The sequence below is a fragment of the Natrix helvetica genome (assembly GCF_964273705.1).
Source record: "Natrix helvetica genome assembly, chromosome: 1".
NCBI classification, from domain to species: domain Eukaryota; kingdom Metazoa; phylum Chordata; class Lepidosauria; order Squamata; family Natricidae; genus Natrix; species Natrix helvetica.
The window spans coordinates 95,318,854-95,463,032 of NC_138548.1; the positions used below are offsets into that span (position 1 = coordinate 95,318,854).

The 144,179-nt window shown below is 39.9% G+C and overlaps 2 protein-coding genes and 1 long non-coding RNA gene across 4 annotated transcripts; 2 read left to right on the forward strand and 1 right to left on the reverse strand.

The window, feature by feature from the left end:
- The first annotated feature begins 17,690 nt into the window (after positions 1 to 17,690).
- On the forward strand, positions 17,691 to 28,464 carry FIBIN (fin bud initiation factor homolog). Its single transcript, XM_081939856.1, has one exon. The coding sequence runs from the start codon at positions 19,816 to 19,818 to the stop codon at positions 20,473 to 20,475; it is 660 nt and encodes a 219-aa protein (XP_081795982.1). The 5' UTR covers positions 17,691 to 19,815; the 3' UTR covers positions 20,476 to 28,464.
- Positions 28,465 to 31,664: 3,200 nt separating this feature from the next.
- Positions 31,665 to 70,902, forward strand: BBOX1 (gamma-butyrobetaine hydroxylase 1). 2 transcript variants are annotated; one of them, XM_081938334.1, is made up of 9 exons: positions 31,665 to 31,973; positions 35,862 to 35,968; positions 41,028 to 41,488; positions 42,111 to 42,228; positions 57,125 to 57,323; positions 65,057 to 65,162; positions 67,970 to 68,166; positions 69,257 to 69,423; positions 69,968 to 70,902. In XM_081938334.1, exons 3-9 carry the CDS (start codon positions 41,096 to 41,098, stop codon positions 70,132 to 70,134), a joined length of 1,347 nt encoding a protein of 448 aa, XP_081794460.1. In that variant the 5' UTR covers positions 31,665 to 31,973; positions 35,862 to 35,968; positions 41,028 to 41,095; the 3' UTR covers positions 70,135 to 70,902. The 2 variants fall into 2 exon arrangements, with proteins under 2 accessions (XP_081794460.1, XP_081794461.1); XM_081938335.1 differs by having other exon boundaries at positions 42,114 to 42,228.
- A 796-nt stretch (positions 70,903 to 71,698) lies between these two features.
- LOC309384752 lies at positions 71,699 to 73,517 on the reverse strand. The gene is made up of 2 exons (XR_014174112.1): positions 72,383 to 73,517; positions 71,699 to 72,013 (listed from the first exon to the last, which is right to left on the reverse strand). It is a non-coding gene; the product is annotated as an uncharacterized lncRNA (long non-coding RNA).
- Positions 73,518 to 144,179: the final 70,662 nt, after the last annotated feature.

Sequence of the window (144,179 nt, forward strand, 5' to 3'; positions counted from 1 at the left end):
GCTCTATGATGGCTGCTGCTGCTGGGGCTTCCCCATCCTGATGAGCTCCACTGTCTGCCCCCAAGGCCCCCCTTGGGCAGAACAGGCCTTCTGCAGTTCTCTCCTCTAGGTCTGGGAGATCAGCTTCTCTTTCGGGACATAAACATCGCCTCTCCCAAGCCTCTTGAAAGAGCTTCATAGCCTGGAACATCATAAGGTTCTCCTCGTTGGCATCCTGTCAAGCAGCTGCCGGCCACTGATGTCACCTTATGGTAACTCCAGCTGGAATTTCCTCAGGGTCATACTTCTGTCCCACTCCCAACAAAAACCTGGGGTGGATGGATCGTTCCTCCAAAAACAGATCCGCCATCCACTCCATTTCCAAGGGGCACGAGGATGCAGCTGCCCACATGACATCCTCCTGGTTGCTGCCCGGGTAGGATATTCCTTTGAAGGTTTTGGTTTCATTTACACTCCCCTCAGAAGGTGTTAGCTCCGGGATGAGTGCAAAAGTGAGATCTTGCTTAATGTCAAGCCGGCCTCCCTCAGCAACCAAGAAAGAAACCACTTAACTCCATTTTGCCGAATTAAGAGTACTTTTACTGGTTATGAAAAGATAGCAGCTAAGCAAAGCAAGAGCTGAGCAAAAGTGCATGAAATCATACATATCAATATGTGTCCAACCTCCTCCCCCTGGTAACCCTCATCCCACTGTCCAATCTGCAAATCTCTTAGGTGTCATGTGAGTTCCATCTTCAAGGAGCAACATCAGGTTGGTATGCAGGACGGTTGGCCTTGACCAACACCAAGCACTAGTCTCCAAGCATGTGCAGTAGACAGTGAGACCAAAACTCCCTTTTTACAATCTCTCCTGTACTTAAACTCCCCCCCTAAATGCCAGCCCCCCCTCCCCATTTGAATGGCAGCCGAACGCAAATAGCAAAACAGATGCTGACAATTTGTTTGTTGAGCTATTTGTTTGTTTTCTTGGTTATCCATGGTGTTCTCACGAATCTTCTTTAATACGGTACATGTGTTCAAAAACATCAATACGCTTTCTATCTGGCTTAGCCAAAGTCTAACTTCTGCTTTTATAATGTGTCATAGGGATACATTGTCGATCTCTAAAGAAATAAAGAGAAAAAAATAAAGTAGTTTTCTTTCAAATTGAAAAGTAATAAATTCCCTTAGATGTCCAATTTTATTGCACTGGATTTTGAACAAGCCAGGGATTTTTCTTCCAGTCATTTGGAAGTGTTACATTTTCTATTCAAAATAATCATTAACTGTATTGGTAATTAAACAGCTACACTTTTATATTGCGATACCACAACTTTTTATAGCATAAAGTAAGGAGACAATACTAGAACAATATAAGCTGGGATAAAACTGAGACTGAACCCCAGTGAGTCCAATAATGTTTTGATGAACCATTTCTGTTACAAATTGGAAATAATATTTTGTACATCATCATTATTTCACAATTAATAGCATCCCAGTGTTCAGTGTTCAATCTAATGCCACAAAAGCTTAGATTTCTTCGCCCAATGCTTAAGGTTTCTCATTTGCTTAGAAGTTATTAAGAACTTATCAAAGGCAGCCCGACCATTTTCTTAACCACAGATGTTTTAGAGAAGAAGACAGTATTGCATTCTTAGAGCATCAGGAAGTAGCATGGCATGAAAGCAACAGAATATGAGTTTGTTGTATATTTAATGATGATGTCAGTATTGAAAGGCTATCTCTTCTGTAAATCTGATTCTAGTTTAAACAGATCCAGAAATATCTTCAAAGACTTGTTCTGTCAAAGATGCTGTTTATTTCTCTGAACAAGCAATCATAACTTATAGCATTTAAACAACATGTATACATTCCAAGACAAACATGGCAGTTGTGTTGAATCTGAGCTTGTCAACCAAGATTTCCCAACAAAGTTCTGCTCAGCTGCTTGAGCTGCCTCTGTTGATGGACACATGTAGGTTTTTTCCCTCTGAGATATTCTAATACACATTGAATGACTGTTGTCTTCATTATTGCACTCTATTTTCTCAAATTATTTTATGGTGTTAAATAAAATAGAAGAAAAAGAATAGCTAAATCCCACATTCTTGAAAATATAATTTAACATTGATAATGATGATAATGATGATAGCAATAATAGAAAAGAAGGTTAAGATCTGGAGGTTATGTGACAAATAGAAAAAAAAACTATCTGGAAGTAAGGCTAATCTGCTACATATGGTTGAATTTGAAATATGGAAAGTATCGTGCCTGCCACAAGCTCCCAATACAATTTTCTTAGACTAAAAATGCATTGATTACTACTTCACTAATTTAATTTAATGATGTTTTAGTTATCAAAAAGGATTTAGTATGAAATTGTACGGTAGTTATTCAATTTCACTCAGTACAAGAGGTATAGAAAATTCACGTTTCCAGTTTTCATACATGTCAGTCCTGTTTATACTATCACTCCATGCATTAATTGTCTTCTTTACTGAATCTTGACCCCAGATGTCCTGCCTTTCCTCTCCCAGCTTTTTTCAGGCTATCAACCATACACAACTCAACTTATCCCAGACTAGCACAAAATAAATCATTCCACAAAGCATTATATATATTTTGCTTTGAAACCTTTCAAAACATTTGGCTAGATTTTCTCCTCATTAGTTTTTCCATAATAATTATTGCTGAATAGAATCTGTTTATACTACAGTATTACCAAAAATAAGTATATCAGCCATCCCAAGACAGTAGCAATCAATTGAGCATTTGTATTTAAAACCAGTATGCATTCCATGGCCTCAGGCAATGTGTCCAAGCAAACTGTTTACTAGCCTGAATAATGAACCAAAGAAATTAATGGGTTGGTTAGATAAAGATCTGAATAGCTCCAGTTCCAGTTATAAAGCATCCAGATGTGCCTTGGGAACCAATAGAGCTTTCATGAAAATGTCAGAGATTCACAGCATGGAAAACCAAATTGCATGGCACTCATTAAAAGGAGATTTAAAAACATAGGTGTTAAAGTTAAAATTATAGGTCCCACCAATCAATTAGAACTAAAAAAGCTTCTTGAATGAGAAACAAAACATTTTGAAAGGGGAAAGTCCAGTTGCCTTTTGGAAAAAGTACTTTTGGGACAACTCAACCTGGCTTTTTAGTTCCATAATATCTGCCCGGCCACTTCTATCCAGGAATGGCTGATTAAGGGTCACTGGTGCGCTGAGCACTGACAAATCTTGGTGCCCCCCCCTCCTTTGTACACACCGTACAGATCGTCATTGAGGTTTTTTCTTTCTTTCTCAACTTTGTGGTGTCCCCTTTGGGCCTGGTGTGCTTAGCACATGCTTAGTCTGCTTAATGGTTAATACACCACTGCTCATAACAATGTGTAAAGTTCTCAGAGTCACTGGTAGTTGAATGGAATATAAATTTAATTATTATTATTATTATTATTATTATTATTATTATTATTATTATTATTATTATTATTATTATTATTATTATTATTGCATCAACAGAATTGTATCACAGCGGCCAGTTGTTTCGCCGGATTTGGCATTAATTACTAGTCGGGCCCCACCCAGGGGCCTAGGACGTCGTAACGTATTTTCGTAATATGTGTGCAGATCCAAGCAGTACGGCCTTTTGCATTTGACTGATGGTGATTTTGTCAATTTTTAACTGTTTTAAATGTAATTCCAGTGCTTTTGGAATAGCACCCAGTGTACCGATTACCACTGGAATTACCACTGCTGGTTTGTGCCATAATCGTTGGATTTCGATTTTTAAGTCCTGGTATTTCGTGACTTTTTCATATTCCTTCTCGGCGACCCTGCTATCACCTGGTATTGCGATGTCTATGATTGTAACCTTATTTTTCTCAACCAGTGTGATGTCTGGTGTATTATGCGCCAATATTTTATTTTATTATTTTTAATAAAATATTTATTTTATTATTTTTAATATTTATATTTTATATTATTATTGCTGTTGTTGTTGTTATTATTATTATATACTTTATTCATTAAACATGAAACTCAGCCAACTGAACATTCAAAAATGCATTACAAATACCAGTGACTGGTGCTAATGTTTGATACGGTTTGCTGCCAGCGTCCTAGGTATCAACCAAGTACCTTCTTAAAATATAAGATGTTCCGAGTAGCGCAGTTGTTGTTGTTGTTGTTGTTGTTATCAATATCATATCACTATTATCATCATCTACACAAATGTGCACCTAGTTTTGTAAACTGATTGTATGAGCATAAAGCCATCAACACCAAACATTGCTTTTCAATACAGACCTACCACAGGCTTACATATTTTTGCACAGAAAGAAACAACTACATTTCAGCCAGACAAATATTAGTGACAATTATTTAAATCTGAGCCAACAGTGTGCTGCAACTGCCAAAATAGCCAACACAGTCCTAGGTTGCATTAATAAAGGGATAGAATCAATATCACATGAAGTGTTAATACCATTTTATAATGTCTTGGTAAGACCACACTTGGAATACCGCATTCAACTTTGGTTGCCACAATGTAAAAAAATGTGTTGAAATTCTAGAAAGAGTGCAGAGAAGAGCAACAGATATGATTAAGCAGCTGGAGACTAAAACATATGAACAATGGTATGGAACTGGGTAGGTCTAGTTCAATGAAAAGAAGGAGTAGGGGTGATATGATAGCAATGTGCCAATATCTCAGGGGTTGCCACAAAGAAGAGGGAGTCAACCTTTTCTCCAAAGCACCTGAAGTCAGGACAAGAACCAATGAATGGAAACTAATTAAGAGAGAACCAACCCTAAAACTCAGGAGAAATTTCCTGACAATTAGAACGAGTAATCAGTGGAACGACTGTCTTCTAGAAGTTGTGGGCACTCCACAACTTCTAGAAGACTCCACTACAATTTGAAATGGTATAGGACAGTGATGGTGAACCTATGGCACATGTGCCACAAGTGGCACGTGGAGCTATTTGTCAGGGCATGCAAGGCACTGCCCTGTCAGCTGACCAGCGCGCATGCGCGCGCTGGCCAGCTAAGTTCACCTTTTTAAAAGCTATTTTTCGCCTTCCCCAGGCTCCAGAGGCTTTATAGGAGCCTGGGGAGGGCGAAAAGAGCCTCCCCCGCCCACCCCAGAGGCTTCAGGGACCATCCGGAGGCTTCCCTGAAGCCTTCGAAGCGCTTAAAACCACCCTCCGAGCAACCCGGAAGTCACTTCCCGTTTGCTTGGAGGGTGGTTTTAAGCGCTTCGAAGGCGTCAGGGAAGCCTCTGGACGGTCCCTGAAGCCTTTGGAACGCTTAAAACCACCCTCCGAGCAAACGGGAAGTGACTTCCGGGTTGCTCGGAGGGTGGTTTTAAGCGCTTCGAAGGCGTCAGGGAAGCCTCTGGATGGTCCCTGAAGCCTTTGGAACGCTTAAAACCACCCTCCGAGCAAACCGGAAGTCACTTCCGGTTTGCTCGGAGGGTGATTTTAAGCGCTCCGAAGGCTTCAGGGAAGCCTCCGGACGGTCCCTGAAGCCTCCGGAGGGCCTCCAAGGGGGCGGGGAGGCTCTTTCCGCCCTCCCCAGGCTCCTATAAAGCCTCTGGAGCCTGGGGAGGGCAAAAAAAGCATGTAAAATGGGGGGGGCGTGTTGTGTGCGCATGCGCACTGGGGGATCGCGCATTGCATTATGGGTGTGGCATGCCCGCACACGACCCCCCGCGCTCCCTCCACTTGTGGCACGCGAGCCAAAAATGGTTCGCCATCGCTGGTATAGGATTTCCTGTGTGATTCCCCGGTCAGAGTCTGCGGGGGAAGATGAGCTGGAACAAGAGTCGACAGAGATCCAGAGGGTAGCTCCATTGGCCTTGGAGGAAACTGGGAAAGAGTCAATCCAGGCAAGGCTTTTCAAGATTAGATAGGCTTGCAGACAGGGAGGAGCAGGAGAGACAGAGCTTAGGTGAAGAGCAAGAACCACCCCCTCCTGATCCTAGAGCACAGAGAGAAGAGAGAAGGCAAGGACAATGCAGACTGAGCTAGCTATGAGGGAGGAGAGTGGCCCGCCATGCTTCACAAGGCACACCTGGGGACTGAGATGTAAGGAGGTGCCAATGGAAGGGGCATTTGTCAGGAACAAGCATTGAATCTGTGGAGCATCGTGTGCACTTGCCGACACGCGGAGACTACTGTGCTCTGTCTTGTGGGGTTCGCCTGGTTTGCCTGCTTGGCTGAACCTCTTGCTCTGATTACTGTTTGGCTACCCTGGCTTACTGGCCTGCTGGCCCTGGTTCTTGTTTGGCTAACCTGGCTTACTGGCCTACTCACAGCCAGAGGCTGCTGAAGGTGCATGTGAGAACTTTGCTCCAGGACTTGTAGTAAATGTGGGGATGTTTGGGGGCAAAGTTGTAGCAATAAAGGGTAGTTAGACCTGTTCTATGGCTGTGTTGCATTTGTGCCATGCCCCGGGTCATCACAGCCTGCTTGAGAAGGTGGTTGGACTAGAAGATCTCCAAGGTCCCTTCCAACTCTGTAATTCTGTTATTCTATTACTTCATTTTAACTGTGAAACAGGTGTAATGGTTGCAGCCATGGGAAAACCCAAGTTCCACTCCATCCTCAGGCACAGAAACTCATGGGATACTCTTTCAACCCTCAGGATTATTATTATGAAGAACAAAAGGATAAAGAAATACTATATACTTAAGTTCTTGAGTAAAAGATGGTGCATACAATTGGGCAGTGGTGCAGGACAGTTTGGAAAATAAGCATATTAATGTGGTACTTCATATCAAACAGCAGAAACTGCTTAAAGTCATTGGGATGATGATGATGATGATGATGATGATGATGATGATGATGATGATGATGATGATGATACAATTATTGAACAAGTTCTAAATCTTGAAATGCATGTTAAAGTAGTTTTTAAAAAACCAAGCACAATCCTTTGGTCACAACATTATCAATATTCCATATCTATTTCCTGCTATAACCCATTGTCCAAGTTAGGAGTAAGAAAAAGTCATTACCAGATAATTAAGCAATGAAATCAATTAAAATACTACTTTAGCAATAGCAGTTAGACTTATCTATCACACGGTGCTTTACAGCCTAAACAGGTTACAGCATCAGCATATTGCCCCAACAATTTGGGTCCTCATTTTACTGACCTTGGAAGGATGGAAGGCTGACTCAACCTGGTGAAATTCGAACTACCAAATTGCAGGCAGCAGGTACACCGCAGACATAGCCTGCAGTACTGCATTCTAACCACTGCACCACCAATTATCTTATAATAATTATAACGTGTGAGTTGTGTCATTTCCTTGATTTGATATATGTTAGCCATCTGTAGCCTTCACCTGCAATCAGTTATGATCCAGATGTTTTGCATTCAAAAGAAAAAAAAATGAACAGCTATTAGAATTTAGAAAATGTTTTACAGTTTGGTCCCCAAATTAGATTTGATTATATACTGTTCTGATCAAACAACCCTACTATTCTGTTACAAAACTATTTCAAAACATTTTTCATAAATAAGCATATTGTCATAATTTTAGTATTTTTAAGGAGAGAATTTTGGTAATTGTTTGTGAATAGACACCCTCTCCAAAACCATGCATTTTTTTTGACAACGGATTATTAATTCATGTTATATTTCATGCATTTTGACAGAATGGATTATTCATCTGCAGACAAATGTATTATAGTTTACTTTCTACTGGATTTCGAGTAGATTAATGTATTATAGTTTACTTTCTACTTTCAAGGAGATTTCAGAAGCATATTATCATAAGGGAAAGTTTGTTACTAGTATGAGTAGAGACAGTGTGAGAGACAGACAATAGTAGTTTGTGATATATCTTTTGGGTTTTTTCCCATGAATGTTAAAGACAGTTTTAAAAACTACCCATGATATTATACATTGACTTTGATAAACATTTTCAGAAGCTTTTTTTTATATTGTTACAGGAAAGTTGGGAGAGAATGCTAGAAGTTATTGGGGGGAGGGGATTGAGTACATGTTGGTGAAATTATTCTATCCTGTTCTTGTTTTTTAATTCCAGTTTGTAAAACATAATCTGCAGGCAGATAAGGGTTGTATGCAAAGACCCTGGTGAGCTACAGCAGCTGCATACGCTGCTCTAAGTTACACTGGTGTTCTCAGAGTACCCTGAATATCATACATGTACATCTCTGTACCTCTACATTAGATATTAAGACTCGCATGCAGAGATGTACGGACAAAAAGAGCCACAGTTTCCTCAACATTTGGGATATGCTTCTCAGCTAAAATGTAATAACATTTATAAATCAAAAGTGACAAGATTCAAGTTGCATTTTGTCTTAGAGATTTGAAAGCAACAAGACTCAACCATTTTGAAATTCATTTCCAAATTCAACCATATAACCAGGAAATATCAAAAGTTTACAGTGGCTTCAGTTTTTGGAGGAAATGAAAATAGTGGGACTCTTGAAATTCTACAAGACATCAATTCTGAGAAGTTTGAGTAATTTTACCACAATAAATGTTTGAAAATGTTGGTATCTGTTATAAAGTAGAGATAAAACAAAACAGACTCCAGAAAAGTTGAATACCAAAAAGTTAGATCCATTCCCCACCCCACCCCCCAAACTTGGCAATTTTAAGATGAGTGGACTTTAACTCCCAGAATTGCCCAACCAGTAGCTGGAATTAAAGTTCATTCATTTTATTGCCAAGTTTGAAAAACACTGAGTCAGACTGAACCATTACAGAAAGTGACCTGGTCTGGATGTCCCTGGGAGCTTCAAAAGTGAAGGGAATGACAGCAAGTCATCACATAATGGTATTTGCATAATGATGCCATGCTATATGCATCACCTTTTTTGCATCATTGTGTTTTACTTCCTCTTAAAAATTTCAAGTTCTTTTTTCAAAAATAAAATTTTGGTAAAAGTAGAACAGCCCACCCTCTGACTATTCCTGGTCTTGCAGGCTTGTTTGCCTGGCTCATTGACCAGAATCTCATGTCAATGTAATGGAGTTCATTACATTATGCAACCTTTAGCTTTACATTACTTTTCTCCATGGAAGAAAGGAAAGCTGTAACAATCAGACTTTGCAAAGCTCGAAAACACCCAAGAGACCAACAAGTCAAACTTTTAATCTGATCTGATCTGGTTCAGTAATTCAGTCATTCAAATATAAGGAGTAATCCAATTAGGTGTTATTCAAATTGCAAAATCCCTTGGTAGATTTACATAGCTAATCCTGCTAGGTAGAAAGAATTTTTACTTGCTAGATAGAAAGAATTTTTATTGAACACAGCATAAAATATAAGATTCTCCTTTATTTTTCAATAAGGTATACTGAAAAAGTACATGAATGAAGCACATGAAAGAAAGTAAAACAGCTGGTAAATCAACCACAGCATAATAATACCCTACTGCAAACGCTAGGTCTGATTTTAAGATTATTCAAAAAATTCACCCATTGGAAGAAAAAACTCCACATCCATCAGATTGTTAGCATTATAGCTGAATTATTGTTTGTTGTAATGTGGCAGGCTATTTCTGAATTCTAAAAACATTGGAATCACCAGATGGGAACCTTCTTTTACCAAAGCCACTTTTTAAATGAATTTCTGCTGTGTATCATTGCTTCATGTAGATTATATATGATAATAACTTTACAAAAACCTCACCCGTACTCTAGTCAGTCATTAAAAAAATGAATATACTGCATTCTGAAAAGCTGTCCACTGGAGTAATTGTCTATCCATGAGGCTAAAGAATGAAGGAATCATGACTTAGAGTAAATATTGGTGCCAGTTACTTTCCCTCTTTTTTTTTCTGGAAGACTTGATCATTTCATTGGATTCCATCAGCTAGATATAGCTTCTCTAAGGTATATGCCATATTCCATCACCAGTGTCCTTTAGTAGCCAAACAGAACAATTCCTATAATAAAATATAGTACAAAGCATGAAATGCAAAAATGAAGGTATAAAAAAGGATTCTCATTTTTACTATCGTTTTCCAAATGTGCAGTGAGGGACTCATTCAAACAGATCAACATATCTCCTCAGCAGCAATCAAAATTCATATGAGCAGAGATTAACACCAAGATTAACACTAGGTCAACAATCAAACAAACCATACCCAATGAAGAAACTATGTATCCAGACAAACACACTAACAGTACATAAAAGCCTAATCAAGGAACAATCAAGACCATTCAGCAATACTGATAGGGCAACTTACTATCAGTCACAGTATATAAAAATAAGAGCAAATCACATTCCCTTTTAGAATTAATAATGTTACTGGTATCTAGTTTAGTAGTTAAATGTCTGCAAGAAAATCTTAGAAAGTGCCAAGGACCTCACGGATTCATTCATAAATGTCCATAAAATATTATTATCTAACGCACCTTCCTCCTCCTATTTTCCCCACAACAATCCTGTGAGATGAGTTGGTCTGAGATACTGTGACAGGTTATCCATCTGGATTTCATGGACAAGGAAGACCTTGAACTCACAATCTCTTGCTTTCTAGCCTGCTGCATTAACTTCTAGAAACTAGAAGATCAACTGCCTATAAGTGTGATGAAATCCCACAGTGAATTTGTATGAAATGTAGATGAAACAACTGAATATATAGGTAGCTAAAATGACATCACCTATGTAAAATAGGGAGAAATGAGCTTGTTTGCGATATTTCGAAGAAAGACAGATGTGGAAGGAATCTTTGATAATTTAACTGAAACGCTTCATGCTCAGTATCATGTAGCAGATACATTTGTTCTAGTTATCCAAGTAATTTATCTTCTTTATCTTTTCCTTTCTTTCTTTTCAAAATTATACCTTGGATTGGAAAAGCATAAACACATGAGTTGTCTATTGTTAAACTTTACACACCAGGAGATGTGGTAATGAATGCCTCAATTTTCCCCATGAAAAATGGCTACTGCACAATTGGTCTCATTATTCAACATTGTTAGAAGCCTTGGGTCCAGGGGGCATAGCCACATGCCATCGAACTAATTTCTAATATGCCAGAAGAATGAAATTAATCCCATAAGTATACAGGGTTCACAACTTTTATTTAATTTCATTAATGAAAGTAAATGTAGTTGATTAATGATTTTATGGATCTGTTTTGATAGCTGATTTAGTTGAAATGTTATTGAAGCCTCTTTTCAAAGTTTGGCAAATTCCTAGAAACTATAGAGACAATAAATGAGGAATGTATCATTAAAAATTAAAATAATCCAGTTAAACAAGCAGGAAAATGATTCAAAAAGAATGTTAATTGTAAATTGCATCAGAATATGGCTGGTAGACAAGGATGCCAATGAGGTAATATTAAAACTCTTAAGGCTCAATTCCTGGATGGGTTTTTCATATTAACTGTACTCTGATAAAGGAGGATTAAAATTTTCCAGACATTTACAAACGTTTCTTCAGTGCTATTTGAACATTAGCAAACAGTTTGAAGGAATTGAAAGGATTTTTTTTCTTTATTATTTCACTCTGATGCATATAGCTTTACATTGTTACCAATAATTTATCCTGCTTTAATTCTTATGTGAAATAATATGGAACATGATAAATATTGCTTTCTGGAGCCTTCTGACAAATTATTTACATTTTGTCTGCTCAAAATTGAATAGGCCCGTTATATTTTTCTACAAAAGATAGACTACTTTGATTTTTTTAGAAAATCAGCCCAATTAAGTCTACAGTGAAAAAAAAAGTTGTACAAACTTCTAAAATGTTCATTGGCATTTTACTGCTTGAATTCAGTTCTTCAGTTCCAACAGCTTCATATATAATGCACAATGACATCAACACAAATATTGAAGCAATCCACATATAATTAACTTCACAGATATCACTAGTACATCTAATAAGTAACAATTCTTCACATACTTGTTTTTTGCACCTGTCACACATAGCATAATGACACATTTATTAAGAGGAGGGGTTTTTTAGTGTAGAAATGAGAGCATCAATAACTCTCTCTTTCCCCTTTCCTCCCTTTCTCTCTCTCTTTTTCAAACACTCTCATTACACTGAGGGGGGTCCTTGGCTGTGAGCTTGCTTGTGTTATTGCAAGACATTTCATTACCATAACTAGATAACATCTTCAGTGCTAGCGTAGTTAGCGTAATGAAATGTCAGCAAGAAAACAAGCAAGCTCACAGAGCACCAAGAACCCCTCATTTCAGCCCTGAGCTGCCAATATTCTCCTGTATTCGTAGCATGTTACGTTGTATGACTGCAAAATAATGTATGTGCTCTTTTAAAATAAGTTGTCTTGAAAACAAAAAAGCAAAGATGAAATGACAGAATAGGTATACTTGGGTAGATACAGAACTTGTAAAGAATGAATGGGATGTCAAGACTATCTGGTTTTTGAAACTTTCTTACTAGATGGCTTTTTGATTTTGATTTTGACATTTCTGATTAATTAAGGGCTTTGTTGTATATTTAAAGAGCAGAAATTTCAATTCCTGGTGATATACACAATTGTTCCTTGACGTTATATGTTACTGAGTCATGAAATATGCCTTACTCCAAAGTTGATAAGCATATGGAACAAATCAAGCACTCCTAAGCCTGTATATCCTTGAAATATGGCTTAGTGAGTCTCAAATGAAATGATTCATAAACAAAACACTTAACTTCAGAGTATTAAACTGCCACTGAGATTCCACAGAAATCTAACTGAGTACTCTACATTTAGTCTGGATTTGACGTTCATGGTGGAAAGTACATCTCACAAACCTATCTGGAATCAAAGTAATATTTATTTGTGGGCATTTGGAAGTTATAGGGAAATAAGTGATTAAGTCACATATAGTCTTTTCAGATTGAATTTGCCAACAAGTCAAGCTCCAGTGACGTGCGGTGAGGTTTATGGCTGGTGAGGCTGGTGATGTCATCAGCGTGAGCCACGGTCCCCTTCATGTTGACTTAGGAAGGCGGGGAATGGGACGTGCGCAGGAGGGAGGCTGAGGCTAGAGGAGCCTCCTGCACACATGGTCCCATTCCCCTCCTTCCTGACTCCTGAGTCAACATGAAGGGGACCACGGAGCGCTCCCATTCCCGACCATGTGTGCAGAAGGCTCCTCAGCGCCTTTTCCCTTCCCTTTTTAAAAAAAAAATCATGATGAGAGCGGTGAGGCTCTGCCTCCCTTGCCTCCCCTGACCGCACGTCCCTGACACCTTGCCCTGTCTTTAATGATTTTACTTCTTGCAATGACTTCTTTGCCAACTTTTTTTGGGGGGGCTGGGTTAAGTAAAATCTAGTGCAAAGAATGCATTGTTACGAAGATTCTGACGTTCATTGTATATCTACTGGAAGAGATATATGATCCTCTGTAGTTTCAATTAAAAAGAAAGGGAAAGTCATCAAGCACCTCCAAAAGCAGATGCAGATTTGCATAAATTTGTTTATGGTAATTTGCATACTTCAAACTTATTTCAGAAAAATGGCTCTAGATCTTGTGCAAGTATACAGTAGTATCACACTGTTATTCATTAGCACAGCTAATTCTTTATGGCTTTGATGCAAGTGTAAAAAAGTGTAAGCGTTTTTAAAAAAAGATACTGTTTTCAAATGCCCTTCTGAAAACAACTGCATATAAAAAATTCAGACAGAATCTAAAATAAACGGACTACTCACAGAAATTAGCTGTGTTTATTCAAGATTTGAAGGAGATTTTCAAATTATATAGATGCACACAGAAGTATTGTAATTTTAAAAGAATTATTATATAGCTTACTAAAATGGGGCAGCCCTAGGCCACACACTCTGTATGCATTCCCAGTTAGCTATTGAAATGTCCTTCTCTCTATTATTATGGTCCTTTAAACCAGATGTTAACTAAACAATCCTTCAAACAAAGGACGTTGTCTGGTAGCCCTTCAAATTAGAGGCTATACTCCATAGCAGTGATGGAGAACCTTTTCGCCTTGGGTGCCAAAAGCATGTGCATGCACGCCCACCCCATAATTTAATGCCCTCCATGCCATGGCCACTACACATGCATATGTGACACACACAACTGTGCACGGCTTTCTTGGTGCTTGGGGAGCGTGAAAATGGCCTCCCCACCACCATGGAGGCCCTCTGGGAAATGGCACAGTAGGTCCGTTTTTTGGCTTTTCCAGGCTCCGGAGGCTGTCTAGGAGCCTGTGAAAGATAAAAACGGCCTCTCCCGCCCTCCCCCCGAGGCCAGAAATGGCCCATTTTCTGACTTCCGGTGGGCATATCAGTTTTTCGCCTTTCCCTGGCTCTAGAGGCTTTCTAGGAGCCTGGGGGAAGCAAAAAAAGGCCCAACATGCAAACTGGAAGTTTGGAAATGGACTTCCGGTTTCTGCGTTGGGCTGTTTTTCTTTCTCCGGAGGCTTCAGGAGGCTTCCCTGAAGCCTCTAGAGGGTGAAAAACAACCCAATACACAAACCAGAAGTCCGTTCCCAAACTTTCGGTTTGCGCATTGTGCAGTTTTTCGCCCTCTGGAGTAGTTAGGTTTTTTTGCTTCCATATAAATCCGAAGCATTATATTCCTAGATTTTAAGGTTTTTGAATTTTAAGCTTCCAAGTATGGTGTATATATTCCAGTGTATAAAGGTATAATGAGAATGTGCAGTTCAAAGTACAAGTTTATTGTTATGCTGGGATTTTTGGCATATAACTATGGATTGAGTTTTGTGTTAGGCATTCTATTTTGGAATGCTGAAACCATAAAATCCCCTCCAAAAAACATGGACAATAATGTATTTTAAATATAAAAATACAAACACAAACCAACCCAAAATGGCTATGAGACCATGCTGAAAGCAGTTTATGACTTTGTCAGAGTCATTTAATAAAGCTTTTTAAAAATTTCAGATACAAGTACAAAAATTAACAAAATTATTGCCTATAGGAAACCTTCAGCAGCATTTATATTTATGAAACTGTGCTTACAAAACCTATTGGGAAAGTATGCATAATTTACTTATGCCTCCAGTTTTATATAATGTGGTTCAAACCACAAAAAATGGCCACATAATTAAGATAAGTAAACGAAATGTCTATCATTATAAGTTTATACAACCTGTCCTTCCAGACCCCTAAGGACCAGCATTAACTTTCTGTATATAACCATATTGTTCCAATGGCATATAAGAAAATATTGGGTGAGTTGTTTTAAAATCCTTTCAGTCTTTTAGGAATCTATCAGCAACAATGACAAACGAGTCTCTTCCAAATATAACTATACAATACTCCATTTAGCACTGGTGGCAAATTGTGCTGTTTGATGAATTATGGGAGTGGCAGTCTACCATATTCAGGGGGCATTCAGGTGGAAAGAAAACAAAGTGTAAAATTCAATCACTGGAATAAAACTCCTTGTTCCGAAACAAGTCTTTATCTGCCCGTCACAATCCTAACAAAATGAAGCATGGTAGGAAAACAACACTGCTTTTTAAAAAAAAAATCTTTCGGGCCAAGTCCTGGAGATGAACTGTTTTAAATGGGGGAGGGGAGGGAAGCATGAGGTCACTTTTCTTGGCGAAAAAGCTTGCACGGTTTCCATCAACTTCAGTAGCAACATTACTTTCTGCTATGAAAAAACTGGGCACTGACTTCTATGGTGTCACTTGGAGGACAAACCAGCCCCAAGAGCAAACTTCTCGCTGTCCTATGGAACTTAAGCCAAAAAAATTAAATTTCATAATGCAACATTGCATATTTAAACAGCTGCACAGTGGTTAGCTGCTATAGGTCAATTACATAAAATATCCTCTGTATGTAGGTTTCTGTATATGTGTGTAGGGTGTGTGTGTAATGTGTATCACATTTTTAAAGAAAAATCTCTAGCAGTAGACAATAGTGCCATTGTTTGTTTTTTTTAAACTATGGTTATCATTTTAACCCCCTTTGTATGCTGCCTGTGATTGGGCTATCTTACACATTGAGTTAATCAATTAATCAAGAATATATAGATCAGCGATGGCTAACCTTTTCGCCAAGTGCCCAAAGCGCGAGTGCGCAACCCCCAAATGCAATGCTTGTGCACACACACACCCGCGCACACATCCCACATCCCGCGCATGCACAACAGAATTCAAAGACCAGCTGGCTGACGGGAGGCACACGTGCATGCACAGCAGAACTGAACTGGGGCGAAAGCTCACATTCCCAGAGGGCACTGCATGCCACCTGTGGCACAGGTGCCATAGGTTGGCCATCACAGAGACGGAGGGAGGGAGGGAGGGAGATGACAAAATAGTTTAATCCTGTGTTGTTCCTTCTCCTCTTTCTTTTATTTCTAATGCAGCCTAGTTTGATCTTGCTTGAGAAAGCATTAGAGACAGATTTTCTTTGTCATATTAGCTAGCACTCCACAAACTATTTAAACCATCTTCTTTTAATTTAATACCATAGAAATGTGTTGTATACTCCAGCCACAGAGCAACACGCAAAGGCATATTTGTATGAAAATCCATTTATTTTATGACTGAACGAGTGGGGTTTGCTTTTTGCCTTCCAGAAACTCAAAAAGGCATCAAGACATCAAGAAAATTAAGAATCCTAGAAAGAAAACATGTGTGTTGGGGGGGGGGGCACCAATTAAAGCAGAATAACTGCTTTTAACAACCCACTGCTTGTTAAGTTCTGCTGGGAAGCTCTATGAATATTTGTAGTAGAGTGAGAACCTGGCCCTTTGGATTATTTTGGACCAAAAGAGCTTCATAGGCCTTTGAAACAGTAGTAGTAACTTGTTTTATAAATGTAAGGATTAGAAAGTTTAACAAATGCCTTGCTATCTTGGTAGAAAAATGCCTGGCACTCTGAGCTTTGAAAAGGATCATAAATGAGATTCAAAAGGAGAAAACTGGAGTATCTGATGGATGAGGAGTATAAATAAACATCTGAGCCCTTATTGTATCATCTTTCCATACCAGCTAATTCTTCCTTAACTATTTTTCCTAAGTACCTTCACCTTTCGTATTTGAAGTAACAATATCTTGTTTCCAGTAATAATATCTTGTGTTTGACATTCCTGCCCTGGAAAGTACTTTTGATATGTAACGTCTTCTATAAATATAAGACCATAACTTAGACAGTTTAAAGCAGTTCATCCACTTTACAGAAATTCTTTTACAACTCTGTAATACAAAACAGGATGCTATTTGAGAACTGCTATTTTTGTTTCTAGGAATTTTGTTAAAAATTCAACTGAACTTTGTGTACTGGATTCCTTCATTGATATATTTATTGGTGTTCTTTAGGAAATTGTAAAACATGACTATTTGCAAGACCTATTTAGTTTCTTCTTATGCAAGATTTGTGTGTTTTATGTGCTTTTCTTCCGTCTTCTAATTTGCCTGGAACATGTATTAAGTTAAATGTATAATGCCTTCCATTCCTGCATCTTCCTACCCTGGACTCATTTTGAAAAACTTACTGTTGCCAGCTTTAATATTTTTAAGTCAAGTACAGAAGATGCAGAGGGGAAGATGCCAGGATGATAACAATGTTGTAAGTCACCCAGTCACTAAAAGTGAGGGGGCATATAAATCTTCTAAATAAATAAATAACTATTTATTGACAGTGTCAATACTTGCAGCATAAGATTTTACTCCATTTGGCTAAGGTGTGCCTAGAGAGAGGTAGGTAGGTGGGTGGGTGGGTGGGTGGGTGGGTGGGTGGGTGAGTGAGTGAGTGAGGGAGGGAGGGAGGGAGGGAGGAAGGAAGGAAGGAAGGAAGGAAGGAAGGAAGGAAGGAAGGAAGGAAGGAAGGAAGACAAAATGGCATGATTTTTTGGTCAGATTTTACAGTCTATTTCTATGACTCCTTTGGATAGTTTACCAAATGACTTAGCAGTAATGGGCAACTCACCCAAGGCAGTGACAGAAATGTGAACTATATTGTTTCAGCCCCACTTCTTTTCTTCACAATGTAAGATGATGTACATCAACCCTTCTGCAGAATGGTCAGTATGAGCAATCCAGGGTTTTGCTAGACAAACCAGTGTGGTAGGTTAAGTGATGAATAGTCCTTTGGGAAATCCAGATCAAGTGCACCCTGATTGACAGAAAGTACCGCAATTGATTTCTTGGAAGCAATCTCGCAGTCCAGCCTACCACACAGGGACGCTGAAGGGGAGAAAAATATGAAGAGGGTAATCCCTGTATGCCAACGTGCATGCCTGAATTAAATGTGACATATAAATGTAGCATATAAATATTTGTCCAAAGTTGCTGGGATATAGTGGAAGGACAGAAATCTTTTGATTTTGACAGGACTGAGAGAGAAATGACAAATGAATTCTAACAGTTGAAAATCACTGTTGATTACAGCAGTCCCCAACCTTTTTTGGCACCAGGGACTGGTTTTGTGGAAGACAATTTTTCCACAGACTAGGAGGAAGGAGCATGCAACCTAGATCCCTCACATAGGCAGCTTACATTAGGGTTCAATGACAATCGAATGCCTGATGATCTCTACGCTGAGGTGGTGAAGCTAGTTGCTGGGGAGTAGTTGCAAATATAGATATAGCTTTGCTTGCTTTCCTGCCTGCCACTCACCTTCAGCTGTGGTGGCCCAGTTCCTAACAGGCCATAGATCGGTACCGGTCCATAACCCAGGGGTTAGGGACCCCTGGATTACAGCACAGTTGCCGGTGGGAACGACCATTCTTTCCAGAACAAGAGGCAGGGTACATATATTAAGTATAGTAGGGATGATTCATCTCTATTCTACAATTCACAATTCCATTATGTCATTTGGATTCCTATTATTTCTATTTTAAGAATAAAAAGCTATACTTTGTAAACAGCACATAACTCTTGTTTTCATGACCATTTCATGATTTCACTGAATATTCCAAGTTACTTTCTAGTTCGTTTTTCCACACCCCTTCCACAATCCCAGGAAAAGAAGTTACTTATGTTTACCCTGCTTATTGAACAATTTAACATTTGAAGCATAGAAACATGCTTTAAAACACAAATTTAAACTTTAAACTTGCTTTTTCAAAAACCAGCTTCCTACTATTATCTTCAAAACTAGGCTGACCAGCCTTATTTGGAGTTTTTGCTGGAAACAGGTCGCTGTTCTTTCCAAATCCACTTGACCCAAAACTTGATTTGATGAAGAATCTTTACAAGATCCCCCTTGCACAGGATTCCCCCCCCCCTTCTATGGGAAAATCCTCTCTTGTAGAATCCAAGCAGAGATGATACTGCTTTAATAATGACATCGAGGTAAGGATTCATTCCAAACTTGGTGTCTGGGCTTCTCCGTAAGCAACGGGGGCCCACTGCTGTAATTTGAGAGGAGAAGAGAGAGATCCTACGGCCAAAAGCTGAACTCCCGCATTAGCAGCACCAATCCAGATGTAGAATGGAGGGGGGGGGGAAATAGCCCAAAGCGCTTGCAGCAGCTTCGGGCAGGTCTCACTCAAATCTGGACGCCAGCACGCTCTCTCTTCCTCCCTCCCCGTTTTTAACTTGGGAGTTTTCTAGCGCGCGTGGAGACAGGAGAAAGGAAAACGTGGTTAAGGAAAAGTTGGTGGGAAAGAAGCCAGAGGCTCCTCCTTTTAAGGTTTGTTGATCTCCCCCCCCTCCCACAACCACCCCCTTCCCGGGCAAAAACAACCCCAAAGTTCTCGCGGGCAAATCGGGGAGCGAGAAGGGACAAGCGAGGGCTTTCCGGTGGATCCCAATGAAGCCCTGCAAGAAAGGCGGCCACAACCGGAGGACTTGAAACTAGGCGCGACCGGAGTTGCCTTTGCCCTCCTCCACTTCGGGACGCTTAGGGTGTCGGGGCAGCTTCCCTCCCCTCCCTCCCCCGGGATGCTGCTGGGGCTCCTCTCGGTGTGGCTGCTGAGCTGTTCGATCAGCTTGTGCCACGGCTACTTCGACGGCCCGCTTTATCCGGAGATGTCCAACGGGACGTTGCATCACTATTTCGTGCCCGACGGAGACTACGAGGAGAACGACGACCCGGAGAAGTGTCAGCTGCTTTTCAGGGTGAGCGACCGCCTGCGCTGCACAGCGGGCGGGGAGGCTGAACGCTCGCATCCCGTGGCGGCGGCGGCGGCACCCGCTCTGACGCTGCGCGAGGAATTCACCCTCCTGGGCCGGCAGGTGGAGGACACGGCGCGCGTGCTGGAAGGCATCCAGAAGAGCATCGCCTACGACCTGGACGGCGAGGAAAGCTACGGCAACTACCTGCGCAGGGAATCCGCACAGATCGGGGACGCCTACGCCAGCTCGGAGAAGTCGCTGGGGGAGCTGGAAAACAAGTTCCGGCAGGGCCAGGAGCACGAGAGCCACGAGGAGAGCCGCCTCAACGACGACTTCCTGGGAATGCTGGTGCATGCGCGAGCACTACTCAAGGAGACGCTGACCGTCTCGGCCGGCCTGCGGGACAAGTACGAGCTGCTGGCGCTCACCGTCCGGAGCCACGGCGCCCGCCTCAGCCGCCTCAAGACAGAGTATCTCAAGGGCTGAGCGGGAGCGGCCCAGTGGCCGGCCACGCCGGCGGGACTCTTGCCAGCCACGCTTCCCCACGGACTTTCCTCCAACGCATGCCACCGACCCACCGACCGACCCTTGCTACAGTACCTCAGTGCAGATTGTTTGCAATTTTCACCCGAGAAAGAGCAAAATAAATTCCAGCAAAACTGCCTTTAGGTGGCGCGACAGACAGTTCAGACGACAAATCGACAGTTAATTGTTTCCCATTGGGGAGGGGGGAAAAACTGATGGGGGCGCTATTTTTGCTAGGCACCCCAAAAATGCAGAAGATGTCATCCGCCTATTTTTAAGTTCGTTTCTTAGCTTTCTGACAATGGAAATTCGAGTTATTGGGGAGGGGGAGGTGTCTATGTCAGTAAAAAAGAGCGTTTGTGGGATTCCAACTGGCAAAACGTTGAAAGACGCACACAAGCTTGCTTTATTGCATTCATCCGCTTTCTTTAGCATAATGTATCTGAAATAGAGCGAACAAGTGGCCATTGACACAATCTATGCACTAACTCATTGGGATGGCTTCTTTCCCTATAGTTAGTTTGCAAGTTTTGACTCAATTACTTGGAAGTAAGCTCTATTGAGTTAAAAAGGTCTGGATTTGGAGTCAGTATAAGAGTTGCTGTGATTAAAAGCTTTGAAGATAATTCTCTTTAATTCCTTTTTAGTGAGTTCAAAGAAGTATATACAATGGTATAGTCAAACATCTCAGTTCTGGAGGATTAGGAGTATCTGCTACGTTGCAATAGTTTTATAATCTATTGGTCAGAATTCAGCATTGTTATATACACTTAAGCCCCGCTGATTTATTGTTTTATGGAATGGGTTGTATAACCTTGAGAGGAAATGTTATAAACAGGACATGTTAAGTTACAAGTTTGGAACTTTGTTCTCTAGTTCTTTCAGATGAAATCTTTTGAACTTCCGTGGTGATCCAGTATTACTAAAAAGCAATAATTGATAGAACATCTGTTGCCAAGGTTTCCATACATTTTATTTTGCTTTGTTTTTTTAAAAAAATAAACCTATAAGGTTGCACTGCACCCACACTGACAATTGAAGAACTCAGTTAAAGTAATGTATTAATCCTTTTACAGATTGATTATAACTACCCTGGAAATTTGTGATGTTATCAATGGCTTGTGGAAAATTCTGGAATGATGGTTATTTCATTTTAATTCATCAGGAAAAAAAAGATAATGCTTTATGTTGGATGTTAAAGTAATTTCCCCCATCATTTTACTCAGTGTTTTATGAAATTCAAAAGGCCATTCAAAGTATATGATAGCTATAAACATGCACTCAACACCAGGTAACAGTTATTTTCTCTTCCAGTTTTATTTTTATTTGCCCTGAATCATGATCACACAAATAAATATCTTTATCATTATTATTTTTTAAATGTCATTCATAGAATGGAAAAGTACAGTTCTCTAGTACTACAGTAAAAGTTGTAAATCGCATGCATTTTGTTCACAATCTGTGCAGAGTACATACTGGCTGTGTTCTGAACTTTACAAAGAATAGGCATCAGAATATAATATTCTGGTATCAGAAGACTAATTGCTTCAGCTATAGTTTGATGTAATGTGTCTTCTAAAATAAGCAAGTTTTTTTTAAAGGGCAAATCAACCCCTATGGTTTCCCAGGAAAACTCAGCCAAATTGGAAGCAATAACTCACTGTGCCTCTCCCTGTTCTGCACAAATGGCTTTAAATTCCTTAAAGAGATTTTGCAGAGCTAAAGCTACTGTTGAATGTTGCTTGGCTCCTTCTAAGATAACAATTTCCTTCCCAAAGAATTCTTTTAGATTGCCAACAATTAGGCAGATATTGGAACCATTTACCAATCCAAGAATGCCTACATTGTAATGTTCCATAACTGATGTCCACAGAGTTCTATAGAAAATGTTTATGCTAAGTTGATAACATAGGCATAGCCTTTAGAAACAACCAAAAAGATTTAATAGATTTTTGCTATTGGTACTCCATTGACAGGTTATATGGTTTTGTGCTTCTGGAAGGCTGCAACAAACCAAGTAATACTTTCAAAAGATATGAAATGTTGGCAATCCAAAGCAAGGTGATAAAAATGGGTTTGAGGCTTTTGTTTTCTTTTGCATAGAAAACTCATATTTAAGTCAAAGTAAGATTAATTTAAATTTGTTCCACTTTTCAGAAGAAAATTGAGGCTTGAGGCTTCTAAAATCATGAAAAGAAGAGGGAGTAAAGGGACAGCCAGTGAAGTTTCAGAGAAACTGAACAGCAGCTTTGCACTATAACTTAAGACCAAATGACAATAGCCAGTTTTCATTACTGTAAAATACCCTTTCCTCTTTTGACCCATATATATTATCACCAATACTGCTTCAACCAAGCACTGACCCCACTGATTGTGATAGGATGTTGCCACATGTTAAAATAAATGATACTTTGCAATTGTAAGTTATATGACACATTTCTTAGTCAGATAGAAATAGGTACTAGAACCTCAGGATATAGTTGTGAACATAATCTACTCAGCAAAATTAAAAGATACTAATTTTCCTGCCATTATCCTCAAAGCAGCAAGAATAGGTTGCATGGTGCTGAATTCTTATTTTTTTCATTAAAAAGTGAAATGATATTGTGATATGTAGCATAACACCACGAAGGGTCTGATTTTTCCCCTTTTGAGGACTATATATATAGTGTCTACAAGAGCAATATTTTCAAAAGTCACCAACAACAGAATTACAATGGCTTCTACACAATGTTTTCTTTAAACATACAGTATTTAATAATGTTATTCCATCAGTGAAAACCTAATCAGGTTTGTAAATCCATGAAATCAGGCTCATCATCATTGCATATCCCATCTATATTGCTGTATGTGAAAATGCTGTCATTTCTGAGAGTTCATGTCTTCACTTTTTCTTAAAATGTATGCATCATTTTTGCAACAAAGCATAATCCATAATAAAAAACATCAGTTATCATTCCATTCAAATGATATAAGGGGACATTTTTTAAGATAGTACAATTCAACAAAAAATCCCCATCATGAAACCCCATTGACCTTAAAACTAATCACTAATCACCCATTGAATCTTTGTTTGGAATTAGCAAGGCTTTAGTTTTGAGGGGATTAAGTTTAGAATTATTTACTTCACCTAGATTTTTTTAATTTGTCACAGCAAGGCAGGATATTTTTTTATTGAGATAACTAAAGTGAAAGATTGCCATCTAGCGCTTTAGAAAGTCTGATATATGCTTACTTTGGAAGAATCCACCAATAGAATCAGCTTCTCAAAATGTGATTTATTAGCTGTGTGTTATAGTTTTTAACCCAAAAGTGCTTTTTCAAAAGGCAAATGGATTTTGTTTTTTCTTGAAACTGCCTTTTGAAAAAGCACCTTTGGGACCTCCATGATCTGAATGACTGAGAATATCCACAGACATTTATGATTTTTAAATTTATAACTTTAATACTAGAAATACATATGAAGCTAAAAACTAAGCATTCTAAATTTTAATATACCTTTTTTATAGTCCACAGTTTATCTCCAATGGCAGATGATGTACTTTTTTTTTAACTGTCTCTAAAACAAATGCTTAAATATTAAGAATGAGCCAAAAAAAATTGGATTCATATCTTGGAATTCTTTCCCTTTCTTAGCCAAACTCTTTTCATTCTTATTTTCTTTCATTTGATTTTATTACTCTCCCAGTTACGATCTTTGAACAGAATTGGAGCTCCAGTTGCTTCAGCCAACATGCTGAAATGGGCATGGGTTGTAGTCTATACCCAGGCTCCTATTTTTTGAGTATATAATAATAAATTTATGGCTTGTAAGTATTCTGGGTTGGTCTGTCAAACATTTAAAGCTATGTTTCCTTTTTGAAAATAAAAATTGTAAATAATACCTTTTATTTCATTATAAGTCTTTATTTTAGAGGTCTCGATAGAGCCAGACTCCTATAATTTTAATAATATCAATAACTTACATGTTAATTGGTTGCCTATTACCAGTCTATATTAAACTGAAAAGATTCCTGTCCCCTTATGTATCATTATTCTCTCTCTTTCTTTGCATTATCACTTTTTTATTATTCACAGTATGAATCCATATTTATCAGAAGCAGCTGCTTTCCCCCCTCAAGATTCTAAACATACTGTATTTCCTTGAAAGACTAGTTGTTACTATGTAAATGTGTTTGGCTCCTAAAGCTAGTTGTAGTTCTTTTAACATACATCATCAATAATTTTGTCCTTTCCATGCTTTTTGCTAGCTTTTGTTTCTTGAAATCATCTTCCTGGACAACAGCAAAACTGCATGGAGAGTTTTTAAAAACCATTGTTCTAAATTGAATATTAATTCAATTAATACAATTCAATAACTAATGTTAGCTATCAACATGGCAAAAAAGCAATTTTTCATTTATTTAGTTTTAATATATTTAAGAAATACTTTAAAACCTGTTTAAGTCCTGCAATTCAGAGAGATGTTAATATTTATTTATCATAGGCTTTGGACAGATTTTTCTTTTAGAATACCAAGGATTTTTTGCAGATTTTATGCAGTTTGTTAAAACTTGGTTTATTAAGTCCAGTTTACAATGAACAAGGATAAAAGTGATACAAAACAGATCAAGGCAGCTACAGATTTAACTGCTTTGTAAAAGAGGAACTTTCAGTTCAATTCCCTTTTCATCTTACTAAAGGAGTACTGTAGTAAGTGATTTCTTGCAGGATTCTTAAACTAAATGTGTCTCTAAAGATACTACAAGAACTCAAATCTTCCCTAAATTCTCATTCTCTCTGGAAATTCATTCTCTCAATGAATATTGTGCTTAAGCTTTGGACTACATGAAAAAGATCCTCTTATATTATCTATAAATCCTTGGAATATTGGAACAGTAAGCATACTGTCTGGTCTGCAGAAATTCAGAGGACAATTAGCAGTAAAGGTTGAAATTTTCTGCTGCCATCTAGTGGTTGTCCAGATGTTTGTAATCTAAGATGTTTGTAGTCTAAATACAGTGTTGTGTAATTTTAATGACCTACAGTTCCATCTGCTTGGAAAAATCAAAGGCAATCAAAAAACAAATCAACAGGAGATCAGGTAGGCAGATATTATTACCACTAACTCAAACCTACAGCAACCGTCTCTCCAAATTTCATAGATATCATTCAGTCTGGTTTCGCAATTCCTCTTGGCTTGGAATGGCAATGACAGAAATTTTTTGTGTAGCCACTTCATAGATGAAATTCAATCACAATTATATTGCTCTTCCAGGAATTATATAAATGATACCTTTTCTTTGAATTTTCAATAATACCGGACATGGGCTTTGATTGGAGCAACATTTGAACTTTCTGTGGAATCATATTGTTATGCTTTTGTTGAATAACTTGACTAAATTTGTTCTTAAGTATGTACCAGGAGAGGTTAGCAGGAAAAAAAAATCTAAATGTTTTCCAAAGGGGTGGAGCTCCAATCAGAACTTAATGAAGAAAGAGATTAAATACTGAGTCCTGTCCCGAAGGTTGAGCCAATTAGTATACATGAAATTGATTGTGGAAGCAAAACACTAATATCATAATCTTGCTAATTTATTTGGATATTATGATGTTACGTTAAAGAATGTTTCCTTACAAGTTTTAAATTTTTAATAAGTCATTGTTTCTCTGCTTAATATAAATGGACATGATTAAACAAGTAATACAGAGCTATGAGGATCAAAAAGCATCCTATTTTCACCAATTACACACTTGAGAAATTGTAAATGTAAAAGAACAGCAATCTCTCCTAATTTGTTTTCATGATTGATTCTGAATTATCCTGCTTATCAGTATTTCTGTAACTTTCTATACAGGGTGCCATAAGTACATTTTCTTTACTGTTCTACATATTATTATTATTAAGTTAATAAAGTATTGTTATGCTTTGGAATGTTTGTTTTGAACACTGCATTACTATATATTTTTAAAAATGAGCCTTTTCAAGGATGCCTAACTGTATACATAATTATTTGTATATACACACATAAAAAGAGAAACATCAGAATAATGAAAACTCCTTAATCTTATAACACAGAGACATAATCATAGTTTCAGTGGGGAAACTGTAAGTATCCTAGACCAAGCTAAATCCAAAACATGCTAGGAAATTTCAGAAACTTGGCATTCAGGCAATTCAGTCATGAATAAAAACATGGATAAACCACATTACATACCATTCATGAGAATAAAAAGCTAAGAAGGAAATGAAAAAAACAACACATCCTCTTCAGAAGTCAAACATCCAAATAAGGAGGGATTAACACCAGACAAATAATCATGCAGAAGACAATTCCTTAATCATGGAACTATAGGTAGTGCACAATTTACTACCATTTGATCAGTACCATTGATGGTGCTGAAAAGTGATGAATGGCTCTTATAATAGTCGCAGCGCCCCTGCAATCATGTTTGCAATTTAGGCGCTTGACAACCAGCATGTATTTACCACAATTGCAGCATATTGGGAGGGGTTACATAATTACCTTTTGCAACCTTCCCAATCAGCTTCTAATAAGCAAAGTCAATAGGGAAATTGGATTTCCTTGATGATGGCATAGTTTAGTTAATTACCATGGCAAAAGTAGTCATAAAGTAGGCCATGACTTGCTTAATAATAGCATTGCTTAATATCAGAAGTTTTGGTCTCAATTGTGGTCATAAGGCAAGGACTATCTGCAATAGTAATTCACTGTGACTGAATATAGCTGAGGTTTCTAGATACAACAGCACTTTTTTAAAAATAGTGTAAAATATTTCAGTGTGAATGAAAACTAGATGCTGAGAAATAGTTATAACTGTGGATGCCTTTTAAGAGTCAGTGATACTAGAATATAAGGAGATATTATAGTAGATAATCAGGTTTCAGAAACTTGTTCAGTCTATCCTCTATTATGAACATACAAAGGAATTGCAAGAAAAAACTATGTCATCTTAACCTTCTTTGGGAAAGGCAGTAGAAAAAGCATAGTAAATTACTTCAGAAACACACACAACGGAAGATGTCTTGGTTTATTGCCCAAAATAAAATGCAGGATAAAATAATAATAACTTGATATACTTCAGCTTGATTAGTTGTTAATGATGGTCAACCTCGGGATTTGATGGAATCAGTAAATTAGCTTAATATTAAATGTTTCAGTAAAATGATATTGTAACTCCAACAAAAATGTGTAACATACTATAAAGGAAATGAATTCCAGATTTGAATTACGTATTACTCTAGATATTTTTAGTTAAAATACTCATTTTATAAGCATTTTGAAAATAGAAGGGCAATCATGAGTCATACGTCTGCTGAACAATTATGTAATCTAAAAGGGAGCAGACTTAATTTCAGTTGGATAACATTCTTTTTCATTTGGATCTCAAATACCCTTTATACTTTCCACCTGATGTACCAGTCAAGCAAACATTTCAGACTATATCACTTGTACAGTTGGTTTGTAAAAAAGCTGCAGAAATATTTTTAACTCTCAGGATACACCATCTTTCATTTTACTGCATTTTGTAAAATTATGCAAAATAGCAAAAAGGGAGAAAGAAACCATAAGTAACAGCATGCAATAAGAAAAGGGAAATATACCTAAACCAACATCATTTGCTACATCTGTCCATCAATTTCTATTTTTGCAAATGAATCTTGATTCCACTATATTCAAACAATGCTTTATACATTGCCTTTGTTCTTTACATTTATTGTTTGTCTGTTTGTTTCTCATCCAATCAAATTTTCTTCTCTTTTAGAACCATACACACTTCTAGGTACTTGTTTTGTGATTTATCTTTTGACATGACAAGTGTCAGATCTACACTGCTTATTATATTAAAAAATCACCAAAGTATCACTGCAAATCCTTCAGATTCTAACCAACAATACAAAATCTCACAAAAGTACTTACACATCCAGATTCCCAATCAGCACACTACTAATGTCATTTTTCAAATTAAAATTGTATCAATAAGTACATTAAATTATCAAGGGAATATCTTACATCTCTGTCTTAATCCCTTTTCGATATTTAACTGTTGTTACACGTTCTATTTATTCTCATGTATATTTTATTTCCATCATATATTACTCTTATTACATCCAGCAGTTCAGCTACTTTTACTGCATTCAATTCTATATTTGCACAAAATATTCAATAATTAAAACATGATGAAATCTATTTTATCCTAAAGGTAAAGGTTCCCCCTGCACATATGTGCTAGTCATTCACAAGTCTAGGGGGCGGTGCTTATCTCTGTTTCAAAGCCGAAGAACCCTGTCTGAAGACATCTCTGTGGTCATGTGGCCGGCATGATTAAACGTCGAAGGCATTTTTACATGCTTTCGAACTGCTAGGTTGGCAGAAGCTGGAACAAGTAACGGGAGCTCACTCCATTATGCGGCACTAGGGATTAGAACCCCCTAACTTCCGACCTTCTGATCAACAAGCTCAGCATTTTAGCCACTGAGCCACTGCATCACTATGCCATTTTATCCTACACTTTCTCTAACTCAACAAACATGCAATAAACTTCCTTTCTCACATTCATTTATTTCTCAGTGACCTGATCAAGAGCAGAATTCAGTCTGCACACATCCTGCCAGATGTGAAAATGAACCTATACTTCCCAACTTTTGTTATCACCTTTCAATCAATATTCTACTGATTACAGGCATGCTTCACAAATAACACTAACAATAACATTATTTCTTCTATCATGAGGCATAGATACAGTATAGTCCTCACACACAGATCCTGCATAAGAAAACACATCCTTATTTTAACATGTCTAGTTACATCCTGTACCCTTCTAGAGATACTGTACCCTTCTAGAGACTGTACCCTTCTAGAGATTCAAGATCAGAATCTGTAATATGTATCCATACTTGTATATTCTCTTTCTTGGAGTGGTTCTGCAATTATTTTAACTTCTTTTATTCTTTCCACTTCTTCCATGGCCATTCCTCCCAGAATCCATTTTTTATTATAAAATAATGCTTTTATAAACTTTTATTGCATTAATATCCTTCACTAATTCTCTCCATTTTTCACCATAAACCATCAACACAAGCAGTCCAGAGTTTAAGAACAAGTTTCATTCTCCAATCTACTGTATCCTTAAGCCAAATTTGTATGTAAGTCAGAACAATATTATTGTATAATACTGAATAAGTAGTATTGTGTGATGAATTTTAATCATTGTGTATTTAACTTGAATCATTGTGTGTTTAACTTGAATTTTGCTACAATAGCCTCTATTCTTAATTATGAGTTGTCCTTAAACTGGGGCATTATTAACCTTCTTGTGTTCATTTTGCTGTCTTGTATGAACAATAGACATACTTAAGACACATATTTGAAACAAACAGATCTTTTTCTAATTAGATACTGTATTCAACAGTCACCCTTCTAATTCATTCTTGGCCTTCTAAAAGACCCAATCACTTTTTTCTTTATTTACCTCATTCTCACCATTCTCCCTTTCATGCCACTTAACAGAATTCTTCTTCCTCTACCACAATCCTTCAGAATATTATACAATTCCAGTCAAAAATAATGTCTGCTTGTTCCATTTTTACAATTCTTTGGAACAAATGTACAACTAACAATAATTTAAGTATTGTTATTGTCATTTGCACCCACAATAAACTAGATAACACAAATTACATTTTTTGAACTGTGAAGCAATTGGTGCCAAAGGCTAAAGAAAGAAATCTGCTGATATTGTCTTTTTTTTCTCTTTCTGTTCAGCAGAAATATTACAAACAGAACTATACTTGGAAATGACATAGAGTCATGACATCAGCTTTCTGAATCCAGTCTCAAGATTTTACCTAGAGAGATCATTGCCTGCTTTAATGATATCAAATTAAAGCACAGTTTAAGTATAGAGTTAAGTAATCTTTGAACATCTGATCTTCAAAAATGGGCAATCTGGACATTTGAATTAATTTTCATAGCACTCAAGGAAACTAATATGGTTGAAATCATAAGCTATGGACTGATTAGAAAACCACAACTGTTAATTACAGTTCAGATTTTAGAATGTATTTCCTTGGTGACTAAGAACTGACAACAACTTGATGTCACATAATCAATCCTTTTCAATACTTGGAAAAACTTGACAGTTTTGTTCAGCTTGTTGCTTTCCAAGAGTTGGGCCACTCTTACAATTTTCACACTGCTTCCAGTAGTGGCTGAGGATGATGAAAATTAAGAGAATTAAAATTCATTCCATTTTTCAAGACACCAATCTGAGGAAGACCTGATTCAGAACTCACCAACTGATAGATATATTAAATGTGTGGTAAAAAGTTTCAACTATATTTTTAAGTAAAAAGCAGCCCATTGGAAAGGACAGAGCTGTGGTTGATAAAGAGCTGCTTCTTATCTTTCCTGCTACCCCTTGGAAGTAGGGGAACTTCTAATCAAGAGCCGTAGGTCGTCCCCCAGGTACTTTTTTTTTTTTTTGCTGCAGGCTGTCATTTCTGACTACTTCTTAAAAAGCAAAGAGGCATGCCAGAGAAAACAGCCCCTGCTCTTCATCTCCTCTCTTGTTCACCTCCCACCCCACTCCCAATACTATAAAGCAGAACCGGCTTCAAATGCTGCCTTGAGACCCTGTGCAGCACAGCCAGCCTTCGCGGATAGTGATAAGGAAGCCGGAGAGAACTAGCACTCCCCGTTCCCTTCATCCCTTCCCCCGCTTTCTCAAGCAAGCTGCAGCCAACCCTTGCCCTCATGCCACCTGTCCTCCAAGGCGGTGGAGATTAGAAGGCTTATTGCTGGCAAGTCGAACACGCTCCAGTGGGTCGGAATCTCCTTAAGTAATCAATTGAACGCGCGAGCCCCGGGGGCGCAGCCTTGTGCCTCGCTTGCCCCAGGGTGTTCTGAGCATTCGCTCTATTGACATTGATGGGACATCTTTCTGCTTCTGTCTGTTCCGTATACGTTATTATAAATGACCTGTAACCAAAGGCCAGCAACCCTACTCCATCTCCCAGGGTGCAATGCGTGCGTAGATTTACGCTGTCCCGTCCCGCCGTCGTCGCCCCCCCCCCCCCCCAGGCAAAGTTCAGCGTGCGCGCAGTTCTCTCTTCCTTTAGTGACCTTCGCAGTTGCTACTTATTATTTTTACGGGCGACCTTAGTCCTACTTTCTAATCCTTCTTGGCTGAGTCCTCTGGCAACGCTTTCTCTCTGCCCTGTCAAACCAGGAACTTTGCCAATTGTCCCGTTTCTAATGTCTCGAAAGTAAAGAATCTGCACCGCGCAGCTCTTACAACTTGTAGAAACGTTGGTGGTCTCCCCAGTATAGCTGCGGTTTTTCCGCCGGGCAATCGGCACCGAGAGTAACCACCTTTTCCGGCCTAACCAGAAGAAGTATTGCCCACTGTATGAGACTGGAAATAGATGAGTGTAACGAAGCCTATGAGACCCCTGTAAGGTAGGATTTCACAAGTTCCTGTTTAGTTTATTAGATTAGTCTAAGTATGTCATACGTGAGACATAATAGGCTAACTATCTCTGCATCCAAAGCAAACGTTTATGTAAAACAAATTTATATAACGATTGTGTGAATGCAATTGCTTTTACTTCAATTAGTAAACAACCACATGGAAAAATGGGGTGATTCCCCCCATGTGAATACGCAGCCATGCAATGAATGCAGGAAATGCCTACTGTATTTGGAAATCCATTTTTCAGTTAAGTTCAGGATTATGAGGTTCCTCATTGGTGGCAGTTGATTCATTTTTGCTCCTGTTGGCCTTCCCAGTAGAGTAATAGTGGGGAAAAGCACATGCCTGAGAGGTTGAATTTTGTGCCAAAAAAAGTCACCACTTAAAAATGATAATATATGTTTTAAAAAACGATTCGGCATTGTACATTGAATGGAGCTTTGGTATAATCAGGTAGAATTGGAAAGAAGTTTCATATGACACAACCTAAAAAATATATATCACCGTAGAGTTGTTTCCGTTACTGTAAAATGTATGTATCTCAGAGTTCATGTGATATGTAACATTTTAATATAAAGGGATCACAAACTTGGAGATGAGACACAACCTTTTTACAGCATGTGAATTCTGATAAATTATCTTGGTTTGTTGCAGATGACTAAAACCATAAATTTTATTTAATACTCTGTAAGAAATTAATGTGAAGATAGACCACTGAACACTCTGAACCTTTAAAAGAATTTATAGACCATAAGTGTTATGTATATAGTTTTCCCTCTGGTCCGCTGCACTAGGGGGCGCTGTGTTAAGCGCTGATTGGCTGACTGCTCGGACAGCGGCATATATAAAGGCTGTCAGAGCAGAGCTCAGCTGTTGCCTGTTAGCAAAGCGCGTGTATTGTGAATTGCCGCGTTGGCAACCTGTTAGCAATAAATTGTTAGCATTCTGTTAAGTCCTGGCTCGCCTCCATTTGTCCACCTGTGTTCTCCGCAAGATAGAACATTTGGCGACGAAGGTGGGATCCTCTGGAGGAGCCCAGGCAGAGCTGTGAGTCACCAACCACGAGCTGAGTCACCAAGAGCTGAATTCCCTCAGGGGAATCACTCGACGAGAGGTCGAGTGAGTCATTGTCCTCGCAGACTACGTTGGCTGAAAATCTACAGAAAAAGTTACCTCAGAGATGGTATCCATGAATACTTTTGCCGCCTTCAACGCGGCCACAGAGACTTGGGTCTCATATATTTCGCGTTTTGAATGTTTTTTAGAAGCCAACGGCTTCACAGATTTAACTGAGCAGCGAAAAAAGGCTTGTTTTTTAAATTTGTGTAGTACTGAGATGTTTAATTTGGCTGAAACCTTAGTTGCCCCACACTCTGTCCACGACATAACCTGGGACGTGTTAATGACCAAATTAAAGAATCATTACGCCCCATCGCTTTCCCGCACTACACGAAGATTTGCCTTTTACCGTAGGGTCCAGCGAGAAGGAGAATCCATAAATGATTACGTGGCTGCGTTACGAGCCGCAGCTATACATTGTAGATTTAGAGACCTAGATGAGGTTTTAACAGATCAGATTGTGGGAGGTGTTAGGGACCTCCGCATACAACGCCATCTACTGGCCAAACCCGAACTTGATTTCACAAGCCCCTGTTGGGCATCATCGCAGGGGACAAGCAAACGCCCCAGATCTTGTCTCCACGATTCACGAGATGGACGGTGTTCCTGGCAGCCTATGACTACACCCTGCTCCATCGACCCGGGAAGCACATCTCCCATGCTGACGCGTTAAGCAGATGCCCTCTACCCATTGCTGTCCAGGATCCTGCTCCTGCCTCCGACGTGCTCCTGATCGACGAAATGCAGTCGCCCATCACAGCAGCTGACGTGGCCTCACACACGCGGCGAGACAAGCTGCTCTCCAGGGTGCTGGCTTGGACTGAGCGTGGTTGGCCAGCCAAACCTCTGGGCACCGAATGGCAACCTTTTGCAACCAGACAACACGAACTCTCTACCCAGCAAGGTTGCCTCCTGTGGGGAAGCCGAGTGGTCGTTCCTGTTTCGCTCCAAGACGCGGTGCTGACTACGCTTCATGAAGGCCACCCCGGCATCGTCAGAATGAAATCACTCGGCCGCAGCTACGCTTGGTGGCCGGGCATGGACCAGGACATTGCACGGTGGGTCTCTGGCTGTGAAAAGTGCCAGGAGTCCCGACCTGCGGGTCCCAGAGCTCCCATACAAAACTGGGAGCAACCCAGAGCTCCGTGGTCCAGAATCCACATGGACTTGGCGGGCCCAGTAAAGGGCCAGGTTTTTATTGTTATTGTTGATGCTTATTCTAAGTGGGTAGAAATTGCTTTATTGTCTAGTACTACTGCCCCTGCCATTATTAAGGTTCTCAGAAGGGTTTTTGCTACCCATGGGTTACCGGATCTGGTGGTATCTGATAATGGTCCCCAATTTACTGCTGCCCTACTCAAAAAATTCTTTGACCAATTGGGAATCCGACATGCATTTGTGGCACCCTTCAATCCGGCGGCCAATGGCCTAGCGGAACGCGCTGTCAGATCTGCTAAAGAAGCGCTGGCTAGGTTCGGTCCACTCAACTGGCAGGAGGACATAGACACTTATCTCTTTTGGCAACATGCCACCCCATGTGCCACAACTAATAAAAGCCCCGTTGAGTTATTAATGGGTCGGCGCATCAGAACAACACTGGACAGGCTTCACCCTGAATATGCCCCAGCAAAACCTCTTGACTCACACTGTCAATTAAAGGGTTTCTCTGTAAACGCTACTGTATATGCCCGGAATTACACCGGCCACCCACTTTGGGTAAAGGGAATCATTAGAAGAATCACGGGTCCCTGTTCGTACTTAGTAGAACTAGAGGACGGCCGAATATGGAGACGCCATATAAATCAATTGCGAAATCGGCAAGGGGAGGCAGACACAACTGGGGAACAACCAGGCCAAAATTCCGAAAACACACAAACACCTACTTCCAGGCCTACCACCCCAGAGCCACCTCAAAATAGAGCAAGGAGACCAAGGGACCTACCTTGTCTTCCCTGTGAACTTCCAGCGGTGGCTGAATCAGTTGGGATAAGGCCCGGGCCGTTGGAAGCCGCGGCCACTAACTCTGAAGCAGACGTCACTCTGCGGAGATCAGGGCGGGTCCGTCGCCGCCCAAGGTATTTGCAAGATTACGCATGCGCCTTCTAAGTGTGAAGGAGTGTTATGTATATAGTTTTCCCTCTGGTCCGCTGCACTAGGGGGCGCTGTGCTAAGCGCTGATTGGCTGACTGCTCGGACAGCGGCATATATAAAGGCTGTCAGAGCAGAGCTCAGCTGTTGCCTGTTAGCAAAGCGCGTGTATTGTGAATTGCCGCGTTGGCAACCTGTTAGCAATAAATTGTTAGCATTCTGTTAAGTCCTGGCTCGCCTCCATTTGTCCACCTGTGTTCTCCGCAAGATAGAACAATAAATACTTGGAAATTGATAGTACAGATTGATTGATGGATGGATGGATGGATGGATGGATGGAATGATATAGGTTACATTTCGTCATCTTTGCAGAGTGTTAGTTAGTTAGTTAGTTAGTTAGTTAGTTAGTTAGTTAGTTAGTTAGTTAGTTATTTTTCTCCTACCCTTACTACTTTTCTAAATAACTCAAAGCATCAAACCTACTAATACTCCTTCCTCTTCCTATTCTCTCCACAACAACAACCCTATGAGATGGGTTGGTCTGAGAGCATGACTGTCCCAAAGGCGGGGCTAGTCTCGTGATTTCTAGCCTGTCTTAATCACTAGACCAATCTGGAGTTTTGAGTCTGTGAATCTTAAGAAAGTGGATAGCTTTCTCTGTATTTCAGTTCTGCACCTGTGGATTGGACAGTCTGCCACACTTGGCTTGTGAAAATTGCTAGGGAGAGGACTGGAAGCTGCATCCAGACTGTTGTTAATACTTCTTTGAGAGAAGGTAAGTTCTCAACAACCCTGAAAGCAGGTATGACTCATCCCTTAGTAGGTCAGTGATCTGAGTAAGTTACAGGCTATATAATATAAAATTGTGGATTAAGTCTCTGTGCAAATGGTATTGTTGGTCTGTATTAAGGATCACTACCCAGAGACCAGTAAAATGTGGGCAATCCAAATAACTGAAAAATTCAATTATTTTATTTTTGATTGCTACTATACATATACATGTTTTATGTTCAGTTAATGGCCCTAAACACTGTGTATTCCTTTTCAATAAGACATTTAGCCTATCATTAATCTTTATTTAAGAAGAAACCCAATTAATATTTAATTTTATTCAGAAAAATCATAATAGACTAGACTAGTAGTATAAAAAGTTTTGATAATATATAAAGAAATCTTGCTGGGATTTAGCTTAGTTCAACCAGCAGATTTTTGAGTATTGGATTCTATGTTTAAGATATGAACTTGCTTTGGAAGAAAGAATCCATATTTCAAGCCGACATCCCAAATCCTCATCAATTGCAACTGATATCCATCCATTGGTGCTTGAGTGATCGAGAACACAACATTAATGAAAGCTGGAGCCAAGGAAATTTTCTTCCACCATTCCTGTCATCCAGTTTCGTATCCCGCTTTTTTAAGGAATTTGATCACCAAACTTCAAAACCATATCTCAGAACTTTGACACTTCTACATATCTAAAATAGTTGGGTGAAGGGGCAGAGGAACCAGGTGTGCAAGAATGAAGGAGACAGATCAAGGAAAAAATCAACATGGAATATTTCCTCATTTACCTACTAGCTACTGTGTTTCCCTGAAAATAAGACAGGGTCTTATTTTCTTTTGACCCCCGAAATAAGCGCTTGGCCTTATTTTCGGGGAGATCTTATTATTTTTGAGGTGCAGGAGGCAACAGGCGTGGTCACCTCATGGCTGCTGCTGTGTTACAATATTTTCAGGGAGGGCTTATTTTCAGGGGAGGGCTTATTTTAGCACATGCGCTCAAAAGCCCGATTGGACTTATTATCCAGGAGGTCTTATTTTCAGGGAAACAGGGTACATACTACAGAGTTATCCATATACCAGCTGGCTGCTACAAAGAGAAATTGCTTCTTAACTTTCAAGTCTCTGTTCATTTACCTCTCTTCTCTGCAGTACTCTATGTCACACTACAGGATGTAGGCTTGTGTACATGGTGATTTGATTTCCACTCTTCAAATACATATTTCTGTAGTGTATCATCGACACAATTAAGCATAACTTCTATATTAGTTTCTGTTGTTCAGATTAAGGAAACATTTAAAGGGATCCATGAACTCCTTATCTCCCAATAAATAGGAGATAGTAGCAACAGGCTATTTCATTGAAAGAAATGAAGAATAGTAGGTAATTGTTGAATGGACTGAGAGATTGGTATAAAAACGGTATGATTTAGTGGGAATGAAAGCAGCATTTTGATTGGTTTGAAACTAACATGATGGGTAACCAAAGTCTTGAAGAGAGAATGCAAAGTGTCTAAAATTAAGCAGGATCAATAATATTGAGGTGGAGTTTAGTGGAGAGAGAGAACTACAAAGCCATAAGACCATATAAGACCATAGGTTGTTGGTAAAAAAGTTGTTCATGATTTAGACCCGGGATGGGGAACCTATGGCACGCGTACCACAGGTGGCACAGGGAGCCATTTGTCAGGGCACGCGAGGCATTGCCTTGTCAGCTGGCCAGCGCACATGTGTGTGCTGGTAAGCTGAGTTCAGCCTTTTTTAAAGCCATTTTTTGCCTTCCCCAGAGGCTTTATAGGAACCTGGGGAGGGCGAAAACAGCCCCCCCCCCCCCCGAGGCTCTCTAGAGGCTTCAGAAGGTTTCCTGAAGTCTCTGGAGCACAAAAAAACCGGCCTACGGGCAAACCGGAACTTCAGGAACAGACTTCCGTTTTGCTCATAGTGCCAGTTTAAGCCCTCCGGAGCCTTGAGGCGTCCTCCGGAGGACGAAAAATGACCCTACAATCACTTCCGATTTGCTCGTAGGGCCGTTTTTAGTCCCCCAGAGCCTTCAGGGAAGCCTCCTGAGGGCTCCTGAAACTCCGGAGGGCTAAAATTGGCCCTACGAGCAACCCGGAAGTCACTTCTGGGTTGCTCATAGGTCATTTTTTGCCCTCTGGAGGCTTCAGGGACGCTCCTGAAGGCCTCAGGAGGACCTCCGGGGGGCGGGGGAGGCTTTTTTTTTGGCCTCCCTACGCTCCTATAAAGCCTACGGAGCCTGGGGAGGGCGAAAAAAGCATACAAAAAATGGGTGTGTGTGCATGCTGGGGGGTCACGCATTGCATTATGGGTGCGGCATGTCCACGCACGACCCCCCTGCGTTCCCCCCCCCCCCGCTTATGGCACGTGAGTCAAAAAAGGTTCGCCATCACTGATTTAGACAGTGATCCTGATCTATGTTATGTACATCTTCTGCCTTATATACAAAGATCAATTTCATTGATGTGTTTTGCAAGAAAGTTTTTTCAAAGCTATATATTCTTCCCCTACCCTTCCCATATCCCAATATGCACCTACCAGATGCATTATTTAAAATACTTTATCCATTTCTTTAAGGTCAGAAAGAAAACGTATAAAAGCACCAGGACTGAACTTGATTCAAAGTACATTTTACTTTCACTTTATTCCAGTGATATAACAGACTTTAAATACCAGTTACATGAAACAGATTGCCCAATTATGTAATTATGAAGTCAATAAGCAATAGCACTTAGACTTATATACTGGGTCACAGTGCGCATGTAGCTGTCATAATTTTTACTACCTTAAAAAAAGCTGCTGCATAATCCAGGTAACTAAAATAAGTAGATTTTCTGAGTTTCTATGATTTTTTTCCTAAAGAAAATAGACCAGTATTGTAAATCTGTGTTCCCCTTCTGCTAATAATTGATCAGGTCACCACAAGACAAATTTGCAGGCTACCTGGAAAGCTCTTGGCCTGACCATTGTTGAAGTTTGCATCATTGGCACTCTATTATCACAAAAGGTGATGGGCAAAAGATGTGAAAGAGCTTTCCCTGCCTTGTTTTAACCGAACTCAGAAGGATGGAAGACTGAGTCAACCTTGAGTCAGTGAGAATCAAACTGCTGGCAGTCGGCAGAATTAGCTTGCAATACTGCACTCTAACCACTCACTCACCAAAGCTCATAGAATGCATTGCATTCCTTGGGGGATTCCCATAAGTGGACTAAAGAGTATTTAGCTACAATTACCCTTTATTATCACTGTGTCATGTGCTGTGTTGCTCTGGTTTCAGTTGGGTCTCTCCCTGTTACAATTAGCACTGAACACTGAGGAGTATACTTCTACCCCCATGTTCTCTGACACTCAGCAGATCTTCTCAGCGATAATGAAAATATTCAATATGAACAATAAGCAGAGAACATACGTAGTAGATTATCTGGTTCATTTAATTACACAGTGCCATTTCCTTAAGCATGTTTTGACTGTCAGGCCATTGTGGAGATGTGAGTCCAATTGTATGCATGTTTTTACTTGCCTGGGTGTGGTTAAAAAAAAGGGGGTGTGTGCATCTATTAATGTAGAAAGATATAAAAATTGTCTTCTTGCATTCACACACAGAAAAATCAACAGTGTTTAAATAATTTCCAGATGTTTGATCTCATTTCTGTAATGTATATTATTACTAAAATATATATTGTGATATTTTTATACACATCTTCATGTTCTGCCACAATAATTTATTGAGTTTCCCATCCCACATGCATATGGATAATTTTTCATAAATTAATATTGTTTTTTCTTCAAAATAGAACTCACTGTGTATAAGTTCACAGACTTTCACTCAATTGTGGTTTTGTGGAGGAGGGAATCCCAAGCATAAGGTATTAATTATAGAAACCCATCACATTTGGAAAAAACCAGGTCAAGAAATCTATTCAGTGGTCTCTGGTGCCATTAATTTCACATTCTCAGAAAACCTTTGCTTACTGAGATGCCAATGCAGCATTCATGGATGGGGAAGAGAGAAGATTCAGTTCACCAAGCAAAACATTTTATGTATTTGTTAATTTATAACAGTGATGGCTAACCTTTTTCTAAAGGTGTGCCAAAACTGTATGCGCGGGCACTATCGTGCATGTGCACGCCCCCCCCCCACCTGCGCATGCACGAGCAACTACCACCACCACTCATGCATGAGCGACACACACACACACAGGAAATTTTTGCTCTCCCCAGGCTCCGGAGGCTTTCCTGAAGCCTGGGGAGGGCGAAAATGGCTTCCTCCAGCCCTCTGAAAATCAGCTGGCCAGTGCACGCATGCGCACCGGAGCTGAGGGCTGCCATGCCGGCAAATAATGGCTCCACGTGCCACCTGTGGCACACATGCCACAGATTTGCCGTCACAAATATATAAAATGAACATGAACTGTGGTGGCATAGTGGTTAGAATGCAGTACTGCAGGCTACTTCAGCTGATCACCAGCTGCCAGCAGTTTGTCAGTTCATGTCACACTGGCTCAAAGATAACTCAGCCTTCCATCCTTCCGAGGTCGGTAAAACGAGGACCCAGATTGTTGGGAGCAATATGCTGATTCTGTAAACCACTTAGAAAGGGCAGGAAAGCACTGTGAAGCGGTATATAAGTCTAAGTGCTATTGTTATGTAGGGAAGTTACAAGGAAGATAATCAATATACAGCTTAATCAGATGTATTTAATTTTGTTACAGGTGCTTGATGCCTAGCTTCCAGTGTTTTTATCATTTGAATTTATATTCCACTGTTTTATCCATAGGTCGTTCAATCCCTCTCTTTCATTAAATCAATGAAAATACCTAAAATTGTTATTGAGGTTCAAATACATTTGTACTCGGTATTCAAAAATGATTCCTTATTTTAATAAGAATTAACTTTCAGAAATACAGTCAGTGAGACTTTATTAGATGGAGTGGGTAATAGGGGGTAGGGAATCACTGAAAACAGAAAGAGACTCTCCTTCAAATACATTTTTTTTTCTTCTTCTTCTAACCATTAAAACCATATTTTTCTTTCAGAACTGATGGAAGACAACTTTCAAAGGAGAAGGCATTGATGAAGGGAATACCAAGCGAGTGAAAGTAAAATGTGGATGTTACTTGCTAAAAACTTGCTAAGGACAAAACTTTATGAAGACTGCTTTCGAATTTTGCTGCGAACACCAAAGGGCAAGCTGAGGCATCCAAAATATTTTTCATTGAGCAGTAAACCTTGGCTACATTCAGCAAGGATAGCTCAGGCAGTTGAGACCTTCAATATTGGCACAACGATCCAGAAAGTGGAAACTCTAGAGAAAAAACAGTTTATCTGTGTTCATTGGGAAGATGGCAGCGAGAGCCTTTACCCTTCAGTGTGGCTACGAGATAATTGCCAGTGCCCAGACTGCTTCCTACACTCTGCTAAAGCTCGAAAACTGCTTCTGGAAAATCTAGATATCGATATCGAGGTGAAAGATGTCATTTTGACAGAACAGAAAAAGGTAAAAGTATTTATGGGTATGTGCAGTTGTAATATTTATTTATTTCTTTCTTAGATTTTTAAACCGCCCCCTCTCCCAAAAAGGGACTCGGGGCGGTGTACAGTCAGTGCATAAAATACAGACATAACAATAAAATACATTTAAAATACATTAGAGGGGGAGATAGACTGTACAAGAGCTCACTGTGTATAAAAATGAATGCAACAAAATAAAACCATGTAATAAATCGATTAAACAAAATCATGTGACTCAAGCTGTTGCGGCCAAAGAGACAACACATCCCCTGATTTAGATATTAGTTTTCTATTGATGCACCCTAAAATCTACTTTTCTGCGACCACATAATTCTGCGGGCCAGTATTTTTTGCAGTCTACTGCTGTTCCAAAATCTTTTTAACAAGTGTTTTTACCAAGCCAGTTTTCTCTCATCTTGTAACCTTGCTGTGGTATCTATTCAATTTTATTCTTTGCAAAGGTACAAGATGTTCACTTGCGTGGAATTCACTTGGCTTCGCATTCTTTGCGAGGCCGAAAGAACTCTTATGAAACAATTTTGAATAAAGTGCCATTCAGACTGTGCTACAGACAATACAAATGAATGTTTGTTTCTATTTCATGGAAGAAGGTAAATATTGTTTGGCCAGATGACCACACCAGTGAATTTGAGGCTGAATGGTTGAAGAGAAGATGCTTTTCTGACCGAGCTAGAGCAAAAGCACAAGAAGAATTGTTTTTATCAGGTAAGAATTTATGTTGTTGTGATAAAGTACTAAGGCAAAAGTCTCAGAAATGATCCATAGGCCACATGCTGATCTTCAAGTCATTTTTCTACAACAGTACTTTGTAGGCACTGAGGTTTCTATCTAGGAAGGCCCTGATGCCAGACACTACATAGATGCACAGTCTAGCTCCCTGATGGCGAACCTATGGCACGCGTGCCACAGGTGGCACACGGAGCCCTCTTTGTTGGCATGCGAACCGTCGCCCCATTTCAGCACACACGCCTCCCGACAACCAACTGGTTTTCGGGTCTCTGCCGCGCATGTGCCGGGGGTCTGGGGGGAGTTCAAGGGCATCACACGTGCATGCATGGGGGGGCAGGGCACGCGGAGGGTCACACATTGCATTACGGGTGCTTGCTCTTTCGGCACGTGACGACAAAAAGGTAGCCATCACTGCTCTAGGTCATGATGTGTGTTACAATTCTCCTTAACACAATCCTGCTTAACTCAGCAGGATTGTGTCCACTGGACTCTGTAGTTGGCACCTCAAAGTCTGTCAGGCCTGGCAGTGCATCCTATGAGAATCCTTTACCATGGCAGGCCCTGCTTCTGAGGAATCTGTATGGAGACAGTGTGAATGCCCCAACACTGGAAGTCTTTAAGAAGATGTTGGACAGCCATTTGTCTGAAACGGTATAGGGTTTCCTGCCTAGGCAGGGGGTTGGACTAGAAGACTTCCAAGGTCCCTTCCAACTCTACTATTGTATTGTATTGAAATAAGGCTTAGTTAGGGCCAGGAGTGAAGAAGGAGGAAACAGCTGAGAAGGAATGGATCTCACTGCCAAAAGTAGGGCTTTCTCTGCCAGATGAGGATCAGAAAGAAATCAAGTAAGCAAGACTTTGCTATTATGCAAAGGAAAGAAGGATTCTGCTGGGCCAGGAAAGGAAAGAAAATGAGAAGCAGGCAAAAAGAACAAAATATCTTTCCACTCAGGAAGGAAAGAGAATGAAAACAGTATTTTGGCAGGTCTTAGTGGAATAGAATTCCTAGATTATATCCTCCTAGATAGAACCTTAAAGCTATAAATATGTTACTTATAAACTGAGTAATAAAAACCAATTTTGATGTTATGGTCAATGAAAAATATTGCTATCTAAGTGGTCAAATACTCTGCAATACAATGTTTCTCAAATAGTTCTGATTTGCAGGTTTTTTTTAATTAAATGCATTTATATTAAATAGCATATCGCGATTCTATTCGTAATATTCATTTTTGACACACTACAAACTTTTGCATCACTGTATGAAAAGGCTTTAGAGCTGCAGCCATTGGGCTAATGATAATAATGGCCCTCATGGTTATTTGAATTTGAGAGCTTTGTATTATAATGCAGAACTGTGGGTATGCCAGTATGCCATTATTGATTTTCTATATGTATTTTTCTTTCTTTTTGCTAAAACTAGCACTAACACTTGCCTTTTAAGGACCAAGTGAGTTTCTGTACTGTACAAAGCAGCTTGAAAAAATCAGGCAGAGGAAGGATCACTGATTAACTAAAACTCAGAAGGAATATGGCAGCACCTTTTCCAACTAGCATTTAAATTAGATTTAATTAAAACTTAATTAAAAGGCATAAGCTTTCATGAGCTGACATTCATTGCATCAGATGAATAAAGTAGCTATAATGATATGGGAATAGATAGGTAGGCGGGCAGGCAAGGCAATCCAGCTTAAAGGTAAAGGTAAAGATTTGCCTCGCACCTATGTGCTAGTCGTTCCCAATTCTAGGGGAACTCTCAGTTTCAAAGCCAAAGAGCCAGAGCTCCCCATGTCATGACTAAAAGCCGAAGGTGCACGGAACGCAGTTACCTTCCCACCAAAGTGGTCCCTATTTTTCTACTTGCATTTTTACATGCTTTCGAACTGCTAGGTTGGCAGAAGCTGGGACAAGTAATGGGAGCTCACTCCGCTACGCAGTGCTAGGGATTCGAATTGCCGAACTGCCGACCTTTCTGATCGACAAGCTCAGCGTCTTAGCCACTGAGCTTGCAATGCAGCTTACAAATGCCTATTTAATTTTTACATATTTATTTTCATCACCTATTAATGATGTGCCTATTCGATATACACTATATTGCCAAAAGTATTCGTTCACCCATTCACATAATCAGATTCAGTTGTGAGCGAATACTTTTGGCAATATTGTGAAGTTCGGCAAAGTAGTAGCTCACTTTTCAGTGTCAAGAGTTGCTGTTTCATTGACTTTCCACAATCTTCTATGCAAGATACTTTTTCATCAAAAGGGAGTGGACCATCTTGGAGGATGTTGAGCACCTCACTTATCATATTGCAGAGATTCTTTGCTCTGGTTATTGAAGTCGAGGCAGTTCCATGTAGCAAAGAGGCACAATTTCACACCACAATAATAAGTACAACCAATTAAATGTGTACCAGAAAAATAATTCATTTTCTGTCCAGGTAACCATATTTGGCACTGTGATTTAAGGAAATTTAATCTATATATCAACATTTGCTAATGCTGTTTCTTTTATTTTAATCATCATGGTAGCTGAAAGCCATTAAGGGGTACTGAGAGAGGGAAAGGGAAAGTTTTGTGAACCTCAAAATAATATGGGTGTTTTATTAAAGTAATAATCCTTTTATTTGGGAAAGTTATAAAACTACACAAGTCTCATTTATGTATATAATTATATACCAGTCTTCTCTTTCTGGGAAAGATGACAGAAAAAATTGTAGTTCCAGACTCATGAATTATTCTGATTCTCTGGCCCTATGGGATTATGCGCTACAATGTGCTCCTTAATTTGTTTTTGTTACCTTGCTAAGTGACCTATTCCCTAAAGTGAATGCAGGGAATGCAAACTTGTGCAATTGCTGTCCAACACTAGGTTCAGTATTGACATGACAACCAAATTTGGATGAAATCTCCCCTGTAAGATTAACTATTGAATAGAATCCCTATTATTGTCACTGTGAATTGCTGCCTGGTCATTCAGACAAGCATTTTCAGGGGGGGGGGGTTGTTGGCACTGGGCCAGTAAAATATGAAATACTACCAACATTTTTGCATAATGAAGGAATGAAATATTAAGAGCTACCAACGCCTGGACTGGTTTGGAAGCTGTTGGCAATCTTCTATCAGCCATTTTTGCAGCCAAAAATCTTTAAACCTGTACATAATTCTGCCAACTAGACTAGACAGACCCATTCTATCACTTACTACTACATTTTCTTGTGACCATTTCTGGGCAGGGTGTATTTTTGCAGAAATGAGAAAATTACACTGTTTGCAACTAGCATTTAACTGAATGGGTTTGCAGCAAAGTTCTGAAATTCAGCTTTACTGTACATGTAGACTTTTTATGTTCTCCTGTGGATGTGGATAATGAATAGAAAGCAAACCGTTTGGGGGTATTTTCAATGGGATTAGCTTTTTCTCCTAATAATGCATCAAATCCAGTGGTGAGATTCAAAAATTTTTCCTACCGGTTCTGTGGGTGTTGCTTTGTGGGCATGGCAGGGGAAGGTTACTACAAAATCCCTATTCCCTCCCCACCCTACTAACCTACTTTCCAGCTCTGTTCTCCTGTTCAGGGCAACAAAAGAAGATCAGTGGGAGGCAGCGGGGGGGGGGGGGGGGGCAGGCTATTTGCCAGTTCTCCGAACTACTCAAAATTTCTGCTACCGGTTCTCCAGAACCTGTCAGAACTGGCTGAATGCAACAAAATCAATAAAATCACCCCTCAAATAACCGCTTTCCAAACTATTTGTTCTCAGATACAATTTAAATTTCTGGTAAAAACTTTATATTACTTGAGTTCAAGGTATATGTACAGTTATAAAGCATTATCCTCCAGTTAATAAACAGGCATGTTGTTACTTGAGGATAGTTCTGCATTCTTATTTTGCTGCGCATGCAAAAGAAGAAGGGGAGAGAAATGAAAGAATATGAAATACAGGAGGCATTTTGTTCCTTAGCTAGAGGTTTTTGCAATGCAGAAGCCCAGCTCTTCCCTTGAGAGCAGTAAAAAAAAATCATTAATGCCTTAATTGAATAGTATAAATGGTCTCTGTTAACCTGTCCATTAACATAATGTTTTTACACCAAATTCCAGGGAAGGAAATGGCTTCTTGCAGTGAATTGATTTATGGAATTTTCCTTAGATTTTTTTTTTTTTTTGGTCTAACAGAGGCTTGAATTATTCAGTTCGTCACATGATGGAGAGAGTTTCCCTCTCTTGGTCACTAGGGAGCAATGGGTCTTCCCCTTCTATCCTACCACATTTATTTTCACTGAGTAACAGAAACATGAAAGGAACACAGATTTTCACTTGCTTTAATTTTTATATCATACATTATAAAATCAGGCAACTAAGTGCTGTACACCAATTTAGATAATCCAGTTTACAAACCAATATACAGGTAGTCCTTGACTTACGACCACAATTGACCCCCAAATTTCTGTTGTTAAGTAAGACATTTGTGAAGTGAGTTTTGCCCCATTTAGCGACTTTTCTTGGCACAATTGTTAAGTGAATCACTGCTGTTAATATGAATCTGGCTTCCCCGTTGATTTTACTTGTCACATGGTCGCAAAAGGTGATCACATGACCCTGGGACACAGCAAAGATCATAAATATGAACCAGTTGCCATGTGTCCGAATTTTGATCACATGATCATGGGGATGCGGCAAAGGTTGTAAGTGTGAAAAACGGTTATAAGTCATATTTTTCACTGCCATTGTAACTGAACAAGTCACTAAATGAACTGTTGGAAGTTGAGCGGTCTGCCTTCTCCCTCCCTCTCATTTTAAGTCACAATAGCCGAAGTCACAGACTCTAAAAAGTCTGTTCCCCCTATCGTAGATCTGTTTTTCATTAGTAATGACAAAATTAGTTTGAAAGTCATGGAAGAGTTCTATTGGACTTCCTTCTGAAATCTAAGCTACTAAAGTTGCCTCCAAATTGTTTGACAGATAAACCCATTTTTCAGTGCTGAGCTGCCTGCCTTTTTAACATTTCTTAGCAAATATGCTTTCAGCAGCAAAGTGAAAATTATATTGAGTGTGGTTAAGACATGGAAACCATGTGCATCCTGAAAGAAGAGCATAGTGAATATGGGATTCTAACAAAACAAGGCAGTCTCTATTGGAAACAATAATAATGGAATCACAGTAATAAACCTTAAGCAATATAAATGTTTGATATGTTTTCCTTCTTCTGATTTCAAGTTTATTGCTCAATGCAGATATCAAGCCAATTCTACACAGTGGCTTTATTTATATCTCCCCACTGATATATGAGTAGGATTATCCCAGTCTCAGAAATTCAGGCTGGGAGCTTCCCCATCATGTACTTTACCCATGAATTCCTCTGCTTTCTTTCCTACATTAAATAGACAAATATATAAGTGCATTAATCTTTTCTGAAGACTGATACACTTTTCTCTATGTATCTATCTAACCATCAGGAAGCAAAAGTATAGAACCTTGTAAATGTTTTATGTTTGTCTTGTCAGAGTTAATCAGACAGTTTAATTCCTATCTGATAACGTTAACAATTTTTAGATATGTACAGGTAATCCTTGCTTACTGGCTGCTTTGTGAAGTGATGGTAATGAAAAAATAATTTTGAGACTAAGATGCATATTTAAGATCTGTACAATCTCTCTCTCTCTCTCTCTCTCTCTCTCTCTCTCTCTCTCTCTCCCTCCCCACCCCTTCCACCCTCCCCACTTCTCCCTGTGTTACTTGTTTGCCACTACAATCAGTTACTACATCTTGTCCTGTGCCTTCTCCCCATCAGAAAGCAGGGATACTGGAAAGGGAGGAATTACAACACACACACCATGGGGAATACGCATCAAAAGGAATGTACCACTACAACTGTTTGCTAATAAGTTTCTCATTGGTTACCATAATTATTTTTAAGTGATTAATTTTAAGTGTTAACTATTGAAATATAGATCTTTCAAGGGATTTCCTATTTTCAAATGAATCCCATAGCATCTCCATATACGGCTGGGAAAACATACCGTATTTTTGGAGTATAAGACACACCTTTTCCCCCAAAAAAAGAGGGTGAAAATTTGGGTGTGACTTATACACTGAATGCAGCATTTTTGGCCTCCCGAAACCCCACCCCATGCATCCAGTTTTTTTGCAAAAATGGACAGCAGAGGGTTTGGGAGGTTTGGGAGGCCTGAAAAGTGCTCCTGGGGGCTGGGGAGGGCGAAAAATGGGGCTGTTTTTGCCCTCCCCAGCCCCCAGGAAGACTCTACAGGCCTTCCACACCCTCTACACACACCCTTTTTTTTTTGGCAAAGTTGGGCCCATGTTCATGAAAAACTAGCTGTTTTTTGCCCTCCCCAGCCCCCAGGAGCACTCTACAGGCCTCTCAAACTCACTGCATGCCCCTTTTTCACAAAAAGAAATGGGGCGTACAGAGGGTTTGGGAGGCCTGCAGAGTGCTCCTGGGGGATGGGGAGGGCAAAAACTTTTTTTTAAAATGTACCTCTTCAAAATCTTGGTGCATCTTATACTCCGGTGCGTCTTATAGTCCAAAGATTATGGTACCTAATATTCTGGATATTTGATGTTACTCATTTGAGAAATACTCAGTTATGTGGCCCAATGAACTAACTGTTGATAACATAGCTTTCTATGTTCCTATGAACATTTTAAATCACAGTTGTGCGTTCCATGTACCAACTCAATAAATGATCAAATGATCAATAACAATTAATAGTTTCAGGTTTGGGTTGAATCTATGGAATTTATTAAGAATTGAGATTTAGCAGTTGAAGAACTTGACCCATTTAAATATGTTGCTGAAATATCTTTATTTTAAGTTTAATGGATGTTTATTTGAGCTATCCTTCAGGTGTGATTCTTCTTCTCTCCTGTTAGAAAAGAGAAAGTGTGCCCATTCTAATGGTTTATTATTGAAATTTTAAATCATTTCTTTTTCTTCCTATTCTTTGCTTTAGGAAACTTTGTAAACTGAAAAATAAGTTGTGAGTTTCTGGATAAATAATCTAATTTGAACTAATTTCCATTGGTACATTGCAGTGTAATAAATATCACAATGATATATTGCAGTGTAATAAATGGATTGACACAACAAACTCTTAACGCAGAAGTCCAAAAGTTTACACAATGAAAATATAAATTTTATAAGCTATTAAATAATTTTATGTAAGAATCATAGTCTGCCTAGTCTGGGAAATAGGCCATTATACTGTCCATGATATCATTAAATTGAGCAACTCTGAAAAGGATTAAGGAAGAGCTGAAGACCAACATCCTGCACTGTATTCTTAGTTAGCCAAAGTGTCAAAGTATTTAGTGTCAAAGTATGATATCATCACTATATTGCCACATCCATAGAATCATATGTTGCTTCTAATTTGCAATCATGAGAGTCAGAAAGCATTCTGTTAAATGTATCCAGAGACCATCAGTTTCTCACTTTTTTTTTTTACATTGATGCCAAAATGACAGTATTGTCAAATATCTGTAATTTATGCACAAGAAAATTTAGGCCAAGTATAAGAAATGGAAAAACATATTTTGTCTCTTTTTAATATCTGTGGCCGGTTGACATTTGCTACTTAATCCTTAAAAACAGAAGTGTGTCTGGTATATTTATAAATAGCTTTCAGTCCATGTCAATAAAGGACTCTCTAATAAGGATTAATACCTACAAAGATATGGAAAATATTTTTTAGAAACTGAAAGAGAAACAGAGATACAGGAAATAAAAGAGCATCTGAAAAGAGAGACAGATTCATGCCCAATGTTCCTTTTCAGCAGTACTGAAATGTGTGTCAATCATTTGTCATAGTAAATGGAAATGTTTGATTCCACCTTGTAGTTCAGGCATAATTGTTGGAAATTCTCCCTTTTCCCCACAATAGCCAATTAATTGCTATTAAAATACCTATTAGTTTTAAAGCTTATTTCGTTTGCTTTTTTTCCAAAGTAATTTTTCTGTATGTGTCTGTAGGGACACAGTTCAGATTAGCTTTTATACAGCCTGTAGGAGAATGTAAAAGTTCTACCTTTAAATGCCAGATGCCAGTGGCCTGTATTACACATGTGCATTGCTACTGTACTTTGCAGTGTCCTGTAATCCCTCACAGAACAGAAAGGGGAATATAGCTGAATCTTTGAATGGTAATTTAAGTGTTTTCATTTAAAACTTTCACATTTGTCTTTGATTTATTTAATTGGTATACCTGGAGCAAAAATACCACCTGTCAAACTTTCTGCCTCTCTATTGCATCTTTCCCCCCACCATGTTTCTTCCAGATGTTCTGTAGTATTGCTGCAGAATTCTCAGCCAGAATAAACAACAATCTTGCTACCTGTGTATTTTGGAAATTAAAATCTCAGAGGGCATGGAGGTGGGGAAGATGGCTGCATTTCATTACATGCACCTCATACATAGCTATTTTTTTAACCTCCTCCTTTAGCCCATTGTAATCAGGTTTTTCAGGGGACGCAGTGGTTCAGTGACTAAGACGCTGAGCTTGTCGATCAGAAAGGTCAGCAGTTCAGCGGTTCAAATCCCTAGCGCCGGGTAATGGAGTGAGCTCCCATTACTTGTCCCATCTTCTGCCAAGCTAGCAGTTTGAAAGCACGTAAAAAATGCAAGTAGAAAAATAGGAACCACCTTTGGTGGGAAGGTAACAGCGTTCTGTGAGCCTTCAGCATTTTGTCATGCTGGCCACATCACTACGGGGACATCTTCAGACAACACTGGCTCTTCAGCTTTGAAACGGAGATGAACACCACCCCCAGAGTATGTTCGAAGGGAACCTTTACCTTTTACCTCATACATAGGTGGGGTTTTTTACCTCCTCCTTTAGCCCACTGTAATCAGGTTTTTATTTCTAATTTCAGTTGCTCTTCTTTTTCCTGAAACATTAGCATATGGTTTACTGTGGCCAAACTAAACACTTTGATGATTGTTATGCTAGTTTATTAACCTGTTTGTCTACTTCACACATAAAATGGAGAAGGGGAATTTCTATGCAAGGAAACTAAATCCTTCTATGATTTGAGGTATTCCATTTCCCCCTCATTAGACACAGAATGGAAGAGGTTGAAGAAGCAACGAAGGGAAAAAGACAGTTTTCATCTCCATTAACCTAATTATGGTCTTAACTCTGAAAATGGATCGATATACAGTATCTCACTCTTCATAAGCCAAGCAAACATGGGAACCACAAATATGTTTTCCTCCACCATGTCTGCTTTGGCATCCGTCTCTCCCCCAAAGGATTTCCACAAAACATGTTCTCTTGTCAAAATCTAACGGACAGCTTAGCAATAAAAGGAACTGGCAAAGAGTACGTAGCTAAATCCCTTGGCTGTCCATTATTACAGAGTGCTTTCTAAAATGGAAAAGAGAAAAATTCCAAGGAAATCACGTCACCTTTTTAAAGATCTGTATGTACACATACTGCACGAGCATACAGATGTAGCATATGTTTCTTCTGGCTCTGGATCATGACATGCTTTATACAACTGCCGTTTTATTATAGATAGCTGCAGTAGTTTCTTGTCTTTCATGATCCAGCAGTAGTTACTTTTTCAATAGGAAAGTACTATCACAGTCATTGCTAAAAGTAAATCTTGGGTATTTTATTGTTCCTGGGAAAGCACACAACTATTCCATCAGATAAATAATCGGGTTTATCCAACAGCCCGGGGAAGGTCGTGAAAACAGTAACAGACCCACATTTTTTTTAACCCTCCCTGCCCCAAAGTGATATTCCGGGAAGAGTGTTTCTAAACCTAGAAGTTCCTGAAAGGATACTTCTAATATTCATGCATGAACCAAGACATTTCCGAAATGAGAATGCTTTGGTATTCCCTGTATAAAGAAGAACAAAAGGCATCTTCTTCCATTGCAATCATTAGTTGAGTTAGGGAATACTTTAGATTGTTTGGGAAAATGCAAGAGTCTTTCAGATTTTGTTTTAAAGTTTGTAATTATTTACAATTTGCAACATTATGCACACAGTTTAAAAACCTGAGAAATTTCCCAAATGTTACTTTTGAAATTTAGCCCTTTTTCTGTATTTTTAGCAATGAGATAAGCTTTTCCTTTTGGCAGATAGAATTCTCCCAGCTGTGTCATTTCATGAGAGGTTGCAAAAAGCTACAACTCCATTGTGAGAGATTCGCTTTTGGAATTCAGTTCTTTTAACTTTGTACGTCTTGATAAGAAACCTTGCAACCTTTGTAGGTATTTGGGAAATAGAACCATAGTCATTTTTTTTAAAAAAAGAGTCGTTGATTTATTTCAAAAGCAACATATGGCCACCTATCCTGGGCAGCTAACAACCACCAAACTAATATAAACAAACTAAACAATACAAGTGTAGGAAGGTATCACCCAGCCCTCTCCCAGAAAAATGAAATATCCTAGGAAATATTGAAAAAGCAGAATATTTCTCTGGATGTGAAAAGAAACATGTTTCAAAAAGACAAGGTAACTCTCCCTGCAGCTTCCTGCCCCCACCTTTTGTCCATGAGCCATTAAAGCCTGAGCCAGTCCCTTTACATAATAAAAGAGTTCTCCCCTTCAGCTCCAGGGGGATGGGATTAAGGCAGGATAATATTGCCTTTTACCAACTCGCCACATGGCATCTGAGAACTCAACCAAACCTGGATTCAAAACATAGCCTAGATAGTTGCCCCTGCATGGCTCCATGGGAGTCTGACAACCAATCAGAACACAAGCTCAGAATCAAAGGCCAGAGAGGGCATAAAACCAGGGACTCAGCTTCTCTTCCTCCCTTCTCTTCTTCTCCACCAACATTGAAGCATGCCATCACCTTTTCTGTTCAGGACTCAAGCCATGTGGTCCTGTCCACCATTAAAACCGTCTTTCCAAGCAGCCTCCATGTCTCCAGTGTCTTTTTCCCCACTTGGAGCTGAACCCAGAAGGACATTTCTTCCAACACAAGCATAAACATCCCAAAATTAAATCCCATCACACTATCCAAAGCACCATAACAACCTCACATTGGCTGCATATATGCTGGTCTCAATTCACATGCTGGCCTACTTTCTGAGTGAAGAACCAGGTCTTCATGGCTTTCTGAGAGGCCAAAAGTATAGGGGCCCTATAAATTTTAGTGGGGAGACTGTTCCACCACAATTCATATGGTTTCTTTCATGTGGACTAGATTCTTCGCACATTAGAATAATTTATCACTGTTGAGGTGCTGCTCTTTTGAAATCAGCTAGTTCTACACAAGAGTTAATATATAGACCTATTTTGTTCAATAATGCCAGTTCTTTTTATGTCTGTTCATCACTAACTTTCAGAACAGGACTTGTTCCATAATAATCATGCAATGTTACTCAGCTGCTTTCAGCCTGCCTTTGTAGTCTTTATTATTTGTAATTGAGTGCTACTAAAGAATTACTATTCTTATTGCATTTATTTTATTAATCTTCCATTACATTTTTAAAGCAGTCCAATTCTATAATGACTATTTCCAAATTCCTGCGAAAAACAACCATTCCAAATGGAAAAATACACAGGACCCGCCAAACACTGTAATCCAAGGCTTGGAGGGAACACAAATTTTTAAGGCTGTTTAAAAGAAGGAGTGCACACTGTCAATCCTGGTCTGGCTGAGATAGAAGGCCTGGCGGTGGATGTCCTCTGAGTTTATCTCCACTAGGTCAATCAGGGCCAGTTCGTCAATGGAGCACATGAATTGCCCAGGGCTCCCCATGGGTGGGGTGGCACGGAAGGCGCTGGGACTGTAGACGGTCTGCTCCTGCAAGTAGCAAATGTCACTGGGACTCTTGAAAGGGTTCTGCACCTGGCCGGGAGTCTCAGTCAGCAGCACTCCCAGGCGTTGCATTCTGACTCGTACGCTCAGCAGCCTCCCCCCACGGCAGGACACCCCCGACCTGAGTTCACACTAGATAAAACTCAATGAGGGAGGTACTGAAGAGGGCAGGTGTTATGACTGAGAAAGCACATTTCTTATGTCCCATTAGATTACTGTTTCTTGAAGAAGACAGGAGCATGTCTACTATTTCTGATTATACTATCTGAGCAGAAACTACATAAATGCTGTGAAGAACTTGACAGGTAATAAGCAATACTCGAATTGCACCCAGAGTCTACTAAAAACCAGTGCAGTTCATGAAGCAAAGGCATTAGGTGAGTACAATATGGAAGGCCCCTAGTTACCTACGCCACTGCATTTTCAAGGGTACCTCCAACTACAGCACATTGCCATAATACAATGTGTGAGTGCTGATCTAAAAAGACTCCTAGTCCAGGTAGCGACATCATTGGCACACAAGATGGACTTAAATGAAAACCTTCATAGCCAAACTGCTACCTTGAGCACTATGAGTCCATGTAGACCCCAAAGTATGCACCAGTTCTGAAGGGGGCAATGCAACCCTGTCAAGTATTAAAGATGAATGATTCCCATCTCTATGGGGTCTAAAACCCAAATAGTACTAGATTTTGTCAAGGATGTGCTTGAACCTTTTCCTTCCAACCATCTCCAGTATTTCTCAAATAGTCTAGAATCAAGATGTACATTTAAGTATCATCCACATATTGATTACATATGACCACAAATCAATGAATGTCCTCACCCAATGATAAACGTTAAACAGAAGACATTAGAGGCTTTGGACTTGATTTCTTCCCTCCTATCAAACCAACTGAACCCAACCATAGAGATAGTAAGTAAAAGACTGGGATGTGTCTCCATTCCTAAATTGTGTAAGTAGACCAGGAGGATACCATGTCCAATGTTGTTGAAAACATCAGATAAATTATTGATGCACTCTTCCTGTTCTGACTCCATCAAAAGCAGTTATTAACAAGACCAACCTGAACTTCTCAGTACTATATCCAAGCCTGAAATCTGCTTGGAAGGGGTTCACATAAATCAGTTTCTACCAGGGTTTTCTTTAATCACAACCTAATCACCTTTTCAACCTTCCCTAAAAGGAAAGTTGGAAATGGGATGAAAATTATCCAGTACAACTTTTGTTTCAGCAAAGCCTCTTGAATGGACTCAATACCCCTTCCTCATGTCACCTTCTGGACAGCCTTAAGCAATCAGGAGGGACATGGTTATAATAAACTTGTAGTCATATTAGCCAATCCAAGGATCCTGTTTACCTCCTGCGGGGGTAACTCAAAAGTTAAAGGCTCAAACTCATCTCAGCTACTCACATAAGACCTTGCTTCAATCATTCATCAGGACTCACAAAATCATAGTTCAGCTCCAAGTCAATCCCCATAACTTTATTTGGCACTATTCTTCACAGTGACTCTGCAGATGGTCCTGTAATTCATTCTTTCCCAGCAGGGTATGGATCATTTTTAAAAAAGGGAACCTGGGCGACTATTTGTGGACATGATAAGAGTAGAAAAATAATGTATTGCTACTCTTATTACCACAATGTGATTGCTCATATGGGATCCTATTTGTGCTCCAATTTGTTCCTCATCTTCCTCCAACAGAGTTCTAGGCACCTCTCCAGGATCAGCAAACAATAAGAGGCCGTAGGGCAGCAATTCAGCCAAAGACCCCTATTACAGACAGTGATCAAAGACTCAGCTAAAATGCTCATCAGATCCTTAGGGTGGGAAAATCCAAGCTTCTTCTGGAAGCCAGCAGGGTTTATAGTCTGTGGTAGATCAATGTAATAGGTCCTATTTTCCTTCTGGATGAGGTAACTCCAGTAGGCTAAAAAACAAATTAAGGAGTTACCTGACCATGGCAAAAGATTAATTGTAACATCCTCAAGAGCCAAATCCACATTGCCCTGAAATAAAAACAGATTTAGTGTATGATCTCTGGTTTATGTCAAGCTTTCAATTATATAGTTGGCTCCATGGTTACCATGGTAGATGTCAACTCATGAGCTAACCCAGATTCAACCTCACCTAGGAGGGGATTGAAGTCCCTAAGAACAAAAAGGCTTGAGGTTTCCATACCAACCTGGGGATGAACTGTACCAGATCAAGCAGGAATATTACCACACAGCAAGGAAGCTAGTATATCAGCAACAAGTCCAAGTGCTCCCTACAACAGAGCTTCAACCAGAGAATCACACATTCAGTGACCTGCAAAACAGCACCGCTAAAGGTTCACGAGACCTCCTTAATAACAACTAACATTCCATCCTCTCCCTGGAAGCACAGCTAGTATTGGATTCAAAACCCAGATGGGCATAACTGTGAGCCGGGCAATCTCCCTCGAAGCTTACCCAGCTCTCATCTGACAATTTTTTTTAAAAAATAAATTAATTAAAAATAAAGATAATTAAAAATAACAAATACATAAATTAAGAAAAAAAAACTCAAAGGGCAGACTTGATGGATCACAATGTCTTTTTCTACTGTCAGTTTTCTATGTTTCTATGTCTCAGGGATGCACATCAGGTCAGTGGCTATTCATCCGCAGTGGAAGGTCTTACTACATAACAACCTGGTTGTCTGAGTAATTCCTTCCATTACCAAATTGTTTCTTTTTTAAAAAATATTGACCTATAATCTATTTTCCTATAACTGGAATATATTATTTTGCCTCCTGTTCTATGGAAAGATGGAAAAGATGTTTTCAATCTTTCTAACAGCATTTTAGGATTTAGAAGTCTCCTCTGGTCAAGTGTACATATTAACAATGACTTCAGTCTCCCTTCATACGCCTAGCTCACTGATTCTTCCCTCTTGATCTTCTCGGAACCAGTCTGTCTGCATTTATAGTATGATACCTAAAACTGAACACAAAACCCAAGTTCCAGTCTGATCAGTATAGAATAAAATGGAATTCTTTATAATAAAATAATTCATAATAATTGATGTATATATTTCTTTTGCAGAGCGCCAGTATTGGGGTTCTGATCTTGAGCTCCCTACTATGGACTTTGAAGAGGTACTGCACAGGGATGAAAGTGCATACAAGTGGTTGGTTACCCTTAAAAAGGTGGGAATTGTGCTTCTAACGGGAGCTGCTATCAAACAGGGAGAAATTCTGAAGCTCGGACAGCGCCTTGGTTTCCTTCGCCTCACGTTTTATGGGTACGTTGTTACATTTTTAAAAATGATGCGGCTTTGTCTGCCATGTCTAAGCATATACTTTTTGGGGTGGGGAAGAATAAATGTATATAAATATTATGTTGCCATTTTCTTCACATTTTTGGTATTGCTAGTACCAGAAAAGATCCTAGTAGAGTTAAAGGCATTTCAATTGGTCCAGAGACAGCTTCAATATTCAGTATTCAGGTATAACACAAACCATGGTTTAACCTTAACAACAGCCAAACAGATAAGAATCCTATATTGCTCTGCATCTTCCAGGACAACTGTTAAGAAAGATTTGGAAATTATTTTTAGGACGTCCATTTTAATTAATGGCAATTTACCAGTTTTGATTGGGGAAAAAAATGACAAATTTGAATTTTTTGGAAACAAGGCAACTTCATATCATGATTTATCTTACCATTGCCATCAGCAGAAGTTTGAGTTAAGCTGTGATTAATCTTTATCAAACATTTTTAATATCCTCACAACCAACCCAAGCAGAAAAGCAGAGAGCAAGACCTTCCTTATCTGGCTATGACTAACATATTTGAGCTGTAGTAATCTAGATAACTAGTAGATAATAGCAAAGCTATGTTTATTTCCATTTATTAATTGGATATTGGTGTATTAAGCCTACAAGCAGGTTTATAGTATATTTTTGTCTTGTTTTAGATGTGAAACAGCAGGAAACTGTTTCTTGGCCCTTTGCCCTTGAAATTTAGCAATATAATTTTGGGAGATCCAGGAAGCATACAAAAAAGATTTTGTCAGTCACATAGAATTTGCAGACTGCTGCACATGATGTAAAGTAAATCATGGTGTTAAAATTTCAGGTGAACCAATTCTTGGCATAGAATAAATGTAAACATTTTAACCCGCAGTGCTATAGTTAACAGTAAAAAGTTTTAGAACCAGTTTCCCACAAATCCCAGAATCTTTGATTCATTTGCCCTGCAAGACTCAGCTAATGAAAGTTATAATTGGAAACATTTTGAGGTCATTAAGTACCATAGATTAGCAAACTGACATTTTCATTTTCCCATTTTGTATCCTGGCTATAATTAAAAACAAATGTACTTTAATTAGGGTAAGGTCTCATTTCTCCCAATATGTGCATATTAGCACACCAGCCAATGGTGAAAAGAGGCCCTGTGGATTATTAATAAAATTTGTATCTCCTTTGAAGGAATTAAATCCATCATTTAAGCTCTCCACCTGCAATAATGGTATTAGACTTCAGAAGTCTAACTTCGTGTAAACTGATTATATATCTCTGTTCAGGGCCATTGATTTCCCAGCCATGGTGTCTTATCGCTACTTCGTTCTTCCTATGTTTCAACTTATTTCTCTTGTTAATCTTAAAGCAGCCTGTAGACATCTGTTCAGAATTTGTTGCTATGGTTAATATGGGTTATGGGAAGCTTCATTTTAAATGCTGATAATATCCTTCAGAAATGTGACTGTTTAATTAGAAGTAGAAACATAATTTCCAGTTTGTTGAGAAATAGGCTTATGCAGGAAAACACTTTTTATCAGTCACAGTCACAAGTATGTTTAACTCTCTCAGCAGAGTCTTGTAGAAATGCCAAGACTATTTTGTGTGACTTTTTTTAAAAAGAATTTTATTGGTTTTTGAACATTTATAGGGAAAGGTAAAAAGGGTACAAAGAAAATTTTGGCAGCTCCCATGCTAGTGGTAGAAATCCCCCCAAATCTCACAATTTTTACAATGTTAAAAACAACGTATAAAACATGAGCATAAACAGAATCTTGTTTTACATTATATCATCCATATATTCAATCATCTCTTTCTTTGTCACTTTCTAGTATATCAAAATTATCATAGTATTTCAAATACATTTATTTTTGTGACATGAGCCTTTTCGATATTGCTCCCTCCTCCCTGTCCCCAGGTGGAGCCACAGCCCCCCCTCCTCTTTCATATCTTGCAGCTTACTACCTTTTTCACCACCTCCCCTATTTTCGTCCTCTAGGAGAGAACTATGTTTTTTAATGAAGGCTTCAGCCTCCTCCACTGTATTAATTCTGATTCTGTTTCCCTCCCAAAAAATCAACATTCCCTCTGGCAATAACCATCTAAACCAAACTCCTTTATTGTATAATTTCTTTGACAAGGAGGAATAATTCCACTTTTTTCCCCTTATTTTTTTCGGAATTTGCTTTAGAATGGTGATTTCTTTATCTTTATATTTTAATGGTCCCTCCCTTTGGGCCCCTAGCACTTCATCCCTCGTGGTCCCTGCAGATGGGAAAAACTCACCAGGTTGGGGAGATGTTTGCTTTGCTGACCCAGGAAGAGACATACATACATACATACATACATACATACATACATACATACATACATACATACGTAATTATGCATGTACCCACATATATTATATGACATGGAAAAACAACACAGTCTAGTTCAGGTGTATACATGTACATGGCGAGAGAAACAAATCTTGCAGGTTTTCCAGACTGATACCATAGGGAACAAAGCTGCTACAGAATCTGAAAGTCCTGCTAGAAATACTTCAAAACCTCCCCCAGAGGGGAGCAACAGAAACAGACTGTAAAGTGGGTGTGTGGGATCTCTAACAATGCTTTGAGGTCTAAGCACATAGCACTTGTAAGCACCGTCCTGAATAATGGGAAGCGAGCTTCCTATAATCTTCTCTGCTGTCCTTACCACTCTCTGAATGGGCTTTCTATCTGAGGCACTGCTACCACCAAACCAAATAGTGATGCAATTTGTTAAAACACTCTCAATTGTGCCTCTGTAAAAGTGGCCAAGACTGAAAGATGTGCTCTCCAGGAAATGAAGATACTGGTTTGCACGTTTTCACTAAGGATGATGTGTGGAAAGACCAATTCCCACCAAATGCACTTCCTTATTCTTGCGTAAAATGGCAAAGCAAAAGGTAGCCCACTGCTGTTCATGGGGTCAAGACCAACCAGTGTGTACCTTAGTCCTCTGCCTATAGGTCACAAGGATGACAGCACCTGGTTGTCTTGCCAATGGCCTTTCCCCAGTGACAGTTCCCATGGAACTACTCTAGGCCACCCCTTAATGCTAGTGGGCAAAGCTGCAATGAAAAACACTCTCAAAAGTAGAGAATAAGTCAGTATGTTCCAGCAGAAAATCATTGGCACTGGATGTGCCATGTCTACTAACTTTAAAAAGAACATATCAAGCTAGACAAATAAACCTAGCACAGGGAGGGAGGAAAAGGAAGGAAGGATCATTTTTACTGTATCGTTCCTTGCATTTAGAGAAAAATATACTATTTATTTTATAATTCTATCCAGTATGTCTATCTGTCTCATTCATACAACGCCCTCCCCCCCCACACAGAGAGAGATAGAGGGAGGAAAAAAAACAATTACAACATAGTTTAACTGCTTAATTGACTATAACCAACTAAGTTAAGCTATATTGAAATTCCCACAAAAGAGCAAGTTAATATTTGTTCAATAGAAAAGTTTGTTGCGAGTTAAAAATAGCAAAGCAGTGGTTTGGAAAAATCATCTCTGCCAGTTGACTGTAATGGATAGTGAATATGTGATGAATTAAGCAGGAAATGTTTGGCAGAGGATTAGCCAAGAGGGTGGGGAAGACAAGAGGAGCAAAATGCACTGAATGAAGTCTGTGTGCAACAGCATAAAATAGAGTGATGTTAAAAGGGCTAAAATTTAAAGTTTCAGGAAGGGGGATGAAGTTTTTTTAGACATTCCAGAAAATTATATCTTACATCTCGTCAGGTAGAATTGAAGTTTCAGTTGTATAGTAATTACACAAGTTAATTTCCTTTAGGAAGAGGAAGTTGCTGAGAACTTTTTAATATTTGTGTACCATGACAATGTTGTAAGCCTCTAAAAATTGCATACAAACACCATGCTGTAATTTAGTGTCTCTCATACCATCTTCAGTATGATGAGGTTCGATATTTGGACCATGGACGACTTTCTGTACTAAATCCTGTCCAACCTTGAGTCATTATTCTGTTATGGATAAAGGTTAGTTGAAGATTGCATGCTTGTATAGTTTTTAACTGTGGCATATTGACTGAAACCTTTTTAGATCTAAAAGATATTTCTCTGGTTTTAGTTATGCTACAATACATGACTATCTGCGTAAGGTACATTAGGCGCTGGATCTATCTGATGCCCTGTCCAAAATGTTTGTATTTGTTCAGTTTGAAAATCAAGGCAATTGCTTCACCAGATTTCATATTTTAATTTGCATATGGCTCAAGAGTTTTTCAGCCCGCCCTGAGATACGAGTGATAATAAAGAACAAGCTGTTTCAAGCAGTTTGTTTCTATGTTGGATCAAAGCAAAGCATTCAGGTGAAAATGGAGTAGAAAATGGAATACTGTGTCTGGTTAATATTAAACCATGATACGGCTTTCTAAAACTTTTCTGACTTAATTACAGCTTTTTTGCAGTCTGAGAAAGATGAGTAAAGGAAGCAAAAGAAGCTCCTCTCAAATTCTTTCCCTTCTCTCCTCTTATTTACTTACTGAAAAATTTAACAGAGTTGAAAGGGACCTTGTAGGTCATCTAGCCAACACCCCGCCTCCCTGCCCAAGCAGGAGACACTACACCATTTCTGACAGATGGCAGTCCAGTCTCTTCTTGAAAGCTTCCAGTGATGAAGTTCCCACAACTTCTGAAGACAAGCTGTTCCATTGGTTGATTGCTCTTACTGTCAGAAAGTTCCTCCTTATTTCTAGGTTGAATCTCTCCCTTGTTCAGTTTCTGTCCATTATTCCTTGTCTGGCCTTCGGGTGCTTTGGAAAATAGGTTAATCACTGCCATGTTTATACAGCGGCTTTATTATGTTGTTTTTGCTCCTGGGTCCTTCAAAGAATTTGTAGCTCACTCACGCCGCATTTTATTTTACCTGTCTCAGATCACTGAGATTTGAGCCATCAGTGTAACCTCCAACTGATCCATTGGAGAATGCAAATAAGATAGCTCCCTAATACCCATTCTGTAATTCTGTTGTACCATAAATCTCTCTATGCAACATGGCTTGTGTCCTTTGTTCATGATTTCTGAACACATGTCTCTGTTGGCTGGCAGACATGTGTTGCTATTGAGAAGAAGCTCAATGGCTGCAACATGCAATTCTATTGCTTTTAAAAATGTCTTGCGAACACTGAAGGTGAAATCGTCGCATTCTACCTTTGGTGTGATTTTGTATCTGTGTGCATGAGTCAAGATGCAGGCAATCGTGTTCTCATTCTTTCCCTTGATTGGACTTTCAGGGGAATCATTCCAAAAAGGATGATTGTGGAAGACACACTTGATGTATATGACTACAGTAGTACCCGTTACACATCAATGCTTTGAGATTACAGCATTTCAGATGTGAAAAGTTTCATACTTACTTTATCTGAAATTTCAGAAATTTTGTTTTGTGAAGAAGAAGAAGAAGATGGCTAGTTTTAAGGGGGGGAGACACAAGCACTTATCAATGTGTACAAAATCTTTTGTGTATCTAGTTGAGCACAATATTTTGTTGTATTCAAAACTAATTTCTTCAGTATATGAGGATGTTTTTTAATGATCAGAATCCTTTTTACATCCAAATATTAATTACTAAGCCAGAAAGATTCTAGTTGTTAATGTATTTCTTTAAATAAGGATGGATTATGAATTTAATAGATTTTTAAATAATCTTTTTAGAAGGAATTTATTTATCTTTGAAACAAATTTAAACAATTATGCCATGTTTAGTTTATAGCTGTCATCTGAGTAACATTCATATCTAAAAGAGAGACAAATACTATAGAAATTTAAGAAGCATTTGAATAAGACAAATGTAAAATATTTTCAAGTAATAAACTAATAGATGACCCTATAAATGAAAGGGTCAGAAATTAATCAATGCAAACATATTTGCATTATAATTACTATGAATGTCATTGATCATTGTAGCCTACTAAATCAAAATCCATCCTTAATTTAAACTTCGATCAGTAAATTGACTGAGCTTACCTTGTTGTACAAACTGATTCATGGCTTAACATGGCATGTAAAACCAGTGAATTGTCCTAATTCAATAAAGAATTATTACAGAATTATGGAATAATGTACAGTATGAACTTTATATATCTGTAAGCCGTTGCTAGTGAAGGCCCTGGCAGGGCAAAGAGATTGCTGAAGCAAATTACCTCTTCCTGAGATGATTTTCTCTGCAGTGGAGCACTTCCCTAAAGAGACCTTTTCCAAGTTAGCAAGCTTGGGAAATGATTTTTTTAATTATCATTTATTACCATTGTATTTACAAATGGTTGCTAAATAATCCCTAAACTAGGAGTAGATTTACTTCAAATTCATATTGTCAGCCTCTCTCAAAGTATACAGCCTTTCTCGTTCCTTTGCCAACCCAGAGCCAGTTTGTTCTGGCCATTTTCCTCACTTATATATAGGATTCACATGAAGACAACGGGATGTTGTGAGATTCCTAGCACCTTCCACAGCATGATGTGGCTGACACAATCAAGGACCTTTCTTATAATCAGAGCAATACATATGCTAACATATTTTGGGGGGTCTTCCTTGACTTTGCAATTATATAACATGCATCAGCTGTAATATCTCTTGTTCTAACCCTTTCCTAAACAATTAACTGGCAATGCTTTGTATCACTAATGACTCTGTTTGTTTTTTCTTTTCTGAACACTGAAGGAGATTCCAACCTCCAATTGGCATGCTAAAGGATGCCAATGGACAGATAATAACCCTTTCTACATAGAGCTATAATCTGTATTGGATGATCCTAAGCATTATTTTGCTAGCATGTGACATTAAGTAGTTTGCACACTCTGTTACATCACATTACTATATTCCAGTATGTAGATTGACATCTTCCAATCTATACCATTCTATAAATTTATTTGGCATATCATCATAAAATATTTATTGATTTTTTTATTTTAATTTTTTGGATAGTTGTTATATTTTTGTGGCCTGTAGCCTTCTGATTTGGTAATGACTGGATGTAATGACTGGTTTGGTCTTCTAGTATTAGAATTTCTTGTAAAGAGGAAGTATTTTCTAAAGTATGCTGGATATTGAGAAATGTACAAGTATTTCAGTATATTTCTTTCATCTTTTGGGATTTTCTTGGAATTGGTTATTATCTGTCCATTGGCATCCTTTAGCATGCCAATTCGAAATTGGAATCTGCTTCAAGTGTTCAATAAAGAAAAACAAATAAACTGTTATAGTCATTAGCGATGCAAAGCATTGCCAGTTAATTGTTTACATGGATGAATACAAATAAGAGCTTATGGGATATTATTTTTCGGAAAAGGGAATTTCAGATCTGAACATTCCTTTCCAGATGTGTTATTAGTTGCTTTTCCCCCAAAGGAAAGAGCAGTTTTGCAGGAAGGAAGAAGAAGAAAAAGAAGAAGGAAGAATAAGAATAAGAAGAGGAGGAGGATTATTCAAAGGCCATCTTTCTCTGTTCTCTGTCACCTGTGATCGCGATAATTATCCTCCCCATCTCAAACAATGATTAGCTGCATTTTAAAAAGTTTAATAAATGCTATTAATAAAATGAAAAAAAACAGTGAGACATTGATAATTTAATGTGGATATTAATTTTGGGATTATTCGGTTTTTGGAACTGTATAATTTGCATCTAGATTTTTAATTATTGTAAATTATTATACTTTTGTTTTTTTCATTTCTTGTTCATTATAAAGGCCTACTTGGCAAGTGCAAGACAAATTGGATGCCAACAACGTGGCGTACACAACTGAGAAGCTAAGTTTTCATACCGATTACCCTGTTCTACAATTTCCACCAGGGGTAAGAGAAACATAAAAAACAAAGCAGCGGTAAAATGGATGCCAATCAGAGGTGGATTTCCGCCAGTTCTCCCCAGATCGGGCGAACCGGTAGTGGCAGCGGCAGGAGACTCCACCCACCCACCCGGATGCTTCTGTGCATGCACAGAAGCGTCACGTGAGCACGCGTGCACATACGAGTGAACCGGTAGAGAAATAAATTGCAACCCACCACTGGTGCCAATAGTATAGTAATAGAAATGTTTTGATTAGACATGCATTATGTTGTACGAGAGCCAGTTTGATATAATGGTTAAAGCCACCAGAGCAGAAGCTGGGAGCCCATGAGTTTTATTCAGGGAAGACCAGCATTTAAAAAAAAGTGTTTTCAAACAAAATTTAAAAGACACCAACTTTGGCATCTGTGGCAGAACTTCCCATAGGACCCAGTTTACAACTGTGTCATGAACATAGAGCCTCTCCTGAAGGTCCAGAATGTTTACATAAACAATTGTATTATTTGAGTTAATTGGATTCCAAATTGTTTAGAGATTTGTGAATTAACACTAACATCTTGAAGTTGGCTCATTAACACAGTAGAACTTAGACATGCTTAATCATTTTCCTAGTGTTTTCTGAACTAATTGCAGCGCTGAACTATTCCCAAGTTCACAAAGCACATCATAATAATCCAATTTTGAGACACTTATTGCAGGAAATCTAATCGTTAAGCTCTCCAAGTCCAAAAACAGACAACTGATTAATGAAATGCAGATAGTAATAGGTGACTGTGCCTCTAATGAAGAGGAAACATTCAGGCTGCATTAACAGAGGGATAGAATCAAGAAAATGTGAAGTGTAAAATACCACTTTATGATGCCGTGATAATATCGCACTTGGAATACTGCATCCAGCTTTGGTCGCCACTATGTAAAAAAGATGTTGAGACTCAAAAAAGAGTGCAGAGAAAATCACCAAAGATGATTGGGGGACTGAAAGATATAAAGGACAGTTACTGGAATTGGATATATCTAGTTTAATGAAAAGAAGGATTAGGAGTGACATGATAACAGTGTTCCAATATCTCAGTGGTTACCACAAAGAAGAGGAAGTCAGCCTATTCTCCAAAGCACCTGAAGGCAGGACAAGAAGCAACGGATGGAAACTAATCGAGGAGAGAACCAACCTAGAACTAAGGAGAAATTTTCTGACAGAATAATTAATTTGTAGAACAATTTGCCTCCAGAAGTTGTGACTGCTCCAACACTGGAAGTTTTAAGAAGATTGGACAACCATTTATCTGAAATGGCATAGGATTTCCTCAGGGAGTTGGAATAGAAGACCGTTCCAGATCCCTTCCAACTCTGTTATTCTGTAAATTCTGAAAAGTACAACCCATTGGCGGAGTGTTACGCAGGCGCCGTGCGCATAAGCCCCGATCAGCTCAAATACATGTAAGGAGGGCGGGTGGGCCCTCCGGAGCACTGTACCGGAACGGTACCTGGTGTTCCCAGCAGGCACTGGTACTCCCGTACCGGGGCGTACCGGTCATATCCCACCACTGTTCTGCTGGTTCATAAAATGTATTATTTGTTATTCCTTAGATAAGCAACCTTGTACTCATTCGGACATTTTACAACAGCTGCAATATTTTGCAGTTCACCATAGTTATAGGGCTGATAAGACCAAAGCATCAGGAGAGCACTATACTGTATTGTTTGAGGTTAGTATTTCTCAAATCCATTTTAATCAGCTCAGGTGTAGTCACAGATGCACACAGTTTGTAATATTGTGTTATCTATTGTGTTATTTATGTCACATGCTATGAATTTTTAGCTGACAAACCTGTTCATGTGTTATATAAAAGTGAAAAACGGTAGGGCGCTGCAACATTGCATTAAGAAGATTCTAAAGCAATGCAAAGTTATCATAATTTAACTCTCCTAATAGAAAACAGTGAAATGTGAAAAGGGTTCCACCTACCACATGCAGCAGTCAGAGCCCTTATTCAGTATAATCATTCTATTTAAATTTATAAGAGGCTCCAAATGGTGCAAATTGGCCTTTGTGAATATCAATTCTGGTGAGGTTTACACTGATTCCAAGTTATTTTCTGCATATTCATTTTAAATCAACCATGTACTAAATTACGTTCAGCTCAAAATGCATCTGTTGCTGTAATAACTATACAGTGTATTGCAAAGAAATGCTTAAAATTTCTCAGATGGAGTCATGGGGGAAAACCTATGGTGTTTCAGTGGAGAAAATGTATACATAATTCTGTTCAGTATTTTAATAACCTTCTGAACTTCGAATGCTGCCCATATTTCTGCTATTCTTGCTGTATCTGCAAAGATGGGGAGATTAATGTGGTCTGTGTGTTGTAGGAAATTTTTGCTCAAGGCCTTCTGTGGTATCTTACTTTTGATGAATTAAGCAGATTGTGTGCTATTAAATAGATGTCTTTTTTCAGATTCGGGAATTACCTTGAAAATTCATTTAGAGGTGGTACAAGTACATATGGTATGGCAATCAAGGGGAAATTTTCAAATGGGAAAAAAAAGAAAGTTTATATTCTAATTTCCGCCAAGAATCACACCAGGATATTACTTTCAAATGCTTGTAAGAATTTTTTAAAACATAGTTTTAAACAAAAAGTTTTGCAAGCAATCTTTACAGTTTCTATGTTTCTAGGTTTGGGATTTTTAAAGAATTAAACCATCTCATGTTATATAGTAAGGAAACTTCTAAAGACATTGATGATATAAAACATAAGTGTAGAGCATAATGCTGGACTAATAATAATAACCTGTTATTAATTTGTTCCAGATTCAATTTCTGCATTGTATAAAACAAACTTCTACTGGAGGGGAAAGTGAAGTTGTGGATGGATTTCATGTAGCCAATAAGTTTAAGGAGCAAAATCCTTCTGCCTTCAAAATCTTGACCTCTACATTTGTAGATTTCACAGACACTGGAGTTGATTACTGTGATTTTGCCATGCAAGCCAAACAAAGAATTATAGAGTAGGTAACATTGGATTATATGGTATATTTTTAATCTGATGCTGTCTTATTCCTGAGTTGTAAGCCAAAGTATCTTTTTGCTTTATTTATTTAGCACATTTATATGGCCATCTATCTCTCTGGTGAAACCCTGAATAGTCAGTTTTATTGGACAAAATAAAAAGTGTTAAGGCTATGCCTGCCACCTTGTGGACAGGAATATATATCAGCTTTTTAAAAATGTGTGTACTGTTCATATTATCATATTGAGAGAGAGAGAGAGAGATGATGGATATATATAGCCACATCCATATAATATATACACATGTACTTATGTAAGTATGTATATGTATATATTATATAGAATTATATGATACAATATTACATTACATTATTATATTATCAGAGGTGTGAAACCCGCGTGCACAGGCAGGATGCGTCACGCACTGGACACGCTCACTCCGGTTTTAGAGGAGGGGGGAAGTCGCGATACGTCACGGGACGACAATGTGATGCCATGAGTTTGACACCCCTGTATTATATTATTGCATTTTTGAAATTTTATCTGCATGTAATTTTGGTTTTTTGTTAATACAGCCCTCAGCAAAGCATTAAGTACTGCTGGGTGGAGGAAGCTTTATAATGGGAAAATGGTTGATTTAATTTCTCTTACATTCATTTTATAGGATCTTTTTTTTTCAGTTAAGACATTCTTCGTATTAAAAGAGGTGATAGAAATCCAATGCCACACTAAACAGATAGTTGTGTAAACCATGATGAAGCCTCACAATTTAAAACAAAAGACTTATCTCTGACAGTTTTGCTTTCGTGTTTAACTTTTCCCTAATCTCAAATTTATAAGGAAATTTGGGGAAATTTATTTGCCTTAATAAAACGAACCAGTCAGATTCTCAGTTATTTGCCATATAGCAGTTAATTCATTGTAAGTTTCATAGATTATTCATTATAAGATTTATAACCGTAACCCATTTAAAATACCAGTGAATGAAGAATCACTGGTCTTGATTCTTATACCAGTGATTCTTCTGGTATACGTAAAACTGTTGAAGCATTTGAAGATAACCTGAATTGTTCTCTCATTTCTCCACAGTGTAGATGAAAAGGGCCAAGTGATTCGTATCAATTTTAACAATGCAACCAGAGATACAATATTTGACATACCTGCTGAAAAAGTAAAGCCATTTTATGCTGCTCTCAAGGACTATGTTGGTCTCCTAAATAGCACGGATTATAAATATTCATACAAAATGAAGCCAGGTAGGCTTGGATGAAACGGTAATCTTTTTTTCCCCCAGTTGATTTAAAAGTCTCTTTCAGTAGAAATAGGAAGAAATGTACAAAAACGTCTTTAGTTTTTGAGAGTACTTAAATGCTGTAGGCCAGTAGCCCCCAATCTTTTGGGCACCAGAGACCGGTCCTGTGGAGAGAGATTTTTCCACAGAGCAGAAGGGGCACTTTTTCATATGCTGGCTATATCCCATATTTGTGTGGCCTGGTTTTTGTCCAAGGACTGGGGTGGCAGTCCGCGGACCGGGGTTTGGGGACACCCGCTAAATATAGTATAGAAGTTATTTAAAAAATCTCAGAAAAAAGCAGCAACAAACTACTTTTGAAAAAATTGTCAAGAAAACTGCATACCAGTGCAATCATCAGATTTTAATCAGATGTCTTTAGAGAACTACTGGCTTCAGTAGTTCCAATTATTGTATCAGTAAGCCTTTCTGCTCCATCATATCCTTAATTAGTATAGACGTATTTACCACAGATTTTATTTTAAAATAATTATTTGTCTTCTTTCTAGGTGACATAGTGGTATTTGATAATTGGCGTTTACTTCACGGTCGGCAGAGTTATCAGGCAAGAGCAGAAATATCCCGTCATCTTGAAGGAGCCTACGCAGACTGGGATGTAGTAATGTCAAGGCTCCGAATCTTACAAAAGAATGTTCTGAGGAGACAATGCCTTTGAAGCTTGCCCCAAGGAGAACTCTTAGGATTGGATTTTTTTTCCATAAAGGAAAGTGAACCTGATATATTCCCAGTTTATTCAGGGCATTCCTGAATAAGCTAGGTGTTGTCTATCCTGTTGAATATGTAGATGATCTCTTAAACAAAGAATAACATGGGCTCTTACAGGTAGTCCTCAACGTATGTCTGATTGGTTAGTAACCGTTCAGAGTTATGACACACAGAAAAAAAAGGACTGTTAACCTGGCTCCCCTCCCATGTGAATATATTTTGAGTGCTCAGCAACCTGCTCACATTTGCAGTCATTTAAAGCATTCTGCAGGCATGTGATCACAATTTACAATATATTTGCCTGGAACTGATGCTTATCTCCAATTTGCAGCAAAAATCATTCTTTGCAGACAATTGGTTCACTTAACGACCTTGGCATTTGCTTAACAACTGTGGTGGATCCACTTAACAATCATGGTGATTTGCTTAATGACCATTGTATAAAATGTAAAAATGAATTGATGATGTGATGACCTGCTTAACAACTGGCATGACTTTTAACCGTAATTCTGTGCTTAATTGCAATCATAAATTGAGGACTATTTGTACTGTGAGAAAACATAGTTTGCCCTTTCTTGCTAATTAGAGTCTGAGCAACTTCCAAGTTTTCCAAAGAATTTTGAAGAATAGACTAACAAAAACCAAGAATAGCATGTAATGTTGAAAACCTTTAACAAAGTCCTGTCCATTTTGGAGGCATATGCATTGAGGACAGGAGATTAATTAATTTAATTTTATTAAATTTATAGACCGCCCCCTCTCCCCAAAGGGACTCGGGGTGGTGTACAGACCGCAATAAAACAATATACAAAATTAAATAATTTTTAAATACCCATAAAACAAATTAAGTGATAGGCTGTACAGTATAGTTAAAAAGAAATCAGAGGTGGAATGGGAAGTTCTCTTTATGAAGTGAGAAGTCCATTGCTATTAATCCTCTGAAATCAGGTTATTTTCTTTTCACAGTCTTAAAAGTTAATAGTTGTCTCCCGGACATGTTTGTGGAGTATAAACTGACTCATAGGCACAAACCAAAACAATAATTAACAAAACCAAGATTTTTTGTTCCAGTTTTCGAAGTTACAGTATGTTGTTCTTATATTTGTGTGCCTTATGAACACCAACATGGGACGCAGTGGCTCAGTGGTTAGGATCGTTAAAAATCGACAGCTCGGCAGTTCGAGCTCCGAGTGCTATGAGACAGAGTGAGCTCCCATCACTTGTCTCAGCTCCCACCAACCCAGCAGGTTGAACGCATGCATATGCAAGTAGATGAATAAGTAATGCATATAAGCATGCAGGAAAGTAGCAATGTTCCATGTTTCACTGAACACACTGTCCTGAGGTGTGATGTCATGTTAGCCACATGATCACATTGTCTCTGAACAATGCTGGCTCTTTGGCTTAAGAAAGGGAGATGAGTACTGTCCCCTTAAAGTTGGTCACAACTATAGAGTAATATGTAGACCCGTGGGGACACCTTACCTCTTTTTTTTCTTATGTAGACCAACACATTTTATTTTGCAAATGAAAAGTTAAAACTCATGTGAAACAAGCTAGGGAAACTTTAAACATCATGAAGTTTTGCTAAATGAATATATTCATACAAAAATACGTATCATGAAAATTATAATGAAATTAAGTGTATGCTTTTTACAGCTCCTAAAATTTTATATCATAGAATGACAACAAATTCTTGGAAGAATCAACTGTGCACAACATACTGAGCTTAGCACAATGTATGAATTATTTTAATTCTGGTTCTTTCTAATGATATCATATGAAATGAAATAGTGTCTTGACTATTTTTCAAAATGACTTAACTTTAACTTTATTCAATTTCTAGACCGCCCCTCTCTCAGAAGGGACTCGGGGCGGTGTACAGTCATATTAAAACAATAAAACAATAAATATACATAGTATAAACATAAAATAAATATAGGGGTGGAGGAGGTAACAATAATTCACTGTACAAATTTAGTTTAAGTTAGAATAAAATTTTAAAAATTTAAAATACATTAACCCTAAAAACTATCCCAGATAAAAATATCCGTCAGGAGGTAAGAATGGAACTATAGATGGGCCAGGCCGGCTAATTGGAACAGGTGAATCTTAAGTTTTTGTCGGAAGGAGCGGAAGTCGGTAGTAGTTCTAATATCGGTAGTCGGTAGTAGTTCTAATATTCTACTTAAAAGAACTAAGACGAATTTCTTTTGCACAAGAGTAGATCTTACATAATAGTAAAGAGTCTCCAGTGCATACTGTTGCTATTATTAATTTTAATGGTGCTTTTTTTCCTCTTGACTTGCAGCAAGTGGGAGTGTCTTGACTTTTTATTGAACTGTCATTTATTCCCCCAATTCAGTTACATTTATTGTTTTGACCATTGGTTGTAACAAATAAGATGAAACATGCACAAAATATTAATAAAAAGATTAAAATATGTAAAAATCAGTTTTAAAAAACCCAACAAAGCAGTATTATGGTAGCAAATATAATATTAGTCTTAGGAACTTTTGATAAAATATTGTCTCTGTTTAGCAGCAGCTCATGCAAAGTTTACTAATTTCTGTAGCACACTCTTCTAATCTAAATTCATTAGGTATTCAATTTTATATGTATCAGCCCAAAATTATTTTCTTACCAAGAAGGGATCCTGAAATTTTCCCGGTGCTGAAGGAGAAATAGAGCAATACAATAAATAATGGATAAAATGTTCTGTAATCTCTTTGGAGCAAGAGTAGAAGCACATATTATATGGGATATTGAGAAATCAGCACTCTCTAGCTGCGTCCACCTCCAGATAATATTCATATTAATTTTTGGTTTTATGACCTGTATATCAAGGGGCAATTTTATACTGTGATGAATGTAAACAAATTTCAAACATTTGATACCCTGTTTTCAAATAATAGATTATTTTTTGCATAGTTTGAAAAAAAAAATTCCAGAGTAAAAGCAAAGGTAAGCATTTGTTGTTAGTTGCAAAGTCGTGTCCGACCCATCACGACCCCATTAACAACGTCCTTCCTGTCCTCCAGCATCTTCTGGAGTCCACTTAAGCTCACACTGGCTGCTTCAGTGACTCCAGCCAGCGACCTCATCCTCTTTTCTTTCGCCCTCAATCTTTCCCAGCGTTAAGCTCTTTTCCAGTGAGTCCTTCCTTCTCATTAGGTAAGTAAGGTAAGCATATGATTGGATAAAATAGTAATCCAGTTGCTGCAACAAGGAGTGGAGAAATTCATTGCCTCCAGGAGGCACCACTGGACAAATCGGGGATCCGGTAGGGAGAGGAGACTATCCCAGTAATTAAATGCTGTTACAATTTATAAATGAAACTGCAAGATGATTGTACACAATACATTACTATTAAGTCAGGGATCTGTAAGTAGCTTATGTATTCTAATGTGGAACATATCCGTGTGGAGTGTTCAGACAACTGACAAGATTTCCTTGAAGTTACTAAAATTATACAACATAGTATATTTATTCCCACGTTGACGTCTGCAGTCATCTGCTTCCATCACAATCATCTGGAAAGTTTGCACATACTTAATGCAAATTAACTGATCCACACTGAGCTGGATAACTTGTCACTAGAAACCTGACTACCCTTTTTTTCAGCTACGTACAATATAAAATCTATCATTTCTACTCTTTCTCTGCTTAGTGCTGGGTTATATTTTTGCAATATATTTGCATTATATTTATTGCCTATATTTTCAGTGTCTCTCTCAAGAAGACTGCCATCTTAAGCACTTTCCCCCAAGTACGTTTCATGGTACTACTTGGTACTTAACTTCTGAACAATCATAAGAACCCGGTAGTATCATACAAATATAAATTGTTTTGAATTCTGCAAATAATAATGATAATTCTTCATCTTGGAAAAGTCTACAAGAAGACACAGGCACACCATATCCAGAGAGTAAATGGAAATCACAAAACACATATTAGCCGTACAAAGATTCTTGGGCTTAGTCCTTCCAAAGGTCAAGAACAGGTATATTCCTTTAAAGTTTCTGGAATAGCATGTCAATTCATATATTTCTGTTCTGGAGGTGTATATCTGAACACACTGAGATATGGTTTCCAAAACAAAGTCTGTTAACATTTATTGGAAGAAATGTCCCTCTGGGTTCAGTTCCAAGTGGGGGAAAAGACACTGGAAACATGGAGGCTGCTTGGAAAGATGGTTTAATGGTGGACAAGATTACATGGCTTGAGCTCATGAACAGAAAAGGGGGATTACATGCTTCAAGATGTTGGATGAAGAGAAAAAAGAGAGCGAGATGCTGAAAGTCCCTGGTTTTATGCCGCCCTGCCCTTTGATCTTGATCTTGTATTTTGATTGGTTGTCAGAGTTCCATGGGGCCATGCAGGGGCAACTCTTAGGCTGTGCTTTGAGTCCACGTTTGGTTGCCTTGTTGGCTGATGTAATTTTCCCAGGTGCCTTGTGAGTTTCTGTAGAAGGCTAATCCTACCTTTGTTATGTAGAATAAACTAGATCAGATTTTAATGGCTCATTGAGAAAGGTGGGGGTGGCCGGAATCTGCAGGGAGCTACTTTGCCTTTAAAAACCTGTTTCTCCTTTTTCACATCTAGGGAAATAGAATATTTTGCCTTTTTAGTATTTCCCAGGATACTGTATTTTCCGGCATATAAGATGACTTTTTAACCCCCAAAAAATATTTCAAAAATCAGGGGTCGTCTTAATACGCCAAGTATAAGAAAGGCCATACCAAAAAACCAAAACGAAACCATCAACCGGTGTATAAAAAAATAAAAGAATGATATTGACGTTGATTAAAAACATGTTCATTGAAATGAGGTTGTTTGTGGGGGGGGGGAGAACTGGCCACCTTTCTTAGCTCACCATTTACTCCTCCTAAGCTCCATCGCCCCTGCCAACCTGCCCTGCGCCTTGGGGACCCAAGCACCGCCTCCCCGCTTGGCTGGGCTGTCGCGCTGCTGCTAGCAGGCGGAGAAGCTGATGGGCTGGCAGCTGGTGCTGGCTCGGAGCGCTTCGCTGCTGGTGGTCCCCCTTGTGCTTTGCCACCCCTGTCCTCTTTGCGGGGGCCCAGCAGGGAAAATGGGGTGCTCGTGGCCCCAGAGAGGGGCGCAGTAGAAGGGGGCCCTTCCTTAGAAAGCGTAGGACTTAAATGTGTCCCTCCTCCCCCCCGGCTGGGCCCTTTCTCACTTGCTAATGAGGCTCGGAAGGGAACTGACCAAGGTGACACCAGAGCCTCGGTTGCTTCATGTGGGATTGTGCTGCAATTCCATCCGCAGAGTGTGTGTGTGTGTGTGTGTGTGTGTGTGTGTGTGTGTGTGTGTAGCTCCTGCACTGAAATTCCAATGCAGGCAGACACGTGCATGTGCCCCCGTACAGCCCTCTGTCTTAATCACGTTCATTTAGCAGTTGGTCTCGTGTGTTGCGCGACGTTGGTGTCTGTACGGGCCTGTCTTCGCATTAAAAGTTTGGTGACTGAAATAATAGGCAAGGAAAGCTGGGCCAGGGATTAAAAAGGAACCAGCTGAACTTTCTCCTATAGTGGAATTCCATAGGTAATCAAAACAGCCTTTCCTGATCTGCTTTTGGGACCTGCGCGACACAATACAGCTGGAAGGTACAGGTAGGCTTCCACTTACAACGGTTCCTTTAGGGGCCATTCAAACTTACATCCTCACTGGAAAAAAATGACTTCTGACCACTTTTTTCAGAGTTACAACCTTTGTAGCATCCCCCATGGTCAGGGGATCAAAATTCAGATGCTTGGCAACTGGTTCAAACTTATGATGATTGCTGTGTCCCAAGGTCGTGTGATCAATGTTTGCAACCTTTTGACAACCTTTTGACTCTGGAAAGAGGCGGAGGGTTAGGGGAGCTTTCAAAAATAAAAAAAAGCCGGCATAGCACCTTATATTTTCTGTTTTTTGGGCATAAAGGAGACAGAATCCGGTCTAGTAGCCTGGGAAGCCCTATAATACAGGCAATGCTTGTAGCCTTGGCGGTTTGTGGGCTGTTCACTTCTCCTCGAGCGAGGAAACCCTCTGTTTGGTGGGAGCGGGGGGTATCCACATCCCAGCGTTTCCTTCGGCTCCCTGCCTTTTTCCTCCATCAGCTGAGGCAGTGGGGAGAGTTGCTGGGCAGGGTGGATGCTTGCAGTGACTTCTCTCTCCGAAGCGCTAGGAAAAGCCCTTTAGGTACGAAAGGTGGCCCGGAGCCACCTTTGCTTTCAAAGCAGCGATGAGGGTCTCGGATATTCGGCCTGCAATGGACTGAAGCCTGTTCCCACCCTCTTACCCCTGTCGCTAGAAGAAGCCAACCCAACTCATCTGGGGCCCAGTTTGGGGGAGGGGAGTATTGGAAGGAAAAACCACCTGGTTCAGTTCCAAGCTGGGAGAAAGGCGCTGGAAATAAAATGGAGGCTGATTGGCTATTTGGTGTGCCTTGGAAGAGGGGTAGTCTTATACGGTGATTATAGACCAACCCCTGTATTTTAACAGGAAAAGTAGGGGATCGTCTTATACACCCAGTTGCCTTATATGCTGGAAAATACAGTATTTCATTTTTTTAGGAGAGGGGTGGGTTTTAACTTCCTACACATTCTGTGTAAACCTCTTCCTGTTAACATCATTAATTTAGCTTTTTATCAAAGCAGAACATCCATGCCAACAAATTCGCATTGTGAAACCCATTTTTATCCTGCAAAAATGTACAATGTTTAAATGAAATCTGTTCAGCTTATGGTTCCACTGAAAGCAAGTTCTGCAATAAAAACTTATCAGCCATTCAGTAATTCTGAATTGAAATGTTCAGGTTCATTTGAGAATACAGACCAGCGATGGCGAACATTTTTTGGCTTGTGTGCCATAAGGGGGGAGCGCAGGGGGATCGTGTGCAGGTGTGCCGCAACCATAATGCAATGAGCGGTCCCCCAGTGCGCATGCATGCACTAGAGGCACTACCCCCCATTTTTGCATGCTTTTTTTGCCCTCCCCAGGCTCCAAAGGCTTTATAGGAGCATGGGGAGGGCAAAAACAGCCTCCCCCCCCCGGAAGCCCTCCGGAGGCTTCAGGGACCTTCAGGAGGCTTCCCTGAAGCCTCCAGAGCAGTAAAACCACTCTCCGAGCAAACAGGAAGTCAGTTCCAGAATTTCGTTTTGCCTGTAGGGCCGGTTTTTTTGTGCTCCAGAGGCTTCAGGGAAGCTCATGAGGGCCTCCGGGGGGGGCGGGGGACTCTTTTCGCCCTCCCCAGGCTTCTATAAAGCCTCTGGAGCCTGGGGAGGACGAAAAATGGCTTTAAAAATGGGTGAACTCAACTGGCCAGCGCGCATGCGCGCTGGCCAGCTGAAAGCAGCACCTTGCGTGCCTTGACAAATGGCTTCGCATGCCACCTGTATTTTCTGAAACTGAAACTAGAATTTTCAGGTTCAGTTCTTTGGACATAACCTTTCCCCCACTAACTTTTTAAGACTTTCTAAGAATCATTTTGTTTCATGTATCTATGAATCGGTAAAATCTGGTTTGGGATTGATTAACCAGTTGGATTATTACCTTTTTGCAAAACCCATTTCCTTTCAAATTTACATCATATACAGATCCTAGATTAAACATAAAAGCAGAGAGAGAAAGTTTAGACCAGGACTGTCAATCACGCACCCCACGGGCCAGATGCATCATATGCTGGCCACGCCCATGCCCAGTTTAGGGAAGGGGGAAAAAGTTGGGATGCATCATGTGATGCCACCCTGATGACATGAGTTTGACACCCCTGATTTAGGCAATCATTCAAAGAATTTCAGGAGAAGAAAGGCACGATTTACTAAATAAAATGTCATTCATCTACTTGGAAGAAAATTATTGTCCATTTAAAGCTATGGGTGGACTCCATTCCCAGTATAGCTTGCAAGAGAATTCCATCACCTAGTGGTATTAGAATTATTTGGATGTCATTTGATAATGGTCTACCAATGTCTTGACCAAGGCTCCCCAAGAGCATGAAACAAACTCCTTGTCCCAGCAAAAACCTCTTTTATTAATTTACTGCGAATTCTGCTTATTCACAGCCGGCAAAGTCTTTCAGAAGAGGATTTACAGTCACAGAGCTTATCTGGCTTGGAGAGCTGACAGGCTGATGTCTGCCGAACTTGGCAAGGCGTCTCAGAGAGTCACAAACCAATTAGTGAACTAATTGTCTCCTGCAAACTCCACTCTCCTTTCTCTCCTCTTTTATTTCCTCTGGGAGGGATCATTCATCACCTGGCCTTACTCCCAAGTCGACCCCTATTCTTTAGTTGTTCCCTTCATCTGGCAATTCTGTGCCTGTGCACACTGGGAACAGGCTCCAGCTGTTAAATCTGCCTCACCACTGTCTGACTCTGACAACTGGCATACGGTTCTGGCCCAATCTCTGCCTCCGACACAGAGCCCTCATCAGAGCCTACTCCAGGACTGGCCCATGTTCCTCACCAGCCTCCTCACTGTCCCAATCTGTTGTCAGCTCTGCTGGCCACTGGCGGTCCACAACAACCAGGTAGACATTTATGATTATCTACTCTTGTATGTGCCTCCTTAATTATTACCTGGAGCTGTATTGTGAATGCAATCACTTCTTTACCAGAGTCTGTTTCTGTCTTCTTCCTTCTGGTTTAGTTTAAAACCCTCCTGTTGAGGTTAACAAGGGCATTTCCCCTGCCCTTTTGAGATACCTCCTGCACCTGCCTAGGAATCCTTTCTAGAAGTGATATGAACTATGATCCAGGAATCCAAAATTTTCCCCAAAATACCATCTTCATAGCCAATTTTCAGGATCCTGCTTTTCTTTCCATAAATAATAGCAAGGATGATGGCTGAAACCAATATACATATCTTCAGCTCTTTTATCTTTCTACCCCTGATACCTAAAACAAGTCCCTTCAGAAATCCAGGACAAGCAATCTAGCAGACTTGATCAAATTATTTATGATCAAGTGACTTATTTGTCAGATTCATTTTGTTATTCAATAAATAAAAAAGAGATACTTCAGTGTTTAAGCAACCACTTATTCTAACAATCCTTTATTTATTTCAATACAAATAATTGACAATGGCAATTCAGAATTATTTCTTTGCATAATTTATCCACTGGGGACTGGGCCAAGAAAGTGAAAATCTTGATTTGTACTTCAAATAATTTGTCGTCAATGAAACCCCACATTCATGGTTGCTGTAATTGTAAAGTAGTGAAGCAGGGTTTCCATCTAGTGGCTTGTTATGGAAATCATGCACAGTGTACAAACGGCAAATATTTGAGTAACTTTAATTGGCTGAAATAATATTCCATAACTACCAGATTTGGGCAATCTGATGTCATCAGTGAGTATAGATTTTTTGCCACCCAAAAATAATAGCTTGGATTTTATGGCAACTTGTTAGCACTTCATATTATTAAAAAAGTAGATACCACAGCAATAAAATAGATTTTAGTAGATGAAACTCTTTGGCTCTCTCTCTCCTTCTATTGCCCTTCCTTCTGCAAAACAAGGAGCAGGTAATTGTATTGGTTTATTCCAGTCTTTCTTGGCCTATATTCTCCCAGATGTGTGAAAGTTACTGCTGAAAATTCTAGAAGTCAAGGCCCAAATATATATTGTTCCTATAAAAGACTTTGATCCCTTGTAAGACCACAGTGATTTCACAATACTGATCATTGGGTAATATGATCTAGAGATTGCTTACAATAAACAGGAGCTGCAATATACTAGCATCCATATACATAAAAGAAACACAACATCCCATTCAATTTAGATTCCAATTGAACTGTAAATTCTGATATTTACCGTTGTAAAATTGATTCCATAGGATAAAGCTTCCCATGGACTCCCCTCGAGACTGAAGAACTGCAAACCCAATCTCCCAGTTGAGCCTCACAAAGAAGTTGGGATGTATATCAGATGGATACCCTATCCATTTGATACAAATCGGTCTTAATGCAAAAAAGAAAACAAACAAACACATAATGAGCTATCCCAATTTTTTTTAAAGTGGAGGAGTACATCAATCCTTCTTTTTCTTTCAGACAAGTAACAAATATTGGGCTGTATCCCTCCCACTGCTTTTATATTTAATCTGTGCACATAATTTGATGGCATTATTTTACTGGGAGTTGTGAATGTTGTCACATATGTGGCTGTCCTAAATAGACCTCCTTTCTATTAATGCTATTTTCTTGTGAAATGTTATCTACGGGTTGGTATTTTTCTTGCCAATGGAAGTATGTCAATACTGGCCACCAGTCCTCTCATACCAATGCTAACACTGTGTCAACAAACAACATTGTTTGCACACGCAGAAGAAGTGTTGACCATTGCTCTTTAAAAACACGGGTATTCAGCTAAAAGGTCAACAGAAACGACCCTTTTACCCTACCTAACAATATTTGAGCTTTGTGAGAAGAACAAGATGTTAAACTGAAGTCTGAAAAGTCAATATTTAAATGCTGCTGTGGCCTCCAAATGTGATGTATCAGAAAAGAGGCAAACGGATACCCTGTTTGCTGCCATTGCCAAGGTAGCATTTTTCAATATGAATCCAAACAATTCACCATTTTTGTAAAATGCCAAACCAGAGGTGAGTTTCACATAATTTTACCAGTTCGCCATGCACCAAAACTGTGAACATGTGCCTTCCACGCATGCGTTTTACTCACACGTGCGGCTTGCACGCATGCGCTCGGCTTAGAAAACATGGCTAAATAGGATGGCATAGAGCTGGGGTAGGTGGGCGCCCACAGTTCGCCACTACCAGTTCACCTGAACCTGCCCTAACTGGCTGAATACCACCACTGTACCAAACCTCTGCATTTGTACAAGCCTTGTAGTCAAATGCCGGCGGGCGGTGCCCAGGAGTAGGGCCTTCTCTGTGACGGGCCCAACCCTCTGGAACAACCTCCCCCCCGATATTAGAATCATTGCTGATCTCCGCTCCTTCCGTAAGAAACTCAAGACCCACCTGTTCCAATTAGCTGGCCTGGCCCAATCACAAGCATAATCATAATCATAACTTATTCCCCGACCCTCCTGGCTGGTATTTTAAATTTTAAATTTTGGGGTATTTTAATTGGTTTTAATTATTAGCTTATTTCATGATCATTGTACAGACTTTTTGTTTAATTTGTTTTTTCTGTGATTTTGTACTTTTGTTGTCTATAGTGTATTTTATTCCTGTCTGTACACCGCCCCGAGTCCCCTCGGGGAGAGGGGGCGGTTTATAAATCGAATAAATGAAATGATGAAATGAAATGAAATATTCCTAATTCTTTGTGCTTTTAGAGCTCAGTTTAATAATAATACGATTGACAGATGTTATCACTCCCACACTTTTCACTATAGGGTAGGATTCCAGCTAAGCATCACATGAACTCGGAGATAGAGAAATAGTGGCCCTCCAAATGTGATTGAACTATAACTAGCAATCCATTATTGTTAGGTAAGCAGTAACAGGAAACCCCGGAGGTCCCCCAGTTGTGCAGTTACAGGTTAAGAAGAGTTTAATCTTTAGCACCTATAATATTATTATTACCACAAATGTTCAGGAAAGGTACCTTGCGCATGAACTTGCTTTTGTATCCTCAATGTGTTTTCATTTAGGACACATGACAGAATCAGTAATTTAATCTCTTGGGGACCTGAGATTCAATTTCTATCAAGGGATATGACGCAATCTAGCTGACAGAATGCCCTTGTAAAATTAATACCTTATCCAAATTAACAAGACCTAAGGTTAGGAATTCACGTGCTTTGTTTTCTAGGGTGGAGTGTCACCACCCCCTTCTGAAGATCAAGAGGTCTTTCGGATGAGAGTTAATCTTCACAAGTCAGTCGTGTTGTCTTAAACTTTTAGCTTTTTTCAACTATAGACAGGTATGCTTTCGACCAGGGGTCTCCAACCTTGGCAACTTTAAGCCTGGCGGACTTCAACTCCCAGAATTCCCCAGGCTTAAAGTTGCCAAGGTTGGAGACCCCTGCTTTAGACAGCCCTACACTTGGGATGCTGAAGTCATTTGATTGGAATAGGATATATTCAACAGGCTCCTAAAAACTACCTTCATTCAATGTGAAAAGACACCCAAACATTAGTGTATATTTCAGGAATACTGAGTTCTTACTATATCTTTGTTAAAGCTGCAAATTATGATACACTGGAAGCTTCAACTATTTTAGTAAATAGGTGAATGAGTCATTTCATTTAAATTTTAATCACATTGTAATTTAGTCATCTTCCATATGAGAAGGAAAATGAGTTTTAAAGCAGCCAAGATAACGGGAATTTAATCCTTTTTGATAGATTTCTAAATAGAAAATTACCTTAATTATTTGGCAGAGTGGTGAAAAATGATTAGAAATGCTCATTTGCTCATTACTGTCTTAATTTGCTACTTAATTAAAATCTATGAAGAAACTTGGAGTACCTTTAAATGCTAATCTATTATAATCTTACATTTTATAGATTTAATACATCTTTTTAATAGAAATATATTCATTATATATTATTGCTGCTGATGCTGTTATTTTTATTACTACTACTACTACTACTACTACTACCTTTGATAGCTTTGATTACTTTTTCTGCAAATTGATGTCTATGCCTCCAACTAATTTATATGATACTAGCTGATAACCCGGTGTTGCCCAGGTATTTATTTATCCTAATGCTGTATTAGACAGGAAAGCCCTGATTTTGGCGACAATTACATTAGTTACAAATGTTTTCCTTGTGCCCCCAGAAGCATCAAAGAAACCACCTTGTTTTGCTGGCTGATCCATGAGGGAGCCCCCTTGAAGCCATTACCATGGCAACTCCACTGCGCTGTACAATAGAAGCCATTTTATGACAGTACAATAGAAGCCGTTTTAAGGCATAAGAGGCTGTAGCTTAACAGAACACACATCCCAAGGGGTGTTAGCGGTGTTTTACCCCCCACAGTATTTGTTTCCAGAGTGTAAGTCATCTGTGTACCAAGTTTGGCTGAAATTGCTCGAGGCCTTCCAGAGTTATGCTGGAACACACACACACACAGAGAAAGCCATTTTTGTATATATAGAAGATTGTCAAGTACATTGAAGTAGACTACAAATCAAGAACACAATAGGAAGAAGAGAGAGTTTTTTTAAAAATAGTAATAGTGGATGTTGAAAAGATAATGCAGAATATGGTAATAAGGAAGAGTCCAAAATTCCATGATAAAAATCTTTTCTGAATAATATGGAACAATATGAATGGCAGAATAGAAATTAGGTTGAAATTAGAACCCCTGTGGTCTTTTTTCTCAAACCACAACTGTTGTTCATTAGTATTTCACCAAAGAGTTTGCTGATGTCGTAAATGCATCACATAGATATAGAGATTGTGCAGGTCTGATTATGTTAGATGTTTCCCCTATATCAACATTTACATCGATAGGACAGAATCGAATCCAGAAAGAGGATTTCTGGGCAGAATATCTCCTTGCATCCAAAGATTATATTTGCTTGACTGAAGAAATGTATTTAATTTCAAAGTGTATATCAACTGGAAAAGCATGTTTATTTGTTCCAGCAATCTTTGCCCTGGTCGTGAGCTCAGCCATGACAAGATAGAGTAAATAAGCTATCATCTGAGTTAAAAATGAACTAGCAGGGATTGCCAGGAAAGTTCTACATCCAGAGATCTTTTAGATGAACAAATGATCACACCCAGCTGACAAAAATTTACTACTATGAGGAGCATGTTCCATATTTTTTAAAAAAATGTGCTACTGGGCTTTCTTTGAGGACTTCCTGTGCAAAATGTGAATGATAAGGGCCCACCGTGGAATAAAAATGAATAGGGAAGGAGCCATCTCAATGCTGCTTTCTACCAAGCCAGAATCTATTGACCTGGGCTCCCATTCCAGAAGATTTGCTGTTAAGACAGCATGAAAATAATCAGAGTAAGCCATTCATCTGCAAGTTTGTTTACTTGCTGATTGCATGTGTAACCAGAAAAAAAGCATCTTGTTTATATCCAGAGTCCATGTTTTCAATTCTAATTAAACCAAGATCCATTCATTATGTACTTGTGGCGTTCTCTACTCTTTGAGACAAGAATGAGCCTATGCTACAAAACAGAACACTGCAGGGAACTAAGGGGCTATTTGTAATGTAACATTAATCCCCAATTGTTAAGTGATGAGGCCACAGAAATAAGGGCTCTATTTGAGTGGTCCATTCTTGGTGTTTGATAGACCTTCCAGAAGGAATTTAGGACATGTCTCAAGACCTACATTACTGCTATGAATGAGCATGTGATGATAACCCTGGATTGGATTGTCCCTGGGCAGACTCTACGTGTGAATCCTGGAGAACCCTCTGATTTTCAGAGGAACTCTGGGAGATGAAGTGGCACAAGAGCTGCCTCAAGACCTGCTATAGGAAGATGCATAATCTGAGAACAGGAGCAACCACTGTCGCAATATAAGCAGTGCAAATTACTTATTTCCCCACTCTTATTGCATGCACAGATAGATCGATATCTGTTCATGCAATAAGAAACCTGAAACAGTGACCCTGTTTCAGGTGACTTGATCCCTCCCATGAAAGGCACGGCTGGAGGATTCTTAACAAGGTCGTTGTTAGAATTATCCTAAGAATCTGTAATTTAAATCCACTGGGAATTGGACTGTGCTAATCCCATGGAATTGACTAAGGCTTAATTTTGCCTGTTTGTCTGGTATGAGGTTGAAAATCTGTTAGCCCCGATTAAGGTCCTTGAGTGTTGAAAATGTAAGCAGCAACAATAACTAGAATTCAAATGTGCCTAAGAGAAGACCATGCCTGCAATTTAATTTGCCTAATAGTACTACTGGTAAGACTCAAAAATAATTGCTTCATTACAGCAAAGGTTGAAAGTTCTAATACTCATCTTTATTATAAGGGTGGGGTGGGGGGGTTGCCTTCAAGGACATATTCCATTAGTAAAGAAGTCCGGTACCATTTCTGTATTCAACAATTTTCAATATCTATAAACGTCTGTCATGTATTCGTGGAAGTTGCAGTCAAAAACATTTGTTGGTGGGCCAGGTAGCCTGCCTATTTTAGACTACAATTCCTATGCCCGTGTATCTTGGATGCATCTTGGATAACCTGCATAGAACTTTATTTGTACAGAACCATTTTCTAGCACACCAAAGTAATAAAAAGCTTTCATCAGCTAATCATCCTGAGTAATACCCTGCCAATAAAAGGTCACCTAAGAGCCAACATACATACATACATGCATACATACATACATACATACATACATACATGTGAATGTATGTGTATGTATGTATGAATGTATGTATGTGTGTGTGTGTATGTATGTATGTATGTATGTATGTATGTATGTATGTATGTATGTTCGTTCCAGCATAACGCTGGAACACCTCAAGCAATTTCAACCAAACCTGGTACACAGATGTCTTGCCCGCTAGAAACAAATACTCGGGGGGTAAGACATCCCGGAGTGTGTGTGTGTGTGTGTGTGTGTGTGTGTGTGTGCCAGCATAACTCTGGAATGCTTGGCTCATTAAGGAGAGTGAGTGTGGCGTCCTAGAGCAGCAATTGTTTGTGATGTCATAGGAGGGAGAAAGGAGAGCCTGGGCTGTTAAGGAGAGTGTGTGTGACATCCTAGAGTGGCAATTGTTTGTGATGTCACTTCCTTCGCAGCTTCCTCTAGAAACCCAGCCATGGCATTTGCCCTCCAGTGGACCAATGGGGAAGCACCTAATGGATTTTGGGCAAAGTGCCAGGATTGTAGACAGGGCGGGAAAGACAAACGCTTCAACATCTATAAATACCCGGGCAACGCCAGGTTATCAGCTAGTGTATATATAAATACTGAGACGGAAACACAACAAGAGCAAGAGCACTTAGACTTATATATCACTTCACAGTGCTTTACAGCACTCTCTGAACAGTTTACAGAATTGGCATATTGCACCCAATAATCTGAGTTCTCATTTTACTGACTTCAGAAGGATGGAAGCCTGAGTCAACCTTGACTCGACTCTGGATCGAACTCCTGGCTGTGGGCAGAGTTAGCCTGCAAAACTGCATTCTAACTACTGAGCCACCACAGCTCCTGCTTCTTTGTTATTTCCAGATTAATTTGCCCTCGATTTTTAAAAAGTTATATTTCCTGACTTCTCAATAGCATTCCTCCTTATACCAAGCCAAACTGTCTTCAGTCTAAGGACACTTAAGTTGCACAAAACACCAATTCCATTGGACTGTATGGTGGACAAAATTAGTCCTCCTTTAAACATCTACACCTCCACACTGGTCTTGGCAATATGAGAGGAATATTTTTAACCACTGGGGGGCATTAATGCACTTACTTATATGCTGTGAAGCTATCTGATCACTGCCAACATTATCCAGCACAAGACTGCAGGTTATATGCATACTATTCATGGCTCAGTTAACCATGTTATCATTTAGGAAAATTAATTTTGTTCATATAACCCACCTGTTCAATTTAGCTGGCCTGGCCTAATCCCAGTTTAGTCCCTCAAGTCTGTATTTTAAATTTTTAGGGGTGAGTTTTTAGGTTGTTTTTAATCTTTATCACTTTGTACAGCCTATTGTTTAATTCGATTTTACGGGAATTTAAGGGTATTTATTTTTGTATACGTTTTTTTTACTGAGATGTCTGTACACCGCCCCGAGTCCCTTCGGGGAGAGGGGGTGGTCTATAAATCTAATAAACTTAAACTTATATATAAAATCCCCATTTTAAAATAGAAACTAAAAATATTTTCCCCTTCCTCATCTCATTTAAATATGTGTTGGCAAAGGTAATAACAAAATAGTTCATATTGCTGTTACATGAAAAATAAACTTTTATTTTAAGATCAGACAAACATTATCTGGGAATTTTTCCACCCTCAATATAGCTAATAGCATGTTCAATTCTCTTCAGATTGTTGCAATTTGAGCTAGAGGAGATCAACCCTGCCTGCTCTTTAGAAGACCAGATCCTGAAGATGATACTCAAATACTTTTACCATCTAATGAAAAGGAAGGACTCACTGGAAAGAGCCTAATGCTGGGAAATATTGTGGGCAAAAGAAGAAGGGGACGACAGAGAATGAGGTGACTGGATGGAATCACTGAAGCAGTCGGCGTGAGCTTAAATGGACTCCAGAGGATGGTAGAGAACTGGAAGGCCTGGAGGAATGTTGTCCATGGGGTCATAAAAACAACAAGAACTAACCACAAAGAATAGACAATCCAAAATCTGGCTTTTTAAAGTTTTACTCTTGGAATCCAAGTTTTTTTCTCTAAAAAGAGGGAAACTTACATAGCAGAAGTGATATTGTGAGAAAGCATGCTATGTGGACCAGCAGCATGGTAGAGGTAGGGAAGATTTAGTGCCACTAATGTGCCTTTAAAGAGAAGCAGTTTTACAGCTAGGATCCCTATCAAAGTGCGGTTCAACGTGTTGGTTATGACCTTTAGGCCCTTACTGGCTTAGTCCAGGCTACCTGATGAACAGCCTTGTCCCACTAAGATGAGCCAAATCCTAGTCATGCTAGCAAAGAGGGCCTACAAAGAACTCTGGCTATTGGGATCCAGAAGAATTTTCTCTGCTGCAGCGCCCACCCTTTGGAACATCTTACCTTCCAGGGTAAGATCTATCCCCATCCTATTCTTCAACAAGAACCTGAAGACCTGTCTCTGTTGGTTGGCCTGGGAACCAAATGGAGGAGTTCCAGGCAGAGGTGGCTGCTGGATTGATGACAAATTCCATCTCCCTTCCATCTCTACTCTTCACCAGTCCATCTTTTTGGTTGATGGATTGATGTATTTGGATTGATGGACTGATGATATTGATGTATTCTCATTGTGATCTTTTTTCATTGTTTATTTTATTGTTCTATTATCTTACCTCTGTTCTGTCTACACTCTCTTCATTTCTTTTTATTGTTGTAAGCTGCCTAGAGTAGGTGGCAAATAATAACAAATATCTTTCATTTAAAAAAAAGGAATTGTGGCTTTCTTCTCAGGTAGTAGATTAGAATCAGTTATCTTCAGTTAGTTTGTATATACATGACTACTACTCCTATTACCACAAATCTTTCCAGAAAATAATCTTTTAATGGCTTTTTCTTCAGGCAAGATTTACCTAAACTTCCCTTGACAAATGTCACATCAACAAGGCAAATGTGTTGTGTAGTCTTCTCCAACTTTCACCCATTTATATTGCCTTCATATTTCATCATGATTTAATGTCTAGATCTCCTTTGATGCTGGGCAATGCTGCCTACTAAGGAGTATAGTGACTCTTCACTACAGCTGCAGGTCTACTTAGGTCTCCTAAGTCTTTTCCCACAAGATTCCATCAGAGTGGAAATCTTAGTTTCAAATCACTACATTGCAGTCGTAAAATCAAACTCTTAGCTCAGAGATGGGTTGCTAATCTTTTTACTACCAGTTTGCACACGCTTCCACACGTGCGTGTACAAAAGCATCCGGGTGGGTGGCTGGAGCCTACTGCCGCAGCTACTACCAGTTAGGCCAATCCGGGCCGAACCAGCAGCAACCCACTTCTGCCTTAGCTGTAATCCACCTGGAATTCTCCATCAAACAGACATTTTCCTTTAATGCTTTTTAAATCCTAACCACAGCATCTGATGAATCAGTATTTTTTAAGAAGCAATCCAACTATGTTGTCTCATTGCCAATTCAAGGTGTATGTTACTATTCTAAGATAGGTTGAAATCAATAATTCCCTTCTATATCTTGCCCAAGGAATCCAAGACACACTGAATATACTGTGGACATGTGGATTATAACACTCAGAAATCGCCAGGCAATGTGACCATTCTAAGAATTCTGGAGGTTGATTCCAAGGATGGGAAAAGCAAAAATAAGCCAAAGTAGGCATCAAGTATGTTACTACTAGGCCTGTTTTAGATTGATTATAAAAAGTTCTATCAGAACACATTGGACTGTGACTACAGCATCTTTTAAACTATTAAGGCAACCACGTCAATTACAGCACTGCACAGCGTATTTATAGTTTCCTACTTATTCTCTCCCTCCCTCCCTCCCTCTCTCTCTCTCTCTCTTTCTGTCTCTCTGTCTCTGTGTCTCCCTCTCCCATTTTCCCAAACCAATATACTGCTTCAATTAGTAGTAGTATTGTAAATATAAAGTATAACTAAATAGACATTAGCCCTAAAAACAAGCATGCAAAATATTTCATTTGGCAGCAACAGCTAGGGTAAACTGTGATCAAATAGAGTAACCTACCCTCTAAGTCACAGGCACAGAATGTTAAGCAACAGTAAGATCTATTTCAAAGTGTTATGCTTAGGATCAACCCATTTGTCTCTTTCATCTTTTTGAATATTCGCTGTATGTTATTGTCATAATAGTGTAAGATCTGATAATTGGGCCAAATAATTCAGGAACACATTTAAGCATTCTCAACCAGAAATAAGTTCTGGGAAGTTGCTTGGTTCTTTTTCGGTGGACCAATTATATCTGTAGTATTACCATTGCAATCTTTAAATCCCCAAGACTGTATTTGAACTGCAAAGCCCATTAGATGATAAAATGCTTATAAAATTAATTAATCTTCTAATATAAGGCTCCCAGATTAAATATATAAATAGAACTTCTGTGCCATTCATAGCTGAGGGAATTGGTTAGCTGAGCTTCTCTTCACCACAGCATTCCTTTCCCAAAATTCTCTCTTCTTGCATTGGGCAGTCACATCCCGAGCAATGGAAAAACCTGGAAGATTTGTAAGAGCAACATTAGACTGAAGAACATCTATGGCTCAAACTGCAAGCCAAATGTAATTCTACCAACCCCAAGCTCCCTTTTTACTGTGTGTTTCTAGAAAGTACATATGCATGTATGTAGGTATTATAATAATAATAATAATAATAAATTTGGATTTATTAGCCGCTCCCTTTCCAAGTAGGACTCGGGGCGGCGTACAATGGAGCATATAACATAAAATACATAACAACACCAAACGTACATACATACACAACACATATACATATACACGGAGGAGGAAACAAATTACATCAATAGACAGTTAAAAATCTACTTTAAAATACCCCAATTGTAAAAACCCAATAAAATTAATATTTAAGAACAATTTAAAAAACAGTAGGAGGAATGGGAAAATTACGATTGCGATTGAGCCAGGCCGGATAATTGAAAGAGGTGGGTCTTCAGCTGTACACGGAAGGAGCGGAGATCGGAAGTAATCCTGATGTCACGGGGGAGGTCATTCCACAGGGCTGGGCCCATCACAGAGAAGGCTCTGCTCCTGGGTGTCGCCCCCCGACACTGTTTGGCGGACGGCACCCGGAGAAGACCCTCTCTGTGTGAGCGAATTGGTCGTAGGGATGTGTGGGGCAGGATGCGATCCTGCATATAACATTTACACTGTTGTGCATCTTGAATGAAACTTTAGGTAGCTCTCAACCCAAAAATATAGCAATATCTGTCTACAATGAAAACAACAACATTAAAACAGAAAAGACCTGACAACGCAGTTGGAAGTTTCCCATGCAGCCCACAAAAAGTTTATCCTACCAATCTGACCATATACCTTATGGCATTTGGGAGAAAAGCCAGATCCTTTGGGAAAGTTAAAATGATGGGGACTGCCAAACTTCTTCCTAAGGCAGGGGCTGCCATGGAACTGACGTGCTTCCTAGGTCTCATAAGATGTCAACAAAAACGGTAGCCCAAAGAATAATGAAATGGCTTATAAAAAGTGTCAGTACGCAACATGGGGGCAGAAGTAGATACAGTAGAACCTCTGGTCATAACCATAGTTCCATAACTTTGGTCACAAACCAATTCTGTCGTGACCCGAACCTAATTTTGGAAATTTGGTGCTTACAAAAAAAAAAAATGGTGGGAAAGGGGAAATTGGCCACACACAAAAAAGTTGTGAATTATTTGGTCAGAACCCGATTTGATCATGGTCAGAAGCATTCATGACCAAAGGCTCTACTGTATGTTATGTGAAGAATCTTTCTCCACTGCTGAGTTGAAGGCCCCAAACCAAGAATAACATAATTTTTCCAAGCAGCGTTTGTTTATTGTTACACACCTATAGACAAAATCTTGTCAGACTGAGCACTCTACTATCTGCATCTACAGTCTAATCTGTGAAGTAATAAGGAGGAGCTGTCTTCACTTTCTTTCTCTCACAAATAATATGTAGGCTGAGTTGCCTCTTATCCTCCCAAATGCGTACCCGCCCCCAGGAATCCACCTCCTCACCACATTCCATCACAATTATCCACTTATCACTGTTTCCTTTGTTCTGCTGCCTCTGGTGCTTCCATCACAAGTCATTTTAGTTACCTGACTTCTCTCAGAAATAATGATTGAGTTGAATAGATTGACACTGTCTGCAGTTGGCAAAGGTTGGGGCGAAATGTGTTAGCCCTTCAGGATAGACCAAACTAGGGAAACTAAAGTTATGAATGCTAATACTACTTTTGCTATAAGGTTACAGTAACAGGATCTTGAAAATCTCACCATACTTCCTAGCAAACCAGGGGGAGTCAGTCAAGCCCAAGACCAGAGGTCTTCAAACTTGGCAGCTTTAAGACTTGTGGACTTCAAGTCTCAGAATTCTCCAGCCAGCAATGGTTAAAGCCAGCAATGGTTAAAGTCCACAAGTCTTAAAGTTGCCAAGTTTAGGAACCCCTGCCCAAGACCCTTTTTCAAATCACATATCTGCCTTGGATTCAACTTTCTTTTATCTAAACATTGACTTGGTTATGGTTCTTCATCATGTTCCTCAAGGATATTAGTATTATATTGTACAGTACAGTACAGTATAATATAGTATAACAGAATACTACTTTATTACCAATAGGGATGATTTAAGCCTGTTTCACTCCTAAATTGGGATTGAGAAAGGCTATATCATAAGGAGATATAAGATGTTGCCATGGCATAGTTATGTCTTGGTTTGGTGCAAATTGGGAAAGGAGCAAAGTCAGATAATGAGTCCATCCAGCACAGATAATACAAATTGCACAATACTGGTATTTCCTCAGACAAATTTATAAATTGCAATTTGCCATAAGCACTGAGGCATTTCTGAGTTGAAAGGATTAGCAGGTGACCTCACTGTTGCCCTGGGGACGCCCAGTTGGAGGTCCTTACATGTCCCCACGCAGGAGGTGGAGCAAAGGACGGGAGCTTACCCTGTCTCATGGCAGCACTTGGGTCTCAAACATGGGCTTGCTAACCTCCAAAATCCTAACTACACAAGCCACCATGTTCCAATTTATAAATAATAGGAAATCTTAAACTAAAGTGTTAAACAACATTACCCAAAAGGGAAAATAACTTCCAGGTAATATGGAACCTACTATGATCCTAGACCCACAGTGAGTAACAATATCTGCAATCTGTGTTCGCAGACTCTTAACTATAGGCCTTCTGTGCATAACATCTGACCTAATCTTTTTAAATGCTCTGATTCATCCTTTTCTTGTGTCTTAATTGCCACCTTTCCTGATGAAAACATCTACAGCATTTGCGTTGTATCTAATGAAGCTGTTGGTCTGGGATTCTTTCTTTCCATTGAAGCAGGACTGCCTAATTTTAATAAGATTCTTTTTTGAATAATACTAATAAAAACATTTATTTGTAAAAGCAAGTGAGATGGTATTGCAAACTTTGCAGCTTGATGTGATATGCTTTTTTTGTTGCGACTTTAGGATCACAATGGAAATGCCTCAAGTTATCAAATAGGAATGCATAGTTCATAGAATATATTATTTCACTGTTCAGCAGGCAGTGAAATATGAACTGGCTTAGCAGGTCTGACAATAACATTATCCAAACTGAATCTTACAAGAAAGAAGACAAGCTAGTTTCTCCTTTCCAATACAACCTAACATGGATACAGAGCAACATAAACAAACAAGTGTGGATATTTGTCTTAAAGCTGTGTTACTGCTGACTTTATTTGGAGTCAGAGAACAGAAATAGAAGACAACAGGGCTTTACTACCAATACTGAATTGGCTTTGGTCTTTCAAGTATGTGCCTTTATTTTTTCCCCTTTTCTTCATTATCAGATTGCAGTAGGCTGATTTAGGGCAATAAAAACCCTAATAAATAACTTTATCAGTTATCATCTGACTTTAATCATTCAGGTATTGCTCTGTCCACCAAGGATAGTCAAAGTAAAACAGAAATTATTGAAAGTGTTGTTCCATGTTAGCAACGTGGTGCTTACAGTAAAAGTACATGAAGTGTCTATACTAGAGATTTTATTTATTTATTACTAAACTTACGTGCTTCCCATCTTGCCAGAAGCAATTCCAGACAACTCAAAATTATTCAATTAAAATACAATATAAAACATTAAAATAATCATTAAAGATCTTACATTGAACATTTAAATTTAAATTTTGGTTAAAATAAAATTGGCCAGGAGGAAGGAATAGGGGGGAAAGTGTACACAGGGAAGAGATGAGGTGTTATCTAATCCATTAGCCACTTCCAAAATGTCATACCCTCATTATGGCCCCAAGCCAGTTGGCACAACAGATACTTAGTATATTAAAGAGTATTAGAATATGCAAAACTGTCAAATAAAATAAATGGTGTAAATCATAATCTAAAGATCTATAAGGAAGAGAATTAATGAATTCAAAAGAGTAAAGCAAAAGTATATGAAATAGATGGATATTTGGATGAGAATATAGATTTTCCCCCCTTTCACAGGGAATAGCAAAATAACCCCTAAATCTAGTGGTGAATTTAATATGAATTTAACATGGTTGTGATTAGGGTTAAATATCTATCTTTTCAAAGGTTCCTTCATATTTACTCATTAATATTAATTTTCTTATACACAGACAGGAAGATTTATGTATGTGCTCAGACAGAGTTTTTAATCCCTGTAGGAAAAAAGAGGTAGTTATTGTCATATTTTTTTCGTCCAAAAATTATAATGTCCATTGAGATACAAATCAGTCAGATTTTCAATTTGGTAGTATATTTGTTCAATGGAAATGGACTAATGATATGTCAAAATGAAAATATAGCTATATTATATATATATATATATATATATATATATATATATATATATATATGTATGTATGTATGTATGTATGTATGTATGTATGTATGTATGTATGTATGTATGTATGTATGTATGTATGTATGTATGTATGTGTATATATATATATATATATATATATATATATATATATATATATATATATATATATATATATATATATATATATATATATATATATATATATATATATATATACTATATTCATACACTAGGAGTAGTGATCAGTGGTTAGAATGCAGTACTGCAGGCTATTTCTGCTGACTGCAGTTTGGCAGGATGATTCTCACCGGCTCAAGGTTGACTCAGCCTTCCGAGGTCAGTCAAATGAGGAGCCAGAATGTTGGATGCAATATGCTGACTCTGTAAACTGCTTAGAGAGGGTTGTGAAGCAATATATAAGTCTAAGAGATATTGCTATTAGCGTGAATAATATTTGCAATACACTAAAATCTACTTAGTCCATGAGTCTATGCCAGGGGTTCCAAACTTGGGAACTTTAAGACTTGTGGACTTCAACTCCCAGAATTCTGGGAGTTGAAGTCCACAAGTCTTAAAGTTCCCAAGTTTGGACACCCCTGGTCTATGCTGACACTTGCCATAAGACCTTTCTGATGTCAAGTATTCCCAGTGTAGAAAGAACCAGCAAAAGGTCATTTCTTTTGTTGGTCTATGCAAGCTAAAAGGGAGAATCCAGCCTCAGATTTCTGTTTCTTAAACCAAAGTCCTCTTACCTAATATCTGAAAGGTTGTTTTTCCAGATTTTATTGTAATAATGGTAGCCAAGAATGGGCAGTCAAATGGTTTGTGGGCTTCATTCTGCCCCAGAGTTTAGTGCTGTCTCAGAACTTCCTACTGGTTTGCAAGAATATTTGCAGCAACATCATATTTCTACACCTGCCAGCTACTTGGAAATTTATGGTGATCAGAATCCAGCATATGGAACAGTATCCAGGCATGATGTAAAATCAAAAGAACACAAAAAACATATCCAAAGGTTTTATTTCAAATATTTTTAAAGGTATAGGAATTAAGTGCATGGGGCTGTCTGTGTTGCATAAAGATTCTGAGGATTATAATACTCAACAATGTGTTTCTTAAAATGTGTATGTTCTCCAAAAACTGGACAGTCTTAGATGTACATTGTTATCTATAATAAGAGGTTCCATATTCAGAGTTTCCCTAATGATTATTTCTTTTTATGCAAGGATGGTAATCCAGTAGTGAAAAAGAATTGGCTTCAATCAGTCTTGCCTCACTATCATTTATCAAGATTGTCCTAGTGGATAAAAACCAATCCAAAGACTGGATTAATAGGAATAATAGATTTAAGCTAGAATTGTCATGAAATGCAAAAAGTGATGAGTTTTCTAGGTAAAACTGAATCAAGCCATCTTCAATACTTATATTAAATCTGAATTCATTTTGTTTTTATTTTATTTTAATATTTCTCCTCACATCTTATACCATCTTATACAAATAAATATTTGGATACACTATGTGGCTATAAGAGCAAAAGAAATTGCTTTAACATTAAAAACATTGTAATTACTGATTTTATTACTGAATTATCCATTAATTATGAATTAGTTTGTTTTTTAAACAGGTAATAGAAAATTTTCATTTGTATATGACAGTACAGATAAGTCAGAAACAGAATTCCGATTAATTTCGTTGTTTCAGGCAAATTCTAAGATTCTTATGATTATTGTCTGTAATAATGATGATGATTAACATGTTTTCCTAAGCATTGAATAATTATATGTTTTATATATTTTCTCTGATGACTGCCCTGAAATCCACTTGATGCTAATTAAGTTAATTATGTAAGATTGAAACTTGCTGAAAAGCTTCAATACTGGTTTAGTCAAGCTTCAATACTGGTTTAGTCGAATAAATGAACAGGAGGAAGAAAAATGTTTCATTAAAATTGCTTTTTAAAATTGTTTCATTCTTTCTATACCCTAGTTAGCATGTAGACAAAGTCTACATATTCAAGTTGTTTAATCTCAACCAGAAGATTATAAAGTTCTGGATATATATCTCAAATTTCCCAGTTTCTCTGAAATAGTTTGTGGTATTTTAGAAGCATACATGTTTTACAGAGTTGAATGTGCCCATTAACTTCATTGAATTTGAAATAACTGTTATAACATGGCATGGATTTTGCTGTTGCTTAAATTTTCAGTTTAGAATTTGAATTTTGTTAGAATTTGTTTGGATTATATGAGGGGGGGAAATGTTCAAGATGGCAGCCATAACCATGTGGTCAAAGTCCCTTCTTTACAGGTGTCATGATTCCTCTGGCTACATTATTTGACTCCCTTGAATTAAATGTTGCCATGTAAATTGGTGGTTCTCATCCTTTTATTTTAAGCAGACTAGGACATAGCTGGTAAAGCCTTTGCAGGCAAAATATAGGACTGCAGTACCTGTGAGCACTATATCAAGACACCTCCCTAAAGTTGGCATCTATGGGACTTAAAAAAATTATTTGGGAAAAGTTATGGATTAGAAAAAAGCATGACATAAGGAGACTTTCAAGATTGGTTATTAGAGGAAATGAGAAAAAGCTAAAGGCTATAGAAGACCCACTAATACAGTAGTCACCACAATGTGGTCACCACTATGTAACAAAAAGGGTTGAGGCTCTAGAAATAATACAGAGAAAAGCAACAAAGCAACAAAGATGATTAGATGGCTGGAGGTTGAAACATATAAAGAATAGTTGGAATGGATTCAGAGTATGGTTTAACAAAATTGGTGACTGCAGTGGTACAATTGAAACTGTGACTCTTTATTGAGGGACTCAAAACTAAGTTTTACAATGAGAAGTTGAGATGACCAGATAGTAAGAGTAAAAGGAAACAAGAGAATAATTGTTAAGTGCCTGAAGGCATGTTGCTTAACTGTCACTTTGGCAGCAAGGGAAACTGGCATCCTGGCATATTTGCTGCTACTGAATGAGGTCATGTGGAGCTATTTTGATTGCAGTCACTTATCTTCTGCAGTGACCCAGTCCCACCCTAAATCTATAAATATAATCACATAATGCAGAGGGTTTCTTTCAGTTTTATAAACATATAGGAAAAAATAGGTTTTACTATGTGTGTTAACTGCAGAAATATTGATAAATGTTAGAACTGTTTTCTGTATAGTCCTAAAGAATATGTTTTAATTTATCTGCCTACTGAAATAGGATATAATCTTATCTGAATCTTACATAATTAGAAGAAATAGCATCCAAAGAAAGTTGCTTATGAGTTTTTTCTTCTTCAGTTTAGGAAGAGGAGCTAGAACTTTTCTAAAAACAAAAACTAAACCAATCACAATGAAAATTCATATGTAGAAAGATTCTCTCTCTCTCTCTCTCTCTCTCCCTCCCTCCATCCCTCCCTCCCTCTCCCTCTCTCCCTCTTTATTTAAAAGTTATTCATGAGTCAGACTGGAAGAAAGTTTTCAGTTCACATCAGATAAATAAATGATGGAAGGTAAAATTGATTGTGTTAGATTGGGTAGTGGATAGGCACACACAGGCTCAACAGTAACAACAGCTCTTTATTAAGTACAACAAGTGAGAACAATCCAGCGAAGGTTGAGTCTGACAGCAGCCCTTTTATAGGGAGCTGACAGACCCTTCGACCAATAGGATTAAACCTCTGTTCCTGCCGGAACAGAGGACCTTGGTGGAAACCACTGTAGTTAGAACAAGTATCTAACACCCCTCCCCTCTTGGATGGAACAATCCTACTAGTTACATAGTCACGCAGGTAGGCAGGCTTTTGGGTAGCTCTGCCTGACCTGTGCAGTTCAGTAGGAGTGGTTTCCTTGGACAGGTGGGATGGACCTGTTTGCTCCGCAGCTCTGCTTGGTGGAAGCTCTTGGAACCTTTCACAGGTCACAGCTGGAGCTTCTAGAGCCGGTTCACTCGGAGCTCGCTGCAGGCCTGCAACAAAACCAGATAAGTTTCCCGGTACCCTCGGGCTTGAGCTGGCCCTGGAAGGAGTGAGTATTTGCTTCATTTGGGTAGGGCTTTGGCTAACTCATGCAGGAGTTACCTCTGGTTGTGGAGGCCACCACGGAGTTGGTCAATATGCCTTGTCCAATTTCTACCGTCCTTGAGCTCTAGGAGGTAAGAGCGAGGGCCGGTGATGCCTATCACTGTGGCAGGAATCCAGAGTTCCCCCAGCGTAGTTGTGGGTGTATACCGAATCCCCTACTCTAAAAGTCCGAATCTTGCTTGTGGAGTCTGGGGGCGATGAGGCAAAATAATTGGGGTGTCGCCAGTCTAAGTGGCACCTTAGCCAGCAACCCATGAGAAGTTAGGAGGGGCTTTTCCCTGTAGTGGCACTGGGTGTGATGTGCTGAATTAGCAAATAGTGGTCAACCCGTGTTTGCCAATCTCCCGGGCCCATCCTAGTGAGGGCCTCTTTTGCAGATCTCACCATTCTCTCCGCCTGACCATTGGAGGCTGGATGGAATGGCGCAACCAGGGCATGCCTGATTCCCTGAGCTGCTAGGAAGGTCTCAAATTACATGGCCATGAATTGGGGCCCGTTGTCAGAGACCAAGATGTCAGGCAAGCCGTGTGTGGAGACAAGTCTCTGTAGCACCTTGATAACCGCTTCTGCTGTAGTGGAGGTCATCAGGACTACCTTTAACCATTTTGAGTAGGCGTTCACAACTACAAGAAATGTCTGGCCATGAACTGGGCCAGCAAAGTCAATGTGCACTCTAGACCATGTTGCTTGAGGTCGCTCCCACTCCTTAGCGGGCGCCTCTGGGGCAGCTAGTCTGGACTCCTGGCACGGTGTGCAGGTAGCCACCCATGTTTCGATCTCCCTGTTCATGTTAGGCTACCATACGTAACTTCTAGCCAAAGACTTCATCCTGACAATTCCAGGATGCCCTATGTGTAAAGCCTCCAATACTGCAATGCGGAGTTTGTGTGGAACAACTACCCAGTCCCTCCACAGCCATTTACAACAGATAACTCATCACACTTGCTAAAATACATTTTGAAATCAGCCCCAACAGGCCCCTTGCGCCCCCCCCCCTCCACACCCAGTTCAAAATTTGCTTGATGGTGGAGTCCTTAGCAATATCACTGGATGGGACAGGCCCAATCTCCAGGCAGTCAATAAGGAGGATTGGCATCTTGGGGTAGTGTCAGCGAGAACTTCAGGCAGCAGGCAGCGGCCGAGAACGTCAGCATGCCCCAAAGTGGAGCCTGGTCGGTGGATGAGATGGTAGGAGTAGGCAGCTAGGAAGATGGTCCATCTGGTCATGCGGGGTGATAATGACACTGCGGTAGGTCGGTCCCCAGCCAGTAAGCCCAACAACAGCTTGTGGTCTGTAACCAGTTCGAAGTCTTGGCCATATAGATACTCATGGAACCTCTTTACTCCGGCCAATGCAGCCAAAGCCTCAGGGTCCAGCTGGCTGTAGTTCCGCTCTGGGGCGGACAAGGTCCTGGAGTAAAATGCAATAGGGGCTTCGGTTCCATTGTGCATGCAGTGGCTGAGGATGGCACCAATGTCAAATGAGAAAGTGTCACAGGTCAGTACCAATGGCAGGGTCTGGCTGTACTGTACCAGGAAAGAATCCGCCGACAGGAGTCATTTTACCGCAGCAAATGGGACTGCCCTCGGCTTTTCCCCAGGACCACTTTATGTTCTTATCCAGGAGACAGTGTAAGGGCTTAGCAATGGTAGCTTTCTGTTTCAGAAAGACACTATAGAAATTAAGGAGCCCAAGGAATGCCTGCAGCTCAGTTTGATTGAGAGGTATGGGGGTGTCCTGAATTGCTTTGATTTTTTGTGTGGTTGGGTGAATCCTAGAGCTATCAATTAGGTACCCTAAGAATTCAACCCTCGGCACGTTAATTTGACATTTCTCTTTTTTGAGACGGAGGCCTTTGTCTTTAAGCCAAAACTGTTCGTACATGTTTTAAAAGTTGCGCCTCATTTGCAGCCAATACCAAGATGTCGTCAAAATAGGGGACGACTCCCGGAATCCCCTGCAAAAGCTGTTCCATGATGTTTTGGAACAGTCCAGGGGCGATAATAACGCCAAATTGCAGGTGGATACATTTGAATGCACCCCTGTGCGTCACAGTGGTTTGGGCCACTGCCATAGCACCATCTACAGGCAATTGTTGGTATGCCTGCACAATGTCCAATTTATTGAAATTTTTTCTGGGGTCTGATGAATGAAGGAGGTGCTGTAAAATGGGTAACAGGGTAGGCGCTTTGTTGTAGTGCTTTATTTATTATGCACTTGTAGTCCACACAGATGCAGACAGACCCATCAGATTTGACAGGTATCACTATAGGGTCTCCCAGCATGCATGATCGACCGGCTCTAGGATTCCCTGTCCTACGAGCTTGTCAATTTCCCTGTCAATTTTGGGGCGGAGAGCAAAAGATATTCTCCTGGGCTTTAGCCTTATTGGGGCTATGTTGAGGTCCAAACTAAAGGAAACTGGAATCCCCACATACTTACTCAGACCGGTGCCAAAGACGTCCTCGAACTCCTTAAAAATGGCTTCAGCACCGTCGTCTTTCAAGGCGTTGATACCGGTCACCTCTAGGCCCAGGGCTTGGAACCAATTTAGTCCTAGGAGGCTCTGCAGGTTGCCACTGACCACTGCCACTGGGAGTTTCCTGCTGAACTGCTTGAACTTCACCTGGAAAATGCCTTGGCCCATGATGGGGACCCGGTTTCCCTGGTAATCACGTAGGCAGATGTCAGGGGTGTGAAGATGCTGCTTCTTTAGGCTAGGATAGCCTGCTTCAGGGTAGACCACTGTATGATGGTCAGTGATGACCTGGTGTCGATCTCCATCTCACATGGAGACTCCTCGATGAGGACTGTGACCTTCAGCTTTTTTGGCCGCCTGGTGCGGATTTGGCCGATTGACGTGTGGCGGGTGACTCTATTGTTGCCCCCTGACAGGCCTGTAGTTATATTCTTTTTAGGATCTTTGGCCTGCCACACTTTTTACTAATTTCCTATGTGTTTCATTAGTGTAGTAGTTGGGAGGGGGGAATAGAAAGGAGTAGATTTGTGGAATGTATTGTTGTCATTCTTTTATAGAAGCCAAGGTCATCTTTTGTCTCCAGACCTCAACACCTGACCGGAAGCAGAGGGGGGTAGATGCCAGCGTGGAAGATGATGATTGGAACATGTGATGGATTATGGGGTGTGGGGATAGATCATGAACTTTCAACTGGGTGGAATTCCAGGAAGAACATTAGAGTTGGAATTCCATAGATGTGCTAACTTGCCTGTATGATTAAATTGGAACTTTAAGGATAACTTTGCCTTGGACAATGATTTAATTCTGCATGGTATTTAGAATGCCTGACACCCTCTGAGTGCCATGGTGGCTTCTGCCAGGCCCCTGGGCTGGGCCTCTGTTGGCAGTTTGGTGTGCTTCTAGGCTGCCAGGCAGTGGCAGGGAATTCGCTCCGGCACACCTTGGCAATGTGCCCCTTTCGCTCGCAGCACTGGCAGGTTGCGTCGCAGAAATGGCAAGCCGATCTGACATGGTCTCCTCCGCAGGTAGTGCAAGGTGGGAGATACAGTTTGAATTTGCACGCTGGCTGGGCACGGCTACTGCGCATGCGGCAGCTGTCATGTTCTTCGCCTTGGGCTCTGCAGCCTCGCGATGTACGTGTGTACTCTTTCGCGTGTCTTGTGGAGCACTTTGATGCTGCAGAGTCTCAGTAGATTTGACGGCTGATTCGGACGCCCTGGCTTTTTCTAAGGCGATCTGTAGAGTGAGGTTAGATTTAGCGAGTAACCTCCTCTGTAGGTTAATGTCCCATACGCTGCAAATTATGTGGTCCAGAATCAGCTCATCCAGGTCTTGGAATTCGCAGTACGCTGTGGTCTTGCTGAGCGCTGCAATGTACTCATTAATTGACTCACCCTCCTTCTGGTTTCTGATGTTAAATTAATGCCGGCAAACGTGCTTGGACAGCTTGGGCCCATAGTGAGTCCTTAGCGTCTGCTGAAGCATGGACCAGGTGACTGATTGTAGCGGTGTAGGCTCAGAGAGGCCTTTCGCCATCTCGAACACTTCCCAGCCACAGTACCCGAGGAACATGTTCTTCTTGCAGCCTTCAGAAAGGCCCATGAGGTCATTTGCCTCAAGGAAGCAGTCAAATCGTAGCATGTACGAGTCCCAGTGCTCAGTGACTGGGTCATACAGAGTGAGTGGGGCGTGCTTGGCCATTTTGTGTTCAGAGGGCGTTTTGAGTTTGCCACTCAAAAATGGCTGCTCGAAGCCACGCTGAGCAGTCTGGATGTACTTGCTGGATTGCTACGCTCTTTTCGGTTTGCCTAGTTGCCTTCCGATCCCACCTTCATCGCCAGTGTTAGATTGGGTAATGGATAGGCACACGCATGCTCAATGGTAACAACAGCTCTTTATTAAGTACAACAAGTGAGAACAATCCAGCGAAGGTTGAGTCTAACAGCATCCCTTTTATAGGGAGCTGTCAGGCCCTTCGACCAATAGTATTAAACTACAGTGGAAACCACTGTAGTTAGAGCAAGTATCTAACAGAATGCATAATACATTCAAGGAAGTTTGATAGTGGTATTCTGTAGAGGGAGTGAATGAATAGTTTGTAAAAGATGGCATATCAAGTATTTCATAGAGAGAGGCAATAACGCAATGTTCTCCAAATGCTAATAAATAAAGTAATAAATTGAATACAACCATACCAATCATTCAGCCTCTGTTTTTTCCAAATATGGCCTCCTTTTTGTCTCAGTGCATTAAATCAGGAACCTTAGTTTTCCAACCATCAAAAAAGTTTGTGCACTTCTTTTTCTCTTCCGGTGATGAACTTGCAAGCAGCATGTTAGGTTTTTGTTTCTGTTTGGATAAAATGTGTGATAAATCCAAGCCTGACGAGCAGTGGTTGATCTCAACGATGATTTGGCCCCAAGCATCTGTTTCATATCCGGTAGAAAGCAGGACTAAAGCTGTCTTTTCCACTAATATACAAACTTGGTGCAAGATCGTATCTGTGGTGTTCTATTAAAAGACACAAGTACAGTTAGTGAGAGAAAGACAGTGCCCCTGTTTGCAACTATAGCATTTTTTTTCAATTAAAATCATCACCCTCTTTGAATATGATTCACGAAGTTTGCCTGTAGAAAATTGGTAGGTTGATGGTGTGTCAAGTTGAGAGGTAAAAAGTAACATAGACATTGTCTCTTCCAACTTGGCTAATATTTTCATGAACTGGCCAAATGTTGTAGTAAGACAGTGTATACCAAGTAGGTGCCACTGTTTCTTCTTTTATAATACTTATTGCATTGAATTTTGGAGGAGAAATGAATGTGCCAGTCCTAGAACCGCTATAGAGAAAACATAGGATTGGATGACAATGTTGTAAAACTGCTTATTAATATGTTTATCTATATCCCATTGACATTTTGATCTCACCATTCTATTAACAATATGATTCCCTGAGAACTGGGAGCTTCATTTACTTTTTACAGATCGGAAGCTATATTTTTAGAAGGACTTTGGGTGAAAGAAAATATATCTGAATGCTAAGTAAAATTAGCAGAAAGGTCCCTACACTTTTCTACTGTATCCTTTGGTATTTCCGTGAATCAATACGTTAATGAATACATAAAGGCTTTACAGATTTTTAAAAAACTAGTTGTATCTGGTAACAAATTATTTATTTGTTCATTTTAAAAAACCTTTAGATGACAATAGCATAATAACAGACTAAATGCAGGGGTGGGATTCGGTTCGGGCGATAGTCGGTAGCTCCGACTATCAGCTGAGAGTGAATCGGTTTGCTCTGACTTTGAAGTGAGCCGGCCCACTCCTGCTCTATACTAACCTATATTTCCTTTTCCAAAGCCCAGCTGATCGGGGCAGCTGAGTGGATTGCGGCACCTCAGCAGTAATGCTGAGGGTGAGTTTTTGGCAAAGCGCACCCTCAATGATTGTTAAACGGGTAGGATTCCACCTCTGGCTAAATGGGTTATAACTCAAAATCTATTTGTAAAGACACAACATAACCTGGATTTGTAGCATTTATCTACATACAGATTTTAAAAGTCCACACCTTTAGGAGCAGGAGGCAAATGCCAACAAGATGAAAACTCTTTAAGTCCAGCTTGATTCCTAGGGAGTGTGTGAATGTGTCCAGGTAGTCTTCTTGACAGGAACAAATTAGTGATTTCTCTGTGCCTGCTTTGGTTCCCCCCCCCCCCCAACTTTCCCATCTATTTAAAGTTTGGCAGTTCCCTGGTTGGCAAGACAGTCAAATATACACAGATACAATTTTGTTCAATCTTCAGGATCAGTCAAAATCCCCTAGGGCCTAAAGCCTAGGAGGTGCTACCTGCTGTGGCCAAATACTGAATGCACCAAATAAATCTATTTTGAAATTATTAGGTATATGGCATGGAAACTTCCTACAAAGGGGTTCTCCCCCCTCCCCCCTCTCCCTTCCTCCCCCCTCTCCCTTCCTCCCCCCTCTCTCTTTCTTCCCCTCCCTCCCTCCCTCTCTCTCTCTCTCTATCTCTCTCTCTCACACACACACACACACACACACACACAAGCACACAAAAACAAAATTTGTAATAAAATGTGTTGCAGAATTTATTAGTTTCCTCATTATTTGCTTTACTAAGGATAATGGTGGTGTTATTGAGAAAATATGTTAATAATTTCAATTTTTTATCTTTTTTTAAAGTAAACATTTAGAAGCAATCGTTCTGTTTCTGAATACAAGCAGGAATCAGCAAAGGGCAGAGGTGTGAAATAAAAGAAACATGTCCTTACCTAAAGGGTAATCAAAGTAAAAAGGTAGAAAAAAGATAAATAACTCTGAACAAGAGAGTTTCTACTTAATAGCATTACTTATTAAATAATTATTTAATGCCACTGATAGCAATTTACAGTATATATCATGTCATGGAATCTTGTATTATTGTCCCATGTGTCGTTTTAAAATCCTCCATTGCACAAAACTAATTCTGGCAATGGAGGACAAAAAATAAAGCCTTTCTTGTCAGCACATGATTCCCGATCAACAAAGTTCACCTGAGGCATTTTGAAGTGATGACAAGTCAGGTTATGACATACAAATTCCTCATGCCTTCTTTTGTTATCAACAGTATAATTATGTCTCAATAAGAGGATTTAATCTAAAGCTGTGGAGAGTCAGAGAGTTAATTATTTTAAATAAGAATCCAGTTAGTGAACTGTCAGAGTATAATGCTCCAGCCTGCCATAAAGACATGAGTTGGAAATATAGCAGTGGTATATTACCCACCTCAGACTAAGCCTGTTCCAGAAGTAAAACTCCTCTGGATAATGACAGACCTTCTAAAACAGCCTTCTTCAACCAGGTAACCATCAGTTCCAACCAATGCAGAAAGTGTTTTTTAACATATCTCTACTCTTTCCAAAGGTAAATGTTTTCCAGCCAAATAATGTGTATACAAACATCACTACCACAACTTGAATGTATAGCTGCCTTTATCATAAAATACCTAACAGAAGGAGCTCTGGTGACGCAGTGGTCAGACTGCAGTATTGCAGGCAGGCATACAGCCATGAGTTTGATCCTGACTGAGGCAAATGAGGATGCAGATTGTTGAAGGCAATAGGCTGACACTGTAAACCACTCAGAAAGTGCTGTAACACAATATGGAGCAGAATATAAGTGCTAGTACTATTGCTATCAATGGCTGTTCTTTCTCCTTTCTTTTCCCTGTGAATTAGAGAATTATTGGGAAAGACAAGCTGATATGCCCAGATATGGTAGGAGTTTACCATTCACCTTCATTCCTAGCCCTCCACCCTGTACCAGTAGTGGGCTCCGGCAGTGGTGGGTTTCAAATTTTTTTAGAACCTCTTCTGTAGGTGCGGCCTGCTTTGTGGGAGTGGCTTGCCAGCCATGTGACTGGGTGGGAGTGGCTTGCCAGCTATGTGACTGGGTGGGAGTGGCCAACTTGTAAAATGTGGTGAAACTCATTTAACAACATTCTTGCTTAGCAACCAAAATGTTGGCTCAGAAACTCTGGCATTTGAAGCATGCAAGTCTTAAAGCTGTCAAATTACAAGACTCTTGCACCCCTAACCCTTTAGAAACCCCCCAGGGGTGTTCAAACTTGACAGCTTTAAGACTTGTGGACTTCAACTCCCGGAATTCCTCCTCTCGCTCTTCAACTTGATGATGTGCGGATGGGCAGGGGGAGGGAGCTGGAACCGGTTCTAAATGGCACTGTAGATTTGTGGAATCTCTTCTATAGAAGAGGTTAGAACTGGCAGGAACCCACCCCTGGCTCAGGCCGATACAGCCCGATACGGTCGTACTGGTAGTAGCTGGGAGCAATGGCCACCGTACTGGTATGGTGGCTCATTTGGCCCGCCCGCATTCCATACCTGTTTATAACGTGACCGGCCAATTGCACACACGCGCACAGCATGCAGCGCCTGTGTGACCTCCACCGAGCAGCTAGGTGTCGCAGGGGCGGTGGCGTGCGCAGTGCACATGCACAACTAGGACACCTGGCCATGTGCGCAGCATACCGGTTGCGACAGGGACTGGAACCCACCACTGCCCTATACCCACTTATCACTCCTATTACAAATCAATGGTAATTCCAGGTGAAGATGACTGAAAAAGTCAGGTTGTTTTAAGAAATAGCAAAGAAAAGCTACATTTGTGCCAAGTCTGAAGCATTTTGTTGACTCATTTTGAAAGCATGTACAAAAATTGTACATCTTTAACACACCTTCTTTGCTTATTCTTAGTCACGCCTGATCCTTTTAGTAACAAGGCTTTTGCTGAGTGTGGTCTGTAAGAATGTTAATCTTAAAAGCAAACAGAGCTCTGCTTGTGGTTGGAAAAGTGGTTCTCCATGCTATGTTTGCATCTGAAAAAAAAGCACAGTAATTCTACATATACAATAAGCCATCTAGGAAACCTAGAAGGGCATTCATCAAAATACAACCTCATCAGGGGTTACCAGATATCCAGGCAAAAGAGGACATGTTCTCTTCTGTGTCCTCAAACTCCTTTGTCCAACTTTTTGAGTTCCTTATTTACTTTTATTTTGGACTGTTTCACAGCAGTAATCATATAAACTTTTATGTACTGTGATTTTCCAACTTTCTTTCCCTCATCTATTGACACATTGATAACCTAGATTTGCCTTATTTATTTCCTGATTCCATCAGTCAGCTTCAATCCAGCCCCTTCAAGTGAAGGATCATTGTAATCTGTAGATCACATGATAAACTATACATTTCTGTGGTGAAATTTGAAAAGGGGGTCATCAATTGTATATTATCACTAGTATATGTTCTTGAAAATACAGATTTGTTGGAAAAATATTGCAATTGAAAATCTAGCCTATCTGATGCTTGAAAAATTTGTCAATATATATGTTTATTGAAGCACTTTGCAGTTTTTTGCTGTTTTTTGTCACAGAGGCCAAGAAAGTGAGTGTGTCCTTCCTCCTATCCCTTTGTCATACTTCTTTTTTTTTGTAATAAAATTTTATTGGTTTTTCAAAATTTATAGGGAAAAGGGTAAATGGACAGGTATACAAATTTTGGCAGTTGCAAAGTGTGTGAGGCCCCCCTCCCTCCATACCCATAGCGTACATTTATATATAATGCATTAGTATATAATTGATTATAATCAGCATATTAGTTCTATTATTAAATTCAATCAAATTAAACATTACAATATAAAATCCAAATATAATTCCATTTTCACTTTCGGTCAATTTATAATAATATGATTTTCATATTTATTTCTGTGATCTGAGTCTTCTTGCTATTGCCCCATCTCCCTCCACTGGCAGAGCTCTGGCCCCTCCCGTGTCCTGCGTGTCCGTTGTAGTGTCTGGTGGTTTCTCTAGGAGTGTTTTATTTTTTTCCATAAAGGCCTGCGCCTCTATGGGTGAATTAATTCTGATTCTTGTCTCCTCCCAGAATATCAGCATACCTTCAGGCATCAACCATCTAAACCACACCCCTTTCTGGTATAATTTATTCGCTAATTGCGAATAATTTTTTCTTTTTTCTCTAATCTTCTTAGGGATCTGCTTCAGAATGGTTATCTCCATATCATGATATGTCAATGCTTGCCCCCTTTGTACACCCAGAATTTCATCTCTTGTGGTTTTTCTAAGGAATTTAATGTGAACCTCCCTGGGTAAATTGTGTGTTCTAGCATAAGCTGAGTTCACTCTATAAACCAGATCTATATCCCACCCCATCTGTTGTTTTTCTTTGTGTGTATAGTCAGCCAGAATGTTTGTCATGATGTCCCTTATATTTTCCCCATCTTCTTCTATAACATTTTGAAATCTAAGATAATAGGACATTCTCTCAAATTCTAATTTCATCTGTTGGATGTCAAGATCTTTGTTCCCTTTCTGCACGGCTTCCACCCCCCCCCTCACCTCCTCCACCCCCCCTTCCACAAGATTCAGTCTTTGTGAGTTCTTATATATTTGGGCTTGATTTTCTTTAATTTCATCTTTCATTTCCCTTAACTGTTTCTTGATTTCCTCCTGGCCCTGTAGAATTTGTTGAAGCATTTGTTGAAAGTCCATCTCTGTAGTCTTATGTTGCATCAGTTCTGTTATCTTTGACTGTGTGGCTGGACTGGATGTTGCGGATGTTGGAGCAGAAGTGGCAAAGCCAGGTTTTCCAGGAGGGGGTCTTTTAGATGCCATCCTTTATAACGTTAAAAGTTCAGTCCAAATATGAAGTAAGCAATTAGAAAAGAAGGGTAGCCAGGTGAATCCGGGAGCAGAATAACCAGGCAGAAGAGAATCTCTCCAATAAGTCTGGCAATAGATAGAAAATTTCCCCTAGAAGGTTAAAAAAATACCAATCCACAAGAGGTTCCTCTGGGAGACACGGAGACAAAGACCGGAAGCCTGAGTTTTAAAGGTGGAGTCAGGTTTCAGAGTTCATAAAGACAACGGAAGTGTGCCATCTTGCCCTGCCAGTTTTGGGCACAGAGGCGTAACAAAGTTTTAGAAAGTTCCAAAAGTCCTCAAATCATTGTAATATGTAAAATTAAATTGAAAAGAAAATCATCTCAGCCTAAGTGAGGCTTCATTCGTTGGCTCTCCCCCCTCCTCCTTCCCCGGGGGCTGAGAGCAAAATTGTTTCTTGCCGCTTGTCCAAGGGGGGGGGGGAAACCCCCCTCCCTCCAGCCGCACCTCCAAAATGCTCCGAAAGTTGTTTTAAAGTTTTAAAAGCTGAATCAAATCTTCATGCAAAGTAAGGGATGAAGAGAGAGGCAACCTCACCGCACCGCAGCTGCTTCCTTCAATTGTAGCATTCTCCAGTCGGCTTGTAGCGAGGCGCGAGGCGTGGAAACGCGATGCGCCCTCCGAGCTTGCTCCCCGGTGCCTTGGGCGCGCGAGAGAGCCCCCGCCGGCTGCCGCCGCTGCAGGAGACCTCCGCGATGCCGCCCCTCCGGCAGGACCCCTCTGCGGGGTGTCCTGTGCCCCCCAAGGAGTGGGGAAGCCCACCGGGGAGCCGGAGCGGGCAAAGAGCTGCCCGTCGCCGCCGCCGCCGGAACCGGAACTCCCTTTGTCATACTTCTTAATTGCCTATGTGTTTCTTTGCCTGTTGAAATACCTGGTAATCCTAACCTCATCATACATTTAGCATGTTTTCATGCTTGTTTCATGCATGTTGTTAGCATGTTTGTGGTGGGGGAAAACATAACTCAGAGAATATAATAACGCTTAATAAATGTGGCTGCAGAGCTCCAAGTTGATTTGATATTTGTTCTCAGGTTACCTTACTAAACAAAAAGAACTCATCAAATTTGCAGATGACACCAAACTGGCAGGGATAGCCAACACTCCAGAAGATAGGCTTAAGATACAGAATGATTTTGACAGACATTAACATTGGGTGCTATCTAACAAAATGAAACTCAATAGTGAAAAAAGTAAGGTTCTACATTTAGGCAACAAAAACAAAATGCACAGGTACAGTATAGGTGTATACTCCTATAGTAGTGCTCAATAGTTGTAACTATGAGAGGGATATTGGAGTCCTAGTGGACAACCATTTACGTAAATATGAGCCAGCAGTCTGCTGCAGCTGCCAGAAAAGCCAACATAGTTCTAGGCTACATAAACAGAGGGATAGAATCAAGATCATGTGATGTGTTAATACCACTTTATAATGCCTTGGTAAGGCCACACTTGGAATACTGCATTGAGTTTTGATAGCCACAATGTAAAAAAGATGTGGAGACTCTAGAAAGAGTGAAGAGAAGAGCAAAAAAGATGATTAGGGTACTGGAGACTAAAACATATGAAGAACAGTTGCAGGAACTGGGTATGTCTAGTTTAATAGAAAGAAGGACTAGGGGAGACATGATAGCAGTGTTCCAATATCTCAGGAGTTGCACAAAGAAGAGGGAATCAAACTATTCTCCACAGCACCTGAGGCTAGAATAAGAAGCAATGGGTGGAAATTAATCAAGGAGAGAAACAACTTAGAACTGAGGAGAAATTTCCTGACAGTTAGAATCAGAATCAGTGAAACAGCTTGCCTCCAGAAGTTGTGAACGCTCCAACACTGGAAGTCTTTAAGAAGATGTTGGATAGCCATTTGTCTGAAGTGGTGTAGGGTTTCTTGCCTAGGCAGGGGGTTGGACTAGAACACCTCCAAGGTCCCTTCAACTCTGTTATTCTATTCTATTCTATTCTATTCTAACGACATCTATCATAAATTACTATCTATAAATAGGACATGCACAGGACTTGATTAAATACAACAGTAGCTGGAATGTGTGCCACAAATACTGTGAAGTAAGAGACTAAGAGTTATGAATCTATATATAGTTTGGAGAATAAATTGGCACAATAACTGGATGGTCCACTAGAAATGATGGCCTGATTTTTTTTATTTCTTGTGCATTGACATAATGCATACAACTCAATAATTTTGGATCAGATATCAAAAATGAAGACTCTTTCTCTCTCTCTCTTTCTCCAGTTTGCGAACAATAGTCCTAAATGCATTCAAAAATCAATCTTCATATTAGCTGCTTACACTGAAGTTTGTTAGTAATGAATTAGTAAGCTTCAAGATTTCACTGTGAAAACTGCAGAGCACATAGTCCTGTAAATTCAGTACAGTAGAACCTCGGGTCACGAATGCTTCTGCCGACCAAAAAATCCACTAAATGTTTCACTCTGGTTGTGAACACATCCTTGGGTGGTGATCAAACACAGCCATGGCCATTTTCCCTGTCATGGCAATTTCCCCTTCAGCACATTTTTTTTTAATATATGTGCATGCACAGTCAGTCTTCCTTCCGGTCACGAGCAAATCGGGTTGCGACCAAAGTCCTGGAACAGATTACGGTCATGACCGAAGGTTCCACTGTATAAGTAGTGCTTGACTTACAATAGTTTATTTAGTGACTGTTCGAGGTTACAGCGGCACTGAAAATAGTGACTAAGGTCCATTTTTCACACTGATGACCATTACAGCATCTCCGTGGTCATGTGACCAAAATTCAGATGCTTGGCAAATAACTCATATTTATGATGGCTGCAATGCCCCAGGGTTATGTGATCCTCCTTTGTGAACTTCTGACAAGCAAAGTCAATGGGGAAGCCAGATTCACTTAAGAACCGTGTTACTAATTTAACAACTGCAGTGAACCACTTAGCAACTGTGGCAAGAAAAGTCATATAATGGGGAAAAACTCACTTAATAAATGTCTCACTTAACAACAGAAATGTTGGGCTCAATTGTGGTCTCGAGTTCAAGACTACCTGTATTGGTATTCTAAAATCAAATCAATTGCAAAGATAACTAGCTGCCTAATAATCTGGTCATCCCTACTTACAACAAGGCGAAGGATATTTTACTGAATTAATGAAAATTACATGTACTGATGCTCAGCTGCAATCATACATACGCTCTCTAGTTGGGGATGACTGGTGTTATATTTGCATTTCAATTTCAATAAGTCCATTCACACCTTAGCCACCCAGTATACACATATGTTTGCTCAGATGACTTGTAAACCATGCACTAAAGCCACAAAACTCTAAAACAGAACTGAACTCAACTAAAAGCAACAGCATACATCATGTATTAATCCCCAACTAGAGAGCTTTGATATGAACCTCTCCACCCAAACCAGGGATGGGTTTCTGCTGGCATTACTGCGCACCTGATTTTGCTCCGTGTGTGTGCACAGTAGCCTATAAATAACATTTTAAAAGGTCAAAAAAGATGTCGCGGTGTCTAGTGAAACAGTTCGGAGCCATGGCGAACATGCCGTCCCTACTGTTTCAGAGACCCAGTCGCCATTTCCACTATCAGTTCTGTTAGATATTAGCATATATCAAGGCAAGTCTCCACTCTGGTCCGCTGCTACAGCGGGAAACAGGTATCGTTCTGATTGGTCGAGGGGCGTACCCGATCCCTATAAAAGGGGAACCCTCCGACCACAGAGCAAGCTGGATCACTACTACTACTAATAAAGAGCTGTTAAGTCACTTCGTGTCCGCAGTCTGTCTCTCGTTGCCCAGATCCAACATTGGCGACGAAGGTGGGATTGAGAGACAGATAGGACGAAGAACGCTACCTCCAGAATCTCCGGATTTGATCCAGCCCAGGAATTCGGCAGAAATTCCGGCAGCCATCTCAGGTCACCGCAGCGCGGCAAATTCAAGCAAAGAAGATGGCGATGCACGCTCCCCCCGCTCCATTCGACCCAGCGAACGACGAATGGGAAGCCTTCATGATTCGTTTCGAGTGTTTCCTCGAAGCGAACGAATACACGGGGATCACCGACGCCAGGAAGAAAAACATCTTCCTCGGCTACTGCGGAAAAGAAGTTTTCAACACGGCAAGAGACCTCACCGCGCCTACTCCAATACAGGCAGTATCGTGGACGGCGTTGCAACAGGCCCTGCAAACTCATTACGCGCCAAAACCTTCCCGCCATGTCTGCCGCAAGGAATTCAACACGAGGAACCAGAAGGCGGGAGAATCCATCAATCAATATGTTGCAGCCCTACGAAAAGCAGCAACTCACTGCGAGTTCAGGGATCTGGACGAGCACATCTTAGCGCAGCTCATCTGTGGGTTAAGAGACATTTCACTACAAAAGAAGCTGTTGGCAAACCCGAATTTAACCCTACAGATAGCACTAAATGAAGCAAGAGCGTCAGAGTCAGCAGAGAAATCATCAGTGACCATACAACGAGGGGCCAACGTAAATCAGCCAGCACCAAGGCAAACCAGAGTACACTACGAGGACACAAGCCCCGACTATGAGAATCCCGAGTTCGAGGACAGTCACCTGATGCAGAGCAGTCACTTGAGGCCTGGGGGGAGACCCGGATTCCGTTTGCCGCCCTGCGCAAGCTGCGGAGGGAATCACCCCAGGTCTACTTGTAGGTTCAGGAACGTTGGTTGTTCGCACTGCAACAAACTTGGGCACATCGCACGAGTGTGCCGGAGCGGAGTCCCTGCCTCACGGCAGCCACCCATGTACCGCCAACAGAAGCCCAACCCAGGGGCTTGGCGAAATCAAAAAGGGCGCCCAGAGAGAAATCCACAAGTGTTTACCCAGAGAGAAAATTTCCAAAGAGCTGAACGAGCGTATCCCCAGAGAGATTACTCACAAGGAGCTGAGCGAGCGTATCCCCAGAGAGAATACACACAAAGAGCTGAAAGAGCATTCTATCAAGACGCTCAACGAGAGTATTTTCAGGATGTAGACGATGAGATAGAGTTGACCCAGAGAGAGGAGTTGCGAACGTATCTCACCACAATACATCAGGTCCGCCCTAAGCAGCCAAAAAGGCTGAGAGTCACAGTCCTCTTGGAGGGCTCACCTTGCGAGCTAGAGGTTGACACAGGATCGACCCTGACGATTATTTCATGGGCATCCATGAAACAGGCTATCCCTAGCCTCAGAAAGAGCCAGCTACGCGCTCCAGACGTCCTGCTACGAGACTACCAGGGGAACCAAGTCCCCATCGTGGGCCAAGGCACATTCCAAATCCGTTTCAAGGACATCGAAGCCCAGCTGCCCGTGACCATCGCCAGCGCGCCATTACAGAACCTTCTGGGGCTGGATTGGTTTGAAGCCCTGGGGTTAGAAGTCACCGGAATCAACGCTGTGAGAAACAGCAGCGCTGAACAGATTTTTAAGGAGTTCGAGGATGTATTCAGCCCCGGTCTTGAAGGCGACCGTTGCTGAGCCACTACACCGTCTACTCCAGAGGAACGCACCATGGAAATGGGGACGATCCGAAGCTGCAGCTTTCGCTGGGGTAAAGCGCCTGCTCACCACTGACTCACTGCTTGTCCAATACAGCCAGACCCTACCGCTGGTATTGACCTGCGACGCATCACCCTTCGGAGTTGGAGCAGTCCTCAGCCACAGGATGCCCGACGGAAAAGAAGTGCCCATCGCCTTCTACTCCAGGACTCTTTCATCGGCCGAAAGGAATTACAGCCAAATGGACAGGGAAGCGCTGGCTGCTGTAGCTGGAGTAAAACGTTTCCACGAATACCTCTACGGCCGCGATTTTGAACTAATTACAGATCACAAACCGTTGTTGGGACTTTGGGCGGGAAACCGCCCCACTCCGGTCTCCCTTTCTCCACGCATGACCAGGTGGACTGTTTTCCTGGCTGCGTACTCATACAAATTGATTCATTGACCGGGCTCCACTCTCGGACACGCAGACGCACTCAGCCGTTGCCCATTACCTGACATTCTGCCAGACCCCACTCCAGAAGTACCGGTATTGCTCATTGACTGTTTGGACTCTGGACCGGTTTCTTCATACGACGTTGCAAGGTTCTCCTCTAAAGACAATTTAATAAAGCAAGTTCAAACTTGGGTTTGGAGGGGGTGGCCGAAGGGAAACGTGGGCCCGGAATTCAAAGCGTTTTGGTCAAAACGGGACGAACTCTCAGTGTTGCAAGGTTGTTTATTGTGGGGGGGATCGAGTTGTTATTCCGTATGCTTTACGTAGAAATGTATTAGATGCTTTACATGTGGGTCATCCGGGGATTGTTAGGATGAAGGCGTTAGCAAGAAGTTACGTTTGGTGGCCAAACATGGACAAATAAATAGAGGAATGGGTGGCCACTTGCGACCCATGCCAGGAATCGAGACCAGCACCCCCGGAAGCGCCCGCCACAGAATGGGAGAAACCTAAAGCACCCTGGTCGCGAATACACATCGACTTCGCAGGGCCATTCCAAGGTCAGACTTTCCTTATAGTTGTGGATGCATACTCAAAATGGCTAGAAGTAGTCCTAATGACTTCAACCACGGCAGAGGCAGTCATTAAGGTTCTACGGCGACTTTTCGCCACCCATGGCCTGCCCGACCTCCTGGTCTCCGATAACGGGCCCCAGTTCACGGCCATGCAATTTGAGACATATCTAGCAGGTCAGGGAATTAGGCACGCCCTCGTCGCGCCATTCCATCCGGCATCAAATGGACAAGCGGAGAGAATGGTACGATTCGCAAAAGAGGCCCTCGCTAGGATGGGTCCAGGTGATTGGCAAACACGCATTGATCATTACCTTTTAATTCAGCATATCACCCCAAGTGCAACGACGGGTAGGAGCCCCGCTGAACTACTCATGGGCCGCCGTCTACGGTCTCACCTGGACCATCTTCACCCAAATTACTCTGCCACAGCTCCCCCGGACTCCACAAGTAAAATTCGGTCTTTTAGCATAGGGGATTCAGTATACGCCCACAACTATGCAGGGGGAACATTGTGGATGCCGGCAAAGATCATTGGCGTCACGGGTCCACGATCGTATCTGCTGGAGCTGGAAGATGGGCGGAACTGGAAAAGGCACATCGATCAACTTCGGGGTCGCCTAGCTCACTCAGACCTTCGAAACGAAGACGAGACTTTCCTGCCAACAGAAAGTCAGCCACGCGAGAGCCCCATTATAGAGAACCACGACACCTGCGAACCCAGCTCGGAACAAGAAAGCACGCACGAAGCAGAGCAACCCCCAGACAACGCAACCGAGCAGACTCCGGAATGCCCCTGCAACGAGGGCACGAAACCTTCAGAACGTGGAACAGGAAAAGCATCCGATCCTGCAACCACTTCTGACCAACCACAACTACGACGCTCCTCCCGAGTAAGGCAACCCCCCACATACCTAAAAGACTATGTTACCTACTGCAACGTTCCGTCTAGGAGGGGAGGGGTGTTAGATATTAGCATATATCAAGGCAAGTCTCCACTCTGGTCCGCTGCTACAGCGGGAAACAGGTATCGTTCTGATTGGTCGAGGGGCGTACCCGATCCCTATAAAAGGGGAACCCTCCGACCACAGAGCAAGCTGGATCACTACTACTACTAATAAAGAGCTGTTAAGTCACTTCGTGTCCGCAGTCTGTCTCTCGTTGCCCAGATCCAACAAGTTCCACCGAACTGGTGCAAGCTGGTAGGAACCCACCTCTGACCCAAACCATCTATGGCAGTTGCTCACATTTTTCATCTCTCCATCACAAGTTTTAATCATCCAGAAGAAAGTTCAGTCTAATGCTCAAAAAGGTATAATATTCACCTCTCCATAAATTCTGAAAGGCAGCCAATTTGATGTAGTGCATAAGGCACTCTACTAGAAACTGTAAGGCTGTGAGTTCTAGTCCTGCCTTAGGCACAAAACCATCAAGGTGCGCTTGGGCCAGTCACTCTTAGCCTTGGGAAGAAAGCAATGGCAAATCATTTCTGAAAATGTTGCCAAGAAAACTGCACAGATAAAACAGGAGTCTAACTTTGATTAAAGCTACTTTATAAGGGCAACTTCTCCCTAACCAAATGTTTTCTACATCTAGGAAATGTATTTTGTTTTATGCAGAACACAAGCACCAGCAAGCAAAGATGATTTGAAATAGCTTTTATCAAAACTATCGCTATTGTGCAAAGACTGCAGGTATGATAGCCTGGTTCACTTTGACCTGTTTCAATGGAATCCCAAAGATACAGTAGTTGAGTGAGATTATAGTAAGATTAAAAGCAACCAGTCTACATGTTGGAACTAGTTTTTCATTTCTGAGTATTGTGATGAAAGATGTTCAAGTTAATTTCTCCACATTCCTCTTGACTAGGGAAGGGGATATTGAATTGCTAACATTAGGACCCAGTTAGCTGTCCACACATGGATTTCTTTTTTTGGGAGTGAAACTGATCAATTCAAAACAAGCTACAATGTGCTTAGGAAGACCTGCAAAAGCATTTAGGTTTGCAGTGAACAAATTTTCTAATCCAAGTTTATCTACTGACAGGAGCTACCCAGGAGGGTCAAATTGTCTCTTGGCCCCGCAAGAGTAAGCACTTTTTATATCAGATGCTGGGGAATGAATGTGAGATTTTCTGCATGTAAAATTTGTACTCTGCCACAAATACAAGAGCAGCACCTTTCACAACTGTGACAATATGATAGTATTCTTATCATCCTTGCTTATGGCAGAGCATGGGTCTGTAGCCTCATTTCCAACAGAATAACAGAGTTGGAAGGAGCTCTGTAACGTTTTAGACAAATGGTTGCCCAATCTCTTCTTTAAAACCTCCAGAGCACCCACAACCTCTGGAGGCAAGTCATTCCACTGATTAATTCTCCTAACTGGCCGGAAATTGAACTACTGTTTAAATTACATTTTAGAATTTCCCTGTTTCAAGACATGCAAGTTTCATTACTTTCTTCACATTTTTATGGGCGAGATTCCTGGGTGGGAAAAGAGGTGAAAGCAATAGTATGGAAGTATAGTAGAAAAAGGGACGTGGTGGTTCAGTGGCTAAGACACTGAGCTTGCTGATCAGAAAGGTCGGCAGTTTGGCGTTTCGAATCCCTAGTGCTGCATAACAGAGTGAGCTCCCATTACTTGTTCCAGCTTCTGCCAACCTAGCAGTTCAAAAGCATGTAAACATGCAAGTAGAAAAATAGGAACTACCTTTGGTGGGAAGGTAACAGACTTTGGCGTTTAGTCATGGTGGCCACATGACCACGGAGACATCTTTGGACAGCGTTGGTTCTTCAGCTTTGAAACGGAGATGAGCACCGCCCTCTAGAGTCAGGAGTGACTAGCACATATGTACAAGGGGAACCTTTACCTTTACTTTTATGGTAGAAAAAGATTTTGCTAGAGCAGGGACAACCATGGGGGGTCTTCAACAAAATCAATATATAGGTTGTAATTGTATGATCAAAGCAGAGGGGGGGCAGAGTTAAGTGCATCATAAAGTTAGAATCATTACATTCCCACAAATGGTGCAAATCCATCTACTCTTGGATCCTTAACTGGTTTCAATTTAATATTGAACTTTAGTTGACTAGATTGCTGTGTATAGGCCTGAGCAATACATCTTTTGAACTGCTATTTAACCAATGGTTCTAATACTCCAAACTTGACACTCACTCTTTTACTGTGCATCACATTAAAAACAGGCTGAGGCTGTAATTGCATATGGTAGAAGCCACTATGTTGACACTCGTTTGGAAAGGCATGTTTGTTACATGGTGCGGAAATGACCTCAGATGCACATAATGAAATAATCTTGTTAATTTGAAAGATATAGTAAATGGAAGGAAGTAATTATGTATATTTAGATATTTGATTTGAAAAACCCAAGTCTGTATATAAAAGAGCTACCCTGCAATAAACCACATGCTAGGGGACCAGGACATAAATTAGCATGAGAGGTTACTCACAATTGGTACAACAGATGAATGTGCTGTCACCTATTCCTCAAGTTAGGAGCTGTGAGTTCAAAAGGGCTTCCAAAATGTACACCAAGAGATCTTTTAATAATGGTATTTCCCTAGTGCCTGCTTTACAATGATGAAAGTATTTAATTGAGGACTACCTCAGATTGTAATTACTCTTCATTTCCACAGCACTCTGAATATCCAGGGTTCATTAACACCCTCATTAACAAAAAGGCACTTACTTTTACTGCATCCTTTAAAATGTTCCTGGTTTTTACAAAATAATCAGAATCTTGTTAATATATATAGTGTGTGTGTGTGTGTTGTATTTGTGCTGATAAATAAATAAAGGGAGACTAGTATAGATCTATTTCAAGCTATTTAATAGATCTATACTAGTCTCCCTTTATTTATTTATCAGCACAAATACAACACAAATATAACAAAGGCAACATTAAAAATATGGTTTTCTGCCTGGATGGTCTCCTGGAGTAAGCCGAAAGACAGACAAAGGGAAACCGTGTGTTCCCTCCCATATTTGAGCATACCAGGGGTTGTGACACAATACATATACATACATGCATACATATATACATACACACACACACACACACACACACACACACACATGGAAAAGAGCCACCAAATGCAAAACATTTTCATACATATTGATATATGAAATATTTATGCTTCCTCCTCTTTCAATCTCTGATTGTCTGAACTGAATACTGATTACATGATACTATATTGGAGTTTATTGAGAAAATGTTTTCTGAACAAAAAAATGTTTTGGTTGTTTTGTATAGAAAAAACAAGCTCAATCTAAATGTTCGTGTATGCTTTGAATTATTGTTTAATTTACACCTTTCAAATGTTTTCTTGGACACTGGCTTAAGCACAGTGCATGATGGCATCTGCAGTGTGAATGATAAGAAACAAAGGGAAATTATTCTGATCTTCTAGATCAGGAGGTGTCAAAATCAAGGCCCGGAGGCCGGATCCGGATTATGGGTGCTTAGATCCAGCCCGCGGGGCTGCCCTAAAAACAACAAAGGACCGGCCTGTGGTGCCACTGTCAGCAAAAACAGAACTCGGAAGGGTCATGGGTGGCCCTCCCAGGCTCCATTTCAGCCATGATGGCCTCCTGCCACCCTCTGCCAATGAAAATGGAGCTCTATTTTCACTGGCAGAGGGCGGCAGAAGGCCGTCATGGCTGAAAACTGAGCTCAGGAGCCCTTTTTCGCTGGCAGAACACTTGGGCCACCACAAACACCTCTGACACGAGCGTCATCAAGCTGGCCATGCCCACCCTGCCCATCCCACCCCTGCCCCCGAGGTCAAATACAACCTTGATGTGGCCCTCAATGAAATCGAGTTTGACACCCCTGCTCTAGATAACAGGACCTGCACCTGCAACACTGATAACAGCAATGTTATCAACCAATAAGACAGATATTTCCAGTGTTATTACATAATTCTTAAAACTGTACATAGCATGAACAAAATTGTTAAATATGCTAATCTTTGCATCACAGCTAATTAGTTCATACATAGGAGAAATGGGTCATTTCCAAATGTTAAGAGAGAATTATTAGAAATGAGGTGAAAACTCAGATAAGGACTTTAGGTCAACATTTTTTCTTTGACGTAGTCATTTTCTGGTGACTGTAGGCATGTTTGTTCAATCAACTTTAGAGAGTTCAATGCCTCTTGACATCATTGAATCCTGCCGATTTATATCAAGTCAGCCTCCTTTGATGGAAAGGCTAACAATTATGCTACCACATCGAAGCACTGTCTGTTCTCACTTATAATTAACTCACATAAGAACAAAGGTGTAGTTAACCTAGAAAATAGCAGGGGAGATGGGCATTAAAGACAAAGCACCACTGGAAATTAAAATGTGACTAAGCTGGTAGCCATGCGTACTTGTATGGTCATATCAGATTGTATTTCCTTTTATTTTCAGTATCTATTCACTCACTGTTCTGTTTTGGACAATAGACCAATCCATTCAATTATTCAAACCTAAAAGGAAAATAAAGAAAGACATTTGGTTTGTATAAAGATGTCACGTGAGTAGACAAAGAGCGAATCAGGTCATGTTTGTAAATCCAACGTGCACTGTTTTTCGGTTATAAAGTAATAATTTTGCTACACCATAGTTGGGCTGATCTATAGCTCTTCATGTAAAGCACTACAATGAACCATATTATACTTCCAAAAACCATATCAACAAACTTAGCAATATTAAATAAAAATGTGGTAATGAGGGACAAGCTTCTATATGAAATGTGCTCAACTCCTCCACTATTTTATACTTCTGACATAATACATTAGATAATCTTTTTTTAACATCCCACAAAGTGATAGTATATATGAAACAATATTTTGTTGAATGAATCTCATTTTAAAACCACAAGAAGCACTTTATATAACCCTTCAAGACTTTTAAGTATTGAATTTGTTAGCATGAAACATTATAACTCTTTATTCCAAAATATTTATCATTTTTAACAAGTCTTTACCCTGTTTAGCCATGGAAATATGAGATGATCTTTGAACAGCACTAGTTCAAAAGGTTATTACGAAACTAACAGTGTTTATAGGGACACAGTGGCTCAGTGGTTAAGACACTGAGTTTGTCAATCAGAAAGGTCGGCAATTTGGCAATTCGCACCGCATAACAGAATGAGCTCCTGTTACTTGTCTCAGCTTCTGCCAACCTAGCAGTTCAAAAGCATGTAAAAATGCAAGTAGTAAAATAGGAACCACCTTTGGTGGGAAGGTAACAGCGTTCCGTGCACCTTCGGCATTTAGTCATGCCGGCCATATGACCACAGAGACGTCTTTGGACAGTGCTGGCTCTTCAGCTTAGAAACGGAGATGAGAATTGCCCCTAGAGCTGGAAACAACTAGCACATATGTGTGAGGGGAACCTTTACCTTTAACAGCGTATATGGTGTGCTGTGCACATATCCATCAGTGCCAGGAGATCCAATAGCATAGACATTCTACAAATGAAAAACAAACAAGCATCACTCCTTCCATGGGATGACTCTTCAGACACTTCTAAAATATCATATTAAAAAATTAGTATGTGGTAATATTTCAGCTGGAGAAATAGCAATGTATGAATCTCTGCATTGGCTATTTCTGGAAACACCAATGAAAGCATGTCATACAGGCTTCACAGAAAGAAGAGTGTTGTTTCTGCCACACCCTTGGTCGTGAACATTGTGTTTGTTTCTAAGCTACTTAAGGTTTTAACTGCCCTTTATTTCAAATAGGGCCTCTTAAGGAGCCTGGCTTTTGCTTGTTGTTGTTTGTTTGTTTTTGTTTTTACAGAAAACAAAGCAATTTGCTTGCAGCTGCATGCTTATTTAAGAACAAAAATTTCATTAACCGAAAATTAAAGCGCAAGATTTTTCTGTTCAAAATACTCACTGAGAAACACATATTCCTAGCAGCCAGAATGCTAGCCTAGACTGCTTCCTTTAGTAAATAAAGGGAACCTGGAAGTTCCATTTTTTGTTTAGAGCAAAAGAGGATAACCCATGATTTTCTTAGTGCCCCATTTAAAGCCAACGACACCTGAACTAAAGTATTGACAAGAGTTTTCAGAGTGGATGATCAATTTCCGTGGCAAAAAAGCCAGATTTGTAGTCAGGGAACATGTCTCCCTGTAATTGTGTGAGTGTGTTGTGTGTATGTGTGTACATATATACCTTTGAGTCAGCGTTGCCTTGTGGTAACTGCCTACACAACTCCCTACAGTTTTCTTGGCCTGATTTTAGAAAGTTTACCTTTGCCTCCTTCTTAGAGACTGACTGGCCCAAGGTTACCCAGCTGGATTTATGCCAAAGATGTGACTAGAACTCACAGTCTCCTAGTTGCTAGTCCAGTGCCTTAAACACAACACCAAACTGTCTTTGGCGATTCTTAGTCATCCAGGTCATAGCTGTCCCAAAGGTGCTTTTTCAAGAGGCAACTGGACTTTCTTTGTTTTTCTTTGAAGATGTTTCACTTCTCATCCAAGAAGCTAAAGAAGCTTCTTGGATGAGAAGTAAAATGTCTTCAAAGAAAAACAAGGAAGTTTAGTTTCCTCTTGAAAAAGCACCTTTGGGACAACGCCAAACTGAGTGGTGAATATTACTATTTTCTTTTTGAGCATTAGACTAGTTTTTGACCCACACTATCCTGCATGCCCTATCTGACCCAAGCAGCACTAACCACGCCTCCCCACGTTACCCACACTCCCTTCCTGATCCATGTGGCATCTCTCATGCACCCCATGTAAATAAAATCTCCATGCCCTCCTGATCATCTATGACTCGGGAAGCAGAGAATAGATGGAGGCGGGGCCAGTCAGAGGTGGTATTTACCGGTTCTCTGAACTACTCAAAATTTCTGCTACCGGTTCTCCAGAACTAGTCAGAATCTGCTGAATACCACCTCTGCTTTGAGACAATCATGACCTGGATGACTGAGAATCTCCATAGACCTTTAAATTCATAAACTCCCTTCCTTTGTTCCAGAAAACAACAACGTTAAAAATGTATTAGGCTTTAATGGTTGCTCAAACATTATTCAATCGCTTCAAATAAATCTACAGGCTACACAGCTATTCAGAAATCAGTTTCCAAACTATTCTGAAACATGATCTAGCAATACAACCTTGTTTTATCTTATGGCAATGGAATTGCAGCTTTGAGGTAGCCTTGCAAGCTTCCAGCATCTTACATCCTAAAATCCAGGGAGCAAAAAGTCTCCTTATGACAAGATTTCTAAGAAATCAAATGATGTTTCTTCTGGCTTCTCCTTTACCAGCAACCACTGTTTTAAGAACTAATAGTCAATTTGGTGGTGTTTATGTACAAAACCAGAAGTAAATCTCAAATAGTAGAGTGCATTTTTATTTTCCATCTGCTTGTTGGCTAACCATAAGAACCTGTTCCTGCCTTTGCTGGCTCAAAATAATCATATCTAGGATAAATTAAAGGCCCCATTTAGCACAAGTTCCATTTGAAGCCAGAAGAAATATAAAAGTTTCAGGCAATCTCAACACTAGCATGAGGTTTGTGTGTTTTTGTGCCTTGGCACTGGCTGAAATCATGCTGGCTCTTTTTCTATTTTCTACTTTCCTAACAACCTGACATTCTTCCTTTCACATTTCAAAGTTTACTCATCAAGGCTTGTTCTCTCTTCCCAACCTCACCAGACTGTCTGGCTCCTCATTGTATAAAAACTCTCTTCCTCTATCAAATAGTTTACAAGGAGTACTATATCATGATTTGGGACAAATCTCTGGAACTCAGATGGTGCCAGAGTGCATTGAAGGGATGAAAGATCAGTTAAATACAAATTTGGAACTAAAATTGCCAATGTACATCTAGTAACCAGAGAGTTGATTTTGATTTGAAAGCAAGTTTCCTATGATACTTTACATCACCTTACTACTCTAGAAGTTTATGGAAAGTATTGACCTTCTTTTTCATGCTACTAGGTGCACTTTTTGCTCAGTAGTTGAGGCCTGGATTCTCAAAGAGATATTTTGTTACCATAATGTAATGGCAATGTAATGTCCATTTATGTTGACATCAAATTATATTGTATGGTCAAGCTTGTTTGAGCGTTTCGGTAAATATCAATAGTAGAAACATTAGCGGTTACTAAAGAAGATGAAAATAACTGCCTGTAGAAGCTTAGGGACTGGGATGAGGCAAGGGTTCCCACAAGAAGAGAAGGGATCTACTTCCAAGCTCCAAGAAGCAACAATATTTCCAGGTGGAAAATGTCTTCAGAGCACTTACTCTTTCACAGAGCTTCAAATAAATTGGCTCGGCTCCAAACAGAGGTGATAATATGCAATCAGAGGATGGAAGTATGGAAGTGCCTACTGTTTACTTGAATTTTCCAAGAGGTTCTAATCAGTATTATTCCCAATACAAGAAGAGAGGTCCTGCAATAGATTAGTATCTGTTAAAGAACAGGACACAAAAAAGAAGGCATGGACAGATTTTACAGTGGACTGATATGAATGGATCTCCAATGGATCTGTTGAGATCATTCCAAAATTTTAATGGCAGCCTCCATGGAAATGTCTTCTATGCATGCACACAAATCCTCAGAAGACTGAAAAGCTATTTCAAGGAATTACTTGGAGTTTTCAACAATTGAAGTTTTATAAGTGGTTTGGAGTGCCACTGTATGCAATATCTCAGGGGTCAGCAACGTGGGGCTCTGGAGTCACATGTGGCTCTTTCATCCCTCTGCTGTGGCTTCCTGTTGCTGGTCAGCTCCACCGTTGGGATAGGGTTTCGGTTAGGACAGGTGGAGGGAAAAGGACACTGTGCTAGGAGGAAACTTTATGGTGGGGGAACCAGACTTCCAGTCGGCTCCAGAATTGAACGAGGAGCTTCCAGTTAGCATCTTTGTGGCTCTTTGAGTGTTTAAGGTTGATGATTCCTGGTATATCCTTTGAAATACATTGCAGAGCCATTCATTATTACTTATTCCTGAAAAACCATTGCTCTTCGGGGATATATTAGCATGGAATTTTAGATATTCTAAACAAGCTTGTGGTACTTCTGAAAGGCAGCAACAGCCCAAGGACAGTTACCTGAACCAGATTTTTCCTTGTTATCTGCTACAATGCTATTGATATGAAATTCCCTACCTTTTAAGATATATCTGACATTTTTTTTACTTTGCAATATTACCAGTTGCTGAAGATGGGCCTCTTTTACCCATCCATGCCTTTGGCTTATGCTAAAAGTATTTTTCTGCCGGTTGCTTTTATTCATTGATAGTATTGGTTTTACAGTAATTGTTGTAAAAATATTATTTTTATGTTTCTGTATGCACTGCAGTCTATACGTTCAGTTACAGTAGTAGTAATAATAATATGGAAAAATGTAAATAACATAAGTCAGTAATATTGTGAATAGCTAGGGTTACAATACATGAAAAATATATGCTGGGGGATTATAAAAAGGGAAAGGAAGAAAAGACATCCAATGGAACAACAGCAAATCTTCTTTGAAGAAAGATTACAATTTTCATTGTTTCCTAATGAAGGACCCCTTTGCACAATACAAATATGTATAAGCAATGGGATTCAATGCCCGAGTCAAACCTGAACATCTTTAAGAGAAGATAAGAGAAACTGATAGAAGATAAATTTACCTATTGTTCTATTGATAATAATTACTATATTATCCTCACTATCAAAACCACCATCTTTCTCTTTAAACTACCATTTGATGAAAAATATGGCAGCAGAACAATTTTTCTTCCTTATATTGATTGTGTGTATATTTGATAATTGCCAGAACCAAATACTGGATAGAATACATCAATGGATAGGATCTAACTGGCTATTCTCTCAGCACCAGTCATCTTGCCAGCAGTGATCTAAGCATTTCATCGTACTGTTCTCTCCAATCTATATCTCTTGACACCTCTTGACCTCCCATCATCAAAGGAGGATACAGATACATCAAAGAAAATAAGTTCCTATGCACAGGTCAAGCATAGCTAAGCTTCCAAGCTTCAACATTTCCCTTGATCTTTCAACAGTAGCCATTCTTCTCCCATGGCATGGAAGCAACCCTGAGACCAATGCCATGTTGGTCTCTTAGCTGTATGCTTTTAAAATGGAAAACTCTTAAGATAATTTAACATTTTAATATATTTTTCTGTATGTGGAGTCAGAATGCCCAGAACAGGTAAAATCTCTCAGTGGTCTACTATGCTCATATATCTTTTAGAGTAAATATAATAAAATGGCTCTTACCAAAGAATCATGTTGACATAGTCCCTCCCTTGCTGTTTGATTTATTAGGAGACTAAGTAGACCCAATATTGGAGATGGATTTTTCTTTGGTGAAAGCCAAAGTTGATGAATGTTGATGAAAGGAGAAGTGTCAAAGGGATATATCCTCCCTCAGGCTTCTTTTAGGCTGAACTTGCTTGAGGGCTGGCTTCAATCTCAAAAGCTAATAGCAGAAGGAGTTACTCAGGGATGCGTACTTAAAACAGGGAAATGGCGTTCATAGATTGACTGTTTTGACTGAAGCTGCCTACCCTCTCTTCTGTCAGGGAGAATCAGATATTCTTGCCTTTTAATTATAGAGTGTTGCTGGCCGGGGAAATCTGGGAGTTGAAATCCACAAGTCTTAAAGTTGCCAAGTCTGACAGTCCCTGGTCTATTGTTTTGAGCACTGCTCTCTTGTTATTGTTTGTATGAATTCTGACTTCTCATTTGAAATATTATTCAATTCCAGTCCATCCACTTTGGTCAACTAAAGTTGTACTGACGGAAGCCAAACTGAAGCTGTATGTTCAGATTTTCTCTTTTTCTATCATCTAATTGTTTCCGGTTGTATGTGTAATTAGTTAGCTGCTGTTTCCCACAAGGGGAAGCTTAATACTGTTTTTTTTCTCCCATTTAACATGAAAGGGATGCTTAACATAGCTCCTTGATCAGTAAAGCTAAAGAAGAAATGGAGCCTTGCCCAGGTAGAATAAACTAAACATGACTGTTTCTCCTGAAGGCATGACAGCAAGATGGGGTTTTCTGATAAAGGAAAGAATGGAGAGACAATTCCATGTGTTTTTAACTAAAGCTGTTAAGTCAATCTTCACATCCCTCATTGAAGTCATCAATCACAACATAAGCAAAATAGAGCTGAGTGCACAGCTGCTAGCATGCCACTGTAAATGAACTTACTGCCAATGGAGCCCAGCCCCGCCAAGTTGGCGTCACAGGAGGGAAAAATCCTCAGCTGGAAAAATAAACTAATCAGGTATCACAAACCCTTTTCTTACAGACTAATTTTTAACTCTTTGCGAGCTCATTTATCAGAAAGGTTTGGGCCAGAAGGTGACCTGTATGGAAAAATAGCATTCTGGGGTCTTGATAGCAACATACATTTGGATCACATTCACAGTATAATTCTCCACCAACTGTATGCATATGCCAAAAATTATTAAGAGAAGTTTGCTTTACTGTTAGAATACAGATAGTCATTGACTTGCAACAGTTAATTTAGTGACTGTTCAAAGTTACAACGGCACTGAAAAAAGTGACCTATGACCATTTTTCACATTTACAACCTATATGTAGCAAACTACATGCAGCATACAACCAACCAACCTACATACAATCTACATGCAGCATCCCCATGGTTACATGATCGACATACAGATACTTGGTAACTGATTCATATTTATGACTGTTGCAGTGTCCTGGGATCATGTGATAACCTTTTGTGAGCTTCTCACAAACAAAGTCAATGGGGAAGTCAGATTCATTTAGTAGTGTGTTACTAACCTAACAACAGCAGTGATTCATTAACAACTGTGGCAAGAAAGATCGTAAAATGAGGCAAAACTCACTTAACATCTATCTCGGTTAGCAACAAAAATTTTGGGCTCAATTGTGGTCGTAAGTTGAGGATTACCTATAATCATGAATGCAGAACTCAGTATAAAAAGCCTTGCTTGCATTTGACAAGTTCCATGGTCTAAATATGAAATACTTGTTGCTGTTTTCATGTCCAAAATTAAGTTTCCTCAATCAGCTATCCTGTTTGTGAATTCCTTAGAGTGTGAATCCACTTTAATTGGGACTTTGTTGAGCCTGGTTTGTTGTTAAAGCAGAGTGGCCCAAGTTAAGTTAAACTCTAATGGATGGATTGCAAAGCTAAAACTAAATGAGATATTATGTGCTGTATGCATTCATTCAGTTACTGTCGCTTTGTCATGTGAATTAGTTCTTGGAAGCAGTTTGTACTCTGCTGGAATTTTTCAGTTTAAGCCAACGGAAAAATATTAGTAGTGTTTTGTAACAATTTTACCATTATATAATTGTTGTTGTTTCCTCTTTGAAAGATCTAATCAAGATGTGTTGGGTGGTTATGATTTAAAATGTCTTCTTCAGAGTATTTTCTGCTCATCAGTCCTTTTTTCAACTTTGTTGGTGTTGCCTTTTTTCTTTATGACTTCTAGATTGGGTTCACCCAGTTGATAAAGTTTCTATAGCTCATTACACCAAATTATGTTTTAGTATGACGTGTGAATTCAGCCACATGGGGGCTATGTGCAAGGGCTATTTGGACATTTTAATGAAGCTAGGTCTGAGTACTGGTTTGTATCAAGCACATCGCACCATGTTATTCTACTCTTTAGCCAAAAAGATGGCACATTGAACCAGCAACTATCTAACCATGTCATAGACTAGCATGTTATGTAAATATGGCCCATGACAATTTACATGTGTTGTAAGATTGCAGGAGGAATATATTTGAATTATCTGGCTATATTAAAAAAATACTTGACTATATTCAAATAACATATTTAGCATTTATACTCATTAGACACATATTGCCACTTTTAATATCCCATGACCTCTTTCATTGAGGTTGTAAGCTTACTATACTGTCTAAACTCCAAATTGCCACCAGAGTAGATCCCTTTTAACTCAAAGCTTTTCTTATGACATATTGTTAGGCATTAGCATACAGCATGGTAATCAACAGTTAGGGTTAGAATTTGTGGAATAGTTGCCCAAATTTGTATAACCCCTTGAGCCTCATACCAACTAGAAAATTTTGATCCAAGTCTGTTGTCTTAGCCCAGCTAAGGTGTAGTCTAGGGCATTTGTTTGAGTCCTCACAAAAGTATACATGAAGGCTACATGTTCTGTTTTCAGCTCCTTTACGTCAACATCAGTTGAGTCAAATAGTTACACACCTTGAGGTATATTCCAATTATTTGTTTCTGCAGAGGTAAGAATTTCATATCTTGGTTCGAGATTTCATTATGAAGTTTACTAAGTGACTTTGGGCCTGTTGCTACCTCTTCCTCTAATATACTTAGCAGAAAGGGAAGTGGAATGGAGAGAATAAAATGCACAGACCTGCATGCCTACGGAAAAAAAATGAGGGGATACAAACACATTGTATAAATAGAACGCTCTGTGAGGAAAGAGGAAAACGACATAATGCTTTTAACATATGTTGCTCAAAGGAAAGAAAAATCACACTTTTCTTTCAGTTAATTGTACATATAGTTACAGTAAATCATGTCCCACTGCTTGTTCAGGGTCTTTTTCTGATGAGGCTGCCCATATGAAAGGAAGTATAATTGGATTGATTTTGTTCTGAAATAAATGGTATCCAACGACGGCAGAACTGCTGCATGTAATAACAAAAATCAGACTCAATCAATCCTGTCGTGCAAACTGAGATTTTTTTTTTTAGAAAAAAAGTTTGCTTTCAACCCAAAGGGCAGTTTCCAAAAGATCATTAAGAAACTTTCACTCGGAACAATTTTTTTTTACTAGGTTGGGTTCACCCCCTTCTTCCCCCACACAGTAGATTCCAACATTTATAATTGCTTACAGTGATGTTTAAATTTATTCAAGGGTGGGCTGTAGTGAAGAAATAACATTGGGTCTAATTATGTTTATTTTCCATGCCATCGAGTATTACATAAAATTAAATCCCTACACTTTGCAAAAACAATGAAAATGTGGAGGCATAAACCCAGAGAGGCAGATAAATTCTCCACCCAAGGATCATATTTCTGATTGCTTTGAGGCCACCAAAGAAGAGTGGTCATGGTGTCGATTAGTTATAGTTCATCAACCAAGAATGGAGCAGTAAGGCAGATGCCAACTCTCTTCAGACATAGCACAAGCATTGATAAGTCAAACATCAGTGTCTACATACACTTCATTGAGGTGTCAGTTTAGACCATACCCTATGTGCAGCCTTGAAATATATTCAGCAGAAGATAGACACAGTCTGAATTTCGGCTTGGTCTTCAAAACCAACTTGTATCTTATTTCTAAACAAACTGACATGTGCATATATTTCCCTACACAGAAGAAATAATGTGATATAACTTGCTGTGATTGCTTTGTCAAATATTAATGGTACCTTTTTAATGATTTTTTTTTTGTCACCAATCTAAATGTGGTGTTTGGAATGGGTCTGTTAATGTGTCTGCTGAAAATTAAATGCTACCTTTTTTTTTAATATAGGCAGGCTGTGGATTGGGGATTTCAGAACATCTGAACTTAAGCTCTGTTTCAAAAAATATATTTATAAATAAAAATTGCACTCTTACTTTGAATTGGTGCAATGTTAACACATTTTTGATACATGACACGTTGCGTGTATAATTGAATGTGGACACAAATGCTTGTATAATACATATTGGGGATCAAACTTTGGAAATTTAAAGGCTTTAGAAAAAAGTGCTATAAATGTCTGATGTTGTTTAATGACTTCCTGTTGAAACATGCTACATAGTTACCACCAAGGACTGCCCGTTACTATCTGGAAATTTGATTGTAATCTTTCAGAATGCTTTCAGTAATTTCTAAGCCTAATTTTTCCCAGATACAGAAATAAAATGGGTGAAAACCAAATTTAAAATACATTATTTGCATACTTGGCTGAGCATAAACTAAACTGACTTACCTTTCTGTCCCTACTTCAGAATCCCAGAGGCCTTCAATGTTTTTTCTTGACTGCTTTTGGCCTATGTAATAAGCCCTTCTATGACTTCCAAGATCTAAATGCTGCTTTTAATTCTGCAAGAAAATTGTGTTTACACTGAGTATATAAAGTCTCATATTCTGCATGTTATCCTGTGTGCATTGGGGTTTGTAGCTGAAGGTTTTCTAATTCCATGTTTTAGTTTAGATTGTCAACAGCCTAAATAGCATCAGAATGAATGTGTTGTTCTGAGTAGACACATCAGTGTTGACATAAAATAATTTCACCTCATATTTCTAAGACATTTATGAGAACATGGTGCTTTCTTTGTAAATCAACACTATGAGTTCTAATCCTGTATGAGGTACAAATCAGTTGAGTGACTTCGGCCAGTTGTTCTTTCTTAGTACTAGGAAGAATGGCAAACTACTCCAAAAATATTGCAAAGAAAACTTCAGGGACTTGCCAGCAGTCAAGAGAAAAGAAAGGAGGGGAGAGGATAGGACAGGAGAGGGGAGGGGAGGGGACGCGAGAGAAGAGAAGAGAAGAGAAGAGAAGAGAAAATATTTGCATTCTAATGATATTCAAATCTATGTTCATTCTATGTAGTTAATAATAGGAATGAAAGAACTACAACAGCCATAACAACTGATACAGAGCCGATAAAATGGGTTGGGGAGTCTACGAGTTATTCTAATTTGAACTTTTAATTTTGTAAGCAGCCCATAGTCAATGTATATAAATTGGGAGTCCATATAAATTTCTTTAATAAATATACAATAGTAGAGTTGGAAGGGACCTTGGAGGTCTTCTAGTCCAACCCCCTGCCTAGGCAGGAAACCCTATACCAGTGATGGCGAACCTTTTTTGGCTCGCGTGCCACAAGTGGGGGGAGCGCAGGGGGTCGAGTGCGGGCGTGCCGCACCCATAATGCAACGTGCGACCACCCCAGTGCGCATGCGCGCAAAACGCGCGACCACCCCCATTTTTACATGTTTTTTTGCCCTCCCCAGGCTCCAGGGGCTTTATAGGAGCCTGGGGAGGGCGAAAAGAGCCTCCCCTGACCCCCCGGAGGCCCTCCGGAGGCTTCAGGGACTGTCCAGAGGCTTCCCTGAAGCCTTCGGAGCGCTTAAAACCACCCTCTGAGCAAACCGGAAGTGACTTCCGGGTTGCTCGGAGGGTCGTTTTAAGCGCTCCGAAGGCATCAGGGAAGCCTCTGGACAGTCCCTGAAGCCTTCGGAACGCTTAAAACGACCCTCCGAGCAACCTGGAAGTCACTTCCGGTTTGCTCGGAGGGTGGTTTTAAGCATTCTGAAGGCTTCAGGGATGGTCCCTGAAGCCTCCGGGGGGGGGAGGCTCTTTTTGCCCTCCCCAGGCTCCTATAAAGCCTCTGGAGCCTGGGGAAGGTGAAAAATAGCTTTTAAAAAGGTGAACTCAGCTGGCCAGCGCGCGCATGCACGCTGGCCAGCTGACAGGGCAGCGCCTCGCGTGCCCTGACAAATGGCTCCGCGTGCGACTTGTGGCACGCGTGCCATAGGTTCGCCATCACGGCCCTATACCGTTCCAGACAAATGGCTATCCAACATCTTCGTAAAGACTTCCAGTGTTGGGGCATTCACAACTTCTGGAGGCAAGCTGTTCCACTGATTAATTGTTCTAACTGTCAGGAAGTTTCTCCTCAGTTCTAAGTTGCTTCTCTCCTTGATTAGTTTCCACCCATTGCTTCTTGTTCTGTCCACAGGTGCCTTGGAGAATAGCTTGACTCCCTCTTCTTTGTGGCAACCCCTGAGATATTGGAACACTGCTATCATGTCTCCCCTAGTCCTTCTTTCTCTTAAGCTAGACATACCTAGTTCCTGCAACCTGCAAACAGCAGGTTAAAAAAAAGTATTATATATAGACATATTCTCGTACACTCCCAAATTTTTGAAGTGCCTAACATTTGTGCTATTTTTTTTCTCGCTGCTGTCTAAAGCAAAATGAGTTAAAATTTTCCATACTTCTTGTTTTGGCTTGTTCTCAGTACGTCATGTTCATTTTTCACATATATTAATTTGGTTAAAAAAATATTACTTCATATTCTAAGAGACTGCCTTGCTTTTTGTTCATTTTTCAAATAATCTATAGATAAATAGCAATTCAGCAGATTAAATTTGCCAGGAATAGATAAATAGATAAAAATTTACAAATTTTTAAAATACAAATTGGAAAATAGCGAATATCGGGTTGGAAATTTGAAAGAAAGAAAAGGGCATCCCAATACAGTTTTCTTAGTAACATCTTTTGATACATTTTGTGATGCTGTGCATTACTTTCAACCATTTCTAGTACTGGCAGATTTTATCCAAGTCAGTTTATTTGCACAAATAAATATTCAAGATCATAAGAGAGAAAACAATGCAGCTTTGCCGAGAAGAATGAAAAAGACATCATACTAATCAAAGACAATGATTAAATCTTAAACTGCTTATTTAATTCCACAAGTATTTATAAAGAATGAAATATAAGTAGACAATGCCAAGTTTCATGTTCTATTGTTCAGTTAAGTTACTGGTTTGGAAGTGGACATTATAATAAATTATAGTAAATTAGCTTATTTGCTAGTTATATGCACTGCAGATACAGATCCCCCTTTTTATTATAAAAATAGATGGCAGCTTCTTCTATGTTAATTAAATCTCTAGGGATGTTAAGAATTTTAGATGTTGAACGTACCTAAGAAGAGGCCTTTGAACTAGATGAATTTACCAGTTTTGATCAAATACTTAGTGAAAATAGGCCACTTAAGAAAGATTTGTGTCTCTTGGAGATGGTGCATTTTCCTCTAAAATGACTAGAAATTAATTCCAATAGTCTGAAAGCAGCTGGGCATCTGGCAAGCTGAACCCCCCCCCCCCCAAAAAAAAAAATATTTCTGGGGAGCAACATCATCTGCAAGGGTTGGAGAAACAATGACAGCAATGTCACAATGCAAATCCTGCCACTTTTCTAGATGAGTTGTGCTGTCATGGGTACATCCAAGAGGATTCAGTTTGCAATGCGATGTCGTTTCCATCAGCATAATGAAAAGAGGGGATCCTATTGCTGCGTGTGGGGGACGGGGACCAGTTAGGAAAAGCAGGGAAAGCATGGCTTCTGAAAGTTTCTCCCATTCCTTAAAAGCTGCTCCGCTCTGGCTCTAGTGACCTCAGAGCAAAAGGACTTAAGAATGGCACCATTGGCACCATTCTGAACCACTGACCATTGGTACCTTTTCCATAAAAATACAGGATTTTTTTAAAAAAAATTCTTTCTCAGCAACCTCTAGTCTGATCCCATTTATTTTTGAAATATTTTTTCACAGCAAACGCGTTGCCATTCTGCTCTGCTTTCCAAAAGTTATTCTGCTGATTCTTAAACAGACACTTCACTTCTAAATTATAGAATCATAAGGCTGGAAGAGACTTTGGAGGTCTTCTAAACGAAGATTCACACTCCTTTATATAATGTCTTTGTAGCACTCCAAAGGTGGGTTGGAAAGAAGGGAGGAACAATCATTGTGAACTGCTCTGGAAGTGCAGGAGTTCAACTCTGACCTCTGATATGTTCTTTGTTCTAACACAAGGACTCCTATGCTGACATATAAGTATCAGCAAACATGTTTCTTAATTTACTGAACTTTATTTATTGGAGGATGAAGTAGCACAGCTTGTTGCACCACAGGCTCATAGCAGCATTCCATGTTTTGCATCTAGTGCTGTTTCTTTACATGGCTTTCTCCATTGCCATCACCTCCTGCTTATCACCTAGTCTGCTATACTCTATATGCAATCGTTGATAATTTAGCATAATTCTTTCATATTCTAGAGTTAGATCTGCCTGAAAAGACTATCCTGCTTCTTGCCCTGGTAATCATTCTCTTCCGGCCTAATGTCAGACTATGTGTTGATTGATGCAGGTCCAATGCATATTTGCAATTGGCACCCACTGCTGCCTCCTTGCATGGCCTTCTAGCACAGCTGCCGCCGCCTTCACATTTCCCCTGGACTGGAAGGGTGCATCTGTTTTTCATTTGAAGTCATTATAATAATTGTTTGGCATTGACATTATATTTGAGAAGTGAACAAGCTTCAGTAATGTATTTCAGATGGAGGCCTTTCCATTCTTTTGCCTGAAATAAAAATTAAGATTGTAGTGGAGAGGGAAGCCAAAGGAGGCCTCTGTATCCTAAAATGAGAATACTATACAAATATGTTCAATGCTGTCATCTTAAAACATACTCTAATATGCAAAATGAAGATTACTGGAAAGGAATCAAAACAATGACAAGGATTTCTCATACATTTGCTCTCTGTCATGATTTACTATATTTACGCTTTTTCCCTTGCCATCATTCTCTGTAAAGAAAGTAAGAATATAAGCAGTGGCTGCTAGAACAGACTCCTGGCTGATCTACTGTGGTCCAGCAATCTGTTCTCATAGTCACCATAGTCACCTTACAGACGGAAGCCTACTGGTCTCCCAACAGATGGCCTTGAGAGGCAGTCATGCTGCCATCAAAGCTAATAGCCTTGATCTCCCCGACTTCCATGAATTAGTCCAACCATTTTTCAAGCCAGCCAAGCTGGTAGTCATAATCACATCTTGATTAACGAATTCCTGAGTTCAATTACAGGTGGTGTTAAAAGAACATTTCTTTTTGTCTTTTTTGTTTCTTTCAAGATTCAATTTCAGTGGCATCTCAGAAAACATGCCTAAAAGTTGATCGGATGCATATGTTTGAATGAACAAATACTGAAACTGATTGTTCTCTCTCTCTCTCTCTCTCTGTTTCTCTCTCTCCCTCCCGTCCTCCCTCCCTCCACACTAGTAGTGGGTTGTAGGCAGTACGCCCCAGTATGGGCGTACCGGAGCCTGCCCGAAGCACCGGGTACCGTTCCAATACGGTGCTGCGGAGGGCCCGCCCACCTGCCCTTCGTCCTTACCTGTCTTTAAACTCTTTGGCGCTTATGTGCACGTGCATGGTTCATACAGCGCCTGCGTGACACTCCGTTGGAAAGTAAGATGGTGTGCGTGTTCATGTGGAGGATGCCAGGCTGGAACCCACCACTGCTCCACACACACACATAGTTCTATAACATAATTTTTAATCTGCGAATCCATTATATACTCCCCCAGTATATTATAATTTGTATAAAGATATTGATACCGTATTGGCTTTTTTACAATATTCTTCCCAATGATTTCAAACAGAGAATTTGTTTTTGTTTCTTAAATAGCAGCCACTAATTGTGCTGCTGATATTTTCTTTGAATTGTTCACCCCCAACTCGAAGATCTTTTTCCAGATCAGTCCACAGTTGCTTGGAATGGATTTTTAAGTCCATCATTTTTCATTTACTTGTATTGAACTGACCTTGCCATGATGATTAGGTGACCAGCCCAAGGAGACCCTTTTGACTCCCATTAAACCCTTGGTGGTGCAGTGGTTAGAATGTAGTACTGCAGGCTACTTCTGCTGACTGCCGGTTGCCTGCAATCTGGCACTTCAAATCTCACCAGACTCAAGGTTGATTCAGGCTTCCATCCCTCTGAGATCAGTAAAACAAGGACTCAGATTGTTGAGGGCAATATGCTCCCTCTGTAAGCTGCTTAGAGAGAACTGTAAAGCACTATGAAGTGAAAATCTGGGTGCGTCTTATACACTGAATTTTTGGCCTCCTGAGACCCTGTCCCCTTCACCAAAATGGCCGTGCACAGCCTTTAGGAGGCTTCGAGGGTGCTCCTGGGGGCTGGGGGGAGGAGAATGAGCAGGCTATTTTTTGTTCATTTTTGCCCCCCCCCCCCCAGACCCCAGGAGCACTCTATAAGCTCCTAAAGCCTATGGATGCCCTTTTTTTGACAAAAAATGGGCCCATTTTCCCCCCAAAATGGGCCATTTTGGGGAGGTCTGCAGAGTGCAAAACCTTTTTTTTTTAATTTGCCTCTTCAAAATCTTGGTGTGTCTTGTATTCCGGTGCGTCTTATACTCTAAAAAATACTGTAAGTCTAAGTGCTATTGCTATTACAATTCCTTTTTATTTGATTGTTTAGTATCATCAACACATCGAGTCACCTCATTCTAAATCCAGATAATTTATAACAAATTAACAGGACCAATTCATCTCTAATTTACAAGTCATCTTCTTATTCCTATTGTTTCTTTCCTATTCATGAACTAGTTATCAGTCACACTCAAAAAATCTGTCTCCTTTTTTGTGTTTGCTGGATTTCTTTGGAAACTTTTGAAGAGATTCAGAGATGACAAAGGCAAAGAAGTTGTTCAAAGAAGTTGTTTAAAGGCCAAATATATAATTTATATTGTCTCCATTTTCTCACTGTATAAAAACCCTAATATTTTTTACCAAGGTAAAAAAATGGTTCAACAGTCTATATTCATCCCTGTTTATAGTTTCTTTTTTCTCTTCACTAAAAATATTTTAAATTAGAAATAAAAAAATATTTGAAATAAAAAATATTTAAAATCAAAATAAAAAATATTTGAAATAAAAGTATTTAAAATAAAAATAAAAACATTTTAAAATAAAAAATATTTAAAATAAAAATAAAAACATTTTAAAATAAAAATAGAAATATTTTTAAATGAAAATAGAATAACAGTACCATTTGAGATTGTCCCTTTATCATTGTCTTTATCATTCCTCCAGGGGAGAAAAGAAATATCTAGGAGTCTTTCATATCCATTGTAACCACCTGGTGTCTATCACAACCTCAATTTTATCAAGACTAGACAGTAAAAGTTATCAAATATGAATATTATTTGCATAAGACATTGAAATAATCACTTCATCTTCCTTTACTCCAATCAACAGTCTGCAAGCTAAAATAGGAAATTAACTTAGGAAGTTTAACAGTCAACAGACAGAATTTCAGTTAATGTGTGTTAATAACTTGGAACTTGGAGAACAAAGGGGGGGAGAGCAAACTATGATTAGATATCCCAGGTGGTGTGGGAAAGGCAAAGATGGTAAATGGTGGCAAAGGATAGGTGATAGATCCATTCATCTGTTTCCAGGTGGATGTGCCCCCCCCTGATGGATGGGGGGGGCATTCTTGGCCCAGCTGCTTGGCTCCCAGTGTTAGCCCACTCGAGTCAGCAGGGGCCCAGGAGGAAAAAGGGAGTAGCCAGGAACAAATGGCCAGGAATGATAAAATGACAAAATATCCCAAGGGGTCCCTGGCTGCAGCTTCCTCCATTCAACCATCGTCGCAGCCATCTCCCCTTGTCTCTTCCAGCTGCCTCCGGCTGCCTCCCAGTCCTTCTCACCTATCAGATGTTTTCTGTTTCTCTCCCTTGGACCCTTCGATGTCTCCAGGGTCTCTCCAGGGGCCTCTCTGGTGCCTCCAATGCCTCTGGAGCCTCTCACCCCCTTCTTCTCACTCTCCTTTGACTTTCCAGCTCTTTCAGGGTTTTTTGGCATTTCTCGGCGTTTCTCGGCGCCAGCGCCGCCGGCGCAGCCGCACCGCGTCATCGCCATTGTTCTTTCTATGCCGGTGACCGTTTGCAGCCCTCCAGTCCTCTTCTCCCTCCGGTCTTCCCCGATCACCCTGGCGGGCCGAAACAAGCCCGAAGCATGCCTGGGTGGTCGGGCTATCGAACTCTCGGCCCCCTCAGATGATACGGGGGCCGGCAGCAACCCTTATCCGGACGGGAACTCCATGGTGTTCTTGGAGCTCAAGAGACACCCGCCATCATCCTTGGAAGCTCCTCCTCCACCTAGTTACTTGCGGGATCGCATCCTCCCACATACATCCCTGCGGCCAATCCGCTCTCACAGGGAGGGCCTTCTCCAGGTGCCGTCCACTAGGCAATGCCAGCGGGCGGCGCCACGGAGTAGAGCCTTCTCTGTGATGGGCCCAACCCTCTGGAATGACCTCCCCCCCGACATTAGAACCACCTTGGATCTCCGCTCCTTCCGACAAAAATTGAAGACTCACCTGTTCCGATTAGCCGGCCTGGCATAATTATAATTATAAATGTTACAACTGTGAACTCCTGGTAGCATACTCTCACCTGGTTATTTTAAGGGTAATGTTTTAGTTTCTAATTGTTTTTAGGGCTTTTAGACCCATATTTATTCTTCAGTACAGTACTGTTAATTTTAACCTCCTCTACATATATATGTATTTTTATAGTTATATTTATATTTGTATTTTATCTTTATTTGTTGTGTGGACTGTACACCGCCCCGAGTCCCTTTTTGGGAGAGGGGGCGGTTTAGAAATATGAAGAATAAATAAAATAAATAACACCAGGCAAAGAACGTCCAACCTAATACAGCAGCCAATGTATGGGTTTGATTGCACATAGAGTTGAAAAGGCAAATTAATAATAACCTTGGGAAAAGGGGGTTAGAAAGGACTTGAGGGACCTTTATAGTCTATTGGAATTATGGAATAGGCTTGCCCTATCCATTACCATAAGCCAAACCTTTAGTAAACACAGAACTCTTCTGAGAGCATTTTGTAATTTTACAAATTTTGCACATTAGCCATCATACATTCCAATTGCATTATTATTGTGGTTGATGTTAATTCATTTTTCTATGTAATTACAGTGGATGTTTTGGTTGTCTTATTATTTTGCATCAACATTTGAATTGTTGAATTATGGGTATAAATCAGCAGAGCCTTGGCAGATTGAATAGTATACAAATAAATTAAACAAATACCATTGCTGAAGAGTTTGAGAACTAAAGTCCACAGATTTGGACAATGCTCAGGTTGGGGAAAGTCTCCCTATTCAGTATTCAGAGCCCTTGAATGTACAGAGTTAATGAGTGGGATAAGACAGAACTGGACTCTGATGTTACAATGCATCGCTGAACATACTCCACTGAACTTTTATTAAATATGTAAATGCTTGAACAAAACTTGAATTTAAACTAATGAAAATATGACATCAAAGTTTTTGGAAGAATCAATCTCACACTATTCAAATCATTCATTCAAAAGTATTAAAACAACTGGAAGTGGTTATTGAATAACTGAATTATGTACTCTGAGAAATGACTCTGAAAGGTTAATTATGGATCCAGCATGTACAAACTAATGAAAATAAAACAGAAGCATGTGGAAGGCATCAAGTTTACAATTTTTAACATGAGCAGCACTAATAGACCTTTTCTATTGCCAGGCACAACCCTTGTAATTCTACAAATTAGGCCAATCCCATGGGAATGGTGTGCCTGCAGCTGCTGAACAGATGTGGGAATGAAAAATGAGGCAGATTCATCCAAATAAAACCGGAAGGTTTTGCAGTTAATAAAATTACTACTAATCTGCTGCTAACTGACTATAGTCCGATCTAAAAGTCCAGGCATTTCATCTTGTAGAAAAAATACATCTAAGGGATGAAAGGTAAAATAGCTGCACTGGAAAACACATTACGATTTAGGCCTTATGCTGAAGTTTTCTTGATGGAGAAAAGACAAGAAGTCTATGACAGCCACAAAAGAGCTGGAGGGACAAACAAACATTGCTATATATTTGCAATCCCTTATTCACAAACGTCCCAAAGCAAATATAGGATGGCTGTATTATTAAGAAAACATAGTTGAATTGGTGTAATTATTTGGCTTTGGTAGATTTGCTAGAGGACAAAATGTAAAATAGGAATTACATTGCATATAACCATCCTTAAGAGATACATCACTTCTAAATGCAGAGAACTACCAGAGAGGGAAAGAGTGGACAAATCTTTGTTCAGGATGCCATAAGAACTTTTGCCTTGGGCAGGAGGTTGGATTAGAAGACCTCTAAAGCCCCTTCCAGCCTTATCATTCTATGATTTAGAAGTAATGTCTCTGCTAAGGGTGGTGCATTCTCTGTGCTTTCTGTGGTCAGACCAGGGTGTCCACTTGGAGATGGGAAGTAGGGGTGACAGAAACCTGTTTGAAGCCCTGCCCTTTTGTGATATATAATAAAAGGGACAGCATTTGGGTTGCACCTTTGATTTTTTTCACTCCTGCGGGTGCCACAGCATTTAGCCTACCTTTTCATCAGGAATAAGATAAATACGTGTATATACAGACATAGTGAGAAACTTGTAGTTGGTTTCATACCTCAACACCAATGTATTTTTTCTTCCAATTCTAATTTATGTAATTTAATATCTAGGTTCCCTTCTCCAATGTATGTGAATTTGCATCATGGGTATCAGAAGGCAGAACTTCCCTTCCTAATGTAACTTCAATGGAAGATGGTATTTTAAAATTTTATTAGCAAAACAATCCAAACATAGTAAAGGAAAAGGAAAGGCTGTATACAGTAGCTAGAAGGAGAGGTGAGCTTTCCATGATGCACTGAAGAAGCACAGGAAAGCAGGCCACAGCTGTAAAGGAATAGAGGTATTGGAAGAGAATACCACTATGGATGGAGCAGTGCAGAAGCCCAGCCTTAAGACCAAGTCAGGTTATGAGTAGCCCTATTCATTTTGAATCATGTAAAATGGACCTTGTCTACCCAGATATTTATGTTTAATAAGCTTGCTTAAGGTGATTTGAATTTGCCTTTATGAAGGGTTTCATGCTATACAACGGTAATGTAGGTCTTTTTGTCGAGTCAAAGAGGCAGAGGGGTTTGCATCAGCAAGACATTTTGGATTGCCGTGCCTGGACGAGCACTCCTGATAACCAGCAGAAATTTTGATGCCCACATTGTACAGCTGCAGAAAACCACAACTGGCAATTAATTCCGGTTGGATGAACTTCACTTTACTCTAAAAAACAAAAACAAAACTGAAGGAGCCACACTGCTCCACAGCACAGCTTCAAGCAGGTGAGTCATTTCAGCTTTCATCAAAACAAGGCACATCATAGGAAGATCTGCATTGTCTTTAATTTCCAGTGCATTATGAACACTGACCTGTGGTAATCCAGCAGGGTGTTTACGGAACCTGTTTGAACAGTTACCCCGCTTTTGAAGAAATTAAATGCTTCTGCAGATAAAAGTTTGCAAAGTATCCTTGACAGAAGATTCAGGTCAAAATGGAATTCCAACTGTCTTATGAAGGTAATTTTTCCCTTGAGAAAAACTGCATTCCACACTCCTAAGGATTACAGACACCCTTTCAGTCTGTACAGCTGGTGCGGGGCCTGTTTTCTCCTTTTCTACAGCTGTTGGATTCGCCTCTGTGGCTTCTATGCACAAAAGGCAGAATACAAAAAGTGGAGGGTGTGAATGAACAACACAAAAAAAGAGCTTAACATAGAATCACATTCTTCCCGGTAAGGTCATACAAAGCCCAATTGAAATATATCAGATTACTCTCCTTATTGTTGCTTTCCTCCCAAGCCTTGGCTGTTTAGCGTCTAGTTTTTGTTTAACAACTATCTTCCTCAGTTCCCACGGTAAAACCTGAAAATCATCTCTCTTATAGGGAATGTTCAACTCACATCCACAATTATTTCCTTTTTTAAGCAAGGCAGTTGTTAAGTGAGTTGTGCCCAGTATCATGACATTTTTGCCACGGCTGCTAAGTGAATCACTGCAGCTGTTTGGTGCTTAAAAACCTCAGCAATAGTAAATTCGGGAGAATTGCAACACTGGCCATGAACATTCACTCTTCCTTGTGAACATGGTCACATCCCCGCAACATTTCCACTCCATGCTAGAGAAAGCCTTATTTCCGTGGGCTGGAATTAAAAGAAAAACAGCTGCCTGGTTGACTCCCAGGCAATATTTGGAAAATAAATCATCTAATTAGGCAGGGCAACAACAAAAAATCGAGAAAGACTTTTTCCATTCCAAATTGATGTAAAATCATTTTTACAGGTGGGCACTAAACTTGTGCTCACTGTTTACTTATACTGATAAATCAGCTTCTTTCCCTAAAGAGTGGGACTTAGCCATAATTATCTGTACATTCAAGAGGGACAGGAAAGATGAATGAGTTAACTAGTGCCCTGTCAACCTTCGAAACATTACCGTATTAGCCAGCTACAGAGCTTGCTAATAATATTTAGGAGGCTGGCAGGGCAATAATAAAGTACAGAGCAGTGCAATACAAATATTTCTACTGTAAGCTGCTAGGCTGGCTGGAGGGCGAGAATTTTTGGGGACATAAGGTAGGGGTAGGCTTTAGATCAGGTGGATCCGGTCTGGATCAGGGCTTAGAGTTTTGCTATCTGTTTGAAAAATAAAACTCACTTATCTAAAGCAGCTTTGCATACTACCTTTGTTGATTTTAAATAGGCTTTTGATTCAACACGTATGGAAATCCTTTGGAGCCTCAATGTCTCCTCAATGGATTAGAGACTCAATGTCTCCTCAATGGATTGAGCCTTCCTAAGACCTCACATGGGTTTCATACTCCATAGCACACATAGCTTTGTAGAAGCCTTCACTGGCCCACCCATGCTCTGTAGTGCCCACCTGTAGCCCTTGCTGGTCTCCCTATGACTACAGCTGGCCTGCTTGCAGCCTCTACCTCCTACCATGCTCAGAAGCAACTACTGGTCCAACTGTGATCTTCACTGACTCACCCACAGCTCTCACTAGCCCACCCGCATTCAATGTTCTTTAACACAGCCAGTTTC

Bases quoted from the DNA above. Each gene is read 5' to 3' on its own strand.
- FIBIN (XM_081939856.1), top strand. From the start codon at position 19,816: ATGCTGCTGGGGCTCCTCTCGGTGTGGCTGCTGAGCTGTTCGATCAGC.
- BBOX1 (XM_081938334.1), top strand. From the start codon at position 41,096: ATGTGGATGTTACTTGCTAAAAACTTGCTAAGGACAAAACTTTATGAA. The intron at 57,324-65,056 runs GTACGTTGTTAC...TTCATTATAAAG, and splicing joins CTTCGCCTCACGTTTTATGG to GCCTACTTGGCAAGTGCAAG. The intron at 68,167-69,256 runs GTAGGTAACATT...ATTTCTCCACAG, and splicing joins GCCAAACAAAGAATTATAGA to TGTAGATGAAAAGGGCCAAG.